Here is a 144,179-nt window from a genome sequence, read left to right on the forward strand (position 1 = left end):
GACCGCTGCTCTACAAGGACCGAATTTATCCACTTTCTAATGCAAGATAAAAGTCTCCATTTAGCAAGAAAGAAAAAAATCTACCATTATGAATAATTAAAATCTTGACAAAGGGAGTTTTTGCCTATTTTTTTATACAAACAGGTCACCCTTCGAGGGTGTCTTGTCAACTACACTCTACATGGCCTCACGCCGATACAGAAATAAAGGTCACCACATTATCAGATTTAAATAAGACCAGTATTTTACTCTCTGCGGTGACAGAGTGATGCAATCAGGTGATGTAAAGAGCTGGATAAGTTGTTGCATCACGACACAAGTGACGGATGACGACTTGGGGAGGCATTCATCCAGCAGTGGACAGCTCATGGCTGACGATTATTTTCATTTTTTTACTTCTACACAACCACCCAATATGATTGGATCTCGCTTTTAAGGGGGCAGTTATAGGAATCGTACACTTTAATGCCAACTGTTTTCAGCGCACTACGTGGAGGTATGTGAGGACATACTGAAACATTGAAAGATTGGGAGTTGAGAGACATCAAAAATCATCTATTGTCCTTTGAGCTGGAGATCATTGAGTTGTGCTGTCAGTGTCGAGAGTATTCAGGAAGTGGGAATGCAAAGACACTGACTCTCATCACTGACGAGCATAAAAAAATACTATATAGGGCTTGAGAGGCGTTCATTATTGTCTTAATTGTAGGGGTGTGAAGTCGCATCAATTAATGTATTCATCTTTATTACGTCTCAATGAAAGCATTGCATCGTGCGTGTAAACAGATACATTTTTTTCATTTTATAAAGTTTACATAATGTCTGGTTAACCCTGCATTGACAGGAGGCCGCTGGCTTTCACCGCAATTGTGCGTGAAAAAAATAGCGAATCGAATTTGCAACCCTGACTGAAGTGAAGTCATCACATTGCAAGGAGTGGGAATTAAATACCGGGAAAACGAAATTTCATTATTTACAAAAACGGAGATTACATGATTGTGAAAATCCATAAATATTTTTTTAAAATTAGGACACTTCAGAAATCCACAAACAATGAAGAGGCCACGGATTTCTTTTTAATGCCGACAACAAATGCCAATACATGGCTAACCTCACATTTTGTTCTCCCTGTCCTGGACTAGATGACATTCTCACATAAATCATAGAAACTCCTTGGAGGGGAGGAGAGTGCGGTGATGCGAGCAGACGGAGCACACAAGGACCCCAAAGCAAACATTCCAAAATAGAAAAATGATGGCAGCTGTTCGTCACTGCAGCTGTCTGCAAAATCCGGAACAAGAAAATTATTGGTACGTGCCGCAAAAGAAGTACCAACTCCTCTAAGCGAAAACGGGAGTTGGGGAGACAGATGTGGGAGGACAGCGTCTGATAGGTTTGCAGATAGAAGCAGCAGGCAGAACGGACAATGGGATCAGCATTACCAAGATTGTGGATCGGCAGGCAAGGTGACATATCAGCGAATATCATCAAGTAAACAATCAAGCATAGTGCTCAGACAACATTGTGCTGAGTGGCCCATGACGTAGCAGGCATGCCGATTTATTCGTAAATTGTGGAAAAATGGTTCATCGGTAAAGATTACACAGAAATGCAAACTGAAACGTCGTACTGTCATCTTCATCGTGAGCCAAGGTCTCTCCACTGTTGGATGAAGGCATTTCTGGAGAGGGATGATGGCCAATAGACATGATTGCTTATTTATTCGTCGGCAAAGGCAAACACCTGAAGGGACATCCATTGCAAAAATGGAGCGATGCAATCAGCTCTTGTTCAGGTGCTTGATGAATCGTTGCAATCGCAAGACCACGAGAGATGATGGCGTTTGGGAGGGCCTTGATCCAGCAGTAGAGAGATAACAGCTGACAATGATTACAGATTGAACATATATATACAGATCCGCCAAAACCTTAAAATAAGTTGTGTCCACCATGTGAAAGTCATATATAGACTAAATTATATAAAGAACAAACAATGGGGTCGTTTCTTCAAGCCAGGTTGGATCAGGGTGCATGTGGCATGTCACCATACCCTGAACAACGAACCCCTTGGTGGAAATGTATCAAGAAGTTCCTTTTCATTCAGAGAAAATACCATTTTTGAAGAAACATCAACATAAAACCAAATTGCCAACACTATTCTAGCACATACATCTACATATCATTTTAACACCCCTATTTCTACAAGAGTCTGAAAAAGCGCACACATATACATTTGTACAGCTTAATCCTAGGAGGAAACAATGAACTCAAATGTATATTCTATATATTTGTCAGCTTATTTCAATGCTAGCTATTGCTTTACAGAGATGTGCAGGCCTTATAATTACATTTGAACACTCAAACAATGCCTTGAATCAAAAGGCCACAAAATAAAACTTAACAGTAATGAAATCTGTAAATTACGAGAAAACCCATCATAACCGATTGTGTGGGCACCCCACATGCATGATTCCCAGAGGCAGACTTTGCAGCAGTGAACATTGGTGACGATACTGTCGTGCTGATGAGTTCTAACAATGATGATCACGGTATAAAGATGTCTATCACTGCTGCTGCTGCTGCCAGTTGGTCATATTTGCTCACATTTTATTTGGTGCTCGAAGACAAACAGGAGAATCACAATGCATTTCTACAGGAAATGCTGATGTGATTCTTGCATTTGCACAAACGGCTGTGTACTTCTTACGTATTTTTGTGTAAGTCAAGCTGAGCCCACTGTGCTATATGGTTCATAGCTTCGTGTCAGAATTGCAAGAGCTTGATCATGCATATCCTCTACGTGCACAACGGTAAACTGAGGATCATTATCTTGGCTTTTAACCCTTGCAGAAGAAGACTGCGGGTGATACACTATGTGTACCAGATCCTCTTAAATGTACTTCGAGTGCATGTGACTTAGTAGGGATTGTATAGACAAAGGAATTCTTCCCTAAGCTGGTGGGCAGCCTTTTATTATTCCAGAATAATGCAAATATATCACTACGACACAACAAAATGTTGCCGATCATACAGAATCCTGTTCATATCGTGATGTGTGACCTTTTGAACACACTCTTAATTTTGCAAGAACATGGACCTCCGTCGCCTGGTCACGATATTGTCCCCTTCTCCAACTTGAACGATTCAAAGGGCTTTCATGGCTTGGGTCAAGAAGAGCTCCGTGTATTTATACGGCTCACAGGATCGTGGCCATAAAAATGCACTTATGCCTCAATGCCAGCCTCGTCAATTCCTTTCCACTCGGTCATCGAGAACGAGAACTACACAACAAAGAGTGGCGGTGCTGCACTTCGCCATCAAAATAAGTCGTCATTTACGGGAGGAACAACATCTATTTGGAATTGAAAACGTCAGCATGTTCGATTCATCTACCAAATAGCAATCTTTGGTACACATAGCTGACAATATTGATGATAAAGGGAATGGATTCGCTCTTTTCCCCATTATGAAGGGCCACCGTCAGTTACACTGGTGTCAGTGCAGCGCATTCGCTGTAAGCCTCCAACCACTGCACGACAGCCACGTGAGGTGCTGCAGAGTCTGTAATGCCGCCACGGAGGAGACACAGGGATTAGAGGCTGGCGGGGAGGTTGTCGGTTTAAACCAATGACGCACATCGACGGTGAATGCTTCGCAGAAAATTCCTGTCACTTTAAAAATTCATGTTCCTGGACGTGACGGCCTCGGACACACACTTTCAATGTTGAAACGTGGAAATTTTTTCGCGAATTTTAATTGTTTCGTAGCACGTTTGGATAACACATTCTCATGCATGCAGGTTGAGACATCGTGTGGACAATTTCACCCCATCATAGTTCATGTTTCCTCTAGGATGGATTTCGTTGATAAGGAGGGGTAATTGTCAGTGTATCGACGCTGACATTGTTAACCAACGAATTCGTCTGGTTAATGGAACGGCATTCGCATTACACACAATTACATGTGATAGCAGTGAAACTTGAAGCCATTTTCCCTAAACTATCATCATTAATTTGTATTTCCATATTCCAAACACTGGAAAAGCTGTCAACTTCCATGAATGTTATGCTGTTCAGTAGGGAAGCATACTTTTTAGAGGATGTTAAATGTCAAAAAAATCGGGAAGAAAGAGAGAAATGTCAATTAAGTATTAATGCTACACAAAGCTTCGTTGTGCAAAGCAATCTTGATATCGCGGTTGTCCTAAAAAAAGGTGTACCCGGCATTGTATTAAACCACGTTAGGAGGAGGGGAAGGCTCAGGAAATGGTTGCAAACTCCTTGAGGAGAATCTCTTGGCTGAGGGTGTAGAGGGACAGGTTCTTGCGCACGTCCGTGCTGATGGATCGCACCTGGGGCAACACGCACACACGCGCGCGGGTGAGAATTTCACGTTGGGTGCACACAAATCAACACACGTCCCCCGTATAACCTCACAGAGTGTTGCGGCAAAAGCGCTTTTAGCGATAACCGATGAAGTTACGCCAAGTGCACGAGAGCGAGGAGTGGCCAACACTTCGCCTTTGCGTTCTCGAGTGCTGATATTTAGATACACTCTACCAGGGTACTCGTTTCAGGCCGAGTCAACCTATGGTCGGCCTCGGACAGGTTCTTGCATCGCTTGATACTTTTGTTATCTGCGGCTGCGACTCAAAATACTGGTCACTGGATTCAGAGCAGTGCACCAGCCACTGCTTTCCACACACAGGCTCATGCATGCTTATACACAAAATAAAGTGAGATTTTTTAAGTGTCTTTATAGGGTGCTGAACTGTCAGCAAGAATCTACATTAAACTGGTACAGTACTACACCTTCAGGTAGAGCCAACATCACACACTCTGGACTATATTTGTCTGCCCAGTGAGGATGCTGACACATTTTACCCAGCAGTCATTTTAATCTAGGCCAACCTGAAGGACCAACAAGGCATGACCACGTACCAATTGTGCATCATGGCCAGGATGCAAGATCATAGTGCAGTGCAATAGCAATTACGCTCTGCTCTGCCTTATACAATTGCAAGACTAATTTCTTAAATTCAGTTTTCAAATCATGTAAAACAACTGAAATCTCACCAGCGAAATATAAAACATTTGAGATTTTCACATTGCGTTGTTGAAATAGAAAAAATACTAATTGACATGTTAATGAAGTCGATATTTGAAGAATTCAAATAGAGTTTTTCATGTCCTTTTTTGAAGTCCACAAATATTTCATCATTCTTTGAATGAGTCATGTGGGTAATGATAGAATTAAGGGCATTGATTTGCATTTTACAATATATTTGTGAGTAATTTTCACATTTCATTGCCAATTGGCTGTACATTATTTACTTTATGTATCGTGAATTTACAAATGTGGGATTTGGGCCTCAATACCGATGGGACATACAAGGGTGTCCCCACTGTCAAAAATCGCGTCCCAGGGTGCCGCCGTTTACTCTCCATGCTACGGAGCACGGAGCGACTGCAGCAATTAAATCACACCGTCAACTCCATAGCAAAGAGACAAGGTGGTGACAACCCGCGCTAATCGAGGGGCTATCCAGCTGCCTTAAGACCCCTGGCAATCACCAACACACAAGGGTCACTACATGTTTGTGATAGGGTACATGAGCACACAAGCTACCCCCCACCCCCCTTCCCTCCCCCGAGACACAGCAAGCACTGGAGCCAGATCGTTAAAAATGATATCGATGTAAAATCCAGCAAGGAAAAGTGAAATCTGAGTATATGAAGCCAATAGAAACATTACTACAAGCACTCGCTGCACGCTCAACAATGCACGCTGGAAGATTACAAAACTACGAGTCTTGCCAATTGTAAATTCTTCATTGCAAACACGGCAAAGTAGCCTGGTTCTTCATTATGCACGTTAAATATGTTGCAACATACATAACTTGTTTATACGGCCTGAAGCTTTGCCACCAGGGAACAATTTCTGCACATGTAAAATAAGCCAGGCTTCTAATGAAGGAAATTACTTTAACCGTAGCAATGATAAATAATGTTTTAAAAATCGCGTGGAAAGGTATTACATATTTTATATGGAGACTACTTCCAAACTTAGGCCTAAATAATCCAAGCATGCACAATGAAAATAAAGCAGAGGCAGATGTACTTCACAGAGAATTGACAGCGCAATTCACACTTATTCACCTCCTCGAAGAGTTGAACGGTAAACACTACTCATGCACTACTTACAGCCTTCAAATGCAAGCCTATAACTGTTAAGATACAGAAACATTAATAGGGTGGGAAAAAACATTCAAACTCTTTAATCTAAATAAAAATACGGCAGCGTGAAGCACTGCATCGATTAATAGCACGGTGAACCGTGAGAATTCCACAAATTGGTGGTGCGACACAATTTTCTGTCTGCATGCTTTTTACAGAGAGCCAGCACTGCACGTGGAAACATTGGCAGGGCTGACTTTTGCATGCAAAAATTCTGAGTGATGGCTTAAGAAAGATGTTTTGATAAATTTTTAAATCATGTTATTTTAGAGTTTTAGCGTCGCATAATTTAAAAGAAATATTAGGAATGAATGATTAACTACCTTTAAAATGGCAAGGACTGATGTCGTCCCCAATTCATTGTGTCCGAGCAACCAAAAACACTCAAAATTCCAGAAAAAGCTTATTTATAGAATGAAGTCAAATGCATGTTTTACAGTAATTTGTTAAATATATGCTAAGACAGCATTTATTTCTCCATGTAAATAAAAGCGATTAACCCTAGAAATAACTGTCTTCCATATAAGTCATAGTAAAATTTTAGCATAAATAGAATACAAATTTAATATCGTCTAATATGTGAAATCCCATCACGTGGGCCATAATGCATTGTAATTAAACCAGGGCATGGATGCAAGTCATCACAATTTTTATGCAAGCGAAAATATCCTCTTGCAAACGGACAGCAAGTTAAGGCCCTATAAACCTTCCAACCTGTACAACCCAAAGTGCTTTGCCATTTGGCGAAAATAAATCACTCTGTACGCTACCCAAGGTGCATTTAATTGCACATGTTAAACTATTGTAAAAAAAAAAAAATCGCAGCGATTCAGCCGTTTCACATTCATACGCCATCGGAATGATGTAGGTGTGTGCGTGTGATGGATCATGTCACCAGGGTCTGTCTGGGTGGATGTCCCATCGCCCACACGCAGCTCTCAGTGCTGCGAGTTCGGGCCTCGGGCTCTTACAGGCCAGTGAATCACACCGGCGAGGAGTCTGAGCGATCACACAGCACTGGCAGAGCACCGACATGACAGCACCGACATGACAGCACCGACATGACAGCACCGCTGTGGATTTCGACCAAGCGCTGCTCGGGCAGGCGGCCGTGGCTCATACTTTAATAAGTCAGCTTGGAATGATGATTTCTTTAAACAGCCAGATTCCTTCCTCATACGCTTGGCAATTGTTTTTAAAACGTTATTATGAATGAATTAACCTAAATTATAGTGCACATGCAAAGATTGTAACTATTAAGTAAAACAATCTAATTGTGGGTATTTTTTGTATTTGTCGACATAACAATCACATACACAATGGCTCCACTTTTGCAATTGATTTTGCAAGACTTTGCACATCCATTTTACAATAAATACCAGACAGTTAATGCTCTAATGGGTAGCAGTGTGATTTGGAGAGATGCCACATCTTTCATTTTAATGCCAGCCACAATAGATGTATGATCATATACCTAGAATGACAAAACACACACACTAAAATATTGATGTTATTTAGCTCAGACGAACAACAGAGCAGGTGTTCGTATCCATTGCCGGAGCTGAGGTGGTAAAATATTCTACAGTGCCACAGTGGGGACCAGCCCTTTCAGAGGACAACCCACAAAGCATTTATCATTTTATTTGTCCCCGGTGAGAGATGATGGGCTAAGTTGTCTATGCGGTAACGCATTTGCCACTAGTTTTGCAAATGTTCGCAGGTTTCAGCCCCAGCGGTCACACCGGTGAATGCTGCAGACGGATTAAACCACACATCAACGCCTTCTCCTTCACAGCAGAAGTTAAAGATCCTTGAACAATCAAATAAAGTAGGCCATGTGGGCAGGTGACATGGTTCAAATTTGCCAAGTATGGTCAATTACTCATTAAATACTTAATTATAAGAAGCACACAGCAACATCACCCCCCTTGACAACAAATGTATTTTGTAAATGAATATAAGAATACATGTCATCATTTTTTTTTTGTCGGGAGCAATACTTGGGAGTGTGTCATGAATACTTGTGGAGCATCTTCTTGGTTCTTTCGGTAAAGTCACGTAGAACATTACGTGACTTTACCGAAAGAACCAAGAAGATGAATCCCTGCAGTCACGAAAGCTTTAAATCGAAACTTGTGGAGCAGTTTTGCTCATACACATATCAGGTCGCCCGAAGGCTCACCTTGCTGCTGTATTGTTAAGGGAGGTGTAAATAGATCCACAATCACTCCATGTGACAGCACATGCTTTCAAAGTCCACCACTGCCAATTCCAAGGTTTAATTAATGAATCTGAAGTGTTAAATAAACGTTACAGAAATAAATTATTAAACGTCGTGAAAAACTGTGGCGGTAAAATATCGTGAAAAAAGGGGAAAACGCAAGCACTTATCCAGCCTTGCATCAATGACTCTTTTTTTTTTACTTATGATCATATTACCCAAAACTTGCCCATTAGAACCTGACCCAATTTATTCCACAGGACTGGACAAGCATATTCCAATTTGCAGCCACAAAACACGCAAGCTACACGAGTTGACATTTTATTTCAAGTGAAGACCTTTCATTTCATTATTTTCGCTAAGTGTTATAAATGATAAGAATAAGTCTAGCTTCCTCTCCTAGATGTTTAAAAAAAAAAACTTACAAAACTCTAAACCAGGGCATTGACATGGCCGAGCGATTGCACGTTATCCCGTTAGTGGCAAAGGTTTACAGTTTGAGCCCATGAGCCACCCTGGATAATACTGCGTGCGTAGTGTGATTCATAAGAGAAATGCCAGCTGTTTTACAATGGACGTCAAAGGATATTCGAAAAAGATTCCGCACGTGTGCCGGCACGACAGACCCATTTTTTTGCAAATAGAAAATAATTTGCTCGGAAATAAATTGATTGAGTAATACCACGCAGCAACTTGGCAGACTCCTGACAAACTATACCCGTCTGTGAAACGTAGCGCCTTAATCATAATCTTGCGCAAGGGAAATCATATAAGATGAAATTTAATCTGATGTGTAGCGCTCATCTCTATGCAAATTCAGTATTTAAACGCGGGAAAACTTCACCAAATTCGGTTTTATTGAGCGCGTGTTTCGGCTATACCCATCCATTACAGGTTTTTTTGGGTTAGATCGCGTAAATGTGTCGTTAAACCCGCCACCACCCGACAGCCAATTAGTAAGGTCTGTCACGTACACAGCACATGCAATTCGTTACTAGTACAGCACACTGGTGTGTTGGGGAGCAAATCCACAACATTTACAAACCTAAGTAATTGGCTGTCTTGGTGTGTGTCTCGCTTGGCGTGTCTTTGTGTGTGTCTCTCTCTGAATGTGTGTCTGCCTATGCTGTTCACGTGTCTGTGTTTTATCATTCATTCTTACCTGATGATGGTTGCTTGTGTTGCAACCGAAACGTCGTATTCTATTATTATTTTATTTTCTACGTGACTTTACCGAAAGAACCAAAGAGTAATTGGCTGTGTCAGGTGGTGGCAGGTTTAACAACACATTTATATCATGGGATCTCTTTTGCCAGTACCAAAATATGAGAATAGGTTTTCCCCTTTTTTCTGGCAACAAAACAGGTATTAAGATGTTAATACACCAGAGTATGTTTTTTGTTTGCATTCTGACCACAAGTATCTGTGGTTAATGCAGACATGATTCATTGTAAAAGGTTTCAGTTTGGTGTATTAACATCTTAACACCTGTTTTGTTGCCAGAAAAAAGGGGAAAACCTAGACACATTTATATTTACGCGATCTAACCCTCAAAACCTGTATTACTCAACACGCTAACGCACAGCGCACATGTTGACACGCATTGCCGCGTGCATCTCGCCGTCCAGTCGTGGAGGGCGTGAGTCGTACGGACGCCTAGGTGGCGAATCGTCAACGTTCACGTGACGGCGTTAGGGGGCGAGCGTTGGGCGCGAGTTGAGTGTCGTGGTGCGGGGAGAGGAATAGAGATGGGGGGGGGGGGTTTGTGTTGAGGTGAAATATTAAATAAAGAGTACACACAGACACAATTTCAACCGAGAGGATGGTTATAAACTCAGCAATCATTGGAAAGATGTCATCAACCACTTTCGGTCGTGACTTGATTTGTGTTTTCTTGTCGGGGGAGCACAGGTCAAGTCATGGCTTAATTTGTGTCGTTTTATTGTTGTCTTGCCCCAAGGCACTTATGCCCCGCCCACTTCGTTGCACCGCAGGCGCTTTTGCTCTTGTGCCACGCCCATTTTTTAAACCTTTATAAACGGTGGCCTTAGGTGACCATCTCCCTCTTTCCTCCTTGTGTTGTGATCGAAACGTTGTTTGTGTGTTTATCTTTATTTTTTATTTTATTGTATTTTTTTTTATTACTAAAAGAACCAATAATAAGTCTACATTACAGACTGCCAGTATGCTCACTCAGTTTAATAACCATTGCTAGTCTACATTATAGAATTACAGTACGCTCACCAAGCTTAAAAACCAGGCTAAGTCTACATTATAGACTGCCAGTACGCTCACCGAGGTTAAGAACCAGGCTACAATCGACATTATAGACTGCCAGTACACTTACCCAGCTTAATAACCATTACTACAGTCTACATTATAGACTGCCAGTACACTCACTCCGATTAAGAACCAGGCTACAGTCTACATTAATTCGTATAATTTTCATTTTATTTTTATCATTAATATTTAAATTCACTTTATTTTTATTTTTCTATCTACATGACTTTACCAAAAGAACCATAGTACACACACACAAGACATGGAGAGTGACTCAGCATCCCGAAGTACAATAACAAAGGGGGGAAATCTTGTAGAATTAGTTTAAGAGAGAGAGAGAGGGTGATCATTTCGAACCCAGGAACGCAACCCTATTTTTCCCATAAAGGTTCAGCACTAGTCGAATGCAATTTCGCCCAACACGGGGTTTCCCATTAACATAACCCCTCCGCTCTGAAAGGTTTTCCTGTACTTAAATAATTCAGGTTAAAATATTTTAAGAGCTACAGTGTAGCTTTAATACGATCCAAATTGGTAATTATCACATGTATTGGCAGACATTATTTATTATTTCAGTAGATAACATGCTGAAGCCATGTAGTCAGCCCGGATGTAGTATTTTTTTAAAGACAGTTTTATACATTTAAAAATCAATGGAAAGCATACCACGACATATTAACTTGGTGAAATTAAAACATTTACCATGTTTTTAAGCGGACTTGTTCCATGTCCTTTTGGAAATACGGTATCTTTGGCTGTGCAGCATTCATACCTTTCACCCTAATTGTTAATGTGCTTTAGTGTTGAACTCATTGCAAACACGGACTAAATATTTAACTCCCATTCTGTTTAACATTGAATTAGGCCACAAAGACTTGCACAATTTGAAGGATGTGCACACAACGCAACTGCACACTTCACGGGATTCGGGCACACGCAGCAGATGTTCCTTCACGAGTACACTTCATGGAAAACATCGTGCAAAGCCACAGCAGACGAAGAAGTATCAGGATGTGATGCTGTTTTTACCTAAAGTCGCATTTCTTAAATAATATAAATATGTATCATGATGATTTGTCAAAAAGAATCAAGAGGAGCTTGATGGTTTTTATTTTTCTGCCCTATACTGCAGAATCACAAATATTATTCAACTCTGCCTGAGGCCGTAACCAATGACATCCGCATCGGGCCCACCCACAAACCTGAGCCCATCCCACATGTGACATGGACACATCGACCTCACAATGATTTTTATCTCCTTCATTGGCGCAACATTTTTCTGCCGCATGCATCACGCGTCTTGTTGATTTAATCGCACAGCACGAGCAAAATATTTTACGACAAAAAATTACATTCGGGTGAATAACTGATGCAATTGAATTGTTTGGGGACTTGTTACTTTTAGCAATGTGTTGAAAGATAGTGCTGTGTTCACAGTTTATCAAGAATACAATGGTACGGTGGTGGAGATGGTATCACTGCACCTAGACAATTTTTAAACATAATTCTGTTGGTGCTGTCAGAAGTGGAACTGCATTCGTAGATGACACGATTGTTGACAGTGTATTTGTGTTGGTATACGGTACCGTGCAGTGTTGCTGACACTTTACTGAAAGGTGGCTCTGTGTTGACAATGTGTTGGATATGACACGGTTCTGACGAGGCATGCAATTATTCAGCCTCCAGCAATTGTATGAATTGTCTCCTTTTTACGAAATTATTTAGGTTATCGTTTATCCCCTTTCCGTCTCAAGTTAGCCTCAATGTAACATACAAGGTATTTGTGTATATTTTACAGAACCGATTCTCACACGATTCTATGCAGGCATTGTAAGCATAATATTTAAATGTAATCAATGAACTGATGCATCTTAACATGCCTGGTGTTGGCTGAGCCATCCGGCCAGGTGGCTGAGAAGTAGAGCGAGCGGCACACAACCAAAACATTCCAAGTTAAAGTCCTGGTTGGGGGTTGACTCAGCCCATCATGCCTCTGGGATCGATAAAATAGGTACCACTTTGTGGGGAAGCCTACAGTAGTTGTCCTGTGGATATACTTGCCCGTGGAATTCCTACCAACGGAAGATGAGCATTGCCTCAATACTCATTTGATCCTGAAATCACATTTGACAATTTTTTGGGATTTTTGACATTTAAGCTGATTTTGTTTGCTGCTGTTGGAAGATTGCACTGCCCCCTCCCCCCCTGGCGCGAGTGTGGAAAAACCGGCGCCGCGTTGGCTCACCAGCTGTGTGAAGAAGGCTGCCTCCTTGGGCTGCTCTGAGTAGCGCTCGTAGTGGTCCAGGTTGTCTTGCAGCTTCAGCGTGAGCGTGTCGTAGTTGGAGCGCACCACACTCAGCACCTGGAGAGTGTGCATGCACGTCAACAATTATTGTTGCCATCAGTCGTCATCACGATCAATGGGACAAGATAGCCCGTACGTGACCACTGCACGTGTCGTCGTTTGTTGCCACTTTCCTTGGTCCTGTCGGTGTGCTCAAGTAGTGCCACATCTTTCCGGCACCAATCTCTTATGTCGTCGGCAAGCCATTCTCTGTTACTCATAATAAACGTTTTTGGGTTAGATCGCGTTATTTATAAATGTGTCGTAACCCTCCACCACCCGACACGGCCAATCAGCAAAAAAGTGTCACGTTGACAAAAGACAACGTGACACTTTTTATTATGAAAAATATTGGTCGCGAAAGCCTATGTGTTAAACCATTTAAATACGAAAGAGAAAAATTACATTTACCTGTAATTAAAACTTGATTTGAAGCTTTCCTGACTGCAGGAATCCATACTCCTTGGTTCTTTTGGTAAAGTCACGTAGGTAAAAAAATGAAATTAAAAAATAATAAATCACGACGTTTCGATCGCAGCAGTTCCACTGCTGGATTATTTTTTCCGCCTGAGGACAACCGCTTGTGTTGTGATCGAAACGTCGTGATATATTATTTTATTTTTCTACCTACGTGACTTTACCGAAAGAACCAAAGAGTATGTAATTAAAACGTAAAACATTTACGAAACACTAAATCAATGTACAATGAACTACATTCTAGATTTGAAGCTTTCGTGACTGCAAGGATTCATATTCTTAGGTTTTTTCGGTAAAGTCACGTAGGTAAAAACATTAAAATTAATAAAAGTAAAATAAAATAAAAATCAAAAATGTACTTGATACAGCTGTCGTGGCTGTGACGGTTCCACCTGAAGACGGAAGCTTGTGTTGCCTCCGAAACGTCGTGATTTTTATTTTATTTTACTTTTATTAATTTTAATGTTTTTGCCTACGTGACTTTACCGAAAAAACCTAAGAAAATGAACTACATATTTCAAAATGAATGTTTATATTTAAAAAACAATTAAAATCACATGTATTCTACCATTTAATCAATGTATATGTGTATGTTGAACTCCTTTCACAGCGTACGTAGCCAACCGTGCTAATCAGAAGTCATCATTATGGTTAAACTACGATGACACTACGAGAGAAAGCTGATATTCGCTCGCTGTGAAATGCTAACGAGATTTAGAATAACATATTCAGTTCATCTGTAAATGAATGCAGAATACATGGGAAAACGAAAAAGAGAGTGCAAGCAGAGCACATGTGTACACGTTCACCAAATTCCATTTGGCATATGAGCACACAGCTTTCAAATTGCAAGTGGCCATACGTAGACCACTGCCAATCACATAATTTGTCTCACTTACCCCCAAGAGATGCCACATGTAGCTCCAGGGGTATGCTTACGACAGGTTGGGAACTGCGGCTTCATGTAATTACGAGCCGTTAGCCCCATACCCAACATCTTCATTTGCTTCGGATTAATGGGGGCTAAACTCTGCACGATGCTCGCCGTGGATCGTTTAGCATGCTTCAAGTGCACGATCATGAACACAGGCTTACTTTGCAGCAAGGCCATTTGTAATTGCCGTTGAGCATTCGCCAACACCACGGGATCTTAATTCAATTCCATTTTAATCTGTAAATTACGCACAGCCTGTGTTGCTTCGTGTTCCCACCTGAAATGTGGCCTAATAACATGAATTAAATTAAATATATAGCAGCTACACACTGAATGGAGAACTCGAGACACAAAAGCAGGCCGACTCGTTTCACGAATCAGAGTGGAGAAGGTTGTACTCTTCCAGAAAAATGCATGTACTTCTCAATGAGTAATCTTTAATCAGCTCCACACTGGTCGAGACACAACATAGACCACACAGAGGCAATCATGCAAAATAAGACATTTTTAGTTGACTGCTCAGGCTCTCGTTGAATAACTCTCGTGTCTAGAAAAGTTTCGTATATATCTGTACATTCCCATTAATTAATGCAGGGCTCCCAATGACAGAGTTGAGATTTCATTTTTTGGCAGGTTTAACACACTGGCATCAGAACAAACACCACGAGGCAAGGCTGTGTGGCTGGCTCTGTGGAAAGTTAAAAGTGATTGGTCCCAGCCATAGGAACATGGAATGAAAATCAATGACTCAAGACCATGAAAGCAAATGAGCACCGCACGAAGCTATATTTGAGCATGTGAACGCTTAAACTTTCTGTTTGCTGAATTGAAATGAGCATGTGAAGATTTGTTTTAAAAAATTGAGACTTGAACAAGACAGTTTGCAATTTGCAGTAATGATCTCTGAGGGCATCAAATGTCTTCACGTCTTAAGATCTTTGTCCACACAACAGCAGATATTTAACAGAGTTTTGCAACATTGCAGTGCAATTGAGGGAATAAAATATTGTTCCTCTAGTTCAACATGCTAACCATACATCTCCTAGATGAGCCCTTTCTGATATATACTCAAATGCCGTTAAGTTTAAGAGTATCAAGATGACGTGCTAATACATAGATGAATATACATTGTCCTTAAGACTATTCTGTGTTTAAAAGATAAATAGACAGAGAAAGAACACTCCAACCCACAGTTTCTGTCCCTTTTGTACCCAAATAGAATGTCTCAACACATCTCAATACCAGACAACCCCTAACATCAATATTTAACGGAGGTAAGTAACTTTTTAAATACCATTGGCCCCAGTGAAATCTTGCATTGTGAATGCTGCATACCTCTCTTTTCAGAGATACTCTCACACTACGTTCCTCTCCCGTGGTGTGGCTACTTCTGTCTCAATAGAGAACATATCCGTGCTACGTCTCTCTCTGCTTCTCTCACTCCATACTGCACGTGGCCCAATGCCCACTAATAATGCATCATCACGGTCACGTTACTATTGTTGTGTCCTGCAACTAACCACACGGAGACATCGGCTAGAGGCAACGAGTTTATTATAACAATTCTTTACACTCTGTTAAACACTGCTCTGTTAAACACTGCTCTGTTAAACACTGCTCTGTTAAACACTACTCTAACATGAAGGGATACGGCCCCTTTACCCGATAGCCTACGGGAGAGACAGCCTCCCTTCCAGCGTGTCCTACACACGCCGGGCTACGCTGCACGCCGAGCTCTTGCGACGGTGGCTAGCGGATGACTGGACCAACCCACCCCGGGGTACGCAGGGTGTCGCAACACTACTGAGTACTGGGCCAGATCGAGAGAGACAAGTGGAGACAGATATGCACTGAGTGGGTGTGTGGAGCGACACAGAGGCATCGATTATTTTGTTGCTATAAATGTCCACGTGATAAACCACTTTGTTGAGCTATCATTTGCGGCCAGTTCGCTTCCGAAAAATAAGTTTTACCTGGTAACAGAAAAAGTTACGTTTTATTTGTCTATTTTTAAGCGATTTATTTACTTTTCCTATACTTTGCACTCCTATCGTGTTTTTGTATTGTTTGTTGTTGTAACGTTCTGACCTGCACCTACTGGATATCTGTGAAAAAGGGCTTTATAGCTCATCGGAATCCTCCCGTCGAAATAAATGTTCTGATTCTGATGTGTTCAGTGAGAGAAGCAGGGAGCACAACATGGAGATAACGCAAGTGAGAGAAGCAAGAGACACAGCCAGAAAGACGTTGAGTGAGAGAAGTGCATCATCGCTAAGTGTCGCGATGATGCACAGCTGATGCACAAGCACGTCACCCACATGGGAGTGCAAATTGTGGTTTCTAAAAAGTTACAAAAGTAGAGAATTATGCCAAAAAAAATGTATGCTCGAGATATAATATTCTAGAGACGTGTAGAAAAAGATTAGTTCGTGGGACCCTTAAGCAGGGAAATTTATTTTAAAAATCCACGTACATTTTTGGAACTTACAAATTAGATTTTGTAAAAATTGTAATCTAATGATGTACTGCCACTTGACTAGCTTCTCACATATCCTTTCAGTAGTTCAAAACACGTCATCCCAAATAGTACTGAACTTAAATGTATTCGGGTCTATAAGAGTGGGTATATCATTGTTTAACTATATGCATAATTGAAAAGCAAATGAATATTCATGTCTACATTAGTGTCAGGTAACATTAATTTTGCCATTGCACTGGAACACAGTTTGTGACTTTACAAACTAATGTTCCTGGCCTCACTTAGCTTGACATCACTCAAATTGAGTGTCTCCCTGCCCACAATAACAAATTAGCAGGCGCTCATCTCCATTGGCAGTCCTCAGTAAGAGGTGGGAACTTCACTTTCCTGCGACTGGGACCAGTCTATCCACAGGATGACCTTGCTGATGTCCCACAATGTGGTACTTAGATTATGGAACCATGAACAGATTATATACCGGTCTCATGCAGTGTATTGTTTTTATACAATGATAAGCACATTGCATTTCCCAGAGCATTCATTTACAGGCAGGTAGTGTGCTTTGATAACGCCTAGAATATTACTCTGCTGGCAAGGTGGCAGCATTAAAACCCTTGAGCACAGAGTCAAATTTACTCAGTTGTGAATCGAATTGCAAACTGAAGGAGTTGAGTACAACCCTCTAGGCGGCTCTGCAGCCCCAGCTACTCACAAACAGCTAGTGGCATGACGTGCTGATCTGACAACACGAATGTAATGAACCTCTTTAAGAAATTCCAACAAAACACTACTGACCGCAGCCTGTGGCAAGCGCCTGCCTGGCTGACTGGATGCATTGAAAGGATGCGTGGCTGATTGGCCGGGCACTTCGTGACTGCAGGGATTCATCTTCTTGGTTCTTTCGGTAAAGTCAGAACTATTTTATTATGTTTTATTTGTATTATTTCCCTTCTACGTGACTTTACCGAAAGAACCAAGAACACCTTGACTATGTTTTCTCCTGCTTGACATCACAACAGCAATGAAAGTTAAATATAAATTAAAAAGCATTTTTTTTGTAGAAGCCATTGACACACTCCAGCTGTTGACTGCTAAACCTCAGTATGTGCCCCAGGACTGCCAAAAATCAAACAGATCATCATTAGCAGCACGCCTGATCGATGCACTTTTGTATGAATGAGTTGGAGCGTCTTGATGGCTACCTATGTAAACCAGGGTTAATGTAGGCACTAAAGTCTATTGTCAGTTCAGCGTGCAAATGAATAGTCGCATTACTTGCTGTTTATGGCATCTGGCCTTCATATCTATTCATAGGGTGCATTAATAGCGTAAGCAAATTAAACAGGCAAGTGCTCAATTAGCAGACTAGAATCAATAACATGATAAACAAGCCCTTGATAGGATAAATTCCTAACGTTTAACTCTATTCTTAGGCGAGGCCATTAGGCAGTGAACAGGTTAAACAGCCAAGTATGGTGACATTATTAGAAACAAATAAGTGGCCAATAATGTACCCATCCCCTCCAATGGTGTTCAAGCAGACAGGAGAGACAAATTATGCAGAGATCACATGCGACCTTTAGTCCTTGTAGAACAAAGCTGTGGTGGTAGCTGACGCTCTTGACACATTAGGTCTGACTGTGCAGACATCTACGCTCGTGTGCACATGCCTTGCCATGTGGGCGTGCGAGTGTGCTCGTGAGCGAGAACAACACTTGCCATTACAGTCAAGTGCGCCTGAATAAGGGATCTCAGCCGTTGAAGTAAACAAACGTCCTTGCCACCCGTGAAATCTCACAGAATAAATATACAAATCTATTGTTTTGTTATTTAAATAACAGTGGAATGTTTATAGCTGTAAAATACACCACCACCAATTGAGTTATTGTTGTAATTTGATAACGGGTGAATGAAGTGGCCAATGGGTGAAGAGATATCAGATTAATGCAGTGGCCAATGGGTGAAGAGATATCATGACGAATGCAGTGGCCAATGGGTGAAGAGATATCATGACGATTGCAGTGGCCAATGGGTGAAGAGATATCAAGACGAATGCAGTGGCCAATGGGTGAAGAGATATCAGATGAATGTTGTGGCCAATGGGTGAAGAGACCAATGTCAGTCTCGTAGTATCACGTCTGACAAAAAGAATAGGTGCTGGAGATCTTATTACATTATTATCAAAGCACATTGAAGGAGACATTTATAATAAAAGTGTCCTCGAGGTCAAATTCAGCATTCAGGTTAAATCTGGAGCATTTGTTCACGAAATGCACTTTCATAACAGTGATGGTGACTCAATTTGAGCTATGGAGGATCAGCTTCAGCACATTGCCACAAGTTTCAGTGAAACGTCATCCCCAGACCAACTCATCCTAATATAAGTGCACCGAGCTGCACTGTAAGATCTGGTTTTAAATCACATATTCTCTTCTGTGCCTCGGTATTTTGTGATATTGTAGAAAAAAATAAAATGTGGAGTTTGTTAATGAAGATGGAAGGAATTTAATGATGTCAGGTACTTTCAAACCATGTTAATATACTGCCCCCCCCGGCCCCAAAAAATGCCAAAATGTTATTGATGCTCAAAATAACAGTTACGGTTTTGGTGCCCTGGGAAATTAGCAGATAGTTATTTATCAAAACAAACAGGTATGGCCCAGTTGCAAGCAGTGATGAATAGAACATGAATCGATTCGCTGCATATACTCTTCATGCTGTGACAAGAGGCAGGTAATGCTGAAACCCTGGGGCTGTTGCAATTCCTCACGTCCCCCCCCCACCCACACAAATCACAGAGGGGATATAAATATGCCGCATCATTTGTGTGACGCACAATTCCCTCGCAATGCCTTTGACTTATTACAACTTACTATCACCTGCATCATTGTGGCCTGCAGCCTTTACATTTAAATGGCTGGAACATGACTGTGTTATATACGCGCGCTATGCTCACTGTTGCTTGTGTAATAAAGGTCGTTGAGGCGACTTCTGGAATCCGTCTTTTATTCAACTTGTATTACAGCTTTCCTTCACACTGCTGACAGGCAGCGTGAGACGGACAGATAGAGACGCACCGCCACGTGGCAACCCGGAGCCCCGCTCCCGCGTGGCCCCCCTCCTCTGTTCGTTCCCGTTCTGACCACGTGTCGTTCGTCTCCACCCCTATTTAATACCCGGGTCACGTGGTACGTTTCCACCAATCCTGGTTAGCCTCCATGGAATGGTCCAGGCTCCCTCATAAGTTCCCGCGACCACGCTCCTGACTCATCTCCCCATTGGCTGTGGCCAAAGCCAGCAGAACCAATCCTCTATTTACAGCTGTCACCTTTCCATTACGTCAGGGCCACGCCCCTAGGCTTCCCCCCATTGGCTATAGACTAGGACCGGCAGAGCCAATCATCATGACGAGTTGTGATACGTCAGTGAGCCGGATATATCCTCAAACTACACTTGGGACACAAGCGGAAGGCATCCTGGTCAGTGTCGCGTGCGTACGAATCCAGTCACCTGCACTTGATTTTCAACTGTTTTTGCTTCCTGAGAGGTCTCCCTCTGACCACCACAACTGCACATTGCAGAATTAATATCAATGGCTGGTGTACAGTGGGTCACAAGGCCCACCATATGTGAAACAAACACCCATAGCTGTATGGCCCTTCCACTATTTCGGTCTCTCTCACTGCATTATTTTGCCACTGCCCATTAATAACCTCCGATTAGCACGGTCGGCTACGTACAGCGCGAAATACGTTTAGCGTACGTACATAGCCTGCATCACTTCTGAAACATTCCTGTTATAAGAAAATAACATTTTCTCTCGCTTTATTCGGGTGTGCAGCACGTATTTATATATATCCCAAAAAAAGTCCTTCACAAAATAAATAACTTTAATTTGTTAAAATTGGACCTCTCAGCTTGTGAAAATGTGTGCCGTGAGGAAATAATAAATCATTAACTACTCAACTCATAAAGTGGTTAGAACAGATACTATAAAAGAGAATAAAAGGGCATTAACTTATGGCCTCACTTCTAAAGGATGGTCTTTAATGAATTGTTATGAAGTGTTACATGTCAATTCATCCTCCTAAGGCTTTTACATGTAGACAATTTTGTAATACCAACATTCCTAAAATATCTCTGATTTTTTTAACTTCTTCAGATGAATGAAAAGAAACTCATCCGTAACCAAAGCAAATTCCACCATTAATTTACAACTCTAAAATATATTATTGGGCCGCAGATAAAAATAACACAGCCCCTGCTAAAATTAACTATTGGATGAGGATTAAGGGCAGTGCGTTGTACATCCATCACTGTGCTGTAACAAGCAAAGGAGGGTGCAGTTATTGAGTGCTAGGCGAAGGAGGTCACAAAACAGGAAGATGAATAGAGGTAAGGTGGTATAAAAATGTCACTAAAAATAAAAAAATATTTACTCTGAAACGCTGAAAAATAGGAACTGTAAATGCACTGTTGGCAATTAACGCAGAATGCAGTCTTTACTAAATTATGTGTGTTCCTTCTAAAGTTATATATTTACCCATGCCTGTGACAAAGACTCCATTAACACATGAGCAAGGAACTGTTCATTTTTCGTTGATGGTCCTAAGCCAGTTGTGAAAATTCCATATATATGATGTCGTAATTTTAATGAATCTCTAGGGAGGAATGACCGAGTTTGTGTTCCAACCATAATTTTGACTTGTCATCTTCTAATTCTGAGCTGAGCAACGTGATTATCTAGGTGTTTATCTTCGAGGCGGAAAAAATGAGTTGGAATAAACAGGGAAGGGATGAGGCCGAAGCCACGGGGAATTGTGGGGCAAGTGGGAGAGAGAGGTAGCTTTAACAAATAATGGTGAAGTTAGGAGGAGAGGTACGGAGAGACACGATCCCTACCTGTTCCTCAGAGAGCTGGGAAATGTGGTTCACAGCGGCAAATGACTCAATTTTCGGGCTGAAGTGATTGACGATGGCTCTGAAATAGACAAATTGCAAGACACATATTGAGAACTCATTACAATTCAAAATGGCGTAACATACATGTGTGCCTTCGTGTGAACTTTGCACCGTTATGTAAACGTGTGAAATACTCTGCTTTCAAAGCTGCGGCGGCAGTGAGAGGCTACTAAAAAGAACGAAGCGAAAAAGAGAGCGTGTCAATCTCAGGCAGAACATCCTGAAGTCTCATCAACATTGCCGTACAATACCCACCACAATGATTCATGCCCACATGGTCCAGGGCGGAACACACGCGAGGTCGACAATGATGCTTGCACGCATCTTACGGATTTCCATTCAGGGATCGAGTGACTTTTAATGGCATTATCCAAGGCCACAAGCTTTAGCCACCTTTTCCCTCTTTCCCTACACTCAGTGTCTTGCTAGCACGGAATAATTTCACCGAGATAAGTTGTATTATTGTTCCAGTGTCAACTAATAAACACTACGTGAACTTACAATGATTCAGGCCATGCAGCAGCCTATATTTTTTCTCCTTGATGGTGAATTTTATCAGTAGCAGAGGGTATTGGCTTGGCTGTACGTGTAATCGTTGTTACAAAAAGAAAAAAAATGTACTGTGAAAAGTTTACCTTTGATATGCAGCTTTAACCAACCCTATTTTAAGCTACCGCATACTTCGATTTAAACAGCAAAGTTTTTAACTGGCTCAGTGATTCTTTGCTCATTTCGGCAATGCGTTATTGCTCCTCTATTTCGGTGCCTTTGAGACAGTGGTAACAATTCTGCATTTCCACGGATGATGGCTCTCGGGTGTCCCACAAAGTACAACTCAATTTAACAACCCCCGGGATTTGAGCTAGCAGTCCTCTGACTGCGAGTCAAGTGCTCCAACCACATTACCACCCAGCTAGATACGCTAGCTGACTAGCTAATAATAATGGACTATTGCATCGTTTCATCACGAATGCCTATCTCTACGTACTGAAAAGTAATTCACTGTCTCTGGAGATCAGGGAACAAATCACGACCCTTACCTCAGAGTACCGCATGATTTGTTGGTAGTAGTGGAGAATAGAACTGAGATTACTTAGCTCAGAGAATAGGCCTCTTCAGATTGAACTGAATTGGTTTTCGAGCTCTGCCTTTTTTTACAAAGAAATTTTCAAGGAAAAAAAGTATCTTCTTTGGAGATATGTTGTTTTGACCCAAAACTTTTTTTTCATACATGTGGATTTGGGAAGGATGGCATGGGTGTAAGAGCAATTTAAATTCAGCTCAATGAGTTCCAATTCCAGGTCATTCTGTGCCGAGACATTCGTTACGTTACGGTTGCAGTACACTTGCAAGTAGCTGTATATTGTGCAATACCAGTGACAAATGGAAATCTTTAACCTGGTTAAGACCTCCCGGAGATCAACTCGGTTTAAAATTAGTACCTAACGTGATGTGTCAAAACATCAGTACCAAGGAGCACAAAAGGAGGCTAGGCATGATGCTGATTGTACCACTGCAAGATGTGTTACACCAGCCCAAATAAGTGACCACTAATGGCACTTGCCCCACCAGTGTATAGGACAGTACAGGGGGGAAAAAACCCTTAAAAATTGTGAGTATGCACACACACAGAAAAAAAACTGGAACAAAGAAAAACCACGCCGACATATGATCTGTGAGAGGTTCAGAGAGATGACAGAGAAGACATTTCATTTCAAACAATGTGAACATTCACCTGATGTTCACCAGGGCTTGTATTACTTTGCTGGCAGGTTCTTTCCATTGCCCATTGTTTGTAGAGTGCCTCAACACTGAGAACACAAACAACACACACAACCCATTGCAATGCACCATCAAGGTACAATAGATGCAATATTGCTTCATACTTATTGTTATGCAGTTGTATATATATGTATATGTTTATACAGGATCACGCACACTCCAGCCTGCAAGCCCTCTCCTATCAAGTGGTATTGCTGTTTACCTTGTATTATATCAATTGCCTAAAAGTTTACAAATACATGATGTATTAATTTTACATTGAAGGCCCTTTGTAAGACTATACGGTATACAACTACGGATAAGTATACTTAAGTATTAACCATATTTTCAGCATACATAAATATTAACAGTACTATGTATACCAATATGAGTATGTGATGCATCTATGAAAAAACTATATTTCATTTATATTCAAGGATATATTGATAAGGATATAATTTTACAGTAACTCATGAAGCTATCGAGGAAGACTGCATGTAATAATTAAATAAAGCTAAGAACGTCATCATAATTTTAAGTCCACCGTCTTATGGACCTTCCTGGTGAATATTTTACAGCGTTGACTCCACCAATCGCTGCTACTTGACATATGTCTGCATGCTGTACTAAAAGCAGGAATTTAAATAGAGCAATTTTGTTCATCGTTTGCCATGTTAACAGTTGGCATATGCAGCGATGGGTGCCTGCCATGTGAATGTGGAATATCCACCAAAGGTTCAAAGGTTGACGACTGCCGGTGAAGAGGAGCTGCACTTTTCACGTTGTTCAAGAAGGAGGACTCATCGACTCTATTCACACAACTAGATAACAAAGCTCTCCATGTGAGAATAACCCACACGTTCGGAACACAAAGAAATATGTGGCAGTTCGTATACCCTTGATGTAAGCTGTTACAATCAATCTAAATAATAACTATTCCCAGAAAACTAGTGTTATGTTTTGTTATGTTTATTTTGTTATGTTTTGTTTTTATTATAATGGTACATTTAATGGCCAGACAAATTTTTCATTTGTAAATGTAAAGAAGAACAAAATATTTCAAAGCACAAAGGCTTCTATTGATTTATTTTATACGTGCAAAGAAATAACATTGTGTGTGTGTGCAGACACTAATAAGTAAATACTGCACCGGAAATAATAAAGTAAAAAAAATCTGAACAGCAGCCAAATACGTGTAACATTGGGCTTGGGAGTTACAGGTTCCTAGGCAGCTGTTTCACTGCTTGGTCTCACACACGAACCCTGCTTTTTAATGAGCACCTCAGGCAGCGCTATAATAAGCCCGACGCAAGCACGGCACATCACATGCGCCACGATGTGAGGTGGTGGGGGAGATTTAAAACCTAAATAAATAAATTAATCCACACTACTTTTAACACTCTGCCCATCCGAACCAAAATCCTAGCACCAGACTATGGCCCGTGTGTTATTACACATACGGTGCAGAGATGACCTCGAGATCATACGGTAAAATAATTGCATTCAAGGACCGAGTGATTCAAGAGGCAGGTAGCCAGTGCTGTATATACGTACACACACATACATGCGCGTAAGAAAATAACCATCCTGATTCGGCAGATTAACTGCTATTAGTGACCACCTAATAGGGTCAGCACAGCACTCACAGGTGATATGGCTGTGCCGTGCTGAGTTTAATGTCTCCCCAATGCTGATATTTAAGTAACACAACTGATCATTTAGGGTTAAAGTTGATCAATGAGCGGACTAGGGCATAATATATTATCCATGGCCAGAAATGGCTCTCATGTCACTGTGATTTTGGTGCAATGCATAGACCAATTGAACTATCCCTCACCGCACAAAACAAAAATCGACCATAAAGCTCTAACAGACTGTTGGGGCAAGTGCTGTTAACGAGCACCTATGACATACTGGGACTTTGTGAAAAGCGTCCTACGAGTCAATAAGCGACGCGAAAAGAGCTGGTATGGCTAACACCATGCCTCTGTCTCCCCCAATGATGATGTTCACACACCACACCAGGTTCTCATTCTAAGGCCGAGTCGACAAAGGAAAGACCTAGGATGGGTTCAGAAATCCATCAATGATATTATCTGTGAGATGTCACACACAGATGCGCACACATAAAGATACAGACATGCACCGAATACCGACTTGAGCATCGTGGACTAACGAAGCATGCTAAATAATACAACTGAGCTTTAGTTGGTACGTTAAACCAAATTTTGATAGGTGGTCTCCGACACCCTGCGGCTCAAATACAATCGAATCCCATCTCTGTGCTGGGCACCCAGAAACGTGTATATAATTCACATTGTAATTTTACATAAATAACTTACGTTAAAGTCTAAGTTGTGTTTTGCGATCTCTGCGAGCACGGGCCCGTGCCATCCCGATCTGCGTTTGTGTGCCGCTACTCAGCACACAATTGTGCCACGATCAGGATTGGCCTGCAAGGAATGAGTGCAGATCGTACCCATGGAGTAGAGGTTGTCGAAGACCTGGTGCATGCGGATGATCTCGTAGTAGAGCTCGTCGTAGCTGCCAGGGGTCGGCAGGAAGGTGTCCCCGAACGTGATGAACATGTTGAACAGGTTCACCACCTGGGCATACAAAAACAACGAAAACATCATCTGTGTACCCAATAGGCTGTTGAGGACAATGATGTTAGGGAGCACCTATTTAGGCACACGAGGAAGTGCTGTGGACAGTACCATGCCAGGATGACGCTGTTTTCCCCCCAGTGGTGATATTTGCACATCAGATGGTAATTTCAGGCTAAGTAAACCTCGTGGAGGCCCAGGACAGATTCAGACGTTCACCAATGATGTTCACTGTGACTAGGAATCGAACTCGGGTGGCCAAGTTCATAGCACAGTGCGATATCCACTAAGCCACCGCTCCCATACGTGCACACGCACATCCGCATGAGAAAGCAATGGACTGATAACGTTCCCCAAGTGAAACCGTTGATAAAATAATAGTGGATCATATTCAATAACTTCAATGAATGATGAAGGGTCGGATTCCTGTGTCGACGGAACCAGAGCCCACCAATTAAGGGAAAATAGTAACATTCGTAGGCAACGGCTGCAATTTAATGGGGCTAATTCTTTCAAATTGGGATGGACCACAAACAATTCAGTTTTATAGCAGCCAGCTCTGACATCACAGTACAAAGATGCTGCACCTGGTTTGTGGGTAAGAAATGTTGTTCTGGGCACAAATGTTGTCACGCCAGGTGCCGTCCGAAACACATGCACCCCCCCCCCCCAATCCCCATGCCAATTTAGTGCATAAAATGTCAAAGTTAATGTAACACGGCACTTTGCACAATGCAACTCTATAAGTGTGTCTACCAGGATGCAATTAAAACATAATCAGCCCCCCCCCCCAAGATGGAAGATCCCCAATACTTGGATTAAATCTCATCTGGAAAGAATTCAAAGCAATCAGAAACTAAGTGCTTGCAAAAAACCTTTGCAGTTGGGTATACCCTGACCTGGCATTGTTTCAGAGCAATCAATATCTAATCGCATTCAAATAGAACTGCCATTCACTCAGCACTAGTGATGGCTCAATGCCATCTCTCTCTGTCTTCTTCATATCGAGTCCATTTTTTCACTACCATCAACAACAACAATCGCCATACCGCCACTAAGTGGCGGTAACGTCACCACGGTGCTTGTGCCAGGCTATGTGCACGTTAAGGCCATGTGAAGTGTCGAACGCCCGCTGGGAGGAGGTCACGGGACAGACCCAGGTGCCATGGGTCGACTGAATGAGATGACTGGTCGATGCGCCACCTGTGGCCCCTATTGTACCACCATCACCACCAGCAGCAGCTATAGCACCCATCCCTAGTCTCATCAAAGGACAATGGAAAATCTAAAAGGCTAACACAGTATTAAAATCGCTCTCATCATATTCAGCCATGGCCAATCCATGACTGAATTAAGGTCTCTCTCCAAGCCACCGCCACTTTTCATGGTCCTGTAATGAAATCCGCCCAGCTCACGGGCGGATTTCATTACTCTATCTCCTCACTGGACATCCTTTCGGTGCGTTCCCCGCCTTGGCTGCCACGTCATCATAAATTTTGACAACCTGCCTCAAATCGCTTCTTTTGATGTGTCCTGCCTAACGGTCAGAATGTTGTCTTTAAACCTGCGTGGTTCTCTAATCCACCTGTTCCTCTTGCTGTCTCTAACGTCATACCAAGCATATATCTTGCCATGCTTATACTAAACTAAAACACAGCATATATATTACCTGATTAAATTTTTACAATAATTTTTATGAAAGAGTGCATCGACAATTTGAGTGTAGACCATGGCAAAAGGGGCCAGTTTCACAAGCATGGCATTCCGTCACATGCTGTCACTCAAGAGTGGCTCCTTTCCCACAACATACGGAGATATTAAGCAACTGCTCCAAGTTTCACAATGCATTTACAGGACAATGTGGATGATGACTGACAGCATCTTTATTAATGCGCCTACACTTCAACGTTGATTAGGATAGCCGACAACAACGTGAGCACTAGATGATGTGAAAGTCTAATTAATTTATTAAGGAAAGCTCTCTCTGGGGCCTGACATGTTCCCTTTGAGATTGCAGTGAATTTAGAGCATCATGTTTCTTGATTTGTGCCTCGCTAAATCTGACACTCTGCAATGCACGTGACTTTCAAAAACTATTCAAATGTACCGTGATTTCAAGATTGTAACTAAAATAACAAGATAAAACTCCACTGCCAGACTTCTCACCCACACCTGTAATTGAGACCACATCACCCCCCCCAATATCCCATCCCTTATACTCGCTCGAAACCCAATCCCATACACTTGCTCTGAACCCCATCTTGGATCAATTCCAAGATGTACTGGCCATCATCGAAGTCCTTCATGCACTCGGCCCTGCCTACCTCTCCCCTCTCGATTCACTCTCGTCCGCTCTCGTGTCACTCTACTCCCCTCCACGTGCTCTCCTACCTCTCCGCTCTCAACTCACGTTCCTCCCCTCCACGTACTCTCCACTCCAGCAATAAACCCTTTCTGTCGAAGCGCCAAGTTGACGCCTCGCTCATTGGGAAGTCGCTAATTTTCCTGTGTTGCCCCATTATATAGATTCCTTGCTTTTGTTGAGGTCCAGGTTCAAGATCTTCCTTTTTTTTTTGCTCCGAGTATACCGGAGTGGTGGCGTGGTGAAGCGCAGTGGTTGGTGCTCTGTACCCAGCAATCTGCATTCTATTTTAGGCCATGGCTGACATCAACAGTGGCCAGCGTGGTGAAATACATTCATAAATGGATTTTTTTTAAATGGCTGAAATATCATAAATTAAATTACTAACTTCCTCTTTCTGAGAATAGGTGTTTCCCTTTTTTCTGGCAACAAAACAGGTGTTAAGATGTTAAAACACCAAACTGAAACCTTTTCTGTTTAGAAAATAAACATGCCCATTGTTTATGTGGTTATATTTATACGCTACACGAGCAGCTGCCATAGAAAACATAAAGGTGTTATATTAATACATTAATTGTAAAAACTACCACCAGAATTGTACCCTTGGTGTAAACTCGTCCTACTTGAGTCAATAATTGAGCAAATGCATGCATATAGTTCAACTTTAAATAGCATTTCTGGGACTAATTGGGCTATGGCGTAAAGACAATGCGCTGAAAACACTTTATTGCCATCGGCATTTTTTTATATTGATCTACAAATGAAATAAACACATCACGACCTAAAATTTCCAGCAATGGTCCTTCATCGCAGTGAAGAAGGGCGGTTGAACAAAGGCCATTGTCAGAAACATCGGTTCACTCATTTTCAGTCATACAACAGGATTTGTGAATCATGATGGCGGTTAAGTATTGTCAGCCTAAGCATCAGTAATGTCCTCATGTATTCTCAAGCCCGAAGTGGCCTTAGACATTTGTATCGCATTTAAAAAAAATGATTGCAAGTCTGTTTACTCTGTTATCAAAATCTCGGGAAGCAAAGTTGCTGATGAATCTATAAACTGTTTAAAGATTATGATGCTAGTTTCCATTGTCATGGACAGGGCACGATGTTTCCAGCTGGTACATGTCAGCATACTTGCCCAATGAAGTGCCAGATTCCCACGCAACACTCCTCTGTCTCCCTCAACACGCACCTCCGATTAGTAGCACAGTTGGCGACGTACGGTGCGAGAGAAGTTGAACACATACAGACATGAATGTGGCTTTGCACAGGAAGGGAAGCAGCAGGGGAGGTTTGGACAAGGTACGCTACCTGCAGGGCGAGTGGGAAGATGTTGTGCTTGCTCAACAGCGCCGTCTCGTTGGACAGGAGGAACTTGAGCAGGCTGATCAGCGCTGTCCCAGAAACAAAAACGCACGGACACAGCACCGAGCATTACAACATAAACATGCACATCATCACTCAATTCAGCAAGGGGAGTCAATTACAAAGGACATACTTCACTTGGCTATATTATTAAATTCATCCATTCAGCAAAATATAATTATATCGTTGTATGGTCCTTCCTGGCATCTTGTGAAGCTTTTGACTAAGCAGACGCATCAAACGTAAACCTCGCGTGTGCACACGCGCACGTGTCCGTGTCCTTGGGGAAAAATGACGTGTTTCTACACCGTAACTCAGTCAACATTCATCATACAATCTGAGTATTAATGATGTGTATAACATATTCATGTTTCATACCGTGCTTGTGCAAATGAAAACAACGTTAATTATGAGCGATAATACAAAGCAGTGCAATGTTAATAGCGCCCATGACAAAGGAATGCCTTTGTGACCGACCTACATTAAAATACACATGCTTCGCTTTGCCACGAAAATCTAAAACAACATCAAAGCGAGCTACAAAATCACTTGCCCCCACCAATTTAACACAGATGACAACCGATGGCAAGGCTTGTCATGTGGTGACATTTTTGAATCGAAAAAAGGGCAGGTGGGGCATTGCGTGCAGGCTGTCTTTGGATGCTTGACAGCATTTCTTTACAGGGTATGATATTCATCGCCCGAGGCAGTGGCGACCTGAATGTGCATGGTACCTAAATGCAGATGAGCGGAGAGGACAGAAGAGATCAATCGGTGCCTTGTCCCCTCTGCAGCACCCTAAATATATTCGAGGAATGTGTGTGCCCTCCCTTTTAAAGGCCATTCAGGATCAAATAGCTAAATGGGTTGAAAAAATGTGGCATACCAAAATTTTGGCCCACCAAGTGTCATGTGCTAATTAGCTTACAGCGGTTGCAATCAATGGGCAAATGGAATGTTTTGCACATCCTGAGTGTTTTGAATTTACCCCATGTCTCCATTGAAAAAATATGTTGCCCTCTCGACATGTTTACAAAACGTAAGCATGCCATGCATACATTCATTAAAGTGGCGTGGATTTTCACATTGCATGGAAAAAGTCAAAATGGGAACAGTGTTTATGGTTTATCAGGGGCTTGTGTACATGTTGTCTGAAAACGTTCATAGTGACTACAACTCAACGACCGATTCAACCGTGCGTGTTCAGATGCAAGGCTACCACCAATACAGATTTGCCGAAGGGCAATATCACATTTCAAATGATCTCCCCCACTGTGCACTATACATGATGCATGTGTGCTTGGTTCATTTATTGCAAGTTTGTGTATATGTGTGTGTATCGGGGTGCGTACCAGTTACCCTGGTCTATTAACCGATGACACTTGGGGAAAATTGCATGACCTTCTGCGAGTGAGTATTAAAAAAAATGATTATTACTAATATATACTGTGTAAGTTTATATTTATGCACACGTGAAACATAAGTGGCTGTATATGTCAAAACAAATGTAGCTTATGGCTATCTGCAGTGCTAGCTTCAAGTAGCATTGTAATGTCTTTCGGTTTCAAATCGATCACAGGAAATGCATTCGGACTACCAATACGGAGGTTCACTCTGTCGAACGCTCTTACATCAGAAGCTACATCAACACTGGTGTCTGGGAGCCATGTCGACATAAGGGAGGGGGGGGGCTGTTTTATCTATATTGGGCAGTCAAATTTGCAATTAGAAAAATGTCACATACCGAATTGCCAATCAATTCCCATCAATGTTGACATTACAAAAATCTTAGTTTTGTCACAACTCGGAAATGATGAGATTTTCACGATCGATACTTAATTGTAGCAATTTCCCCACATGGTACAAAGGGGTTATTTATTACAAACAAAGCAATATAATGATGCCTACAAACTCAAGCGTCTGCTAAATAAATTTATTGCATAAAAACACATCGCAAAATGGACGAAGGTACTCGATGTGCGAAAGTCACTCATGCTATGTGTTTGGCACAGAGATCAGCCATCCTGTGTGACACCACATGGAAGTCAGCTGTATGAGGCAGTACAGCAAATAGGGTCTGAGCAATTCTGCGTGGAATTTGAGGGTCATCCCATTTTACGACCCCTTTGAGATCCTGGATGAAAAGCACTATATAAATGTAATTATTATTATTACAGGTGACTTTTATCCAGGCTTTCCAATTCTTTCCCACATTTTAAATCGATCAACAACAAATCATTGCTGGGTATCCCAAGCATCTTGTGAATCGCTTTTCTAAAAAAGTCAGAAACACATTCCTGCGGAGGGAGCTGGTAGGAACGTTGGGTTGCTTGGTCAATGGCCAGGGTCAACGGCAGCGTGGTGTATTCCGCAAATATGTCCGACTGTGAGGGCGGGCACAAGCTGGCGTGAGTAGGCTAAACGTTGAGTTTTATAAGGGTATCACGGGGTGACCAGCCCCTCCCCACCCAGCCCCACCCCTCCCACCCCCCACCCTCCCCACCCAGCCCCTCCCCACCCTCCTCACCCAGTTAGTTTTCGATTGAAAACTAATTTTCTTTAGAACTGCTTTTAGTGTTCAGTGTGTCGTCCTTCCCCCACACCTCCGACTAGCACGGTTGGCTACGTACGGTGCGAAAGAAGTTCCACATACATAGTCACTGACCATCAAGGCAAGAATTTGGCTGAAACTCACCGGCCCAGAACTCCTGCCAGGTGTAATGCAGACGAACGCGACACTTCTTCTGATAGCAGATGAGCTTGTGCGAGATTGAAACGCAGCGCCTAAGGGGGGGGGGGGGGGGAATTGGCGTGTTAGAGCGATGGCAGAAACTGGCAGGGTGCAGCAGATTGCCAGCACCACTGTGCACATGTGAGCTGACTTTACGACAAATGTCACGCAAAATGGAAGTGTATTACTGCTTAAATTCCTGTGCTCCATTACAATACATCATCACCCACCGAGTCAGGTAATGCTGTGCTCTGTAAGAGTGGAATGTCACGTTTGAATCCATCGCAGATTAATTTTACTGAGAAACATTTACTTTAGATACAACTCATCCAGTGAAATACTCTAAACGCACGCTGATTCGAAATGTGGAGATAAAAACTGCATGACCCCGAGAAAAATCCATGCGACCACGGGGAGAACATGAAAACTCCAATCATACAGGCATCATGGTCGGGATCGAACCCACGATCTCCTGTATACCAGGCGATGTAGTTAACATCTCGCCATCGTGGTACCCCGATACAAAAGTGGCAATGACTATGACAATGCAAAAACTGCCACAGAGGACAAACACACTGGCAACTTACGTGTAGAGATCCATCGGGAATTCTTTCATCATGTGCGTTACTATGAACTCCACCATCAGGTCTGAAGAGAAATGTAAAAACAATTACCGACTGCAGAGAATCTCAGCGCCATGCCAAGACCGAGTGACAAGATGCTGCAGGCACTGCGGCAATGGATACATTATCAAATGAAGGTTTTGTTTTTCCCCAAAGGAGGGTGACAGTGCTATAACCACGTCAAATGTAAATAAATGTAATCAGCTACATTTGGCCTCAGCTGTTAGGTAGATGACAAAACGTGCCTATAAGCATGTCAAGCAACAGTGTCATCATCAGAACAACAATTACATTACAGTAAAACCTTGGATTGCGAGCATAATTCGTTCCAGAAACGTGTTTGTAATCCAAAGCACTTGTATATCAGTTGTGATCACGTGACGCTCGGCAGACAACGCGTATACACGTACTACTCGTATTGCAAGACCTCGCTCGTTTATCAAATTCATATTTATTTTTAAAAATTGCTCGTCTTGCAAAACACTCGCAGACCAAGTTACTCGCAATCCAAGGTTTTACTGTATATGCTTCTTGGCTGTGAATCTCAAAAGGGAATAGGTGCAGACTGCATGCGGATGTTCCAAACATCACATCCAAGCTAGGCAAATGTTGCATTAATTACTGTGCTGAAACCCCACTCTTTCCCAACAGACCATGGTATTTATAATAAATCTCACGCTTCAATTTGTTTTTCAACAAGGCACAACATGAAGCATTGGGTGACAAGTCTATAGATTTTGCTGGAAAGCAATTCTTATCAGTCTTTGCACATCCCAGAAGACTATCATCATTACCTTTCTGACACAAGTCTGTGACGTGACACGTTTCTTCAATCGAGAACCCTCGTGTTTCGATTCACGGCTCGGGCTCATAACGGCAGACCCAAATTCCATTGCCATTGATGATGCGAGATTAAAGTGTATTGGCTTAGCGTGAGCTGCAGGCCAACAATGCACGAAAGACATGAAAACCTGTTTGCTTCATGGTTTTCTCTTAACATTTTTTGCACTCGCTTGTACTTACGAGGAGGATAAAAAAAAAATAAAAAAAAATTAGCTCGCCACTATGCATATGCAGTTGTGCAAGGGCGCCAACATATATGCATGTGCAACGTGTTTGCTATCCAGCGGCAAACATGAATATTTCACGTGGGTACTCGGAGCATTCCCCATGCACGACACAATCTTACCAAAAAATATCGCACATATCCTGTAGCTTGCAGAATTCATTATCTTGACTTACTGAGAAGCCATCACACTTTGTTCACGAAGCACTACCCATTGAAAGGTATACATCGTGCAATTTACACAAACACTCAGACATGCGCAAACATACACACTCCACTGAAGTCGTAGCAGGATAAGATACTTTATGCCAATGTTAATATTACACTCTAAACATCCACACATTTTAATGAGAACCAATTTTTACATTACTGTCCCCATTCTGTCATTGCTGCTGTTACTGACCATTAACTAAACGAGAGAATGCTTCCCACCTATCTTACCTGAAGCATGGTCTGTATGCTGCTGGAACATCATAATGTCATCGACAATTTGGACTCGGCAGTCACGAAAGCTTCAAATCAAGATAGTTGACAGAGAGCGCATCCCGCTCATTAACCTAACCGTCCCAGTAAGTGTTCTCACAGGAAAGAATGGTTTAAAACGAATTAAAAGGACAAACAGTTGGTGAACTTGCTGCTTGCATAACACCAGCGTCAAGGCATGCCTTGTGGCCGTGGAATGAATGTATTTTGAAACTTGTAATATATATCAATTGGCACCTGCTAGTGTGCATCGTGCATCACGTGAGGCGGTCGCACGCCTTACGGCAAGGAAAAATAGCAGATCAAGCAATAGATCCTGCGGTGATTACATGCTTTTGAAATATCTAATTTTTTTAAATGCTTAGAAAACTATGCTTCCTTGCATTAACCTGTACAGACTATCGGCTGTGTGCAGAACAAATACATAATTACATGCAATTTGAAGTCATGTGTTGCTAACAAACATATAAAAAAATTATTTAATGACCAAGGGCTTTCAAAATGTAGGAGCTTTTCCAAGCTGGAAACTATTTTGGAACAAAAAGCACTGATCTGTACCCATCTTGCTCATCGTTTCAGCCCAGGCACTGCATGAATCATTACTTATTGGGTGTCTTCCCCATGTCAAAAGTGCCACTTTGGAAAAGAAAAAATATGAGCACTACACAATCAATTTTGGCATATCAACGATTTAGGTTTCAAGGGGGAGTGACAATACATTTTTGTTTGGCTATACAACATCTTGAATATAAAATCAACTCTACTTCATTCAACATTGATACTTTCTGTTAGGCACAATAATAATATACTTGTTCACAGTTTTTTTCAAGAAATGTATTTTGTTGGCATTTTATAGAATTCTTGTCTGCAGAGAACTGGTATACCTAAGGAAAGTGCAAAGATATAACAATAAGATCTTACGAATTGCCTCCTACAGGCATATACTCAATTCACATCCCCCCAAGTCGTGCTGCTGTGGAGCACACCCATCGAGCCTGGCACCAGTGACCAATACGGTGGCATGACCATCTACCACTCACAATGGTGGTATGACCTCTACCAAAATGGTGGCATGACCTCCACCACACTCACAATGGTGGTATGACCTATACCAAGATGGTGGCATGACCTCTACCACACTCACAATGGCGGCATGACCTATACCAAGATGGTGGCATGACCTATACCACCCTCACAATGGAGAACACCAGGTACAGTATGCATTTAAGGCTGAGTCTACCTCGGCATGACCCAAGACAAGTTCAGATGGCAATTCCTACACATCTGTGGCTGAGAATGAAACTAAAAGGGTGGCCACAAAATCCCTTTGCAATAAATATTGTTATTTTTTATTTACTGTATTTCCAGGTTTGGTTTCAACATAGAAGACATTCGCAAGTTTGTTATTGGTTGTGAGCAGCAATCCAACTTGGGTCGCCAGGTTCACAGTGTGCTAGCCACTACACTACCGCTTCCCATGCACCACACAAAAACACTTAAGACAACACATTTCATTCGATCTTGGTGTGATCCATGTACCCTAACTCCAAGTTGCAGGTATACATAATTACCACCGTGCATTATGACCCACTCAAATGCAGTGCTTCATGTGTTCATGTGTCTCACAAAGACAAAGATCCCCCATATAACCTTAACAGACTTTGGGGAAAGTGCTGTTAGTGAGCACCTATGAAGGCCGATACGGCACACGAGGGGGTGGGTGGCCAGCACCACGCCTGACCGTCTTTGTCTCCCCAGTGGCGATGTTTAAACACTGCACCAGGTTCTCATTTGAGGCTGAGTCGACCTAGGGGAGGCCCAGGAGCAGTTCAGATAATCAACACCGGTGTTGGTCGTGAGCAGGAATCGAACCCGGGTCGCCAGGTTCGTAGCGCAGTGCGCTAACCGCTACACTACCGCTCCCCTCATGTCTCGCACACACACACACATAAAAAATACACAGAAGGGTCTGACTGTATTGGACAAAACATTACAAGATGGAATTACCGAGCACGGCACACGCCAGTGGGCGAGACGGCACATTCTTGTCCACAACCTTCTTGCGGTGACGCATTGGCTGCAAGAGATGGGGAAGGTGGGTCACAAGGGGGATGATTAATGGTATCGTTTTCTAAACTGTTTATTTATGTTTAGTAGGCGTTGATTATCCAATACCTTTTTTCTATATAGTCTAGTCAGCTGTGTGTTGCATGGTCTTAAGAGCGCTTGACTCGAAAGATCGTTAGTTCACATCACTGTTGGGGGTCAGCGCAGCCATCATCCATCCAGGGATGATTATATTCTTGGTTCTTTCGGTTAAAGTCACGTAGATAGAAAATAAAATAAAGTCACGTAGATAGAAAATAAAATAAATTAAAATAAGAAATAATGCTTTTATTATTTCCAATTTATTATTTTTATTTTATTTTTAATTTTTATTTTATATCTAATTGACTTTACTGAAAGAACCGAGAATATGAATTCCTGCAGTCACGAAAGTTTTAAGTAAAAATTTAGGGAAGATTATGTTAGCACGACTTTGTCGGTAGTCAAGGGTAGTCATCCACATAACAGAATGTCGGATTATCACTGGGAGGGACGGACGGTCACATCCTAAGGACGGGTGGTGGTTGCATAAGAAAATCACTTCCAAATATATCCTGTTAAAAAAAGATGCTGATTATCTAATATGTGCTGGATTTAGTAATAATCAGGGAATTAAATGAGCAAAGGCTCAGGGGTGTGAGTTATGCAAAAGTGAAAGCTCTTGTCAAAAATACAATGTTACAATAAATAACATTTGTTAGCATTCATCATCAGATGAGCGCAGAGCTGTGCATTCTGGCAATATACAGCATAGTATCATGAAGTGACATATCCGTAGAACATCACAGCGGCATGGAATTCCTTATCAAAGTAACCAAAAATTCCTCTAACTAAAAAGAAATAATCTGCGCAATTCAGTATGAAATACGTAATAATTGGATTTGAAATCGTCAGTCGATGCACATACCAGTTGGAACATGAATGCCGTGACTTCCATCAAGTGACACGAGCATCTTTTGAATTTACACGAGTTTAACCTCACAAAAAAATCCTGATCTGATAATGAATTTGAAAATAAAATGTCGTTCTTTGGCATTGGGGTTGGAGGCAAAGTTTGAGTACAAAACAAAACATTACGCAAAATACCCACATCTATTTTTTTTACTACAGCAGGCAGTGTCCAATGATATCAAAAAGGGACAAGACATTAGACTTTGCATCGACTAAACTCGGTTAACCACAATCTTGGGGAGAGGAGGAACAAAAAGAAAGAATAAATCCAGTTATGTCGCTCCTATATCCCTACAGGAGCTGTAAACCCCACAGTTACAGGATGGTAAAACTGTGCATATTATCCACCGAGGATTCTGATGACATGAGCCAGTGTGAATACACACAGGGATGGCTTTAAAGGTATGTTAGTGCTGGTGGAAACGAATAAAATATAGGGCGTAGCATGGGGCGGGTTATGGCATAACGTTCCTGATGGTCATGAGCCCTTTAGGTCTACTTAAAGCAGATGGCAGATCATTTGTATCTAATTGGTGAACGTGCTGGAACAAACAAGAAGCTAAATGTCAGCAATTTTTTATTGCCACACTCATGAGCACAGACTGAACTGAAACCCAAAAATGAGGCGTCCGATTGCAATGTTGGCTCCCAGCAAAGCTGAACAGCATGGAGTGGTGACAGCCGCCAGCGTATTCTGTGTATTTGGGACAAAGGTTTTTTTTTGCGATGGAAATTTGCATCTCATTTAAAACATAAATGCTTCGTACTCATTTAAAAGAGAGTGCGCGTCAGCAGCAGTTGTTGGGAACAACAACAAAAAACGAACTTATATATTTCGCGTAAATATTTCATTTACGCGATCTAACCCAAAAAACCTCTATTATGGATGATATTGGTCGCGAAAGCCTCCGTGTTAAACGTATATTTTCAAACTCGCGCTGCGTAACGCATAGTACAAAATGTTTTATAATGAAAGTGAAATCAAAGCAGGAATGCCATTAAGTTACCAGTTGACATGTTTTCAAGCAGCTGTATATAAACACGTGCGTGAAAGGCGCAGTGTGTGCTAGTTTAATGTGCTGGTGTGTTCATAGTACCTCCAGTAGGTTGTTGCATGCTCGAGATATACATGAATGTGCGAGATAATAGGCGAGTGTGCTGAGCTAACACACTGAACTTTGCCCATTTATATCCCATTGGTCTTAAGTCTGATATGGATGATGGCTTCATAATAAGCCGAGGAGTAAGGTTTACAAAGAAAACCAATTTACAATGTTACGCACAAGCCATTGAGTGTATGTGTTTTGATTATTGGGTGGCCAAGTGGTTATTGCTGTGCTTGACGTTGGGATCAAGGGTTCGCTGGACTGAATCCAACCTGCGTGCTCAGACACCGTGGGTTATCATGAGAGAAGCATGTTATCCTTGTTTGTGTTAAAGTAAAAAAATAACTTAACATTAGACATGTGTGCAGGCCAATGTGTGCCCATTGTAATGGACAATTTACTCACAATTACAATACCATCAGAGTTATGTGTCAATGAATGCTTGAAGGGTTAGATGCCCTGAAATTTATCTTGACAGGAATCCTCTGAGCCTAACTGGTGCATTATACAAGTCTTGGTACATATATTATGACAACCACATTAATGAGCTCATGTAAAACATATAGGTGCATGTACATAACCTTGTAGTACAGTACCTAATTTGACAATTATTGCACACTATGGTAATATCAAGCTGTGTGTAGCTTTATGAGACTATTTATTAAAGTGGAATTAATTATCCATGCCTTCTACTGAAAGAAGCCCTCCCATGCAAACACATATCCAGAGATCATTTATTTCCTTCCATAAGGACATGTACATGATATTGGGTTTGATAACCCAACGCAATTTAGGTTGCTTCGTTTCATACAACAATGTATCACACCTCGAAGCAATGCAAGCAAGTATATTTATAAACGCACAACTCTTATAACTTTCGATTTAAAGCTTTCGTGACTGCAGGGATTCATATTATTGGTTCTTTCGGTAAAGTCACGTAGAAGAGAAATAATAAAATAATACGCATAAAATTCTCACGACGTTTTGGCCACAACGCAAGCAGCCGTCCTCAGGTGAAGAACAGAGCTGTCGGAAAGCCCTGTTCTTCACCTGAGGACAGCTGCTTGTGTTGTGGCCGAAACGTCGTGTGAATTTTATTATGTTTTTTATTTTATTCTTTTATTATTTCAACTCTTATAACCTCGGTTACCCCTAGTGCGGAATATTCATGCATTGTGAGCTCAATTAAACAGTTCTTTCTTGCATTGTCTACTCAACTGACTCAATGTCTGTGAAGAGCGTCGAACGCAGTGCCACGGCAGTGAGCAAGAACTAGCCCTCGAAATGGGAAAAACCTGCAGGAATGAGCGACGCGCACGCGTGTCGATCCGCTCTCCAACCCACGTCCCTGAGCTCACACATGTTCTCAGCACATGCATCCCTGTTGGCAGCAACACACACACACTCACCATCTGATGTAGATGAACACGAAAAGTCATGTTGTCGTCATGCAAGAAAGAGTTGGCGTACTGGTCCTGTTAACAAAAAGAGCATCACGCAGCAACGGCATCAATTATGAATGCTCCAACTTGTAGCCTCACTCCGTGGTGATTCTTAATCAATACCCCGACTCTGGTGCTTTATTGGCACGCAAGAACGTAACATGCAGTGCATTAGGCCGCCTCTTTTTAATATAAATTCCTCACAGCGCTGTGTGGTTGTGAAATCCCAAAGGCAGGTAGGTTGTCAAGTGGATTTCAATGCGTGAGCTAATCAAAGAAAGAAAATCTATGGATATAACAGCTGTGTTGCTTTAAAGGTCACTCATCGCTGCTGCCAAAAAGCTGATTACTTAAATGTGTACCTCTGCAATGCAGGTGAGGATAATCAAACAGAGCTTGGCACTGTTCAGTCTGTGTTCATCTGCAACAAAAGAATAAGTATTGCCAGTTAGACCAGCACAGCAATATGTACAGTTATTATAACGATACCCACCATATACAAAGGCATACCTAAATAAAATTGTTAGTACTTTAGGACACACAGCATAGAGGTCCGAGATGGTTAACAGTGTTTCCACTTGTGTTCATGCCTTTATTTCGCCAATCCAATTTTCTGAAAACATCTTGTAATGTTGATTTGAAGCTTTCGTGACTGCAGGAATCCATACTCTTTCATCCATAATCTTGTAATGGGCGTTCAACACGTTGCTAAAAGGCACAATGATGGCCAGCGGTCGAGACTAGCAGGGGAATGGCAGCCAAAGGCCCACACGCCCTTGAAGACGTCCGTTATGGAGATGAGATCAGACCACGTGCAGCAGCGAGATCCATTGTTGTACCATGAGGCCGTGGTGACAGATTGTGATAATTTGGGGAGGCTTTCATCCGGCAGTGGAGATATTATGGCTGATGATAACATACCCCCAACAATAATATACCAATTCGTGTATAATCCACCGATGTCGTTCAGATTGCATTTATTACTCAATTGTAAAAATCTGCGCTCAACAAACTACACTGACCAGTGTGGTGAAGTATAGTCAAACAACCCTCACAAATGTGGCAGTATTAAACCACAAGCAGAAGTGGTATTTAAAAAATAAACCAATTAATGAAACTATAAATTTCCTTTTGGTAATTGATGTAGAGTAATGCATGCTTACGTTTAAAATTAACGATACAATTTAAAATTAATGACAAAAATGAATGCGCTATAAAATACAAAGATCCCCCGTATAGCCTTCAACACTGTTGGGGCAAGTGCTGTTAGCGAGCACCTATGAAGCACGCCACACCTGGCTGCCTTTGTCTCCCCAGTGCTGATGTTTACACACCGCATCAGGTCGTCCTTTAAGGCTGAGTCGACCTAGTGGATACCCAGGACCGGTTTAAATATTTGCCACTGTTATTGGTCATGAGTGGGAATTGGAATTCGGATCGCTGTGTTTGTAGCAGCTAAGCACTGCACTCTTGCTCCCGATGAGCTATATACACATATAACACAAACACAATGTGTTGTGTGCACATTCGTCAAATAAAAGATTAATTTAACTCCTAGAAAATAAATAGCAGCAGAGCAGTGAAAAGGGCTCAATGTTTTCAAGTCTCAGGTACCGACTACCCCAGCATTGTGAGTCATTCTGATGTTGAAGTTATTTGGCACGGCATTTGTGAGGTGCACTGATTGCAATGTGATTCTGAAAGAACAAGGCCATTGTGTAATACACGTCAATGGTCGAAACACAATGAGTAGCTTGTTCAGACAACATGACGTTACATCAATCAAGCACACACTCATGACTGATATGACTCGCACCGAGTCGGGTAAAAAGGCATCGGACCCTGTCGTTAAAAAGGACACACTGAAAATGTTTCTCGATTTTCCAATTTAGAACAGGCATTGTGGCAGCGTTCATCTTCATTGGTGGCGCACAAAGGAGGGTTGGCAGCCTCACCACACAACGATTAATTTCAACTTCTTACAATGGTGGAACATATTTTATTGGGAAAATGGGCTTTGATGTCCGAACCGGACTCTGAACTCGCAAACATATGAATATCAGTTAAGAACTCTAACCACAACACATCTGACAATGGTTACTTTGGAAACATAACATATATTAATTGATGCTTTTTTTATTTTTGAACCAATACATTACTGAACAGTTTCGCTACACAATTTGCCATACGCGCTGCCTTTAAACTATTTGCTACGACAACCGTAGTGAAAGGCCAAGTCAATGGCGAAAGCTTTCCCAGCACTATGTCTTCATCTCTCACGGGGACAGCTCGCAAAGAACAAGTTTTACCCGCCAAGGATCGGACGGATGACGATTCACGTGCTAACGCCATCTCCCAGTGCCGTAGTACGGGCACGGGGCCAAAACTAAATACAGCCGACTCCATCTGCAGGCTCGTTGATGCAGGAGGCACAACAACACTCCTCGCGTACGACACCACCAACTGTGCAGTCGTATCTTAGCATAACCCCCCCCCCCACCTTAAACAAGGAACATCTGCTGATAGAACAAAAGTACTTGTCAGTAAAGCTGCAGAGTGTACAAAATGAACTGCTCCTTGCGTGGATGTGAAAGTGAATGAATAATGTGGTGGGCCAAGTCACAGATTTTTAAATTCACCTATGGAGGGGAAGCATTACTGGACATCTGTGAGAAAGAACTTCATATTTCATCGGATTCCTCCAGTCTAATTGAAGATTCTGATTCTGATCCCGAATTTCACAATCTATGCATAAGCTCAGGAGATGTTTGCAATATATATCGTTCGATTTAATTCAATCAAAACGTTTCTTTACGGACCAAATTAAACAAATTACACCAACAATTGTATATATATAAAATCAATTCGTGCCAAAGGTAGGGTTAAGGCAATGGTTGGCTGCCAACTGATATAACTCGGTGTATTTTTAACATCAATTATTTTAAGGCATCAATAACGACATTACAGCAGTATTATTATTGGCCGATGTAAGGTTGATTAATGAAGTTGTGCTGTTTAAAATGTTCTCACTTTTAAAAAAAAATTGCTGATAACGGCCATAAAATTTCACCTCTCGATGACAAAGAATCAAACAATGACATTCGAAACAAGCCGACTGCATTTTATCTGCGTACAAAACACCCTCCCCACTGCACACAAATCCCATACGTGTCATGGAGCAGTCGTTACTTTCTGTCACCACTTGTTTCTAGCCATGTCCACGCTAAAGGTACAATGTCAGGGTTTTCACGATTTGGATTCATGAAAGATTGATGCTATGCGAGGAGGAATTGTCCCACATAGCCCAACTGAAAGCTCTCTATGCGAAATGACAGCCCTACTTAGGGGCTTTTCTTAGTATGTGCAGTAGGTTTGAATTAACTTTCTTCATCAAAATGACTTAATGATGATAATTGTTTTTTTACCCTTCTATCTGGCAACAAAACTGACGCCTTTTTTACAAGGAGTCATGTTTACATAGACCACAATACCTGCAGTCATAATGCAAACAAAAAACATAACTCTGATAATGTGCACTGTCCTTGAAGTTGATTGGTCCACACCCGAGACAGCTTTCCTTAGAGCCTAGTCTCACATGTGTTGGACCAGATGACGCCAAAAGGCGTCTCGGGTGTGGACCAATCAACTTCAAGGACAGTGCACATTATCAGAGTTATGTTTTTTGTTTGCATTATGACTGCAGGTATTGTGGTCTATGTAAACATGACTCCTTGTAAAAAAGGTGTCAGTTTTGTTGCCAGATAGAAGGGTAAAAAAACAATTATCATATTTTTACTGGCAAATGAGGTTCCAATGGTGTAAATTACTTCATCATGTTAGCATTTCTGCCAAATGCATTATCAATAACTGGTTGTGCAGTCGATGTATTACTACGAATAGGACTCCTCTGCAGCTCTAACATTAGTATTTTCATCTTTACAATTATTAACCGAATCACTATTGCCATTTACGTTCTGATCACGGAATAAGGTTACCAACAAGACTTAGAAAAATCTATAAACAGCACGCTGCATAACACAATTGTGGGTAAAAAAAAAACCGTTCCAATATCTAGCATACCGCAGCGTCGATACCAGTAACTCATTCCTTTTGGTTTGATTAATTTAATTGTGACATCAATAAAAAAACGAGACTGAATATTAATTGCGCCCGCCGCAGTAACGAGCCTGGGGGGGCACTGTGGGGGGCTTGTGCTGGTCTACGCTCGCGGTGACTGGCGCCCGTGCCGTTCAAGCAGGAAGATGGGCATACAGCACCCCTCCTCCTCCTCCCTTGCCTGTCACATCTCAACTCGCTGCCAGGCAGGGGGGTGACGCAGCCTCCTGCAGGGCTCTCATTTTGCACTGAAGCGATTTAGCACAGCTGGGGACCTTCCATTACTTGCTGCCTCCCGTGGAACTGCGCTGTAAATTGGCAAAAATAGAAGTAAAGAAAACCCCACTTTAATAAATAATGTACTTCGAAACAGACAAGATGCTCGCAGGCCAAGCTGTGCATGTCTCTTCAGAAAGGCCTTAATGTCTGGAATAATTTGTTCTGATGTTAAGTCAAACAGAAAGGCCAAGTTTACTGTGAAAACAACAACAGTGCACAAATGATAGCTCAATTGCCTAAAGTTTTCAGACGTGAAAATTTGCATTAATGTGGAATTCAATTGCATACTATTCATTTTTATGCCCACATTTGTATTTATCGTACCTTAAATGAAATAACAAAATAAATAAGCAACGTCTCCTTCACACTAATTACATTTTACTTAAATGAGAATAGGCTACATGGATTGACTGCAAAAGCACTTAAATTTTTTTACAAAAGCGGAGATAACCAGGTGGCTGTCATGGTTGAGATCCTGAGTCTGAATCTGGGAAGCAATCTGTGATTAAACAGAATTATCAAGTGGAGCGAGGTGGTGGTCTCACCTGCGTGACCAGTGACTGCAAAACATAAACATTAAACTTGCTTTGACACTTGATTTTACTCTCAAGTGAGCAAACGATTTCATCGCACAGCGCGTGGGAATGTGCCCTCTACTCTGTAAAGATCCAATCAGCAGTTTCATATTTTGGGAGAAGACCGGTGTAAAATCTCCGTCCGCTCTGACAACAAATGGGGCATGCTGCTCTCTCAGTTTTCTCAATGGATTCTTCGTCTCCCGACAAGATGCCGCTAGCGCAATCGGAATTACCGTAAGAAATACAAATTACAAAATATCACTAATTAAGTCTCCAAAATACAGGTTTTTTTGGGGGGTTAGATCACGTAAATGTGTCGTTAAACCCGCCACCATCCGATAGCCAATTAGTAACGTTTGTCACGTAAACAGAACATGCCAATTCGTCACTAGTACAGCACTAACCGGTGTGTTGAAGAGCCAAGCCATTCACAATCGGAGTACGACGTTTCGCCAATAATTACAACTAGCTTCATCAGGCGACAGCCAAATTTGTGGAGAAGTCCTCCTGTTTCATTCCTTAAATAGAGGGGTAGATGTGAGTCTCCATGCCCAATCTAATTTCAAGCTGAAGTTGTATGTATGTATATGTTTGCATGTTAAGACTTCTTCCGCACCGTACGTAGCCAACCATGCTAATCGGAGGTGCAGGGGAAGGACAACAATCTAAAACACAAAAAGCAGTTATGAAGAAATTAATTTTCTATCTAGATTTTAAAGTGCATAGCTCCATTCGCTTCCTAATACCGGAAAAGCATTCCAGACGGCCGCAGAAGAGCATCTGAAAGCGCGCGATGCGGTGACCGTATTTGTTTGATGGATAGCCAAAAGCCACTGCAAGGATGACCGGAGTTTGCGTGGTGGTTTATGCTCCTTGACGAGACCAGCAAGGTAGTGTGCTTCATTTGTGGCAAGCACTTTGTGTGTAATGAGTGTGACCTTCTCGTACATGAGAAGCCAGGAGCCGGTCATGGAGATTCCACATTAATATGGTTTAGCTTATTCTCTCTATTTGACAAACCACTGTTTACTTCCCACAAAGTTGAACTAATTAGGGTTAATTATGGTTAGGGAGAAGAAAGATTTTCTGAGGTGAACTCTGAACTAGATTTGAATTCATGGCCTTCTGACTGCAAGTCAATCACTCTGTCACCAGACCAAATGGATAGACTACAATCAGCAATGGATGCGGACATGCTGTTTAAACATCACATGCCAAAAGGAGGAATGTGGGAGAAACACGTGTAACCCCAGATAGAATCAAACAGGCTTCAACTGACCCAGGCATATGATCCCAACCATGTGAATCTGAAATTCTGTAAAAGATAATTACTCCTTTCAAATGAGATTTTTTTAATGTTCAGCTGTATAGAACGTGGGGTATTAGACATGCTCACTGTCCATTAATTTTGTAATGAAACGCTCCGATATTGTAATTTCAAAAGACTATTTTTGACAGTTTTGGTAATGGTGTGATTCTTCTCAGGTACATATTGTATCACAAAAATAATAAGCTTCCAAGTCTTGAAATTTGACATCTACTTAAAGCTCGCAGCAACTGTTGAAGACCAGAATGGCCAGTAGGTTTGATCTGCAATTCAAGCGACAATAATAAGGCCAAGTCTCAATCAATCATTCTTGAAAGTACCAAATAGAACACACCATGGCGAGTTAGTACACAAGTTAACACATAGTTAGTATGCAGTGCATAAAATGTGTGGCTTAAAATGAATGTGGCTGCCTTTGATAGATTTGATAACGCATTTATAATTATCAGTGTACTCTACAAATCTGCATGCCTGTAATCCATTACACACTGCCATACGGCTTCAATGTGAAGCGTGTTTCTGGAAATGTGTAAAGAACAATAATGTGTGTCTTTGAAAGGCATCACAATTCATTTGTAGCCCAACAATCAAATGACAGGAATATGCATGAAATGCCATTGCATCAATCGTCACTTAAAAACATGGAAACTGCAAGAATTATTCTCCTGGGAAAGTGATGTCTGCACAGTAAAGAGAATAAAATCTTCAAGTTCATTAAAGTTATTAAGTCAGAAATAGGATGAATTAGACCACTGTAGAGAGGGCATCGTTCATTGTCAGGATGTAAGAATAAAATCGCCATGAAAGAGTGATTCCTCAGCATAAAAACCAGCCGGTGTCACTCTTGAGTGCCCAGCAGGATCTCATTCATATTTCTGGGTAAAATATAACACGTTCCTTCGGAGTGGGCAGGTAGGAACTTGGTTGGACAGCGCATTCGTGCACGACAGAAAGCTCGCGGTCACGTGACACACTTCAACCAATCCGGGAGCGTACATGTTTGGGAGGGGCTATGCACGACAGACAAATAATCCCTGGTGGGCAGTGTGGAACTGTTGTTCGTACCTGTAAAAGGCCTCCCTTGGAAAGGAGACCTGTTACTACACTAGACTCCCAGATGTTTACTAATCTTGGAAATCTCTATCTATTTGGTTATTCACAGTCTTTACCACATCTGGTCTCTCTCGAGACAACTCTTCAGTGTAAATGCTTTGGGTTTCTCAGTATCGTTCTCAAATTATCATCAAACTATTTTTCATTTGACCTTACAGACTCCAGGAGCACGTTTAGTTTATCTTTCCAGCAGAACACCAAACCAGTACTGGGCTGGGAGAAAATTAAGTGTCAACATTTCAATGCAACAATTGTTTTAATTAAAACCTCTGTCAAGCAAGAACCAAGGGTATGCTGTAAATTTAAGTGTGGAAGAGAATTTACACAACCCTTTTTCATTCTGCTGGATTGGCGATCGTTTGATCATACTGCATGCTGGTCAATGCCGATTGGTAAAGGGGAGTCCAGGCCATACAGCAAGCAGTTTGCAGGGCCTCAATGAATGGCCTGACGGCATTAATGTACCTATTCTTCCATTATTTCAAGTTTTTGCAAATGACAGCAGCACTGTTATCAATTGATAAATCACTTAAATTGTTAAACATTCACTGTTGCCATGAGACGCGGATTAACACATCACGTTCCAGGTCACAGAATAGGCAAATTTGAGTTTCAATTTAATTTCACCGTCCAGAAATGGTCTATATAACTGTCCAGCCAAAATGCTTAAGAGCCCTACATAGCAATCCTATTACAACTGTTGCAGTTAACATTTCAATGCCAAACACAAGACATAGCATTCTATTCATATACTAACATCAAAGCAGTGATGCACTTCAGCATGGCTGCATCGTCTCAAATTGAACAAACGCATACTTTTATTTTGCAATAGTTTCCGATTCATTTTCAAAATTGCAGAATATTACAGCAAAATAAATAAATGCAATGGACCCAACATTTCGGTTTGTGGATTACTGCACGGATGTAAAAAGAAAGAAAATTAGAATCAGCTCAATACACTTTTCCATTTACACAAAACACTGAAAGCCTGAAGGGTGGTGATTAACGTCCCTGTTCTCAACGGTGATAAACTATGTATCTGCAGATACGGGATATACTGACAGCATGACAATTCCCATAATAGCAGCCTGGCAACATTAACAAAAAGACCAGAGCACATGGGCACAAAGCCCCTAATTACTAATTTTGATGTGAGTTTTTCTATATGGCCAGGTGGTGTTATGATTAGAACACTTAATTCGCAATTGTAAGGTTATAAGTTATATTCTCGTTCAGTATTAGACTCAGCAGCATAACAAAAGGCGGCTTAATCCTAGCTTGCGTATCTACTTCTGCCATCTACATTACAAAGGTTCAGTTCCAGCAGCCGTACTGACCATCTCACAACTCCTCCTCTCCCGCAGCCCATCCTGGCTCCTCCCCCCTTAACCAGTATGACTTTACCGAAAGAACCAAGAAGATGAAAGGTCGGGTCTCTTGGGACTTTTCTTCACTTGATACATCAATTTTGCTGTGACGGTTTCACCTGAAGACTTGTGTTGCTTCCGAAACGTCGTGATTTAATTTATTTGTTAAATTTTTTAACCTACGTGACTTTACCGAAAAAACCAAAGAGTACAAGTAGGTATCACTTTATTGGAAGTGATCAGTGGTCATAGCATGGACAGAATGGGCCCCGAATACTGCAATGTGGAATATTCAGGCTGCCAAATGAGACGAACACCACTCCATGGCTCATTTGAGCACGGAGGCAAAAACTGACGTGAGAGTTTTCCCCATTCCATCTCGAACACCACTATCCTCGGAAAACAAGTGTTTTTAAATCAACAGACTCTGATGTAGAGCAATTGCTATTGAATTTAATAAACGCTCTTCATTTATACCCAGGCGACAAACCCACGGAGACAATGGGTCTGATTTACGCGTTGATAAAGAGGCAGCGTCCATAATTGCATTACAATTTGATGTCGTCGTCGTCGTCGTCCATCCACGCTTTTGCATTGAGAACAAAAAAGACAAGTGCACGCACGTTCACTCGGACAAAACACACCAAAGGTTTCACATCAAACACCGAACGAGCTCTGCTCGGTGGCTGGCTGTGCTCACGCATTCACTCACAGGGGGCCAACGTTGCCACAACAAAATCTCCCTCTCAGCCACAGCTCTCACCTTTGGTGTCCTGCATGATGATGGAGCTGTACTTGAGGAATGTGATGAGGAGATTGCTGGTTTGGATGTTTGGATCAAGTGGGAGCTCTGTGCTGCTCAGTGCTGAAGCAAAAACACCCGCGAGAAGCGGCAATCAGACAAGCACCGCGGGAACACAGAACGTGCGCCCTTCAAGCGTGCTAGCGCTTAGTAGACTTTATTATTGACAGAGCCAGGAATAAAAAGACATTACAGTTTGTGATTGTATGCATGTATGTTGAACTTCTTTCACACCATACGTAGCCAACCGTGGTAATCGGAGGTGCGGGGGAAGAACAACTATAAGTTGGCAGAGATTACCACTGTAGATATTAAAAACATGTCTTTATGCAACACAATGACAAGTTGAAATCAACATCCTATGTGGCCTTCCTAAGTCATGGGGCTGTTCTGTTTTGAATATATCATGTAACGGTACTACTTTAGAATCACAATACCATAATGTGTTCAGACTTGCCCCAATCTAAGCCAAATGCACAATGACTAGCAAATAATTGAGGGTGGCTGAGCATGAAGGTGTTCTTTTCCTCTAAAACAGATTCTCAAAATATTAATGTCCCCAGCAACATACAGACTGATTTCCCTAACCTCACTCTATACATTGTGAGCCATCACACCAGTATGTCAAAGCTACAATCACATGAGGTCTGAGTTCACACACACAATGTCAGCTCCATGAGCAGATCAATACTCCACCGTGTCGAAATAGTATTAAATCATTTTCAACCAATCAATACATTTTACGGTCTGATGACTTATAAAACACTAAACCTGCTCCCTCCTGGAGGCTAGGTCATTGGCAGAGGGTGTTTCGCTGCTAAATGCTTCAGGCTGGGTGGTGCATTTTGGATGCTCTTTTCTGCATGCTCAGTGATACTCATGATGCATGTTAGTTAGTAGTTAGATAGTGCACAGTGAATGGTTTTTAAACAGTGCTTAAGGCTGGACATTTATTTGTGTGCGTTCTAAAGTCTATCTCAGATGCTGAATGGTACATTTAAATTGCCCTTTGTCAATCCACTTCTAGACGAAGGTCACCCCAAGTTGTGTCGGTCGTACTTTACCATGCTGGTCAATGCAGATTGGTCATCGGGGGAGGCCTAAAAGACCAGTTCAGAATGAGAAACTCTATTTAGATTGGAGGAGTCCAATGAACTATGAAGCACTTCTTCACATGTGTCCAGTATGGGCAGGTCAGCGGTTGAGATATCGATTACCACCAATGTTAGCCATGACCGCGAATTGAACTAAGGTCACCAGGTTCATAGTGCAGCGTGTCAACCGGTGCGCTGATACTCCACCATTCACAGTACAATGGTCGACTTTAGGTCCATGGTGGACGTTTTGTTTGTTACTCATTGGTGGACACCGTATGTTAAAAAGAGCGTGTACATATGTAGGTGTTGAACTTCTTTCGCACTGCGCGTAGCCAACCGTGCTAATCGGTGGTGCAGGGGAAGGACCACAAACTAAACACAAAAATCAGCTCTCATGAAATGAGTTTTAAACTATATTTAAAAGTGCATAGCTCCAGTGGCTTTCGAATAGAGAGGAAAAGCATTCCAGATGGTCACAAAATCACATCTAAAAGCGCGCGATGCAGTGACCATCTATATTCGACGGCTAGCCAAAAGCCACTGTGAGGGTGACTGGAGTTTGCGCGATGGTTTATATGCTCCTTGACGAAATCAGCAAGGTATTGTGGTGGACCGAGCATCGTGAATTCTGGCTAGCCGGTGCTGGGTGATAAGTTCTGGCTGTGGCGTGTTGGAAGCACTCACAGTCATTGGCAGGAGGGGTGGTGCCTGGCTGCGGAGTGGTCGGGGTGGTGGGTGATGCGGGTGCTGTAGGAGGTGGGGTGATGATTCCCATTTCTGGGTGACTCTGGAAATGACATCACCTTCTTATGAACACACATTCAATAGTTTTAATGCATTTGCATGCTACGTAGCAGCACAATGCAAACATTGCACTATTCTTATGACAGCACATACGCACAACACACGCAAACACACATGTTTACAAAACAATCCATAAAGCTATTGTATGTACAAACATTCAATTTCATCATTGAAAATTTTTCATGACAAGAAAATGCATAGTTGGGATAATAATCTATAAGATAATTGTCCTCTAGTCAAATCTGAATCCTCTTTGGAGTTATGGTCTATTGAACCAGTTCCCATCATATGTATATCTTTATTAACTCAACTATCAATATCTCTATAGGTTCTGCTCTGTCTGTGTGTCTCCGTTCCTCGTTTTTATCTTTTGTCTTTCTTTGGAATTTTCACACTTAAATTCTAACTTAGCAATCTTTGAAATACGTAATCGACCAGGCTATGCGTTAATTGTGTGTTGACCGACTCTCTGTGTCGTTTTACATAACATTTCGATACTTTGCTAGGTTATTTAATTTTAGTGTGTTTCTTTCTCCCTCTAAGCCTGCGTACTTCTCTACGCGTCTCCTCGTACTCATTGACATGTAAATTTTGTCTCTAACCCCTCCCTCTCGCTGCCTCCGCCCCCCTCTGTCTATTTAAGGCCACCCCACAGAGACGATCACCCCTCTCTGTACCTGTGTTGCTCGCTCTATGTATCTTGGTGATATCTGTCTGCTTATATGTCTGTCTATAGTTTTCTGGTTAGATTTTATGTCGCTATTTCATTATACCTGATGATGATTGCTTGTGTTGCGATAGAAACGTCGTATGCTATTATTTAATTTATTATTATATCTTTATACGTGACTTTACCGAAAGAACCAAAGAATAATCTCTATGGTGCTCTTTAAAATTTCAGTCGTTGCACCGTGTGAAACGACTGATGGTCAGCAGTAAAAAATATCCCCGTTGAGTGATCAAAACATTGTCACTAGACCAGAGAGAAGAAAACAAGCTAATACATTTACGAGGGTAACAAAAAAGAGAAATCTCACATCATTTATTGAAGGACCTGTCAATTAATCAATACGAACTTGTCAGACATAAAAAAAACAGGTGCCGTGTGAAATTGATGTACGTCTCGAGCTATCGCCAGCACATGCCACGAATGAAAATTGCCCCTTTATACAATAAAACATTATTCAAACCAAAACATGTAATCCGGGCGATGAGCAGAAAATTACGTGAGGCAAAAATACAATACTGTCAAATTCCATCCGAAATGAGATGTAGTAGTAATTTATCCCGAAGATAAATAAAAAACTGTCGATTTGAGCGCAGCTCATCTTGATACGAGTCACAAACATCAAGAGAAACCTTCCATCCACTATATTTAAACGGTCTCACAATGTGCAATTTTATGGGGACCATTTTATTGACAAAACAGCAGCCAGCTCTTGTATATTTTTTTTACAAGATGCTAAAAATTCTGTTGACAGAAGTGCTAAACTTAACTTCCCATGAATTAAAGAACAAATGTGGTCCCTTCAATGTCAAGCCCATGATATAAACCTTAATGGAAAAGCTATTAGCCATTAGGCTGGTAACAATGAGCCTCCCTTATTTTATATCTCTCAATAGACTCAATACACTTAACACGAATGCAAGATCAACTCAGCTCTCCAGATTAACAACGTAGTGCACAAACCACTTTATAACAGCTTCCCTTATGTTACACTTAATAGAGAAGAAAATAGCAAATTTCAATTAGTTTTTAAGTTCGGATATTATAAAAACTGTTTTAACGTATATAAAAGCCAGGCTTAAAGCACTTATGCACGGTTTGTTTTCTTAAAGTGGCCATAAACACGTTCGTCAACGTCCAAACTCTAGCCCATGGCCTCAAGAAAGCTCCAGTTAAAGTAAAACCCACACCCAACGCTCCCTTCAGGGCATTATGCACGTTAAAAACAGCGCCTCTGAGCATCAGTAACGCAACGAAGACAACGGAGCAGGCAAGTGACCCGTGCACTGAAGCACGATTAGAAAAAGACATCAACGACCAACATTGGAAACCCCACAAACCAGCCCACCAGCAGAGGACAATAACGAAGAGAGCCGTGCAAGAAGAACTTCCACGCCCAACATGCTCCCTCTTCAGAACGTGGGGAGCAGAGTGGGAACAGAACGTGCCGATGGCCGCTTCAGTTCACCAGCCTTAACAAGGAGTGACTAAACCCTAGTTTACCCTTCAGTAGCTCTCAACACTTTCATGTGTGTTGAACTTCTTTCGCACCGTATGTGCATTCCCCCCTCCCTCCCCTTTTTTCTTCTTCTCCTACAGGGCAATCAGAGCTTAGGAAGACACCAGGAGGGGGTTGTAGAGTTTATTGCAACAGTTTATTGAAACATGCAGGTTGGACAGGTTTCCATTGCACTGTAACCCATAATGTGTTTATGCTGGTGTCAACCTCCTTTCATATCCTCGGTGTGTAACTGAATCGTCTTGTTCATACGAATCTTTGGGGGGAAAAAAGTGCATACCTCCAGAGGCTTCCTGACATCTGAATTTTTGCCAAAACACCAACAACAGAAGGAGGAGGCCAGACGAAGATCAACGACCACAGATGAGGGTAGATGAACATCAAGGAACGGGGGCCAAGAATCTGCCACCAGATTCCCAAACGCCACCTTTCTCACTCACTAAGCTAGTGCGGAAAGCACAGCCCACTCAAAAGACTCAGCCTCTAAGCAGCCGCACTTCATAGCGTGTCTCTATAAGAGACATGCCTACCGGCTCTCCTCTGAGATCACCACTGATCTCGTAGAACAGTGGTTCTTAACCTTTTTGAAGGTACCGAACCCCACCAGTTTCATATTCGCATTCACCGAACCTTTATTAATTGGAAAAATAAAATATGATTTTTTCAAATTCAAAACATAGGTATATGTTTTACTGGTGCACAATCATGAGTCGGGTGTGTGTCTTAATCTCCGCCGAACCCCTGAGACTGACTCACCGAACCCCTGGGGTTCGATCGAACCCAGGTTAAGAACCACTGTCGTAGAATGAGCCTCGTGTCCCCCCCCACCGCCACCCCCCACAAAATCAAACGCCAGAACCCGTAAAGTCTCAATGCTACCTGTACGACAAAATCCACAACTTCAAAGCAGCTTTGCCTCCTTTAAGTAAAAACGACGAGGTACAAACCACGCCTATCCACTCCACTCCTTCCTCCTTCGATCTGAATGCTTTTGTGTGACAAACAAGGGAGAACAATCTCTCCAAACCCAGACAGGACAATTGTGGGAATCCTTCAGCGGAGAACGGCGCTCTCCTGGTGAAGCACCAAGGCCTGAATCTCGCTCAGCCTCCCGGCCAAAGTTCACTAGAAAACCACCTTAAACCATCCAAAATTATCACAATCATTTCCAACAGGTAAAAGGCAAATGGCATTCGGATGCATGTCTGAGGGAGCTACCAGCAGGTGCACAAGACGTATCGTACCTCAACGATACACCATCAATCTCCTCGTGAAAAGCAGAGACTGCACGTGAAGTACAGTTTGCTTAAACAAAAAATGTAAAGGTCTTTCCTTTTGTCCTCAAAATAAATATGGCACGGAATATCACACAGCTTTAGACGAGAGAAGTGAGGGTTTTATCTTTCATCTTTATAATCAGGCATTAGACTGTTTTAAATTCTCAAACTCGACAGGGGTCTAAAGCTGAAAATGAAACACCAATGCTTTATATTCTTTGGGTCTTTCGGTAAAGTCACGTAGAATATTAAAATTAATGAATTAATTTGTTCTATGCGACTTTACCGAAAGACCCAAAGAATATGAATTCCTGCAGTCACGAAAGCGCAACAACAAAAAATTCCCACAACAATCATCTAATGCATTACAACTCCACATGGAAGCAAACACCGAAAGTATATTGCTGGCGTATTAGCCAAGAATAAACTCAACCGTGACAAAGTAGCCTTTCCAACAGTTTTCTCTGCTGTAATTCCACTACCCTGATGGGGTTACGAGGGCAAAACCGCGGTGGAGAGATGCACGGGGCTGGGGTTAGATAATATGAATATGTAAAAAACTATTTTTGTTCCTGGGTACTGTCATTTTTTAATGATCATGCCTAAAAAGTATAGAAAATGTCCAATATTCCCCACAAACTTTGCTTTTGTGACCTTTATGTGAAAGAATGACACAAATGCACACGTTTTCTCATTGAAAATAGGTACATTTCAAAATATCCGTGTACTAGTCACAAAAGCAAAGTTTGTGGGAAATAAAAGCCATTTTCTATACTTTTGAGGCATAAGCAATTAGGAAATAACCCTTACTACCCAGGAACAGAAACTTTTTTTGTTACACATCAGCCTTGCGACATCGGTCCACTTCCAACTCTGTTGTTGATTTCCATGCAGTCTTTAATCTGCTTTTTCTATGCGGAAGAACTGTCGAGAGGTTTATGATGAACGATAGTTCGCATCAAGCTGCGGTATAGCGCCAAAGACCAAACGGCAAAGTTGTATAATGTCGTCAAACTGAAACTTGCTAATGGGCAAGAGAGCGAGTGGGTAGGAAAACCTGGCAGCAAGGACTTTCAAAACTGTGCAGCAGTTTAATAAATTAGGTCCCATTGTAGCTGGTTGTTTGACGTTCACTTTTCCCGAGGCTTTGTATTTCAAGGCAGGTGGAAACTACACCGTGGAGAAGGTGCCGTCATGTCTGCACCACAGGGCTGAGCGACAGAGTTCGTAACGTAACATAAATGTAAGCCGACGAGACGTGTGCACACATTTCTGTAGTGCTCAGCAGCTTCTAACTGCCATAAAAGTATCTGGGAATGAGCAAGTTTACAGAAACGAATTGTTAGCCTCAGAGGTGTACGCAAAATGCAAGCCCCAAGAACACTTATAACAAACGTCGAGTTAAATACCAAAATGCGCTGTATGCATAAGAGAAATAACGTACGGTATTTTGTTTCAACACAGTGTGCTTGGGAAAAATAAAACGTGCGTGGCAATCAGTGTTAAACCTGGAGCCACGGCTTAATCATCGGCCAGTTTTGCTCTCAGGAAGATTCAGGGGCATTACCAAAGAGGGTTACTGCATTGCCACGATGCATATCTGTGGAGCTGGCTGCTCAGAAGGAATGGTGGGGTGGGGCAGGGGTAGTGGTTGGGGATCAACATGGCAAGCCAGTGCTCCCCGATAGTGGGGGGGTATGTTCAGTGAGATATGCCGTCTCCAATTTACAGAACACCAGGACTGTAGGTGTGTGAATAACAGGATCAGATACGGCACACAGTAGGAAACAATTCGCTCTCCTGAGCAGCAGACACAGCCACTGCAAAGGGGGAACGTTATTCGGCAAACCCGTAATACACTGGCACGCAAGCCTTGATGACATAAGCATAACACAGCATTATACTGTTACTTTGTTCCTGGTGTGGAGGATGAAGATCACAACCTTTATCTACAACTGTATATTGGTTTTCGTGAATATAACGTTACTCTGCCTTCCTACATATAATATGCTGCAGTTGTATAATGCTTTTGTTGAGTGTGTCTAGTCAAACCTTGTCAGAACTTTCATTAAACAACGTGATGCCATTCTAATGCAACATCGAATATAAAGGCAGTGTAATTTTAATTCCGTGTAATGTACAACTCAATGGTATAGCACCAAATGAGAAAATCCCTTTTGGGAGAGCTACAGTTTATATGATCAGAGTGAGTTCAAACAACATAGGGCAGTACATTTCTATGCAAGAACAACATCTTACACCAATGTGAACTCATAACCACTCACTCATCAGCAGCAGCCAGCCCAAATTACAACTAAATCCATTCAGAAACTCTCATTAAACCCATCTGATGCAGTCAAAGCCTGTGCGCTCTGAGAATACCAGCGTAGGTCTATATTTGAAAACCAAATCAGACTTCAATGAGCGTCTTTGCCCCATGAGCCACATCAAATGTAAAAATACTTACATGAGCAAGAACTGCCACAAAGTTCCGGTTGAGGTGTACCGCCTCGTACAGCGCCAGTAGAATGGACTCATTCGTCCTGACAAGAAACATAGCATCATCACCATTACTATTCATATTAACAGCAGTAGCATCAGCAGCAGCAAGGAATGTCAATTATTCACAAAGTTAAAGACACAAAATAGCCATTTGCCATCTCAGCCAGGACGGTGATGCTGTGTTAAGAACACGCGACTCAAAGCCGGAAGAGTACAAGTTAAAATGCCAGCCAAGGGGTCGAATCAATTCATCTTCCCTCCAGGCCAGATGAAATAAATACAACTTTGTAGGAAGTCAATGATATTCAAAATGTGAAGAAACCCCAGCCATTGCAATGTGTCATTTCTCCATTGCTGGCTGAGTGGCTGTCTGTGCAAATTAGATGTGCCCCTATTGCTCGTTTGAGATTACAATTGCATAAATAACCTAAATTAAATTTCCAATTAAAAAGTGTGCTTTTAATGCTTATGAAATGGCTTCTAATACATGCATACATACTTTTAATCCATTCAACTTCAAAACCACAAATCAACTTGTTCTAATTGTTGCTGCTAATCAAAGACTGGTTTGTTTTTCTCTTTCAAACATAATTTGTAATTTAACAAACTACCCGCATTCAGAAGGAGTCTTGTCGAATACTTGAATCGTTGCTTTATTTTCAATGTGCAAGTTCATAGGACCCAGGTAAATATTACCGACACAAACACGATTGTTGTGTGCCTTAACGTAAAAATGTGGTTTCAGTTTCAACGAGACAACTTCAGAGGTTGCCCCAACATATATAATGGGTACATAGCTCTGGGTTGGGGCATATTAATGCTGCAAGACACAATATATTATTTATAACGAATACGACTTGTAACCTGAATTTGCTCAACAAGTGAACATCTCATCATCTGAGCACTTTGTTTTAACAGTGATTTATCTTATATAACCTATGGATTTATAAAGAAACACTTTTGATTTGCTATCATTCTACAGTGTATGTATACCTGTCAATTGTCTAAGGAAAATAAACTGCCTTATTTGAGAGACTTTTAATAAAAGCCAAGGTACGACGTTTTATTTTGTCCTCAATAATCCAGTTTATATACTCTTTGGTTCTTTCCGTAAAGTCACGTAGGTATAAAAATTAAAATAAATGACGATGTTTCAGGCGCAACACAAGCGTCCGTCATCAGGTGGGAAAGCATGGCCTGCTGCTGATGCAGACTGTTTTAAATCCAGTTTAGCCAGAGTATTTAGCAAGGCAAAATTAATTCACACATTGCAAAGAAAAGACACGTCTGTCAGATGACTTTAAAGAATATTCTTTGGGTCTTTCGGTAAAGTCACGTAGATAGAAAAAAAAATCAAAATAATAACAGTATCACGACGTTTCGATCGCAACACAAGCAATCGTCTTCAGGTGAAATTTTTTTTTTGATCTACGTGGCTTTACCGAAAGACCCAAAGAATATTAATTCCTGCAGTCACGAAAACTTTAAGTCAAGATTTGACTTTAAAGTAGTTTAATTAACCCAACAAGGTCTGTGAAGCAATTTTGAAAATCTTTGCTCATAATGCACCATCTCTCAGGCTTTTGCGAGTGCTGATGCAAGCAGATGCAAATAAAAAGGAAAATATTTCTGCGGGCCTGAGGGTATGTTCTCGCACACACAAATGAGAAGATTACACCCAAAGCAGCTCAAGCATTTAATAACTGTCGTGTACAAAAGACACACAAGGGAAACAACAAACTTAATCTCCACTTTACCATCTCTAATTACGTTGAAGTATTCCCCCCCCCAATGCCTGAGGTGCACAACTCTCTAACAAAGGCATCTAGCACTACACCGTCCCATCCTACTATCTGTAAGATAGGCAACGGATATATTGCATTGCGAAAAACTAGCTGGAAGACACGTAGATGCTCAGGGACAACGCAGATGCTTTCAATACAGGACTGAGCGACTCACAAAAGTCACAAGAGCCGCAATGGGTATGCGTGTCTGCAATGCACCGGTGATTCAACTTTCAAAACGTCTTTCCAGTGTAATTCTCCAAATGTCTATGGTGCCAGTCAATGGTTATGCCCCCGCTTTAAAAAAGCCACAGTCTGTGCGTTTGTACAGCACCACTGTGTGTGACTAGAATGTTAGACTGCGTGGTATACATATCTAACATAAATGGCAAATAGTTGTCAGTTTTTTTTTCTTTGTTATGAAACTGTGGGAGTTCTATTACCGACCAAAATAGCCAAAGTGTGTTAGGTACAAAGACATCATATAAAATAAAAGGTTAAAACTGTCATCCTAAATTTGACAACTAAAATACAATGAAAGTTATTTCAAGTACAAAATACCCTGTGGTACATTGACAACTTTTTGTAACACATTTGCAATACATATTTGCTATGTGCTTTAGAAACGCAAATATTTGATTGCAAAAGATAATTAAAAATGCTTGCTGATGCCACTGGTAACATCTGTCTTTGCAGGCGATTATACGAGCGTACTTAAGAGTACATCATTATTCATCCACCGGGGGACGAAGGCCTCCTCCCTCCCCAGGTCATCTGCATCCGTTCAGCATCACAGAGGCGACAATCGATCTGGCTCCTGCACACGAGCCGATCCCATTGCTCAAACTCCGTGGTGGACGTCCACAATTACACTTTCCAACAGTTGGTGCCGTTTTTGTAAACAAAAATATCTTCGGTTATGCTATCTGGTCTCGGAGCTTTGATTAGACTGCAAAGGGCAGTATTCACTTCAAGTGCAATATCTGGAACTTCTTACACTTCTCTTAAATTCGATTTTACTGCTAGGGTTCATGGATTTTTTTGCTATAAAAATGTGTATAAAATTCCTGTACTCATTGCAATATTCTCTCTCCGCTATGTGTTATGGATTCATCTTAATGAGCCAAGGACTACAACTGGTAAATTAACAATCATCAACCTCTGACTCGTTGGTTTCTTCGGTAAAGTCACGTAGAAAATCAAATCAAATAATATAATACGTCTCGGTTGCTTGTGGTAAAACCGAAACGTCGTATTCCATTATTGTTTAATTTTCAACGTGACTTTACCGAAAGAACCAACGAATAATTCCTGCAGTCACGAAAGCTTCGAATCTAGCATCAACCTCTTTTTCGGTGATTTTAAACTCCCATTGCACACTGTCAATTGAATAAAAAATGTATTGTGTCTTCTTCTTTCTCTTCTCAAAAATGTTCTGATCTTCTTACACAGCGCTATGCTTTGTGGCTTTCATTTGATATTACCATCCCTTTTCATCTCGTCTTCTTCATATTTTGACAGTTTCAGATCATGTGTTCCGGTTGCTTTAATTAACTGCGCACCTGAGATTTTGACATAAATTAATAACTCATGGATTTTCCCTTAAGCCCAAATAAATAATCTAAAAACAGTTATATATTGTTATTTTCGTAAATGTTTATTACAAGTCACGTGCTTAAACCAAACAAATATATTCGCTGGTTAATCCGAAATCTGCATGATCACCTCTACAGTACAGTAGTTGCCATATATTTACAACAGTGGGCAGAGTTTGATTGATTTTTATCGGAGTGGCTCTGCTATAGACTTAGTGGAGTCTTCTGCATCGGAGCAGGAAAGTGTGATCACTGAGTACGCACATCGATCAGCTGATCGTTAACATTCGTTCTAAATCGAAAGAGTAACAATCGAAATCGTCAGTTGTGCTTAATTTTGAGTGATTTATCTGATAATTTATAATCCAAGTTTTCATTTATGAAACTGTGTGATGGCAGATAAATTTAACCAGTATTTATACCTATATTAGTGGTTTTTGGTACGGGGATCCACGGAAAATTTATATTTTTGGATTATCCACGATTTTGAATTATCCGCGGCTGTCCTCCCAGTCATGAGCGCGGATAGTCGAGTCTCCTGTAATTGATTTCATCCTCTCTGTTGAAGTGTGTCACTTGCATGGCAAAGAGTCTGTGGTCCCTTCTAGTGATGAATTTGCTGAAATTGGACATCTCTCGCATATTGGCACTTATTCATTAGAATCAGGTCCATGTCCCCGATTCCTTTTTTAATGTGTTTATTACCTTTTAGGTATAAACTCTAATATACTTTCAGTCTCATCTCTCTTGCTAATCTCTGCTCCTTTTACCTACGTTTGTATTCAATGCTGGAATGTGTTTTAGCCTTCCTTAGAAGAAAATTATTTACTTTAGTATATATTTAGTCTACTATCAATCTTCATGGCTTTGATAAATTCAAATGCATTTTTTAAGTTCAAATATCATTTAACATTACGTGTTTGCTATAATTTCACATCACATCTCTCTGGAATCTTGCTGCACTAAATGCCCTCTCGGTAAGGAAACTCTATATTAGCCATTATTCACAAGTATGATGATTACATCAATGGCAACGGTGTTGATATCCTGCTGATAAGAATTATATTTATAAGCTGCAGGCTTATTCTATCTACTAGTGGGCAGAAACTGCTGTGGCAAAAAATTCAATTATATAATTTCATAGGGATGCTGCACAGCATTTGCCAAAGGAAGCCAGTTACTTTCCATCAAGGATCTTGGGTAAAGGCCAGCATAGAATGCCTTTCAGGCTCAAAGCTCTTCATTGATACCAACAGACATGTTGCCCGCAAGCTACTGTCAACACAGTTTACTGCAGTGCTGTGCTTTTAGCTTACTCTGCCCATTCCATCAAAGGGCGCTCATTATTTGTGTTACTGTACTCGTATTATTAACGCCATTGCTTGGAACATTGATTCTGTATGCGAGTTAATGCTCTGCATTTTCAGGATGTGAGAAAGCATGTATTACTACACCGTATTGGAAGTAGTATATTTTGTATAGGGCTGTATTGACTGAGCAGTGAGCAGCGTAAATGTCCAGAGTACCTGTGACATTAGAAGTGAGAGTCGAGAAGTCTAATCACAGAGCCACCAGATACTGGTTTGAACATAACACTATATCAGCATGTAGCAGGATACATTTGAGCAGCAACTTAGTTTAAAGAAAGACAAACTCTACACCACAGCAGAAGATCATTACACCATAATTAGTTACAATAAAAAATCTAGTTTAACTATCTGGCTGATTACAATTACTTTAACTACATATTGCACACAGGAAAGCATGTAATGTAGCCCTCTCTCAAGAGACTGATACAGTTAAAAGTCAAACATTTGGTAGAAGCAGATGCAATCCAAACACTGTCAAAGCGTCACAATACTCAGTGGAAAGGCAATATAGATAATAAGTGTTACATACATTAAATGTGAATACAGTTTTGTTGGAGAATTTTCCCATTTAAAAAGTACAGACAGGTTTGTTCCGGAATTTTCTACTTTAAGAGCAAACTCTGGAATTTGAAGCACATTAATCCAGCAGAAAACATTGTTCCGAGGCAGGTTTATGGACTGTTCTATCACATGACATGCCAACTACCAACAATTCCCTTCATGCATTGTGTATCCTTTCCAGTGACCTGACTTTAATGCTAGCCTTCAGGGCCAACAACATCAGCTGGAATCTGTGCCAAGTAAATGCCTCCCCTCAAGTCACAACACACTTGAAATAAGAGACCAGAAATCTATATTTGTGAGCTATTCCAAAGAAACGATTGTAGCAGTGGTCATTTAACCATGTTATTCCATCTGATTGGTATTGTACCATTCAAATGGTTGAATGGCAAACATGTTTCTGTAGCGTGCACCACGTAGAGGGAGCCGTAACATTTTTTACCCGTGGCGTACCACAGGATGAGGAGTAGAGTCAAGGATATCGTGCATGGAAAAATTTAAATGAATGGGAAAGGGAAGCGAGCAGGTAAGGGGAGACAGAGAAAGATGATTGGCAAAGGTTCTGGATGCCAGGACGGAAGTCACCGAGAGGGTTGAGGAGGTGGTGGCTCAAGACGAGTCGGCAGCAAGAGGAGAGGAGCACCGGGCAGGAAGTGGAGAAGGGGAAGAAGGAATGACTGGGCCGAGATATCGGGATGAGAAGAGGATGATGTTGAGAGGAAAGAGAGGGTGGGAGAAATAGCAAGCTGAAGGGAGCTGCATGGAGCAGCGCATTGTTATCACAGGGGGTGGCGAGAGGGGATGGATTCATAATGGGGGTGGTCACACATGAATCGTGTGAATTATGGGAGGTTTGAGGTTATTTAGATATATCGAGGTTCACTTAAATAACAATGGGTCTGGAAGAAGGCAAACATATGTATCCCAGCATTCCATTATTCTGTTTAAATATTAATGAAAAACTCAATGTACTCCAAAATGAGGTTAAAACTATTCTGATGCATATATGCATCGTAACACTAAATGTTAAAGTATAAAAAATTGTTATCATGTTGTACCTAATACCTATATTTGTAATAGTGTATCTTGCATAAAAACATGCATCTCTTTATTGGAGTTTAAAGCATCTTCACAAATCTGTCTCTAGCTCTTTATAGGTCAAAACGTTGTTACTTACAATGCCACCGATACCATTATATCCCCTTATTGCTTCATTCTATCTGCTATAATAACCTATCTTGAGGGATATGTGATCAAATGCAATAGTAACGCAGCAAGCTGCCAACCCACTTACTTGACAGACATTTTCTCTTCTCCGTCTCCCACAAACATACTTCCAACCTACAAATCAAAGGACCCCACGTTAGAAAAACCTCTCATATATATGTAGCCGAAGCCAAACATGATGTCACAGCCACACAGTAAAGCTGAGAGATTATTGTTTAAATAATGAGACAATTCGAGAGGTTCTTTTCAGGTGAGCTTGGGTCATGTGCACCAGAAAAACGCAGCATCAGGACAACGCAGAATATCAGCCAGGCCAGCTTTAAAGATTTTTTTTTTCCTAAAACTAACGTTTGCCCACAAGTGCCATTTACAAGGCCAGCATTTGCCGACTTTGACCTTTTTCGCACAGCTTTAAATTACACTCTCATCGAGAGGAGGGTGCGAATACACACAAGTTACTTGCCAGTGCGACAATGTGGCCACTGTGGTAGCAGTACAGAAGGTAGCTTGGCCGACCTATCTGTGTGGATGTGCGGGTGTTATCACCTCATGCGCGTAAGTTTTCACCAGCTATTCAAGTGTCCTTCAACACGTAAAAAATACTCTACGATGGAATTAGCCATACATTCTAAGGTGTTTTAGAGCTCCATGTTTGTGAAATATGCCCTAGTCTAGTATTTAATTTCCCTGAAATGTATCATTTACTTCTGCATATGTGTGATGCTTAATACATCACCATGTTTGTGATGGCCGAGAAGATGCCTCCCTGGTGCTCCTCTTCCTTGGCTTTGTACTGTCTGCGGCACATGGGAAGCAAGGGAAGAAGGAATTCAACACGACGCACGCGACACTGCCAAGGTGACCTTCTACCAGTGGCACCGATGAGCGTCGACTGCTGCTTGCAAGACTTCACAACATTTTCCCCGCTTTTTCCAAAAAAGCGCATGAAAATCAGTGAAGTTAGCAATACGATAAACGATCATTAATAACATGGCAAGCCATTACAAGGGCACAGCGCAAATTACTAAAACATTCAACATCAGTCATTCGTCAAGCGTAATGAGAAATAGATGGTGTCAACATACACCTCGCTGGGGACCTGAGGAGCTCGCTACACCGCGCTGCTCGAATGCAGCGTGGCAGACGCGCGTCCACCTTCTACAAATGGACGATCAAAGAATCGCCGAACCGCGACCGTGAGGTGAAGTCCAACCCTACAAAAGCGCCTCACCGTCGAATGTGCCGTCCGTGTAACATTAGCACCTCTGATTTGCACGGTTGGCTACATAAGTTGCGAAAGAAGTTCAACATACGTACGACATCCTGGTGGTGTCACTACGATCCACACAGCGTCTACTGCTGTCTCCTTGTATTGGTTCAATGTACTTCGCTTCTACAACACACTTCAGAACTATTGCATTTCCATCCCACCATACAAAAGAAAAATGATTGGTAATGTATGGTTTGAGTAAGTTTTTTTTTATGGAACAACCTTGTCTCTACTGCACCGAATTATGTGCACGTGATACAAGTGTATACATGTCATGCATTTAGTAGACAGTGAATAGGTGACATCATTGAGGAGTTAATCCCTGACAAGAACGGACCCGATTCACAAAACATATTCTGACAGGGGTAGTTTAGTGAACCCAATACATGTTTTACACACGGTGAGAAATCCATGGCAGGTGTACAGCCTCTCTGCACACTGACCATGTGGAATTCAAATTGTGCATGTTCCAACAACATACCCCACCGCAGTACACTACACAGCACCATTATATGGCTGCTTAACTGTTACTGCAGTCAATGCCAAATGCATTGATTTGCCCAAAACTTGATCATTCAGAATCAGGAATGATACGCAAGGGTATCTAGATAACGAGTCGACATTCTGGCCACTGCGACAGTCAATGGCACATTGTGATTAATTAAGAGCACACTGGTTCTGCCTCCAGGGCGTAATTATGCCACTTGCGACGCATGCACTGCTTCTGGTCTGTAACCCTTCCAAGGCCCAGGACTGTTCTCCCCTGGGTCAGTTTCACACGGCCAATAAATTACAGTTTTTAAAAGTGACACTTTATTATCCTGGCATTGCATACAAATTAAGACCGTGCAGGCTTCTCAAGACCATCGCGAGAACATAAATATAAAAAACAAAACCCCATTGAGGTTTGCACGTGGAGCGTATGCAAGTAAATGGGCCATTAAGCGGTAGAAAAGAAACCACTCACTGAAAAAATTACAAACTTAAAGGAATTGCTATAGACCATTAATATCTCCTAAAAACTAATGAGAATAAAAAGTTTGGGGAGATACAATAATAGGTAATCGGGGAGATTTGTATGCGTAGTTGTTATTGCAGTTGCAATAAACACCCACACCAAGGCATGCAAGCCTTAGTGGTTAATGCCGACATGATTCCTTGCAAAAGGTTTCTGTTTGGTGCTTTAACATCTTAACACCTGTTTAATTGCCAGAAAGGGTAAAACCTATTCTTATATTTTTCTACTGGCAAGGGAGGTCCCATGATGAAGTTCAACATGCATACATAAATAAAAATATGTATACACGCACAATAAGTCTCGATCATGTGTTTTCATTGGGCATGTAATGTCACACGATGTATAAATACACCAACCTGTTGTATTCTGTGAGAGCCCTAGAAATGACAAGCCCTTCCCCCTGCAAAGAAAAACACAACAATTATTTCGTAAGTAAACAGCCTAATTTCATCTACTCAATGTGCACATGTAAGATATACAATTGAAGCATCCATTAGAGGTCTAACTGAAACTCGGGTGTACTAACGAATACAAATGTAAAAGCAGGAATCATTTCAAAGGTGGCACATGCTGGCCCCCAACTCTAAAGGCCAAAAGGGCAATGACCACCATCCCAGCCCACTTTGTGGTAAGGACGGCACAGGATCAAGCACGCTTTGGACGAAACACCGTGGTTTCTGCTTAATATATATTTGTGCTGGTGCTCAGGCGAATGTAACCAAACTTCTAAACTGAGCAAACTTTCACATAATGGTGCATTTTCACTTTTGCTCTCATGCCAATGGACTATGCTAATTACCAAATTCATATAAATACAGGACAGTCCATCTAATGAATGTTACATGCGGCCAAACTTTGATCATTCGTATTCTTTGGGTCTTTTGGTAAAGTCACGTAGATAAAAATAAAGTGATAGAAATTTGCAAATTGTTAAAGTGAGAAATTTGCAAATGTCTCACTAACATCACTAGCCCTGCCCACTTCGTTTATGACCCTTGGGCTACACCCATTTCAAACCTTTAAAACATCCTGCCTCAGCAGCTTTCCCCCTCCTTTTTTCTCCTAATGACGATTGCTTGTGTTGCGGTCGAAACGTCGTGATATGTTTTTTATTCTATCTACGTGACTTTACTGAAAGACCCAAAGAATATGAATTCCTGCAGTCACGAAAGCTTTAGGTCAAAATTTGATCATTCGTTTAATTATATACTTTCCAGACATGATTTTGTAACAATGCAAAGCTCATTGTGCCTGCTGGGTTTGCAAAGAGCAGTATCAGTGTGGGGTAGCACTTTAAAAGAAAACATGGCTTGACTAAGTAAAGTTTATTTACGCTGTGATATTTATTGAGATTAAAAAGGTGGCCATGACCCAACAAATATATCAGACCATGTACAACAACTAATAAAGATGTACAACTGAAGTAGAGTGTCAATTTCAAAGGGCGGCTTGATATTTCATTTTACACTTGGAATGAGAATGCCCATGTGAAGATTAATAATCAGTCTCTTCTCAAGTTTATTTTACAAGCATTATTAACTTATTTTAATAAGAGATTAGCTTAGTGAGCTAGGCATACTTTTTCAATAGCCCTCGGCCAAAATGTCACCCTGTCTTATAAAGATTTATAGGACAGGGTGACATTTTGGCTCAAGAGCAAGGGGTGACGGTCTTGAGCTAGTAGTGCTCATTTTAATAATTCAAGAGGGAAGATGATGATGATGAAGATAAACCCTGACGAAGAAGTAAAACTGGCAGCCTCCCAATTGCGCGTTAGGACACCGTGGGACGGCTCGAATTTTTGTTTAACAGTGGAAATGTAAACAAAACTCGTGACACTCACATTCAGCGCCATTTCATCATCCAGGATGGACAATTTGACGATGTAAGGGTTTGCCGACTGTGGAGAGAACATTCCACGCATGAGCACACGCCAAACACATTCAGAATCTGAATATTTATTTATCCTAGAGAAATCCGATGAGGTATGAACCTCTTTTTCACAGATTTCCAGTAGGGCGATTCCGCTTGAGAAGAACGCATAATTGGGCACTTTCAAAATCACAAGTGCACCCCTAATAAATGTTTTACTGAAAATAATGCGTAATTATCATAATGGTATGCATTTACATAGTACGTAAAAATACATTTAATAGCTCCAGGGTATTCTGTCCATTCGTATGACTCATTTAATGTTCCAAAAATGCTAATAAGTTTAAAAGCTTTGCACGAATTGCTCATGCATGTTATCACTGCTAAATTGGCAACCTTTCAACAAAAACAATTGTATGCTGAAAATTAAAGACGATAAAATGCTTGATAAAAACGTGATTAAATATGCTATGTATATCATGCAGTGTAGAAACATTGATGGTTCAGAAGCAGTACGGAATTTGTTACTCAAGTAACTGGCCGAAGTTGACTCTTGAATGCCACCAATATATCCCAGGCACTTGTAAAAGTATGCATACATAATATAGATACATAATACATACATAATGTACATGCATAATGCACATGCATAATGTACATGCATTATGTATGTTGATTAACTTTGAATATCCATTGTACTTTATATGAACACATTAACCCCCCCTGCCCCGCTCTGGTCCAAGCACCTCATTGGCTCACAAGTGATGACATCACATTTATCCCTCTTATAAATAAAGACGGAAAAATGATTTCTCCACAACTCTGGCTGTCGCCTGATGAGGCTGGTTGTAATTATCGGCGAAACGTCACGGTACTCGAATTGGAAATGTTTTGAGTTTACTCTCCAACACACTGGTTTGCTGAACTAGGAACTAATTGACATGTTTTGTTTAAGTGAAAAACCTTGCTAATTGGCTGTGTTGAGTGGTGGCGGGTTTAAATGACACATATTTACACGATCTAACCCAAAAAAACCTCTATTATGGACTTTCAACTCATCGTGAGAAAAACACATTCTTACGGGAGGTGAATGACACATGCCAAGCCTCACAGATAACCCTTGAGCCTGACGGTTTTGCAGTTAGTAATGTCTCACAAGCAGTGCAATTTCACTGAAACGTGATTTTTGTGTTGCTTACCTGAAAATAACACACTCAGCCCTATTTATTAGTGTATTCTGGTCAGTGAGGGTTATTGAAGGTGGGAAGCATAAACATTGCATCATAGTACAGTACAACAAATTATTTTTCTGCACTGCCCTCTGGTGACAGAACACCTGTATGACATGAAGGCACGAAGATTGTATTAGACTCGCGAAGGCAAGGGCTGCCATGCAAGCACTGCTGCTGTCGCTGTTGGCGAGGCTGCCCACCCCTCCACGCCCCTCATCCCCTCGCGCCTCTGTGGAGGCCCCGGCTTGGAGCACGCACCTCGTTCTTGCGGTAGTTGACGAGCAGTGCCAGCAGCACGACGGCGTCGTGGCCCAGCTGCTTGCGGCTGGGCTCGCTCGACAGGATCTGCGCACATTTCAGTGGCACGCTGTGAGCGGAGCCGCAGCAGCCAGTGGCGAAGAAGGCAACCTCGAGCAGTCTACCGTCGAGGGCGCGACGCCGCACGCGTCGTCATTCGTTAACACCGCACGCGTTTAACCATGTATCCGCCGAAGCGATGACGCTCACAGGTGAACGTGCACACTTGGACAACAAGTCCTGACAGATTGTGCGTGTTAAGCCATTAAAGGTTTCGACCATTCGCCACATCGTATGTATGTTGAACTTCTTTGCACCGTACGTAACCAACAATGCTAATTGGAGGTGTAGGGGGAAGGACAACAAACTAAAAAAAAAAAGCAGCTCCAATGAAATTAGTTTTAAATCTAGATTTAAAAGTGCATAGCTCTAATGGCTTGCTAATATCAAAAGAGCGTTCCAGACGGCCACAAAAGCACATCTGAAAGCGCGCGATGCGGTGACCATCTTTATTCGATGGCCAGCCAAAAGCTGCTGCGAGGATGACTGGAGTTCGCGTGATGGTTAATGCAACTTCATGAGATCATCAAGGTATTGTAGTTAATTTGTGAAAAGCATTTTGCGTGTAATGAGTGCGACATTCATTTGATGCAGCATCGCTTGCAGATACTTGTCTTTGAATGTCTTTATATACTGCCAAACTAGATCCACAAGCTTTGATGAGAAGTAGTTATTTTAATAGAATAACCTACTCTTGAATTAACTAGTTCACTCCAATACCGACAGTTACCATAATCACACTCCAGTCTGATGCAATCCACGATGTGCTGTGTGTTTCAATAACACCACGTACCATTCCAGGTTTTTTCTGCACTGCTTAGCTGACAATGCTAAAGTAATTATTTGCAAGGAAGAGTGCACTGTCAACATCATGCAAAGGTTGGCTTGAAGGCTATGATAATTCAATGCATCCGTAGGTACCACAAACACGGCAGGAGCCTTGGTAAAGACCCTTGTGGCATACATTTACTGGCCTGGGATATATCATCTGTGTTTCCAATTGCAAGTTGGATAAACAGCATTCAGACACATGGCAAGCACTTTGTGGGAGAGCAATTGCCGAGATTTAAATCACTGTGCATTAAAGTGGATATGCCAATTGAAAAAGCGTACAACTGTTTTAAGCATAACTACCCTGTGTAGACATTCAAATACCACAGCAATTTACTGTATCCTATTATATACACCGATTCCCCCAAAACACAACCTTAAGCGAACTATATTCATCTACACCACAAATGTGCACACATTTCTTTCGTGGAAAGATTAGTCACCCAATGCTTAAAAGGCAACCTCGGCCTTATTAAGTGGCAACCCATGGACAGAATGGAGGAAAATGTCCTTTTCAAGTAATAGGGGTTAATAAATGTTACAGAATTACACAAGACGTATAAATCACCAATTGCATCATTGTATATATAGTATTTACAAAATGACGCATCGTTACGAGGTATGGCACACTACTTTCACCCTACGGTGAGCTCATGGTAACATTCTCAAGTAAGCTATTGCAACAACCATTAAACACAGACATGAAGAGCAATATAAAATGTAAAGTGACAAGTAAAGGGATATGATGGATGGGAATGAGGCTTCTCAATTCATTTGGAGAGAGCATGTAAGTGTTTAAACTTATTCAGCGATTTTAAACAAATGTTCAGTGTGCCACCCTGACCATTTGAGTGGTGATAAATGCGCTGTTGACACAATTTTGATCATTATTGCAAAGCAAAGCCCAGCAAAGAAGGACTTAGACAAGGCAAGTTGTTGTTATGATTAATAAGCACTGTACATTGTGCCAAATACATTATTTGAAGAGCACCTATTTAAGTAAAAATTAGTGAGGGAAAAAATGTAGTACCCATGAAATTTCCACCAACACAAAATATATATAAATGAAACTAATGGCTTGCCTTGATCACATTTACAGATGCACACTTCCAACCCACTGTACTCTGACAAGAGATGTTATTATTTCTTTAGCATATCTCAGGGACGGTGGAACGTGGCTCTAGCCAATGCTTTAGAGGCGGGATTGGTGGACCACAGAGAGATCGTCCCGTTCACGAGGCTTCCACTTGCAGGACTTCAAGGTAACCAGCATATAGCAGCATAACAAGTGAGTTGTTTACCACTCGGTATGAAATTTGAGTGGTTTTAAGTTGTTCTTTGCAAACAGTATTATTTATCAACAACGATTGCCAGTCCGATGATAGATTAAGGCCTTCCAATGCTGCCACCATCCCTCATGTTACTGCGATGCTCCAATCAATCTCACACATTTACCGACTTCGTCATTTCATCTCTAAGGTGATCATCCTTTCAGGCACATTCTCCATTCATACATCATCTCGTACAACATCCATCATTCCTTCCAGCTATGTGACCTGCCCCAAATCCACCTACTTTTCTTCACTGTCATTCTGATGTCTATTTTTAAATCCTTTATATTAAGTTCGCTTGCTTGGTTGCGTGCTTGCTTGCTTACGACCGTGCAAATCTTTCGGTCGTTTTTTAACCCACTTCCCGTGATCCAATCGAGCTGACATTTTCCACACAGACTCGTTGTGCGAAACAATTAATGTTAGTGAAAAAAAATTCCCAAAATTGTACACTTTTTAGGCAAAAAAAATGATTTTACATATATTCAAATAGAACTCATTCGTGGCTTTGGCTGAACGTAACAGTGTAAGAGCCCAGAGCGTAACCCCTCCACAGGCCGTGGCGGAGTAGCGCAGTTGGTAGCGCCCTCGCTTCCCATGCCAAAGGTCGCGGGATCGATCCCCGCGTCCTCCACAGGCGAATATATTTTTTTAAATCCTTTATATTCAGTTCGCTGCCACGCAAATAAAGGATTTATAGTGAAAAACTTTGTTTTTACGGGTTATACTTATTTGCATTTAATCTCAGACCCATGTGCTTCTCTTCCTATCTCCCAGTCTAGTCCCAAGCAAACATTTCTCCAAGTTAAATTGTGCTTTTTCTAAATTTTGCTTCCACGTTTCAAACCTGGAATTATATCACGATTGAAAACTAAACTCCTTTACATATGTACACCCATGTTTAACTGCGTGAATTACATTTTCCTTAACTCGAGGATGTGATATTTCTAGGCTTGCACGTCTTTGCCTGCTAATTTGTGTTATGAGATGCAATAACTGGAGCATTTACACAAAAGTTTCCATATAAATACTACAGCAGCCTAAAATTATTTTAAACATTTCAACCTTTCAGACACCCATTTACGAGAGCCTCTGCTTACCACGCAGATGGTTATGTTGGCCACAGCACTGGAACATTATTCTTGTAATGGAAAGAGGAATACTGCAGTAGTAGTAATAATGCCCTCTGCAGCATATGAAACAACAATATTCCTCTCTGCAGGACAGTGTAAACTGTACATCCATGGCTTCACAAACAGAAACACAAAAACCGCCTCTCACTTTAAACGCACCAAACGTCACTTTAGCCAATGCATAATCTACAACAAACACGGTCTCGTAATGCAACACTCATGGTGAAACAAGTAAATGTCTTACCTGAACAATCGCCTCAAATATGCTGTTAATCATGATGTACTCCAAAATGGTGTTTTGACTGATGTTGTCCGTGACCTGTGTAAATGACAGCAATAATTAAACAACATAATTTATTAATTTCCATATAAAACCCATATGCTGACCAATTGGAGAGTAAACAGAGTGCAAATGCGGCATGGGTTTGTGGACATTCGTAAGTGGTACTGCTAAACAAATGGAAATCATTGTAACAGAATCTATAAATCAGTGTGTTTGCTGGGGTTCTGCGTCATTTAAATGTCGCTTCAACCAACGACTAATAGTATTTATTCATTAAAAACACCATGAATATACACAGCCCTTTGCCACATTCACTGCAGGATGTGACATCGAATTTTTGCATATTTATCTGGGACCCATGTGCCTCCCCAATACCACGCAGGTCGTCAGGATTATTTGACCATACTTCACCATGCTGATCAGTGCAGGTTGTGTAAAAGTGTCTAGCAGTACAGTACAGAAATGTATTTTGCTGCAATGCCCTCTGCTGCTCAATGTAGTCTTGTAACCTATATCACCTGTTCTGCATGGTGGTCACCCATCCAAGCACTATCCAGGCTCAGCCATGCTTAGCTTCTGAGATTACCTACAATAATCACCCAGAAATGTCTGTCCGTCCCGCGTGTGACGTCACTCCACGAGGCCCACCCCCCCTGCATGACGTCACTCCACATGAGGCCCACCCCCCCCTCATTAATATTAATGAGTGGGTGGATTTTTACACTAACGCAGAGGAAGGTCGTGCTGAATTAAATTATTTATTACGCAAAGTCGCTTCAAATATGGCGTTTCTTTACAGAAAGTGACGGTAAAAAATAAATCTACGCAGCAGTGCTACATCCGTGCGTGACGTCACTGCAAAACAGCCCCCCCCCCTTCATTAATATTCATGCCCGCGTGGAAATTAATACAAACAAACAAGGTCGCGCACTCCACATGCAGCACCCCTTCCCTCATTAATAATCATGAGCGGGTGACGTCACTCCGCATGCCACACCCCTCCACAATAACCATTAGCAGGTGACATCACTCCAAATACAGAAACCCCCCCTCCTCATTAATAATCATGAGCTGAACAATTTTTCTATTGAATATTTCAGATTTACTGCAATATACACCCGTCCTTAGACGGGCAAAAAAGCAAGATTGACAAGATTTACCACACATGCCAATGGACATGGCCACAGGAACTAAAATAATGACTTCCCTTTGCCAATTGGAAAGCAGAAAACACACATCTGATCGAATCGGTGGGCATTGCATATAAAACACACATCTGATCGAAGCAGTAGACATTGCATATAACGAGGGGAAAAAATCCCATAACTTACATCAAATTACAGAAGATTTTTGTGCCTAATATGTTTTATGCACTGAGGTCCAAGTGTGTTGCAGCGGTCACACACACAATTGTCAAAAGCTATGTATTTCACAGCTGTCGTAAATAGGCAGGGTGTATTTTGGGATACCCTCAAATATGGGCTCACACCTGATTAGCTTAAGCAGAGAAGCGTCTCATTAATTACAGCCCATGACTTGTTTGGCACTTGGGAAAGATCAGTAATAGAACTGTATTTTATACAAAAGACAAGTTCTGACAAAGTAAAGGCCACTACACGTACAATTATAAGAGATTAATTTGTCTTGATACTGTGTTGTTGGCAGCGTTATTGACAAATGTGCTTTGTAAGTCTTACTTTATCGAGCTCAATTAAAATAGTTGTGCTTGGGGGGAGACACGAACCTTTCAAACCCCACTGGAGATTTAACCACGAAACAAAAGTAAATACAATGTAGTTGTAGCCTCATTCATCGATTTACTCCCGTCTTGCGTAGGCCAATCTGAAAATGCTTCTGTGCCTCCAGAGGAAGCCCATGGAAGAACAAGGTTAGCGCCTACTACATTATAACTGTGCCCAGTGCCCAGAGGGGATGGGCTATTTTCAGAGCAGTTTGGACATGCTGACTTTCCATGTTCGCACACACACACACCTTGCAGCCGATTCAGGCATGTAGCCCATACCTGCGAGGCATGTTTCTAATTGCTCTGTGTAGAGGACAATGGTTCTACGCTCCTGGACATGCACGCAGTGTGACCATGAGAGGTGCGTGAAGATGCTGGCATGCGCGTATTTGTGTGTAAGTTACATGTGCTTGAAACCAGGTCTAGGAGCATATACGCAGTGGGATCTTTGCAGAATAAAATTTGTGAGTGCACACGGATATTAAACGGCAAGCGGGTACACCCGCACGTGCAATACAAAAGGAACACATCAACCAGGCCCATCAGCTGCTATCATTGTGCATGGCCAGTAATTGAAGCTAGAGGTCAATTGTCAGGCATAAGTAGATGCACCTAGGCATGGTGCTGGTCCCAATATCTTGTATCATGCTGGTCACAATAAGCAGTTATCAAGAACACCTGGCCCAAATATGAAAGTGTAAATCGTAAACTATTAATTTATGCATTACTAAACCCGGTTCATACTGTTCACACAATTACAGCAGGTATCCATAACAATCGTGACATGTTTTCTCAATGTAATATAAATGGTACATGGTTTAATTCATTCAACGCGCTTGTCCAATCAGCATTTAGGAGCCTTGGGGTAGGGACGCTTATTTTGGGATGCGCAGCGTGTGCGTGTCCAAGCAATGCATACGCACAGTGACCAGGCAGAGCAGCAGCTTGAGGCACAGACTTTTGAGGCTGGGAGAGCCGTCCCCGCACAGCAGATTGTCCAGGCTCTCCATCAGACTCTGGGTAACGAGCACACCACACACGACAACAATCGGCAAAGCACAGCACTTAAGCGGCCACCATGCATCCCGCCCTCGTACATCTAACGGCCGTACACTTTCCATGCAATGCACATCGAGCCAAAGTCAATATCCGTCATATTACCGGGTCTCAGGTTTTCACACTAAATCACTTCCTCTTGTAATGCGATTTAAAGTTATGAGATTTCACCATTCTCCGCTTCCCAACTGCTGCAGAACTTAAGAAACTGCTGCAGGTGTCCGAGTTAATCCAATTCACACACTTCCTACCATCGCACATTCACCTCGGCACATGGCCGTGGATCATTATTATTTCCAGATTGGGTTTATGCTATTGTAGGGAGTCCAGTAACATAAGCTCTGATGAACAAGCCAAGATAGGAGAATTAAATAAAAATATTTAAAAACGAAATAGCATCTGGAAAAGCAAAGGACTGAGTACAATGACGAAGTATAAGGTAACATTCCCTCGTAAATGTTAAGATCTTAATGGGCTCTGTGGTTTGTTTCTGCATGCAAAACACTTGGCCAATGAAGCCGATGTAACATCCTCTTAAACAGTCTTAATACAGAGTGAGACTGCACGAATTCTGGCAAAGGAGCACAGTATTTTGATCAGGAGTCAACTCAGGACATAATTTCTCCAAGGTCAAAAAATAGGTACCACTTTGCAGAAAGCCAACAGCGGTTGTCCTATTTTAATCAGAAAAATTTGAATGAAAAATATCCATTGCTGGCTTAAAGCAGCCAAAGATGAGCACTGCTCCAATGCTCATTAGAGGAAGGAGACACTGAATAATTGCATGAGGCAACAATTAGGGTAATGGCTTGTATGCGTAGCTATGGGGCAGCGTTTTAGCCCAGTGCCCTCCATCCGCACGTGTTTTTCCAGCTCCCACCCACGTACGCTCCGATGCCCCCGTGTAGTAAATCATGTAGCTCAGAGGCAGCAGAGGGATGGCGTTGGGAGAAAGCAGTGGGTAGTGTGAGGCACAAGGGTGAAGAAGATTTATTGCAGAGGAATCACGGGTCACTAGTTATTGGCAAAACTTGTGCCAAGCCGGATGGAACTCTGAAGGACCTCTGGGGCAGTGTAATATGGCTCCATAATATGTAATGCGAGCTCTATATTAGTTGTGAGCATAATGCATTTAGTACAATATTTCAGACACAGGTGCTGCAAAAACTGTCACGTTCACTGATTTTTGCACTTGACTGAACCCATCCAGTGAGCAACAACAAAAAGTGTTTTTGATAAAATTACATTAATATTGATTTCAAAATGCAATGTTTGTGCTGGAAAGGCTTCAATATAAATTGCAATAAAATCAACTGGTAGAAGTGGATTAGGACTCACTAAATGTCCTGTGACTGATGATGGGTTAGGATGTATTATTATATTGATATAAATTATATGTAATGTGTTAGTAACAAAGCTATATTTGTGCAGCAGGTATTAACCATTTTATTTATCATACATAACCATGCCTAACATTGCCAAAGAGAAGAGTGCATCATTGCTGCAAGACTGTAATCTTTGCATTTATATGTTGAACATGACCACAATATGAAAGTGAGGGAGGTGTTGGGATAAATTGAATTAACCAAGAATATAATTTTAAAAATTCTGATAATTTCTTTAAAATGATATGACAGCAGGAGCATGATTCATAATTAAAGTGTTTTGAAACTAAAAGTTTAACAAATAATTCATAGTTATCCAGCCTCTGAAAATGTCTTCATTGAATTTTTCATCAATATTCTTCCTTGCAAAGCACAACTCAAGATATGACCAGAACAGCTCTTAAAGAAAACTCTTTAAAATATGGAATGTAACCCAGATTATTTCAGACCCAGAGAAAACATTATTAAAAGAGTGTTATAAATAAGTGATTTAAAATCTTGTGATGGGCTCTGGATTTGAGGCTGCCCATTGTTCAAAATAAAGTCAACAACACAACTAGATCAACAATACACTTTAAAGACAGTCAATTTAACACCTGATATGCCTCATCATGGAAAAGCTGCAGGAAACTAGTTTTTGGTGCATTTTATTCAGACATCGTGGCATTATCCAATCTCACACCGCAGCAGTTCCCACCCGATGGGCCATGGACCACTGGTGTCCCACAAGACCGTGGCAAGTGGCATGCAGGTCTGTTGCAGATGCCGTACCGCGATATTGTTTTTCTTCACAAAACAGCATGTGTTTTACTTGCTACTGCACAACTAGTTCATAATTTAATGTCCATTCTACTGATGCATCGTGGTTCGCAAAAAAACATTTTGATGGTCAGCAGTGCTCGGTGGATCGCGAAAGGTTGGAAACCAGTCAGAGAATGTGTACGGTGACACCTAGTGGTGACATGGAGGTAACAGCAGCGTCAATAAGTGCTCCAAAACTATCGTTTACAGAATTACGTTTTTGAGAAATTGCCTCATTAGTATTGGAATAATTATTTTTCTCCCTTGCTCATTTCGAATTGCTAAATTCTGACAAGCAACTATAGAGTACGGTTTGCCCTGGAAAAGTATTTGAGGAAACTCGTAAGCATCATGGAAATTTCTGACTTTAATATCTTGCTAATTCTCTCACATTAACACAGCTTATTCAATGCTAAATTCTTCTGTTGATATGTAAACTCCTTTGTCAAGGCGCTCTTTTCCTCCCACCCAGGTTAAAAAACGCTGCCAAGCTTAGCAGTGTTCATTGGAGTGCTGTCTTTCAGACAGCTCTGTCTTCACCTGAGGACAGCTGCTTGAGTTGTGGCCGAAATGTCGTGAGAATTATATTTTATTATGTTTTATTTTTATTATTTTATTATTTCCCTTCTACGTGACTTTACCGAAAGAACCAAGAAGACATTCATTGGCGCTTGCATGCCGACCACCATAAATGAGTGATTTAAACTCCACACCCCTATGGCAAGGACAGAGGTCTCCACAGGAATAATTAATGCCGACTTCCCATCAAGAAGCACAGCCTCACCAGGTGGAGATAATATAATTGACAGCGGTAACAATTCAAATGATTAATTTACCACAAGGCAAAAGTGGTTTTCCATGAAGGTTCTGCTTGGAATAAACGATTTTAATTGACCAGGTAAAGCCCACTAAGCTATGAGCTATTATTCAGAGGCAACCTGGCCACACATAATAGCTCATAAAAGTGGCTTTTCATCATGTGGGAATTTATAGTTGCAGCCTAATAATCTCAACGCATGTTTCTAAAAGAACAGGGCAAAACCAAAGAACCCATAAAAAAATCCATGCGATCACGGGGATAGAGAACACGCAAACTACAAATATACAACAGGCATCAGGGTCAGGATCGAACCAACGAGCTCCTGCATACCAGGTGAGGGAGATGACATCTCACCAGTTGAAAACGTTTAAGTATTTTTGGGGATTTTTTTTACCAGGAATAATCTGCAGCATCAAAAGAAAACCATAAATACAACAGAATACTCAACCCGACTCGGAAAATAACCCATCGTAACCCTACTTGCTGTACTGTCTCGGACAACCAAAGCAACATTTTCCAAGAGAGGGGGTGTCTGTTGGAGTCACACACCAACCCCACCTGCAAGTCACATTTTGTGATACAATGTTACATTATCCCCATCTGTTATTACAAATTAATACCCCATTGAAATCAAGCGAATCCCACTGAACTGAGTTGGCAAAGTGAAAGTGTGGTAATGACCTTCATCTCCTCCTCGGCGCTGTCAAAGCCCATGAGGATGTTGATGATATCGAAGCCGGTGTTGGGCATGTTCTTCTGATGAACTCCTCGCAACAGGCCGCACAGCGTCTGGGGAACAAACCAATTTAAATATTGCGTTATACCTCTTGATAATTATCCGTGGGCAGCTCATGTGGGTTGAGGATTGACCGTGCCTGACAACATTAATGTCTTCATAGGCGAGCTGCTCCCCACTTGTTGGGGAGCAGTGACTCACTGCCCATGTGGTCGCAAATGTCTGCAAGCAAATGGTGAAGAATCATTTTAACAATTCAATTAAAAAAACTGGACAACTTGACAGTTTTTCCTCGGTGTATTATTTGCTGTATGCAATGTGTGTTATGCATTGCTGTGTGAAAGAATTACCTTGTTTTATTCGTCTGCATCCCTAGTCTAGCAGATAAACAATAAATGTTTCTATAGCCGATTTAAATGTTTTGCATTATCCGTGCTTTTGTTTTATCCAGGCCATTCTTCCTCTCTCCTCACGACCCCAGACAATTGAGAGTTGACTATATGTAGCTCTATAAATGCTTGTGGCACTATAAATGCAGGGTTTGCGCAATGTCTCCCTGGAGCCTAATTGCTTGAGAAATTAGACGAAGCTCATCTTTCTGTCCGTGGCCTTATGTCAGTGCAGGAATTTCCACATCAGCATTACTGGATAAAGTCAATCCACAGGTCAAAAACTATCGACTGCCTACAAAGCAGGACTAAATACACTGTACATATATCAATACAGTAAAACCTTGGATTGTGAGCATAATTCGTTCCGGAAACGTGTTTGCAATCCAAAGCACTCGCATATCAGTTGTGATCACGTGACGCTCGGCAGACAAAGCGTATACACGTACTACTCGTATTGCAAGACCTCGCTCATTTACCAAATTAATATTTAAAAATTTTGCTCGTCTTGCAAAACACTCGCAGACCAAGTTACTCGCAAGGTTTTACTGTATTGCTAAAGTGGGTTGAGACCATACAATGCTCCAACACAGTGAAAATCCAGCTGGGTGGGGAGGGTGGAGAGGGTGGGGCTGGGTGGGGGGTGGGAGCAGTGGGGCTGGGTGGGGAGGGGCTGGTCACCCCGTGGTGCCCGTATAAAACTCAACGTTTAACCTACTCACGCCGGCTTGTGCCCACCCTCACAGTCGGGAATATTTGCGGAATACACCACGCCGCCGTTGACCCTAGCCATTGACCGAGCAACCCAACATTCCTACCAGCTCCCTCCGCAGGAATGTGTTAAGCATGCTCCTGGGGCACATTCATGTGTGGGGTGCATCACACACACACCTGCAGGGAATTTACTACACGGATCTGGTGCTCCTCACGCAGCGCCAGCACACTGTGGTGGAAGAGCCCGTTGATGTTGTCCTTGAGCTGTAACAGCATCTCCCCATTCAGAGCCTCCAGCCGCCCCTCAAGGTACTCCAAGTTCACCTAAAAAATAACATAAACAAACTACATTGATGCTGTGACCTAAATTGAAAAACGACTTGAAGGCACTTTCCAGTACATACATCTTTCACACATTTTATACAAAGCTGTCAAACTGCCCCAGTTGTGAAAATTCACCCAAGAGCAGCATTAATCCACTTAGCATGCACACTCTTGTCAAAAACCGTATCGGGATTAAAAACTCATGATAGCCCTGATTTGGGCTCTGACTTAAAACTTTACGTAGAAATGCATGACATAAGTTGTAATGGGAAGCTGGTTACATGACGGTGCATAAAAATTGACAAATGCCCTGCCACCAGCACCATCGAGGCAGGTTGGGGTCTGACTGCTGCATGCTGTTACCCCCACAGCTCCACAACTCTAATCCAGGTTGGATTAATTTGTTGTTCAATGAGCTTTAGTCAGTACTTATTCATACCCAGTGGCAGCCAAAAGGCAATGGGAAAAAAATTTGTTGACATGGAAAATGCAGTCTTTTTATGGCACAGCCAAGCAAATATCATCTTGAAATCCTGCGTGATTTTACTATCTCCGAGAGGCACCATCTATAAGCCCTGCAGCTCGGTCTCATGCACATGGTGACTTGGTCTCCGTGTTAAGTACCGACCCCAACTCCAAGTCACTAGAGTCAGAAGAAGGGCTAAGTTGTTACTGTCAAGTCTGATTGTAAGTGAACAAGCAGTGCTTCAGCAATAACCCTGACAACGTCACTGCTGATTCCACCGTCGGCTGAAACCTTAAAAACCCTTGGGCATCAAACATGCCTCTGGGTCAGCACCTCCCACAAATTGGACAGTTTAGATAACGCATTTAGCCTTTTTTAGCAAAACTTCTAAATATAGTTTATTCCAGATGTATTTGGCAATCTCATCAGAGAATCCAAATTGTTGAATGTAATGCGGTTTATAACGCATGTTACAGTGTGTCAAGTACACAGTCTTGAATTATTTGGCAAGAGCAGCCATGGCATTGTGAAGAATCAACCGTTTCATTCCAATAAAATTATCAAAATTCCAATCATCATGCTGCCATATTCCAATGGGACAGTATGTTAGTTTTGGTGAAATTTATTTCTACTATAACCACCATAAACAAATAGAACACAAAACATTTGTCTTAAGGTGACAAAATAATACAGAGCTGGTTTAAAAGTCATCACGCCCACTGCTGTGAGCATACATATGAAGTAAAACTGCATAAATCTGCAAACTGAAGCTGAAAAGAGGTTAAATAGTAGTACAACTATCACCAGCTGGGTGGGGAAAACATCAACATATGATGACATTTGTCAGTGCAAGATTCCCTGGGTGAATGCAAAGTGTGGTATTTTATCAAATTTCACAATGCTGACATGGCATATAGGGATGTGTGCAAAAATGTACATCTCACCTTCATTAAAAAGAGCTCCTCCCAGAATCGAGGATTATTCTGAGCTGGATCCTCAGTCTAAGGCAACAAAATATAAACAAGATCATACTGACACCACTGTATTACTTAGCAATGTCAGTATAATCAGACCAACTGACATTAACTGATGCAGCATACTTTACAATGTTTTCTAAATATTGTCTCACCACTGAAAATCATTGCATTGCAACACTATAAATAAACATTAAAAGGTCCTCAAATGATAGTGAATCATGGAATACTGTTTCTAACTTATATATGTATCGGGCAACAAACTGCCTGGATAAAACTCAAAGAAAGTCAAAAAAATCTCAAGTGTCTCAGCACCTTTGGTGATTCTAAAACCAGTGATAGAAATTCCACATTCTCTTGAAGGCGATAAGTCTCTCCGTGATATATCAAAGTAGTACTCATGTCATTGACCTCAAAGGTATGAATTCCTGAGTGGACCCTCAAACTGGGATATGAAATCAGAACTTTGCAACTGTTCGTCAAGCACTCCAAACACAGCTACCACCCAGCCCGTTGGAAACCTACTTGTGGTACTGCCTCCAACAAATAATACCTCTGTTGCCAAGCCACATTGGCTCCAATGCTATATTATCCACCTATCCTGGCTCAAGGTAATTTTACAACAGGTCTACATCGCCAACACTGCAACCACACACATGACCCATGTGCTCTCCGTGCACCACAGTACCTTGAAGATCTCGTCATACATGAGCACCACCTTCTCCTTGAGCATCTTCTTGGCGCTGGAGGACTTGCGCAGGAGGCCCGCCTTCTTCTCAGGCTGTGCCATGGTTGAAGGCCAAGCGCAGCCGGACCACACAGCTCTGTGCAGGCACACACACGCGATCCCATTGCATTATAATACTTGTCATGTTCTTACGCCCGGTAATCAAGTATATGTATACACTGCTTGCATATTTGCACATGAATAAACTCTAGTAACACAATCAGACCAGAACGTACCAGGCTCTCATAGGGTCCATTCGCTCTTTCTCTCCCCCGGCCGCTTTGGGGTGGATATCCACACATCTCTCTGTGTGTCTCTGTTTGTCAAATTTAACAATTAACTTCTAATTTTAGCAATCTTTGGAGATCATAATCAACCAGGCTATGCGTTAACTGTGTTAGCCAACTCTCTGTGTTGCATTGCATTTCCAAAAAAAATACTCAATTTTGTTTTCTCAAACTGCCTATTTCTCTCTCTAAAATTTACCAGGCTCTCATAGGGCCATTCGATCTTTCTCTCCCTCGGTCGCTTCGGGGTGGATTAATTGACATGCTCATTTCTCTGCTCCAGCAGCTGCCCCAGCAGACCCACCTCTCCCGCTGCCCACCCCTCTCTCTCTCTCTATTTAAGGCCTAGACACAGAGGCATTGGGTCTCTGTGTGTCTATGTTGTGTGTCTCTGTGTTGTCTCTGCTTGTGTGTCTGTCTGTGTTTTGTCTCTCTCTCAAATTTAGTTCAACCTGATGATGGTTGCTCGTGTTGCAATCGAAACGTCATATTCCATAATTTAATATATTTTCCTTCTACGTGACTTTACCAAAATAACCAAAGAGTAATCTTAACACCTGTTTTGTTGCCAGAAACAAGGGGAAACTTATTCTCAAATTTTGATACTGGCAAAGGAGGTCCCATGATGTAGCTGCTCACCCTGAGCTCTCTTTACTCTGATAGTGCATTGTCTTTGTGCTGTATGCCTTTTGGTGTCCTCTGGTCTAACACCGTTTAAGATGAGGCTCGAAAGAAAGCTGTCTCTGGTGTAGCCCAATCAGTTTCAAAGACAATGCATTTTCTGTCAGAGCATGTTTTTTGTTTGCATGATGACCACAAGTATTGTGGTTAATGCAGACATGATTCCTTGTAAAAAGTTTCAGTTTGGTGTTTTAACATCTTAACACCTGTTTTGTTGCCAGAAAAAAGGGGAAAAACCTATTCTTATAGCTAAAGTAAACTTAATACTCTACCAATATTTGCATTCTAGCCACTCACATTGTCGCTTTGACTTAACCTATAAATATTCTTCGCATGTTGCAGATCCATTGTAATTGAATCGTCTCATAACTTATCTTTTTGTACAATGCACATAAGCCTTTACAAACTAGAACAAAAAACTGTTTTGAAAAAAGCAAACCATGATGCGATAATCAGCCATGCTAACATAAACACACAATTTTAAATAAACAAATGCCAAGATTATAGCAATAATAAGGACAATGTTGAGGAAATAATTTTGTAAGATCGAAGCCTTTTAAAATAAATCAATCAGAATGTGAATTATGAACATGCCGCATTACGTAGACTCCCAAAAATATGATAAATCCGTTAGCCAAATATCTCGCATCACTCTTTTCGGCACAGCTGAAGTCTTCTGGTATTTGTACAACGAATAATTTCTCATCGTCTTCCTTGCAACACCTGGTGCAGGTGTGCATCTACAGTGAGCACACAAAAACTGTATAATTCTTTAACAATCTGGCTCCAGATTAATGCCATGTTGCACATGTATACTGCAAAGGACTTGGCTCCACCACTCCCATTCAAAGGTCCTGTAAAATGTAACAACACCTTGTGTATGACCTTCGACCTGCAAGCACGATTGAACATCACCAATACTCAATGTTCAATGTGGCAAATCTAAGTATTCCAGAAATACTGTACACCAATATTTACCATTATGAAAATTCCCTGTAATTGCACTTAACGCTGCACAATGCCAATGTCTCAGTGACAAAACGACAATTATTTAGAAAAAGTGTAATTGTGCATTATTCAGAAAGCTACAATTACAGAAATCCACATTCGGATCGAGAGAAAGTCAGATCGTGCATATGACCTTTATTTTTCACCAAGAGTCCATTGAGACATAATCTTTTTTAAAGCAGACCTGGGATTAAATAAATGCATCAAAACAGCAACACCAATGTATAAGCATCGCAATGCAAAAAAATATACTGTATTCTAAAAGTTTGCAATTCATTTTTTTTATATCTGAATATACTACAGATGACCATACCCCTTCATGGGTCTCACCACTGCTTCACGGCAGTCCAGTGTATCATGGCAGACTGTGTTTACACCTTGAATTAGGGCTGCCATCATGTTATTGAACAAATATCCGTTCCATATCGTGTCCTAAATAACATTTTAAACATTTTCAAATCACTGTAACTTAAATATTTTGTAAATAATGCTCAAATAAGATTTTACCAATTATCTATCAACTGGTAGATCAATGCCATGCCATGTAGCCGTCGCCTCTTGCGGTTTAGCCAGGGTTTGGAGGCATTTTCTAGGCTGCAATGTCATATAATTAATTAATACATTCGCTTTGAGGCCCTGCTGTCAGTTGCAGTGCCAGTCTGATGCACCCATCACCAACCCAATCATCCATGTGTCATGCATGTTGTTGCAATGGCTGCCCTTATATGCAACTGTGCAACAAACACACGAAGACGCATGTTTCCAGCGTAATGGGGACTCAACATTGCCAAAACCCTGTAATGGCAACCAGCTAACAAGGGCTGGAAATTTGACTTAGGATATTCAACCCAAAACCCATGAACAGAAAGAATAACGGCATGCAGCCATCGATTTAATTGGTGTTATAAGGAAAGTGTGCGACTGTGGTCCATTGTTGCTTCACGATATGCAATTCATGACTTCCTTATTAATTATTTTGGTGACACGGGGGGTTTTCTCTGAACTTTACATGATTTTGTGTAATGGCTATAAGTAAACCTGTGCATACACATGTTCTTGTGGTTTCTGCAAATATAACTTTTGAGTATGAAAGTTTGAAATGCGCATGAAAGTATAAGTGCCCGTGTCTCACGGGGGGTGGTGTTCATCTCCTGTAGCTATAACCCAGGTCTTTGTCTCGCCCCTCCCACCACCACCACAACATTAATCACCACTTTTCACATGAGCAGAACTATTTTAAATGATGCCCATATCCATTGCCACGTTTTAGTGCGCTGCTTCCTTGTGCTATGCTTCTTTCCCTGTATTGCACTCCTATTCAATGGCTACCGCTTCCTGCCCTGTTGAAGTACTACTGGACCTTCGCTCAGATTGCATGTCTTTTGTCAGCATACACCATGCCCTCTTGTTTTGCATCAAACCCCTGATCATGCACCATGCTCCATACCCCGTCAACACCTTGATCAATGCCCAATGCTGTCAGCACACCAATCCATATACCATACACTGTATCAACACCATGTCCTGTTAACTTAACACGTACATTTTTCAGTCAATATCATAATTCATAATTGATGCAATTTTTGGTGCGAGTATCATGACCGTGCCCTGTACTGTCAGCATATGACCTGTAAGACTAACCCATGCCTTGTCAAGTGACCCCAGGCTCTCTCGTCAACAGCAACCCATGCGCCGTGCCCTGTATCGGGAGCTGCCCATATCCTCACCGTCACCGTGCCCCGTGTCCTGCAACACATTTACCAACTTGCCCTCTCCTGCGAGCATCCTGCCCTCCTGTCCATTTGCCAAATTCCAGACACTCGTCAACAAACCCAAACCTCTTCCTAATGCTAGCCTCAACACCCACACAGCTTCGCCAACGTTCTCGCGTGACCAGGGCGGCCGCCTCGACTTTAAACAACACCCCCCACCCCCCCCCCCACGAAAATAAGAGGCGCCGTCCGCCACTAAGTGCACTTTTTCGCTGGCAATTCACGAAACAGACCCCCACGTGTACGGGCGAACCGAATGACTGGCAGATGCGCCACAGTCCTGTACAGTACTCCAAAAGACAAACATCCACCCGTATCGCCTCAACAGACTCGTGGTGGCAAGTGCTGCGAACGAGCAGCTCCAATGAAGGCCGCCACGGCGCACGAGGGGGTAAGGTGGCCAGCACCACACCCGGCCGCCTTTGTCTCCCCAAAGACGACGTGTACGCGGCGAACCAGGCAACACATTTGAGGCTTCAATGGACCTAGGGGAGGCCCAGGGCCGGTTGACGCACAATTCGTCCGTGTCAAAAGCACGCCAACGACGACGCGTCAGGAGCCAGGCGACTGCGACCGCCACTCACCTGGGTCCAGTGGCTGACTGACGGGGTCACAACGGGGTCACAGAGGGGGGCGGGACGGGCGAGTGAGGGGGCGGGGCGCTGTCACTGCAATGAGAAGGGGGGAAGAGAAAGGGGGGAGGGTCTCGAGGCGGTGGGGGCACAGAGAGGCGGTGGGGGTTGGTGGGGGGCGAGGGTGGAGTGAGGGGGGGGCTGTTAGGGGGGTCTCGCGCGCTCCCCCTGACAGAGCTGGGCCTCGCGCGCGCCACTGACGCGCACCACTTCCGCTCTCTCGCGGTGCGACACTTCCGGGTCTCTTCACCCGCCCACTTTTATCCCCCGCCCTCTATCAGCCAGCCCCACCCACCCGCTCTCACCCTCCGCCCACTCTCAACCCCGACGCCCCGCCCACTCTCAGCCAGCCCCCACCCACCCGCTCTCACCCTCCGCCCACTCTCAACCCCGACGCCCCGCCCACTCTCAGCCAGCCCCCCACCCCCGTCACGTGACGCGGATTTAAATCGTGCGGGAGCGCTGTCAGGGATGAATGAATTGGCGACAGAATGAATGAGAAATTATGTTTAATGTTTTAGGCCCCATATTTGGAGTCATCGGGCGTGGCTTTGACCCAATAAGCAATACTGGAACAGGAATCGACGGGTTTTTAACGATCCAATGCTCGATTAAACGGGAATCTACCGAGCAGACAGCTGTGATATTTAGAAATGAAATCGTTAAAGTGATTCCTCCATCATGGGACCTCCTTTGCCAGTACCATAATATGAGAAGAGGTTTCCCCCTTTTTTCTGGCAACAGGTGTTAAGATGTGAAAACACCAAATTTAAACCTTTTACAAGGAATCGTGTCTGCATTCACCACAATACTTGTGGTCAGAATGCAAACAAAAAACACACTGCTAATATATGCAGTCTTTGAAACTGATTGGCCCACACCAGAGACAGCTTTCTTTCGAGCCTAGTCTCACACGGTGTTAGACCAGAGGACACCAAAAGTCGAACAGCACAAAGACAAAGCCACTATCAGAGTAATGAGAGCTCGGGTGAGCAGCTACATCATGGGGCCTCCTTTGCCAGTACCAAAATATGAGAATAGGTTTTCCCCTTTTTTCTGGCAACAAAACAGTTGTGTTAAGATGTGAAAACACCAAACTGAAATCTTTTGCAAGGAATCATGTCTGCATTAACCACAATACTTGTGGTCAGAATGCAAACAAAAATCATACTCTGATGAGAATAGGGTTTTCCCTTTTTTCTGGCGTCCTCTGGTTTTGAGACTAGGCTCAAAAGAAAGCTCTCTCTGGTGTGGATCAAAGACAATGCATATATTATCAGAGTACGTTTTTTGTTTGCATTTTGACCACAAGTATTTGGTTAATGCAGATATGAATCCTCGTAAAAAATTTGGTGATTTAACATCTTAACACCTGTGTTGTTGCCAGAAAAAAAGAGGAAACCCTCTTCTCATAAGTGATTCCTGTCACATAATTTCTGGATCTTAAAACTCCTGATTGGATGCCTTCAACATTAACATAAGTTATCATTGATTCGGTAGCGGATTCCTTTTATCCTGTTACAGCACCCTTAATCAATAAGATGCCCTTAAACAAGAGTGTACATGAGAACGACTGACGAGACGACACTGTGGAGACATTTTTTTTAATTAGGTGGGTCTTACCAAAGTCTCCAACGAAAATCTAATTTAGATTTGAAGTTTTCATGACTGCAGGGATCCATACTCCTTGGTTCATTCAGTAAAGTCACGTGGGTATAAAATAAAATACATTCAATTAAATCACGACGTTTCGAGCAGTTGACCTGCTGTATCCGTTCCGCCTGATGACGGTTGCTTGTGTTGCGATCGAAACGTCGTGATTTAATTTAATTTATACCTACGTGACTTTACTGAAATAACCAAAGAGTATGACAATTTAATTGATAAGCACCCAAACAAATCCGATGACTCGTTTCGTTCAAAGACTTTCTCTTGGCCTCAAAAAGTCTTTGGAGAAGTAATTACAGTGGTGGGATTTGGCCACAAAGTCTTTGAAGAAGTAATTACAGTGGTGGGATTTTCCCCATTCGGAGAAGTGTCACAAGATTTTGCAGTATAAACAAGCGAGTAAGTTTTGAGTTACACCTGGTGTGAATTTAATGTTTACAAGAAATGCTAAAAGTGGTTTCTAACACAATCCCCAAATGTGGTGATTGATGCAAAAGATGGCAGTGAATTTGAATACAGTATCCATCTATGAAGATTATATATATTATCTGGTATTAATCTTTAACACAACCGCCCAACCAATTTTTGCTTAAAATGTGTAAACAAAAAATACATCCCATTGTGTTAGTTTTGTCAGTCTCTCTAAGCTGAAACCTAATGTTGACAGTGATTAAACACTCATTAACCAGCTAGCTAAATGAGAGCCCAGGCTTAATGCGTTTGCTTTACAAGATACTCACCGATGGCAGATGGTGACCGGCGCTCACCATTGTGAATGCAGCTGCGTTTGAGTAAAACTGCTAACTCCATTGCTTTATCTTCACAGTCCAAGCTCTCAATATTTAATCGCAAAGCTCTGGATACAACCGCATTTAACCGAAACCAACCATATGGCAACGATAGTGTGTGCAATTTACCGTTGCCAATTACAACGAATGTTTAACCCGCAAGATCATACGTCGGCAGTATTGTTTGTGATGTCTGTTTCGTAACGCATTGTGGCTCAATGGGTTATGGTCGTAAAGTACTTGAATGTAAATTATTTGACGTCCATAATCGATGACTATATTGCGTGGTGCTGTCAATTTTCAGAACAAAATACTCATTATTTCAGGCTTCCTAAGTGCAGCGCAGCAAAAAACTGAGCCAGTTCACACTTCCGAGTGAAGGTACAGGACACTTACGTTTATTTTAAATCGTGAAATTAGTTTTATTCAGAAGTATACTGCCAACACGGGTGAACAAATAGGCAGGATCCCTCTTGCAAAATCTGCAAAAGTCAGCAGATGTTGCGACCACGCGTGTTGATTGGTGTCCCAATTCAAATCAGTGGCAGAAGAAGCAGTGTGCTGCACACGTCCACCGATGTACCAGGGTTGACCTTTAAGTTGCGATCATCAGCATCCCGGCTAAGATAGCGGGCAAGACTCTGGCTAAATGGTCATGGGAACGTGCTCGGACACAGCTGTGCCCTGACTCCGTCACGACTCCAAGCCCACGTGACGCCGTGTAAACAACACCCCCGGGGGGGGGTGAGGGCAGCAGCACCACCACAACCAACCACCACTATTACCATCAGAATGAGAAACTGTATTTATCCTGGAGAGCTTTGATGAGCTTTTTCACAGATCTCCTGTAGGGGCGGGTCAGAAAGTAAAAATAAATAACAAAAAAACTATAGGAATGCAAAGTAGATGAAAGGTAAGGAAATCACTATAAATAAACATACTCTTTGGTTCTTTCGGTAAAGGCACGTAGGTATAAAATCAATATAAATAAATAAAAATTCCCAGGTAAAGTCAACTGAGCTATTAGTTATTTATCAGAAGCGACCTTGTGACAGATGATAGGTCAACGAAGTGGCCTATCACGTGGAAATGTATGGCAGCTAAATAATCTAAACGCGTGTTTCATCATCAAATCATCAATATAACCACTGCAGTCGTACATGATCACCAGCTCCTTTAATACCATCATCAGTGTTACTGTCATCAAAAACACCTTAATTATAGCTTATACTACCATCATAATAACCCTTATCACATCACGACCAATACCATCGTCATCATATCGTTACAATCAGATATTACCTGAACCACTTTACCAATGCTAACATAACATCACGATCACCACAATAAAATAGCAATACATTCACAAAATAAGCGGCTAACATTCTTATCACCATTAATCATCTCCATCACAATTTGAATCACTGCCATTTCGTGACTACGGCAGTGCAACCCAGCAAACATTTTGTAATGCGTCGCTAATTAGGTTCCAGTTTTCACTGGGTAACTCCTGGGAGGAACTCGTTTAGGGAACGAAAGGTCATTGTATTTCCAGTTTTCATTGTCATATGAAATGTATCTATACATAGAATATAATGTATACATCAATTAATTCATCATCACTATCGCCATTATCACTTTCACAATCGTCACTATCACCATAGTCACTATCACCATCATCACTATCATCACCACCACTATCATCACTATCACCATCATCACTATCACCACCATCACCACCACCATCACCACCATCACCACCACCACCATCATCATCATCATCACCACCATCACCACCATCACCATCACCACCACCACCATCACCACCATCACCACCACCATCATCACCACCACCACCACCATCACCACCACAACCATCACCACAACCACCACCATCACCACCACCATCACCACAACCACCACCATCACCACCACAACCATCACCACCACCATCACCACCACTATCACCACCACCATCATCACCACCACCATCACCACCACAACCATCACCACCATCACCACCACCATCACCATCACCACCACCATCATCACCATCATCACCACCATCACCACCACCATCACCACCATCACCACCACCATCACCACCGCCACCATCATCACCACCACAACCATCATCACCACCATCACCACCACCACCATCATCACCACAACCATCACCACCATCACCATCATCATCACCACCACCACCATCACCACCACCACCACCATCATCATCATCATCATCACCACCACCACCATCACCACCACCACAACCATCACCACCACAACCATCACCACCATCACCACCACCATCATCACCACCACCATCACCACCACCACCAGAACCATCACCATCACCACCACCATCACCACCACCATCACCACCATCACCACCACCATCACCACCACCATCACCACCACCACCATCACCACCACCACCATCACCACCACCACCATCACTACCATCACCACCACCATCACCACCACCACCACCATCACCACCACCATCACCACCACCATCACCATCACAACCATCACCACCACAACCATCACCACCATCACCACCACCATCATCACCACCACCATCACCACCACCATCACCATCACCACCACCATCACCACCACCATCACCACCACCATCACCACCACCATCATCACCACCACCATCACTACCACCATCATCACCACCACCACCACCATCATCACCACCACCATCATCACCACCATCATCACCACCATCACCACCACCATCATCACCACCATCACCACCACCACCACCATCGCCACCACCACCATCGCCACCACCACCATCACCACCACCATCACCACCACCACCACAACCATCACCACCACCATCACTACCATCACCATCGTCACTTTCGCTTGTGACCACATCTCGTGACTCCCTCGTGACTCCCAGAGGCGCGTTGCCCGGGGACCGCGGCGAATACCGCCGTGCACGCCAAACGTCTCGCTCACTCGTGCCGCCTCCCAGCGCTCATTCGCATCGACTCGAGCTGGAGAAGAAGAAGAAAAAAGATGCCTCACGTCCCCTCGAGCGTGCAACAGAGCAACACACACCCCATACACGTGGTCGCAACGCGCACACCCTCAAGACGTTTTAATAACCGGCACATGGCGTGTGTCATTAGCTTATCAATTAAGATCGCTGCAGAATTGGCAGCGTCGCCGTTCGAGAGTGCCGGGCAGTGATGGCCGAGTGTGCAGGGGCGACCGTGAGAGAAGAAGCGATCGGCGGCCACGGGAGGGGAGGGGGTTGTGTGATTGTCAACCAAACTCTGCCCGCCACTTCCCTTACACGCAAATTTGCCGCGGACCCCCCCCTCCTCCTCCTCCCAGCTGATGCAGCCTTCGTCAACATCGACAAGAGGAGGAGGAGGCGGCCGCTGCTGCTGCTGCTTTCCCCACGCCGCTCGTCGCGGATTAACGATGGCAACATCATCAGCAGCACCAACATCATCAGCAACATCAGCAGCAGCAACAACATCAGCGGCAACAATGGGAGCTCGCTAGCAGCTCGCCTCTCGCTCACTCACGGGCTCAGGCGACTTCCACTCGCCTCTCTCACATCGCCCTCTCGTCACGCTCACACGAGGGGTGTTAATAGGTGCTCGCAAACTTCACACACACACAGGGACTTAATAGGAGCTCACTAACTTCACACACTCACAGGGCCTTAATAGGCGCTCGCTGACTTCACACTCACACACTCACAGAGCCTTAATAGGAGCTCACTAACTTCACACAATCACACTCACATGGGCTTAATAGGAGCTCACTAACTTCACACAATCACACTCACATGGGCTTATTAGGAGCTCACTAACTTCACACAATCACACTCACATGGACTTAATAGGCGCTCGCTAACTTATCCAGCAACGCCCATCCGTCGGTGACAGGAGGTGGACTTTGTCGGGGGGCGACGCGAGATGGACAATCGGCCGACGAGGTGGAGCGGGCGCCGCGGGCTGCTGACGAGGCGTGGTGGATGCGGCGCGGAGACGAGCGAGGTGGACGACTTGTGAAAGGTGGAAGGTTGACGCCGCGTTTTGACGATGGACATTGGAGGTAAAGCGTTGAGGGCGGAGGGCGAATTCAAAGTGTTCAAGATGGACAATGGAGCGAGAGTGTTTGGTGTAGACGTGCTGCTGGAGATGAACGGTGGAGGTGGAGCATTGTGCGTTGACAGGGCGACGAAGGTGGACAACGGAGACGAAGCTTCCGTGGGGAAGTCGTTCAAGATGGAAAATGGGAGCAGTGGGAAAGAGGTGTTGAAGATGGCAAATGGAGGTGGAGCGTTTGGCGTTGGCGAGACGTTAAAGGTGGGAAATGGAAACGTGGCGTTGGACTTGGACAAGGCGTTAAAGATGAATCAGAGAGGCGAGGATTTGTGTACGAGTAAGGTGGCAGAGGTGGAAGATGGGGACAAGGTGTTGCGTACGAACGACGTGTTAAAGAACACAGACGAGGGAGGCAAGGGCTCAGGTCGAGACGAGCTGGTGAAGATGAACAAAGTTGACAAGGTCTCGCGGAAGGCCAAGAGAGACAAAGTGCCAAAGATGTGCAAGTCGCCCAACGCTGCCAAGGTGGACACCGTGTTGAGGAGAGACGACGCCAACGAGCCGGATGGGGCGTGTGGACTGGACGAGGTGGGCCAGGTGTGCGACCTGGATGCGCTGGACACGGTGTGCGAGGTGGACGAGTTGGGGCCACTCGAGCAGATTCTGTCCGATGGCGTCCTGGCCATGGTTCGCTGTGGGCGCTCGTTCGCCATGGCTCGTAGCGGACGGGCGCTGGTGACCCTCGACCACGCCGACCGGTTCGGGTACGCCGACGTGTCGGACGCTATCGTGGACGTGCTCGTGTTGCCGCCGCCTGGGACCGCCACGAACGATGCGGCGCCCGAGCCGGAGGAGGAATCGTCCACGGAGGCGACGGCGGCGGCGGCGCCCCCTCCTGCTGTGGCGCTGGTGGCGGTGGTGTTCGAGAGCGGGCGCGTGGATTTCTGGAGGAGTGACGTGCGGCGGCAGCGGCACGAGATGTCACCGGCCGGACGTGCCAACCTGTGCATCAGCCCTCGTGCCAGGGTGCTGTCTGCGGCCGCTCTCTCGTCGTGCCTGCTGTGGTGCGAGGCCCGCTCCTCTTCCGCGCCGCGCTCCAGCAGGGACCTGCTTCTGCGCCACTGCGTGTGCAGGCGAGCCGTGTCGCAGGCCACCGCCGGCGGCCCCGTCACGCTGGGAGGCGTGCAGGTGCTGCTCCACGGCTGTCCCGCCTTGCACGTGGTGCCGTCGGCGGACGTGGTGCACCTCGTGCCCTTCCAGCGGAACCCCGTGCCCCTGCAGTCGCTGCTGCCGCTGTGGTCGCCGCGCGATGGCACCGTGTCGGCGGTGGCCCTGCGCCGCGGCGGCGTCGTCTGCGCGAAGCGCCCGGACTCGGACGCCGATTTTAAGGGCCTGGCGCTGGGCTGCGTGAGCCCGCCGCCCACCAGCGAGCCCGTAGTGGCGCACGCCGCTTGCCGCGGAGGGGGATTGCTGCTGGGCCTCTCCGACGGCCGGGTGTGGCGTGTGGAGCGCGACGGGGCGTGCCGCGTGTTGTGCCGCTGCGATCTGTTGCGGCGCGGCTCGCGTTTGGACATGCTGGCTGTCAAAAACGCGTTGGCCGTTGCCTCTGATAGGGACGTGGAAATGTTCGACACTCGGAGTGGGCATCTGATAAGGAAAATAAAGGGCGGCGTTTGCATCTTGAGCATCACGTCGGACAGGGACGAGGATGAATTTCGTTTTCTGACTGAAAAAGGAATTTACCGAGCTGACACGGAGCCAGTACGATCGCACGGCAGTGGCAGCTTGAGACCACAGGACGTTTTATCGGCTTGGGTCTATGAAGAGGCCTGCAGTTACTACCAGAAACGAAGTTTGACTGGCAACAAAATTACACCGGAGCAGCTGAAACAAGGTGGCGCTGGAAAAGGAGCTGCTTTTGTTGTGGCCATCCTTTCCCATGCTGTGTGTCCCAAATATACCAATTCACAGGCCGCACCCTTTTCTGTGAATCTGGAAAATGCACTGAAGCCTTTGATCGAAAGCTATGTAAAAATTGAACAAATCAAGCGTACATTTGTTGTGGATGATGAAGCAGAAATTCAATACGCCGAGTTCATCAAAGAGGAGGTGTCCAGGCTGCTGCAGAGCAGGGACATGGACACACCTAAGCGATTCCAGAGTCTCCTTGACACATTCCTGAGTGAAACTCTGTCAGCAGTTTGGGACATCCTGGGGCCCAACGATGATGGAGCGGCAGCAGCAGCAGCAGCTGGAGGAGGGCTAAACGAATCCTGGCGGTGCGTGATGCAGGAGAGTACGGACCGGGACTGCGTGCCACCCGTCTACGAGCAGCTCTGCGTGGCGCTGTACCAACACCGGCCCGAGGATCTGCTTCCCTTTGTGGGAGCGGCACAGGAAAGTCAGCGAGCGGTGCCCAGGTCACGTCTGTCGGCCGACAGTGCCGCCACGCCTCCGCACCTGCGAGCGCTGTTCGTGCTGCCGGAGAGCAAAGGTGGCGGCGGCGGCGGCGAAGAAGCGGCGTTCATCCGCACCGAGCTTCTGTGCAGAGGCTCGCCGGAGGACGCCGCGCAGGCCATCCAGCTGCTGCTTAGCATGGGCATGTGGCAGCAGGCTGTGGCGGCCGCCAGCCGGTACCGCATCGACAACCAAATGCTGCAGGCCCAGGTGTTCACCACCTTCCTCGATGCGTTTACCTGCAGCCGGGGGCTGGACCCGTACGTGGGCAAAGTGTGGGAGTTGTGCCCGGACAGCATGACCGCCACGGACGTGCTGGCCACGGTGCTGCACCGCTTGCCCAACTCGCACGACGAGGCGCAGCCCTTCGTTCGGAGAGACGCGCAGATCACCATCGAGCTGCTGCGGCCACTGTTGACGCGGCTGCTGCTCAAGGAGAGCGCACGGTTCGAGATGTGACGGCGTGGTTTTTTTAGTTGCAGAGCGACGGTACAAAGTGTCGTGGTAGGCCGTGATTTGAAAATAACATTTAAGGAATATACCTCATGGCATTGCCGGCGCACGCGCATTTGTGGCACAGCGCTTCTGGAAGTGGGTTGGAGAGAGAGAGAGAGAGGGGGGGCACCACTCCATTCAGAGGTGGAGATACTTGAAGAGGTTTTAAACTTTGAAGTGCTTGTTGCTGCATTGCACATTCACATTGTGCTTGAATTGCGGCGCCAGCCTTGTGTTATTGAGGGCGTGTTTCGTTGGGCCCTCAGGAGAAGTCGTGGCCTGGCTCGCCTTGTCTTCGTGTTACAAAAAGCTGCCTCAGATCGGTCACTTTGCATGATGCCTAAATTGCACCATTTTTTTTCATGCGGTAATATTTAAACGTTTTTTTCTTTGCTGTTTATTTTCTGTTATAAATTAACAAAAGTGCTGTTCTCTTAAGATTGTAGCAGTGCATATTGTATTCGATGAACAATCGTGATTAATTTATTTTGAGTTTGTTGCGAATTTACATAATCACCATTGCCACAAGCCATGGTGTTCAGTTTCACTATTGGTTCTGTATCAAATGTACGAACTACAGTGCAGTAATTCGACCATGCTTATCTTTTCAAATATACGGAGCAGCCCAATGTTCGTGACCCATTGTGTTCCACCTCAACATTGTTCAAACTGGGCATAATCGTGGGGGTGCAGTGGTATTTGGTTGGAAATAATCTTTGTTAATGTGTTTGTTAATATAAAATAAATTGTTGTAAAGTTGTACATTATTGACATTGCATTAGCTTGCCATGGTGTTTACAAAAAGCAAAAAAATAATTTGCAAGCAAAATAATAACACTAAGTATTTCAGCTAATAATGCCACATCAGCAAAAACATTAATAGGTATTTATTTTCTGGTACAAATTGTCAGTATTTATATGAACAAGAATGTACGGTTCGGTGCGTGGCACTAAAAGTGTGGGATCCGTTTGCCACGCATACTCGAGGGGACTCAATGTTCCAAATGAATGTGACCCGTCTAAATGTTGCCAGCAAGGCAGATTCTATGCCATCCACATCCGATATATAACAGTGGGTCTGTACCTAGTTGCTCTACAAGGCAACACGATTTAGATGAAGCACAACTGTCTAAGATTGTGGAATGTATGTTCGGGTTTCTAAACAGCAGAGGTGTGGACTCGAGTCATGTGACTTGGACTCGAGTCAGACTCGAGTCATGAATTTGATGACTTGCGACTCGACTTGGACTTGCATAACAATGACTTTGTCCCACCTCTGAGATGTGGACTCGAGTCATGTGACTTGGACTCGAGTCAGACTCGAGTCATGAATTTGATGACTTGCGACTCGACTTGGACTTGCATAACAATGACTTTGTCCCACCTCTGCTAAACAGATGCTGTATTGTCATATAAAATTATTTTAAAATGAAGCAGAATGTAACGACTACTATTCCTTTTTCAAAAATGTTTTTACTTTTTTCGATTTTCAAGTTATTTTCGCTTAAAAAGTGTCCGCTTGAATGTTTGATTAAATACGTGAACTCCCGCCGCTTCTACTTTCGTGACCACGTCACTGCACAACACTTTCAGTTTTCCAAGGTAGCACCCACAAATAAGCAGATTTGATTGAATATCACCATGGGGGGGGGGGGGGCAATCATTGTGGCATGAATATCCGTCTGCGGGACTCCCCTCGAGACCCCCCTGTGGCCCTTGCAGGAGGCACGGGCAAGACATGGCTCAATGGCCTCTCACTTGCGTGTGGATTTTCTACAGGGGGTGGGAATGTACGAGTTGCTCAGAGTTTCCACGCCTTCTGATGTGCAGGAAGCAGCGATGATTATTAAAAGAACATCTTTACGTAAGATAAGTGTTGGTGTCCGTGATTACTTTTTTAAAATATTAGCTAAATGGTAATTCAATGCACAGGAAAACTGCGTGCAAGATTTGCTTTTATCAAAATAGCTCTGATATTTTCACACACTATCCATTTAAATGTTTTCCTATAATTGGATTTAATCTTGAATTTTTTAAGAAAGGAACAAATTCGTGGTGCCAAAAATTGTTTGTGCTGATATGGCCGAATTTCTTTGGAAAGCTAAATCGAATAACGAAAAGTAGAGTATCAATGTTTCCAAAAGAAGAAAACGTTTAACCAGTGCATAGTGCTATGAATTTTTTTAATGGAAAAAGCTCAAATGTGTGCAAACAAGTATGGAAAGACGCCTTCTTGAAATCACATTGGACCGTTTATGAAATGGACTTGAGCAGGACGCCGTCAGTCGAAGGGACGGCGGCTCAGGGTGGAATGCGCCTCGAAGCCATCCGCAGCAGAGGAGGCGTGCGTGGGCGCGAGACGATGAAATCCGGTCGCAGCGTGCAGGTGGAGGTGCTGGCTTCGTGTCTGGACCGTGGCGGATGGCGACCACTTGGGGGAGGGGCATTTATCCACAGGTGGATTAATTCTAGATTTGAAGCTTTCGTGACTGCAAGGATTCATATTCTTAGGTTTTTTTCGGTAAAGTCACGTAGGTAAAAAATTACAATTAATAAAAGTAAAATAAAAATCACGTTTCGGAGGCAACACAAGCTTCCGTCTTCAGGTGGAACCGTCACAGCACGATAGCTGTATCAAGTAAGAGAAATTCCAAGAAAACAGTCCTTGTATATATACTGCTTGAGGGTGGGAGGAGCCAAGGTAGGCCCTGGATATTATTATTGAGGTTCGGTGCGGCTCAAGCACGCTGTTAGGAATGAGCCTTTGTTGTGTAGACTGGTTGAACTCGGAGGTTCCAAGAGTTGTTAAGGTGCGGCTGATGTAAAGGTGCGTGTAAATGGGACTGAGCCTTTTGTTATGTAGAGGTGGTGCGGCTGAAACCGCTGCCAGGAATGAGTCTTTGTTGTGTAGACTGGTTGAACCAGGAGGTTCTAAGAGTTAAGGTGCGGCTGATGTAAAGGTGCGGCTGCTGTGAATGGGACTGATTCATGACCCACGGCGGTATTTTTTTGGGCCGATTAGAAACTATCCTTTCAACAACATGAATTAAACATGTGACTTACCTACGTGACTTTACCGAAAAAACCTAAGAAGATGAATTAAACACTGATATTTTCAACTGGACGCGCTGAATGTTTGAGCATTTCTCCTTGATGGGCTATTCTCGGATTGTAGTCTGACCTTGACGTAAAGTGCACTCTGACCACTTTTTATTCAAGTTACGTGATAGATGCGTTGAATAATGCAAGCTGTGCCGTTGCCTCCTCCCGGGCCTGGTTAGTCGGGACATTTGTGATATCTCAAAACCGACATTCGTCTCAGTATGAACCTCGCTAATGACGTGTGAAGCGTGCGAAACAATTATTTTAAATTACGTTTTATCTTGACAAAATATTGCAACGATCTCGAAACTGCACACCTGACAATAGTTGTATCTCATATCAGTGGTTAGAAGGTGTGATCCAAGCCAATCCCCATCGAGGCCTGCCGTCCCTCCAGGAATGATAAGTGCTGTAACACTTTTTGGAAAGTGTACAGTGGTGGTCCCGTGCATTGACATCCCCCATCCATGAGAATGTGACATTTCGAGACTAAGGGCCAAGAGATGAGTTCTGTCATTGCTCATTGAAGCAGGTTTTTTTTGTTACTGCTGTATAATCTGAGAACAGTTGTGAAACCCTCAGTCTTGATCTTACAAAAATGCATATTAAACACACGACCACGACACGTGATATCACAGACGCGGCGATCACCACTGAACACATGGGTAAGAGATGATCATCACATTTATTCAACGGGTCTTGGGTGCAGACAGAACAAAACTTGGTCTTTAAAGTGAACGCCGGGTGTAGAATATCAACGTGTTAATGTAAAACGCCTGTAAACTCAGACTGTACGTTCTTTAAAGGAGTTACAGATGACAGTACAGATCAGGTATTCTACAAAGCGGGAACATTTGCATCGCTCTCCAATGTTAACTCATTTATGCCGAAGCTCTCCCACCACGCGGTGCGATCGTTCCTGCACAAGCTCCCACAGCTAGGAACGAAACGTTGGACATTTCGCCCTATAACTCGTGGTACAACCCGCAAACGCATCGGAGAGCCATGCAGCACACCCGCGTACGCAGTGGAACATTTGAAAGGTGTATATTACAAAGATATTCTAAAATAGAGGATGCAAAGGCTGTAACGTTACAACTATTGCCACTTCCAATGTCAATTTTCATTTGCAGCATTCGTCAAAGTTGCCAATTCGGGAGTGAAAAAAAAACCGCTTACATTTTCGAGACGTGACTGGCTCAGTCATATGACAACCACCCCCCTGCCAACCTCGCCTTAATTTTGTAAGCAGAAGATTCTACATTACATACGCAGTTAGCTAAAAAAGATAGTTTCATCCGTACGGTAATTTCCGCCGGCAATACAAAAATGCACCCGTGCCTCTATAACCTCTGAAAAATAAATGCCAAACGAATGTGGCTGCCTTTCTTCAGGCAATGAACACGACAGCAGCCCGTTGTGGTGGTGGGGAGTTGTGCTGTGGTCGGTTGATTCGAGATGGGCTGAAATCGTGCCCCATGGCTGCTCCACGGGCAATAACCTCCCAAAAGTGGGAACACCGACAACCCTTGTCCGTTTGTTCATACAAATACATTTGCCCACCCCTCTTAGACCTACGTGGTCTTCACATTCGTCGTTTCAAAAGTAAAACCGAACATAACGGTACACAAAGCTGGCCAAGTGGGGCCATAACGTGGGGGCCCATAACATGCGATGTCAAACTTGGGAGTGGAACCCACCGGCGTTTGGTGGCAGAACGCTGCGCTCTTATAATGCATGTGCACGCGTATGCGAATGTTATAACGGTTTAATATTTTTGTTCAAACTTTTATACTTTTTAAAACTTTAAAACTCGCGCTGTGATGCTACGTGTATACATGTAGGCAGCAATTTTAAGCAACAGTTTTCGCTCTCTTTAAGTGGCAGTGTACAGTTAATCGTGGTAATTCGCTATGGTGCACAGACACCCACATTATACGATGTGGTTGCGTGTGTTCATATGACAGTACTTGTATACAACTTGAAATATAAATTGTTCATTAATGGTGCACTGTACGAATATTAAACCGTGATAGAAAATTTCCACGACCATCACTTGAACTTTGTATACCTACAATCAACATACATTTTCGTAGTAGTAGTCATATGACAAATACTTTTCTATTTAAAAATATAAATAGATGACATAAAACTCTAAATCTCTTTTATATAGTCTAGTAAAATAAATAAGAACTACATAATCTGCACTCTATGTGTATCCTTCCACTCGCACACAGGAAAACCAACCTTAATAAAATCGTTAATCAACAATAAAATGAAAGTTAATGTTTCAAGCGAAATAATGAAAACATAATTTTAGCATACATGAAAATAAAACAACTTAAGTATATAAATTAATTCGTCTGAGAAGTTGTTGAACAAATATTATTCATCTTTGCCTACTGTTGATTGTTGTTCCACAGCAGACTTTTTTTTCGACGCGGAACATCTGTCCATCGCAAGCGAGAGGGATTGGACTCAGGACTTCGCTAAACATGTAAACGACGAGGGCTCCAAATGAAATAATTAAAAATCCGAATCACACTCAGAGAGTGTTCAAGTTATATTGGCGAGCACTGCATTAGATTGTTGTACATGGGGGGGAGGGCAGTTGGGAGTTACTACACTGGCCTCATCATGTGCTGTCAGGGCGATTAAATCGGTTGAACCACAGTTTCCTTTTTTAAACAAAAAAAAGCGACATGAGTACAAAACTAATGAAAGCCCAATGTACACTTGTGGGGATGCCACGATGTGCTGCAAGTGGATGTGTATAAACGTGTGTATGTTGAACTTCTTTCGCACCGTATGTAGCCAACCGTGATAATAATCTGAGGTGCGGGGGAAGGAAAACAAACTAAACACAAAACGCAGTTCTAAAGAAATGAGTTTTCAATTTGCCCCAAGGCAATTCAACTGCCGACTCTTAAGGACGGAGCTAGGTAGTGAAGGCTGCCATCTTTTCCTTATAGAATAAACCGAGCAATGTTATTTAATCAATAAAAAATAAAACTACGACTGTGAGTTACTGTACAAATGTAAGGTGTATGGTGTTGTTATAACACAAAAATATACATGCTACACATTCAATATATCTAGTGCAAGACAAGCTTATACAGCGTCTGCCAAATATTGGTTACATGGCAAGGGACTTGCAGGACTTAAAAACAAGGTAAGCATCAAAGAACGTAGGAACAAGTCATAGCAGTACTTGTAATACAACTATGTCATCTATGTTACTGCTTTTTAATGTACAGAAATTGTTTACTGCTTTCATCCTTCTTGAACGCGATGTGGCTGCAGTGTTGGCGCTCCCACAGACTCAACAAAACAAACCAAATCAACGTATCAAAACACCAGAAAAGAGGAACGTTTGACGTGCGGAAAACAACAACGTTATTTATTGGGTAAGCTTGCGCTAGAGTGCTTAAGCATAGCTGTATTTATTTTACACTCAACTTACTTTACTGCTAAAGGGTTGACATTCTCGGGTAAAAAACAAAGTTACATTGTCAGGTAAAATAATGTGTATAAAAAAAATCCAGCCAATGATAAAGCAATTAAAATAGCTCCACAGGCAAACTGCAGCACAGTGGAGAGTTTACAGTTTTCAAGAACATGTCGAATTCTCGTCGCGATTCCACACCACCGCCAGAACGAACCGATTTCCTCACTGCCATCTTCATCCCGTTACCTAAACAAAGACAAGAGTGCATTTATAACGCGTATATTTAAAAAGTGTGGTAATGCTTATTTGCACGGTTGTTAATTTTAGGCGGTGTGCAATATAAATGTGTACCCAATTTACCACACCCCCACCCCCCTCATGTGCACACAAACACACACTAATTCTAGATTTGAAGCTTTCGTGACTGCAAGGAATCATATTCTTAGGTTTTTTTCTGGTAAAGTCACGTAGGTAAAACATCAAAATTAATTAGAATAAAATAAAAAAAATCACGACGTTTCGGAGGCAACACAAGTCTCCGTCATCAGGTGGGACCGTCACAGCCGAATTAGCTGCATCAAGTGAGGCAATGATTCAAGAAGTAATCCCTTAAAAGCAAGTTGAAGGGGGGAGGAGAGGGGGGGGAGCTCATCAGAATGTGGTAGCCAATGAATGGAACGCATCGGGAGGGAGGGGGGCGGGGCCAAAACAATGGACGACGGCTTGGACGCGGTTGCTGCTGCACACGCCAAGACAATGGACAGAGAGGGGGGAGGGGAGGTCTGATACACATGATTGACAAAAGAACGAAAATGCCCATGTTTATACCAATGCTGGCTGAACAATGAAGAGAGCACTGCCAAAAAATAACTGGGGATGTTAACACTCGGTAAAGTAAAGTAAAATAGTGCCTGTCAGATAAGATGGTCCAAAAAAGTGTATCTGACAGGCACATCCCCAGTTATTTTTTGGCAGTGCTCTCTTCATTGTTCAGCCAGCATTGGTATAAACATGGGCATTTTCGTTCTTTTGTCTATCATGTGTATCAGACCTCCCGTCACCCCTCTCTGTCCATTGTGTTGGCGTGTGCAGCAGCAACCGCGTCCAAGCCGTCGTCCATTGTTTTGGCCCCCCCCTCCCCCTCCCGATGCGTTGTGCTTGGCGCCCCGTGCTGTCTTTGAGCCCCGCCCCCCTCTCTCCCGATACGTTCCATTCATTGGCTACCACATTCTGATGAGCTACCCCCCCCTCTCCTCCCCCCTTCAACTTGCTTATAAGGGATTACTTCTTGAATCATTGCCTCACTTGATGCAGCTAATTCGGCTGTGACGGTCCCACCTGATGACGGAGACTCGTGTTGCCTCCGAAACGTCGTGATTTTTGTTTTTATTTTATTTTATTTTCATTAATTTTGATGTTTTACCTACGTGACTTTACCGAAAAAACCTAAGAATACACTTACACTATTGGCTGGTCAATCAAATCCACTAAAAGTGGCATGCAAACAAACAAACAAAACAAAAATCAAAATAAGGTCATTACAAATTATTTGGCGAAGCAACATTCAGATGGAATATAAAACAACACAATTGCCATCATGCGTGTATATGCGTATGCACAGTAAGACTGGGAGCAAAACCCCGCCGTGCGTGCAATGCCACATTGTAGCAATTTGCACCACGATTTTTCTACCCTAACCCCAACACAATCCCCAACACGTGTTCAATGACCTCTCACACGTTACTCGCCCAGCCAGGACTGCATTTCCTGCCTGAAAAGGTGGCGGCGTGTCACGTCAAATGCAGGATGCGCATTGCATTATGGGTGTCCATCGATGGAAAATGAACAAGCAGCTAAATGAGAGCCAACATGTACATTTTTACGTAACCCACTTAATATGCTCAAGACTGAAAACCAGTGGCATTTAAGTCACGAAGAAGCCTGTTAAAGCAGCAGCCCCTTTGTGTAATGTCTGATATTAAGTGGGTTACACCGAAATCAATAGAGCAATACTGTGGTATATTAAATAATGCACTCCACAGCAGCCAATGAAGAAGTTACAACAGCACTTGCTAAACAATTAAAAAAACATGTTACTGGATCAGTGCTCTACTTGGGCAAAATTATTAATCGAGGTCAAACATATAAAAGTACCAAAAATCCCCAGAGTGACATTTTAATACCACAATATGACTCAATTGTTTTATGCTGTATCTGTTGACACAAGGCAAAACAATGAATACATTTGAGATTAGTACAGATGGTGATGTGATTGACTAAACATGAATACTGCTCTGTGCCTACGCCGAGCAGCACAAGCACATAATTTGAAGCACATGAAAAAACAAAGACAATGTTGAAACAACAACAACACGATCGAGATGCACACACATGGAGACAAATGGATTTCCCTTGGGCCTAACAAGCCAGTTTCGTTGAAAAAGGAAGGGGATTTTTTCCCCCCAGTTTAATTCTGCAGTGAAATTACCCAACATGCAAAGAATGTCCCAAGGCGATGCATCCTCCTGCTTTGTGATGTAAGCACGGTTTTACAGGCTGCTGTCAATCCACTGCCGGACAAAGGCCCACGCCAAACACCGTATTAGTCTCAGTGGTTTCTTGACCGTACTTAAACATGCTGGTTCGTTGGGGGTTGGCGATGGGGGTTGCCCAGGATATATAGATATCACTCGTCACTGATGTAAACCGTGGCCAAGAATTTAACCCAGGTGACCGTGTTCATAGCTCTATGGCGAGGACCACGACTATATTACCACTCTTCCGCTGGAAATATATTTTAAATGTGCACTCTATTTTAGTTCATCCACCACCTTTAAACTAAACATGTGGGGAAAAAACCTGGATGTAATGAATGCTAAAGCCATTCCTAGCAGTCTCAACTGTTGTGTGTGTGTAATTGAAACACAGTCATTAAAATAAACAGGCCATAATATATACCAAAGGTAACAGAGGCAAGAGTGTGCTAACCGGGAGTCAAACATCCTGCAAAACACAACTTGGGAGTAGAGATGTGTAAACAAAAGTGGCACCAAGGCAAGTTGAGTGTAACTCAATCCTGGACAGATTGCTGCCATGGTGTTTAGAGAATCTCACTCTACTCAACATCAACATCCACAGAATCCACAGAAACCGTACTGCGTACAAGGAATTCATATATCGCTTCCCCGATAAGGATGAAGTTTCGATGGGTTTGTTATGGAGGAGCAAAACTAAACGACTCCACCTTCTCGTACGGACGTTTAAACCATGCTCCGAGCCCAGCCCTTTCTTCGTGGCCAATCAAAGGCTGCATCCAATAAGCACATCGGTGCAAGAAATACCAAACAGCCGGCTTGCCAAACAGCATCCACTGGGTGTGCAAGCACGCGGTTCGGTAGAGTTTCCTGAATAACATTTAACGTGCAACCACGTGTGGAAAGAAACCACATTGCAAACGAGGGCAAGCACGTGCGCAAACACACACAGTCCGCATGCTGATGCTATGAAATCCGTATTAGAGCATTGTTAGTATGCACCATGCGTTGGCTAGTTAGTACGGTTAGGGTGTTGGGACTGAGCGGCGGGGTTGGTACTTACTACCCTGGTTATCTTAGGGTTGCTCTCCCCACTCAGCTTGCCTGGGAGGGGTCAAGGCTCGGGGACAACGCTCCCAGCTCTCTCCACAGTAGGGGCTGCAGGTTCGTTGTGCATAGCGGACAAGCGTGGGCGCATGACGGAGGCTCAGTTCCAAACGCAACATGTTTATCAGTCGTGCATGTTGTCTGTTTCGAAATCAAAACTTCTACGCGTATGTCGAGGTGTTTTTTGCGATTGTACCGCTTATATGCTCCTTAGGTTATTAAGGTCACAACAGGAAATGGTATGCAACAAAAAGGCGTTTTAAACCCGCTTGTTCGCTATAAAATGTTATATAAATGTTCACGTACTGGTCATTACCTGCCACTGAACTAACGCATGCATCCCAATGAACAGCGCTACACGTCAGGAGATGGACACTGCCCGGCATGCACATTGTTAACGTGCGTTAATAAAAGGGTGGATGAGGGAATGAATGGAACAGCCATGTGAGTTTGATATCCAAATTTAAAGTCTTTCCGTTTACCTTTTTGCAACAGGATTGTCAATGCCATGGGACTGTCTTGTCTGATAACCATTACTACCAAAATCCATACTGAAACAAAACATTGCCAAGATTCGTAAATTGTTTAAATAAATATGCAAAACTTTTTTACGTGTAAAATTCTGTATTTAATGCAGGCTATGCACTCAAGGCCACAGCGTTCATAGGCTTAGTCGGAGCTGTTTCAAGCCCAAGAGCCAATGTATTTGGGTTAGAGGCTTTAGATTGGCAATCGCATTGGCCCCGATTTAGGGGGCAGACACATTGGCCTGACGAAGTTACTCCTATCGGCTCCATGCTGGGAGGCCTTTTCTTTAAGAAACCTGAAACTCTAGAATTTCTTAAGGGTATCAGGCGTATGCCGTCGACAATGACGGGACAGCAGATTTGATGACATGCAGCAATTGATTGAAGATTTTTTTTGTGGGAAGCACTTGCCAGCGGCAGATCCTTCACAGCACTGGTTACTGTTTGCACTGGCAGGATAAATTAAGACTTCGCCCTGAACGCGTGACTTTTAGTTACAAGTCTGCTGAGACAAAAAATACTTCAAAAAACATATTTTAGAAGACGAAAAAGCCATGGACGTTAGTATTATATTATATGGATCAAATCACAGCTGTTTTACTGTACATATTCATGTGGTGTGAAAATATTTGAATTGAATTATAAAATGGCAATCTACATTGCATGTCCAGTATAATGACTTTATATATAATAATTTTAATAATAAAAAAATATTTTTCACATTTTACTTGTACAAAAGAGCGGTTAGACTTAATGGTAAATTATTATTTTAGACGTGTGACAATTGCAAAAAGAAGTTTACAAAAACTAAACTGAAGAAGAAAACATCTTACTTGGTCATAGGTATGTGTTCATCTCTAAAAAAAATAAGGCAATTAATGATTACTTTTTATCTTTTAACACTGTGAGAATGTGCATTGTTCAGTCTATACCACTGAAAGAACATAGAAACCAATGACATTAATTAATTTGTTGCAAGGGTATTTATTCCCCATCACATGGGACTCTTATAGAATCCATCATTACTGTGTTACAATCCCCCCATATTAGTAGATTCTTACCAATTATAATAATGGGATTGCCACTCATCTCTACTGGCTCCTGTTGAGCCAGAGGTGGAAATTCCACATTCAAACGACGAGAAACGGGCCATGTGATGCACAATCTTAATTTACTACGAAACTGCCACGTCAACGTCTCGACCCTGGAGGGGACGATAGGCTGAGTCGACCCCCCAACCGACATTATAACTCATTGCACCCTTCTCATAGTGAGTCGAGTGCTTCGCTATAGCACCACTTAAACCCTTTAACACGGCTCAATAGTCTCCGTATTACATAAGAAACAAATTCGGTATCTCGCATTAATCAAATACTCGTAGATAAATTTTACTAGAAAATGGCCTGATATTCATAGAAAAAAAACCCACAGCATTGAAATTCGTAATGTGCTAGAACTCCCACAGCCAAACCGTAAACAATGTGAACTTCTGTGCGCTGCACGTGTATTATTATCATATCACTGAATGTAAGAGAAGTAGAGTGGCGTTATTAGCGCGGATGGTAAACTGAGAAAAGAGGCTCACAACAATTTTACATTTGCTAACAAAACAAAAGTGTGCAGTTGCGATGAGAAATGCATGCAGAATTTTGCAATATAAGAGAAGAGGCAAAAATTCCAAAGTGGAACAAACAAAAAAAATAACACGACTTAAAAAGTAGGAATGGTTATCAGAAGGTAAAATGCCAGATCCCCGACACTGATGAACTGCAAAAGGCGAAAAAGAGAGACAGGGCAGGCATGAGATCACATGACAAGTGGGCAAGCAGGGTTCCAGGCCAACCGCAGGCAATCAGTGTTTGTGTCTACTCCTGTGGATGGAATTAACGTTGACATTTCCTGCCTTCAACGCTTACGCCTACTCTATCAGCCGTGTGTAAACCAAGTCCCTGTATTAATGCCCCTTAAAACACCTCGCCCAATCACTGAGAAATTAACGTACGGTACATTGTTTAAATCTACATGGACCCCTTGATGAGACCATTTTAAGCTGATGCTTCTTGATTCCAAGAAGATTTAAGATTCACATTTAAGAGTCAGCGGCAGGAGGAACAAAACCAAAACACAAACACACCGTGCACACCACAGTAATAACAACAGAGACAGGGAAACCTCAATCGCTTTGGAAGGGTAAGTAACAAGCAGCGGAAGGAATTGAAACCTAGGTAAACGTCCATTGCCCTATGCGGGTGTTGAGGTATGTACACACATTGGTTTAATAATTATTAAGGTAAAGCCGATGACGAGATATAGGACTGTCAGTCTATTGTCCGAATACCATTTTCGTCTTTAGCTTCAAGTGTCCATTACTTAGTAAAATCAGAGGCAACAAAAGCACAGTTAGTCACTACGCCTTAGCAGCACCTATCTATACAGGATGTAAATCATTTATATAGAAGGGCAAAAGGTACATTCCACTGTATTAAGCATCTGTTGCAGTTTTTCATTTTCAGTTTCATTTATTTGGTATAGCCCTGTGAGCCATTCGGCTCTTGAATTGGGTGCAAACGCAACAAACAAAAACATGAACAAGAAAACATCTTAAAGTGACTATGTGACTATGTGCAAACAGAAAATCCAAGAAAAGACAGCAAAATATTGCAGAAAAAGCACCGTACACCAGCATCACTGGCTTCACAATTTATACAGTTATAAAACTACCTGGGCCACGCAGCGAGGATAAGCCACTCGCTAAGAACGACAAGTGCCCGTTTTGCCTCGCTCTTAACGTGGCCGTGGTTTCACGACTTTTTTTGATCGCGTGCTACGAGTATTTGGACGTACACGGCAAAGCAGATTTCACACGGCACTCACTCATCGTACACGTCCTCGGTGTCCATGCGCCGGTAGTATTTTGCCAGCTTCACGGCAAAAATGATGCTCGGAATTAAAAACACCGTCGCCCAACCGAGGCCAAACCAAAACGCGTTCTGAAAAAAAGAGACGAAACAAATATATTAGCCTTCAACGGACTGTCGGGGAAAGTGCTATTTTCGAGCCCCTATTAAGGCTGGCATGGCACACGAGGGAGGTGGATAGGTGGCCAACACTATGCCTCGCTGGGCCACCTTTGTCTTCCCAGTGCTGATGTTTACACACCACACCAGGCATGCATTTAAGGCTGAGTTGACCAACAGGAGGCCCTGGACCGGTTCAGATAATCGTCACTGATGTTGGCTGTAAGCGGGAATCGAACTTGGGTCACCGGGTTCGTAGCGCAGTGCGCTAACCACAGGAAGAAATCTAGTTTCCTCCAAAATGTCTAATTATTCAGAAAATGTCCCAATGCAGGACCCTTGTGCCAAATGCTACTCTCTGGTACACAACTCAGTGGCGTCTCTCACCAGCGAGTCCATCACGTAGCTGCACGCAATGATGTCCACAGAGTCGACCAGATTGGAGACCGGTTTGCAGGTGGCCACCTTGTTGGAAATCTGCACAAAAGAGTGGAAGCCATACTCATTGGTTCTTTCGGAAAAGTCACGTAGGTAGAAAAATAAAATAAAATAGAAAATAATATATCACGACGTTTAGATCGCAACACAAGCAGTCGTCCTCAGGCGGAAAAAAGAATCCAGCAGTGGAACTGCTGAACCAGGCAGAACACAGCGAGAGAGCCGTTACAACAAAAGGTTATATATGTGTGAGCTTGAAATCAAGATTAAAAGAGTGGAACTTAGCGGACACGTAAATCGATATCCGTCCGAGTGGTCTTATAGCTCCCCACAATCAACGTATTTAAGGGCCTGAGTATTGAATGGCACCAGGTGTTGTATCGGTGGAAGAGACAAGAAGAACCAGACACGAACTTGTGCAACATCGACCTGCGGGTTGTATTTGGGCTCAACAGCACAGCACCCGGGCACAGGTCTGGGGCGCTGTCACCCCTGCCCCAACAGTTCGAGGGGCGGCTTCTAACAAGCGAGCGACACTGGTTAGAAAGCCACTACCTGGTCCCTCACTCCCTGGCAAAACGGTGAAGGCGTCAACTGCAGGACATCCAATACAAATGGGCTGTACGTTTACAAAAGAACCTATACACAGCGCTTGCATGCAAACGTGGGTATCTGTGCCACACCTTCCAATCGACTTCGATTAAACCGGACTCCAGCTTTCAATTTGAGTGGTAAACATGCGGTGTTGCACCTACTTAATAATGTTCCCAGTTTCACGGTAGATATATGTTTGTGATTAAGAATGCACATAATAAGTCAAGTCAGTGGGCTACTAACAGGTGTGCATTGTATAATTTGTGCAGCTCTCATGTACTCACGGAAAACTTTGTCCAAGTAACGTAACTCTCAAAGTATCCTATTATAGTCTTCATATAGGTCTTCGTTTCCTTTAAAAAAGACAAATATTGCAATGTGTTACGATTGCTGAAAAGGGTCGATGTAACTTTTCTGCAAGGTGCTTTCCCTAAAAATGTTTGTTCGTAAAGGTCTCATTTGTTACCAATGCATCCACGAGGCTTGCAACTCAAATTACTTGGCTGTACAACACAAATCCTTCTTACAAAACTGAAGCAATTGAAAGAGATATTCTTTGCTCAATGGACCTCACCCAAAATTGACTGACTGAATTGAGGAATATTTCCTAAAACACATTTTCTCGAAGGAAACTTTTATTTCAACATTCCGCATTACAAATAATATGATACACATGGCATTTTATTCCATAGTGAAGGAGAATAGACAAGACAGTAACACAAACATAACAACTTACCCCAATGATAACCTGTGAGGCATTGTTATTGATGAGACTCTGGGCGATGTCCAATTTGTCAATGACTTCTGTAATCTCACTCTAGGATTCACACACACACAAAACATTTAACACATTTTTTTGTCTCTTTTGCAAGTGCGTTAAGTGCACGTGTGGATAAGCATGTCACAAGCCCGTGTGTGTCCACGTGGGCCCACACATACGTGTGATATTTATTGTTAGATGTAAAGTGACGTTGGTACGCAAATTCCAATCAACAATAACCATCAACAGACATTATTTCATGATCTGGATCAATTTGTGTCCGTGATCAAACTCTAGTAAAATATTCTACGTGGTGAATTAAGTCTCATTTCACTGGAGTAGCTATTCAGTGTGAATGTGATCACAAGTCCCAACCTGCAGAGCAAGGGATGTCCTCTGGAGAGAGTTCAAACTCTTGCTCAAAGTACTCTGAAAACAACAACAGAAATGTTAAGCACTCATTTCGGAATTAGTCAACAACAATAAATTAAAGAAATATTTTATTACGTACAACACCATGTTAAAGGGTACATCAACATGCACGAGTATGAACGTTACTGTAAAAGTTTTCTGCGGCCGTGCCATACGGCTCTCCGGTATGCGTTCGGGCTGCGCCGCATAATTTTTTTTCAAAGACCGACGTTTTTCTCCACGTGCTGGTTCATTCAAAAGCTCTCCGGCACGTGGAGGGAAACGTCGAGCGCTGTGGTGCGAGCCGGAAAGGCTTCGGAGAGCTACAAGTATGAACATTCATCAACTTCCACTTCGAGTCTTCCCCTTCACAGTACAGGACACCAAACGGAAGTGATTGTGATTCAGAGAGAGAGATTGTAACATTTCCATTAAGAGACAAGGAGACGGAGTAAGGTTGATAGAAAAATAAAGATTCTCTTACCCTTGCTCCAGTATATTTCTTATTTAGTGTATTGGATGAGAGCGCAGCATGAATGGAGAAAAGTACAAGTCAGAAAGTGGGCACTGTCATTAATTTACATTCCTTGTAAAAAATATATAAAATAGGTGAAAAAATAATCAGAAGGAACATTTGAAAGGGAGGGGGAAATGAAAATGAAGGAAATATGAAGACAACATTTTTTTTTAAGAATTCATACAAAAGTGAAAATTGACGAATGTTTAAATAAACACAAAAATAGAAAATATAAACCAAATACACACGTAACAAAATATACATCAACATAAACTGCGACTGGGAGGTATACACAACACGCGGCTGCCCTTGCCCAGACTGGAAACTGTACAGGTCAAGATAACCTCGGCCACAAGCCAAATACGCTGTGATGGAGGCAAAACACCCAGTTGTATTTGTAGGAAATATTAACAACACTGTCATCTCCAAGATAACCCCAGTTTTTGGTAAGGGAAGCCCCACAATTGCACCCAGTAGACCACCACCAATCACTTTAAACATAAACATCAAAGCACTTACTCTTTAAACATTTACCTTGGAGTCACAATGTCAAATCGGAACACACGCTCATGTTCAAAACACAACAATAACAAACATCTTTAAACATTAATTTTTATCATTAATAAGCAAACAATTCACGCCTCCATTTTGAAATGTCAACGACTGTGGAGGCTTGTTACTGGCGACGGAGGTTTCGATTATACACGGGTGTTTGCACCGTGGCAGCGCACCCAGCCTGGCACAAGCGCTGTGGTGACATCACCGCCACTTGGTGGCGAATAGCGGCTGTTGTATCAGACAAGGGGAACACGCCGTGTCCCACGCGTAGTGCTTAAATTTGTAGCAATGGAGGTGTTGTTGAAGAGTGGGGAACCACCACCACCTCCATCCGTCACACAAGTCTGGCCTGAGTGAGGTGTACCCCATTATGGGCCCTCACGACCGGATTATCGGTACCTGGCTGTGGATCCAAACTCTGGTTAGTCGTGGGTTCAGCAGCAATATGCACAGCGCACATTATTACAATTCATATTTCACGATCGACAAGGTTGTTGTTGTTGTTAGACCGTATTTTGTGCAAGAAAAATATTTATACAGGAGAAGCTGGATACAAGCACACTTTATATAAGCACAGTTCTGATATAAGCAATATCGAACATTACACTGGTGGAGGGAGTCCAAGGGCAACTTCTGATACAAGCACACTTCAGATATGAGCAAACCTTGCTTTGCTCCCAAGAGGTGTGCTTATTTAATAATTATTTAATAACAAAATGCCTTCCATCTCATCTCGAACATTAGAAGGGGAACCCCTCCGTAGCAGCTGTCCCTCTATGGAAAAAAGTGACTCAGAACCAGCCTACAAAGTAGGAATTAGTCTGCCAGTGGGGGTGGTAATTGCTACGTGTAATTCCAATTGAGTATTTTGTGATCCTTTTTTAAAATTTGGCAAATTTAGACGATGACGCCAGCGCATAACGTATGGCCCACTCTTTTCAAAAGCCGTCAAGGGATCTTTAACGTCCACTGTGAAGCAGGCAGCGCGTACCTTACGATGTATACACCCGCAGAATGAACCAGGGCCTGTCAGATTCGAACCGCGAACCTCCTGAACAGGCGGCCTAACGCTGGAATCACTGGGCTATGTCATCACTCCATATCCAGCTTCTGCTGTACACAGAACCCAGCCACCACTACGGTGTGTAACGCTGCTAGTGTACGTGTGGTGGTATACGATGCGGTAAATGGTGAGGTGCACAACCCATTGATTGGCAAGGCATACAACCCAGGCCATATTACGGTGTGTAAGCCAGCAATAAGTAAAGCACAAACCACTGGTAAGGTGTACACACCCGAATAGCATGATTGGCTATGTACGGCGAGAATTAAGTTCAACATGCATACATACAAAGTGCACAACCCAAGCCGCTGCGATGAAGTGTACAATGCCGAACATTGGTGGAGCAAAGGGCCCAAGGCAGGTTACCAGCAGGACACAGTGCTCACCATGCTGCTGTTGAGAACTACCACTTGGTTATAATGAATCCAGCGGATGCTCGCCGCGTGTCCCCGCAGCGCGTTAGCCAGTGCCCCGCTCTGCAGCCACAAACAGTCGCACGCAAACGTAAATCATCGTGAATCAAACGCAAATCATCGTGCACAACCGAACAGAGTCGACCAAACAAGTGCCCCTCGTGCGTTAAAAATAAACACAACTCTCTTAAAGCAAACTCATGATTTTTCCCAGAACTCTCCCCCCCCTGAGATTAAGAAAACGCAACTTTAATCATTCGTGCCATTTAGGCTAACTTTAAATAGATACATTAAGGGTCTTACCAGAAAGGCCACATTTATGTACATGAAAGTATTAAATTGGGTTTTACACTGCAGCCCGGTGAATTTTTTTTAAACATAACACGTTAGCTATGATTAAAAGCCCGTGAATGACAGTTCATAGGCGTCTGCACACTTTAGTTTGGCTCATTCCACACTTCAGCTGGGATAACCTGAATTAAACCACATGCAGATTTTTCAAAGCATTGAAATAGAAATATATTTGAGAAAATGGAAAGCGTGCAAGCTTGACAAAACTCACCAGGTTGTTAGCTTTTTCACTGAGTTTATCGGCAAACAGAAGCAGATCAACCTTGGTAATGCCTTTGTTGAGCTGTAAGGAATTAAAAACACAAACTTTAATGTGCAATATTCTACACCAGGGGGCACTACATGCACCGCAGATAAACCCACCAGACTATTTCAGGACAATATTCCCGACTAGACATTACGCAATCATTGAAGGTACATATCACGATGTTTAAATGATGCAGTGATTCAAGGGGATTTGGAAACGCGTGCTTTAGCCAAGCGCTATTGCTCAACTTGGTAGTGCAAATGTCCAGTCATGGACCATGGCTCCCACCAACCAGGGCTGGGGTATTTTCCACACACTACAAAAGGCATTCATTGTAAATACTTCCTTACCACCTCAGTGAGTTATTTCAAATAAAAAAAGACATTTAATTAACAAAGTGCAGACGTCGCCCGTTTATATTTCTGATTGTAATTTACGAAACGAAACAATTTCCACGGTGCAATTTCCACATTGTGTTTTGTCCTTCTCAACGAATACATCGTGCAGTTAAACTGCAGGGTGGGTTCGAGGAACTGCCCCTTCGTTTGGGTCACTGTTGTTCACAGCCAGATGAGCCGGGACTATGAGCGAAGGCCTCACGCTGATACTTTGTTACGACCAGCATCATATCGTCTTAATTGCCCTAACTTAGCAACCACGATCCTCCTCCCGCAGTGTTCATGGCCATGAGAAGCACTGCCTGGGACCCCTTGCCGTGGGATATTTCAAATGTTTCATTGTGGAAAGCGGCTATAATTCCACCCCCCCCCCACCCCGAATCCTTTCAAAGCAGCGATGCAAAACCAAAAACGGATGAGCACGTGTAATTGTATTTTTCCAAGAATGGAAGGCTACGTTTTGAAAAAAACTGCATTATATGTGTACACAAACACCAACATCATTACACAGCTTTACCCAGTAGAATATGAAGGTTTTTAAAAATATCTAATAACATGCCACCTTGCACCGATAAATGCTTCTCATGCATCGCAGGCTGTTAATCATCAGCGTGACATCAGGTTGCGATGACCCCTACTTGCGGTGCGTGTGGCAGCTTTGTGTTTCACAAGCAGATGGTGCGGCGCTTAATTATGGACCACTACACATCACCAAGGTGACCAGAGTGGTGGAAAGTCAGACTTGTGTACCATAGACTGTACTACGAGTCTAAGGTACACAGGTAGGAGGACCCTTGCTCAGAGCAAGATGAACTGTGACACTGCAAAAACATAAGGGACGACCACGATGTGGAGAGGATTTCATCCAGCAGTGGATGACGATGATGTTGATGATGAAAGCTAGAAATGTAATAATAGGTGTGTTCATGGATTACAATAAAACACTGACATTAGTTATCGTCCTCATATTAGCTTCTTGTGTATTCTTTAGGTTCCGAACATGGCTAGTTTCTTCTTAGATCAAGCAGGCACTCTGCTTTTCCTTTTCTGGACAAGCTGCCCAAGCGAGAGGAGGGCGAGGATTGGGCCTTTCGGTCAATAAACTTAATTGCCGACTAAATAATGGCTCGGCAATGTGATATGCAACTGTGTTGACAAACAGAAGCAAGGAAGTTGCAGCATCGAACGTGAGATGTTGCGCAACATTTGCATAATGCAACAAAGTCGCACTGGCACCGTGCCACTTAACAAATCAACTCCACATTGTGCCACTTTAGACATTTCCATGGCCAAATGTGGATACTGGTGGTTGTGCAACATCACGTAAGCCTATTAAGCACATTATCATACCTGTGCTTGATTACCCAGAAAAGCTTTGCTGAGTCTCAAGATTCCTTTTAAGGAGGGTCCTGCCAAGTTTTCACAGTCGGGGGGGCGATGTTGCTACTTGTAATCCTAATCGAGTACTTTGCTCGTAACTTTAGCAGCATTGGGATGGTTGGCTAATACCGGTCACATTGCGTGTGTTGTTTGTAACTGAAAGGAAACCGGAGAACCCGGGCGAAACCCATGCATGGAACAGGGGGGAGACCATCGAACAAGTATCCATGGGCAGGTGCCCGAGTGAGGGATCGGACACAGGCCCATCTTGCCGTTGCCACCCCGCTGCCCAATTATTGCCTATGATGAGCTGTTTTTTCTAGATTTGAAGCTTTCGTGACTGCAAGGATTCATACTCTTAGGTTTTTTCGGTAAAGTGACGTAGCTAAAAAATAAATATTAAAAGAATAAAAATTATAGAATTAATAGTGATTTATTATTTTATTTCAAATATTTTTATTGTTTTATTATTTATTTTTACCTACGTGACTTTACCAAAAAAACCTAAGACTATGATGAGCTGTCAGCCTTAACGTAGACACCACATAGGACGAGGGACATTAATGTTAATCAGCTTCATGGGCCCATTTGCTTTGAACATTTGACAAAGGTCTGTTTTCATTACTGCAACTCGCTTTGATAAATCCCACTGTGCTCAGCTTTTTTGATCCACCTATTTGCTTTGGCTACTTTAATGTAATGAATTAATCAGCCTACACACCGAGGTTCAAAAGTTCAGGGGCTTTTGTTTCTCACTGCAACCAATCAGCTGGCTGCAGTGGTGTTGTCTCTAGGCAGTGCGCGAAGAACGAAAGCGCAAACGCATTCTCGCAATTGCACTTTGCACAATTAACATTGGAGACCGCTCGCAGACAATAAAAGCTGGACTGCTACGTATGAACAAGTTTCTCAAGAGATAGTCACCAACCCCCTCAGCAAGAATAGCGGAGGCATGCAATATTGAACACATGCACACACACACATATGGATCTCCCCATTTAGTCCTATAAATAGAAACAAGTACTCTTAGTAAGCACCTATTCAGACCTACAAGGCGCAAGAAGCGGTGATGTGGCTAGGACCTCACCTACCCAACCACCTTTGTCTCTCCAGCAATGATGTTGACATGCTGCACCAGGCAACTTATTTAAGGCTGAGTCAACCTATGGGGGGGGTTCAGAACGATTTTGTTCTCTCGATCTTCAGAGGTCATTAGTGTGAGTAAAAGTGGTGTTATGCATGACCATGAATGAGAAATTGATCATGGGGAGCGTGACACCGTAAGCGAACCCCACACGCACACACACACAGATGACGACACACACACAGATGACGACACACACACAGATGATGACACGGACACAGAACCTCTGCGGTGAATGCGCTGAAGTCGATTTTGTCGATTCCTGTCGCGGCGAAGTCCAGCAGGCTCTGCTTGACACTGGGTTCCAGCAGCTTCATGTCCGACAGGTTTACATTGATGGGGTCAAATTTGCTCGTGATGTCATTCGTATACTACAGTGGTTTTCAGGTGGCGGTGTGGAAAAAAGACAGGACACCAGAATGAGGCGGGTAATTTTGATCCGCACTACGTTTCACAAGAAGCCTTTATAATAGTAATACAACGGCGAGCGTGCAATCGTGTTTCCGATCCCGAGGAAAAGATAACAAAGATAACATGGCGTATTCTCACATAAATAATTCAACTGCACATAAATAATATAAACCGATTCGTACAAGGATTCCAAATCACAGTGTAATATAATTGTGCTGCTACATGCGATATATGTTGGTGCATTTTCGTGAATATGTTCTTACCTGAGTTATGTTCAGGAGGCTGTCCAAGTTGAATAGATTTGAGAGTTGAAAAGCAGAATAAATCCCTTTGTTCATTTTGCAATCACTGTAAAAACACACACACAGGCCCTGGTGATTCTCTAGACACTCGCATTCGTATTAAGCCAACCTCAGAGAAGGCAGGCTCAAGATACAACTCTGTCTCTCAGTACCTCCAAAACACTTCACACGGTGTATTTGCACTCTCCTGTAGCCCTCTCGTGGCTAGCAGACCTCGACATTGATATTCAGCTCCCAAACGTATTTTCATCGGCAAGACTATTATACCAATTTGAAATCATAAATTGTGTAAATGCAACTCTTTCATGGACTCGCATGACATACACCAGGATAAAAAAAACACACAACTTGTGTACCGCAATGGACTAATTCGCACGGAACGATTCCAACTGCAATGGTTCTGTATGTATGTAGAACTTCTTTCGCACCGTGCGTAGCCTACCGTGCTAATCGGCACAGGAGGTGCATATCTGCCAGCGGTATCCACCGTTTACAGCCAACGCGCTCACACTAAGTGACTCCATCAAAACAATCATTGAATACATTTAACACATTTTTATTCCACATATCGCTCTGCAAAAGAGAACCATGAAACGGGGTACAACAATGCGGGCCGTGGCACAGCAATAGACTTGCCTGTATACGCCCTCAATGGTCATGTTCAGGTCTGGCTTGTTGAAGAGAACTCCTGGCAAGAGATACTTCGGCTTGAACAGATTGGGCGTATCGAAGAACTAAGAAAGGAAGCAACACATTTTTTGTTCAACTGTCAAAAGTGGGAAACACGAAAAGTTACGCGAGGGGGAGGAGGGTAGGGGTGGTGGTAGTCGGGTTCATAGACAGTTCAAATGCTCTGCTCCCAAAGATGCCGGATTAAACACAGAGCCTAATGGATCGAGTGTGGTGGCTTTAGAGCAGATTTTCAGGACATTTTAAAAGGATAGGGACAGCTGAACCAGACAGTGATGCCGACGTGAGTTTTTTTTATCGTTCTTTTGATCAGAGTTTTGTTACGGTCACAAGTGCCAACCTAAACAAACAAAAACCTCAACAGCCGTACAGTACAAGTAAGAATACAGCATCCACATGCCACTTTAAAACCGGAGTGGGTCAGGAAGTGCCTCATCTTTAAACTCGGGTTACAAGGTTACACCGAAAAGGCCTCCCAAGCACCCTGTGCGGCGATTTCTTTCAGTCACTTGTGGGTTTCGGTAGGTCGTGACGAGATACCCACTTGAACGGAGCAAAGGGCCTTGTACGCTGCCGAGCGTATGCACTCCTAGAGGTCCGCGTGGCTGATGGATGCATAAAGGAGTTGTATTTTTTTTTATGTGGAGGGACAGATATGGGAAGCAGTATTGTCCTCTGATTTATTTTGTATATGTCGTGAGCTGGGCAACCAACATTACTTGAGCCTTCCACAATGCACTCTTATTGTTTTGTGTCGAACAAATCCTCAACACGCTTACAAAGCACACAATGCATGTAATGGACTGGGAAAACACAAACTATTCACTTGGGAAAAAATATACACAGCTCACTCTTTGATCCTTTGTGAAAAGAACAAGGTGTATCTTACCAATGACTCCACGTAAACAGGGCTGTTTGTTGCCACAGAACATTTTTCATAATGAGCTGGGTTTTTCTATTCGGCATAAGTTATATCTCAGTGATCGAGACGGACAATGCGTAAAGATAACATGCGCTCGCACGTGAAAAAAAGTCACAACACAAATGAAGAAAATATTAAGGATGCCACCACATTAATACTTTTGCCAACCAATAAAGTATGGATGGATATCGGTTCAATGCATCGCACTACGATTTGGCACAGCTATAATTGGAAGGAAGACAACAAAGCCAAGTCACGTGATGCCCCAGGGTAATGAACCCAGTAAATCATCTCTCACCAGGAGGCCCCACTGGAGCACTCTCAGCACTCCATCGTCCAGCAACGGCAACCCTCTGTAGCCCCTTTTAGTCCTAAACCCATTTGACTTAAAAGGCGTTAACTCTTACAAATGAATCAAGCGTGCAAACCAAGTGGGAACCTCTTGCTTCGATTGTCAATTAAGTGCCCACGGCATCTCTGGGGAAGAACCAATAAAACAAAGTTATTCCTTTACCCAAAGGTAATGAACGCATTCGCACAAGCGTTGGGCTATTTCAATATTCACCTCTATACTACAGACTGAAATGCAGCTCAATTCGCAATGTAGCATTCATAACGCTACATTAAGTATAGCCAACCCAGCCCTATGATTAGCACGGTTGGCTACGTACGGTGCGAAATAAGTTCAACATACATACATGCAACATGCCTGAGGGGTCTGTAATCTAAGCACCAACTGGTTTGTCTGCTGCAACTAGTGGGGAGTCAACGGTGGAAGCTCCTGCGGAGAGAGTACACCGTGTCAAAATGTGGAATGTTTCCACCACTGGTGCAGAACCTTCCAGGAAGACGACCGCCTCCCCACACATATTCGAGCAAAGACACAAAATGGGCCCAATTCTGGTAGTTTTTGTTTCCACACTTTTGTGGAATTCTGGCATTATCCGAAATTGCACATGAGTTTTTTTGCCAAATTCACGAGACAGTTTTACACCTAACTCGCAAATCAGTTGCTGGGATGGCGGCGACAGGAATCAGCGTCACACGTGGCCCACGGCAGCAGGCTTGCTCTACTGCCACACCGAGCAACTAATCAGCCTCCATCTCACGTAAAAAGGTTCCGCAAAGAGCCTCTAACAGACTGTTGGAGCAAGTTCTGTTTGCGAGCACCTATTAATGCTGGAATGACACACGAGGGAGTTACGTGATCAGCACCATGCCCATTCGCGTTTGTATCCCCAATACTAATATTTACACACGCCGCACCAGGTACTCATTTAAGGCCGAGTCAACCTAAGAGAAGGCCCATAACCAGTTTAGATATTCATCACCGATGTGAGCTGTGAGCGGCAATCGAACTCGGGTTGCCAGGTTCATAGCACAGCGTGCGAACCACCGCTCTACCATCACACACACGCACTCACGAGTGAGACTTTTCATCTAAATGGATGCAATTCATTTGCACGTCTTCGTCGAACGTCGGGCAATCCACCCAGTTTACTTGATCAGCAAAACCCCGTAAGGACAACCTCACGGAATCGCTCCCCCACAGAGCAGAGCGCGCGTGCGCCGACCTTAAAGAGGTTCTTGTCAGCCAAGGCCTGGCAGAAAAGCTTTTCCACGTTCCCGCCCAGAACGAACGTGAGCGTCACCACCAGCATCAGCAGCCACGAGAAGATGAAGCTGAAGCCCACGCCACTGCTCACAGCACAAACACACACGGTGCGAAATAAGTTAAACAAACATACATATATTCGACACACAGGGTTGTGCATTTACACATCCCCCCCCCCACGACAGTCCAGGATTGGTGCTCCCACACTTCATTTTTCCATACTGCACAATACACTCCATGAGTGTTCTTCAAGTGGACACGTGGCTCAAAAAAGCAAAGCACCGAGCTCGTGCTACAGACATCCTTAATTGAAATCGAGGCGACTATTCATGATTGAAGAAGGCTTTTAACTGTCCTGTTTTGATGCGTCTCAGCCCAGCAGCCAATGAATACAATAACAAAATGAATACGGCTTTTCACTTAATTTCGTCTCGCCAAAGCCCTGAGCAGTAAAGGGCATAGTAACATCCTTTATCAACGGCATGCAAACAAAATTCTTTGAAGTGGTGCTTTCAAATACTGAATTAGAGCCATATTTAAGTGACAATGACTTCTGTGGCATAGCCTTCCAAAAAGCACGTCACGCCATCATGCGACGCTACGCTCATTGGAGGTTGGGTGAGGTTGCAAAAGGCGTTTTTTTTACCTTATTTCTTGATTTTAATGGCACCAGCAAGGCACGTAATAATGCAGTTCCTTCAGTCCGAACCATTCATGGATAACAATAATAATTTGCTTTTCACATAGCATCTCGGAGTGCTTTACAAGTGATAAGCGACTTGCGTCTTGTCTAAAACTTTTAAAGGGACCCCCCCCCCCCAGTGACAGTTGTCCGTGTGCTGCACAAGGTGGCTTATCACCTGGCCTGCATTCATCTGCCAGTAGGGGGCGATGATAGCTACGCATATCACACGAGTCATTTGTTGGAAAAAAATTTACTTGCCAAATTTGGGCTATGACTCGAGCAAACAATGTCCGACTCAAATCAGAAATGTATTTCCCGAGTAAAGCCCATTCGGCTGAGCTCATTGAATCTTTAACGTCCACCGTGAAAGCACACGGCCACCCTAAGCTTACGCTAAATCCACCCCGCCAACAATAACTAAAGGTGGCCCGGCCGATTCGAACCGCGGACCTCCGCAACAACAAGCGGCGAACGCCGCTCACTACTGCCGGGGGGCAGGCCGCGTCGCTGCCGCCCCCGTACCCGCACCGCCCAGCGCGTAATCCGGATCGCTCCGCCGCGCCGGCCGTGCGCGCGCTTGCCGCTCACGCCATCAGGAAGTTTCCGCCGGTGTTGGAGATGCAGCCGCGCGTGGTGGGCGTCGCGTGCTTGTCGTAGCCACACGCCCCGCACAGCAGGCCCAGCAGGTTGAAGAGCACCACGAGGCCCGCGAGCGAGCACAGGACGATGCACACGAGCCACCTGCGCGACAGCGGACGCACGGCACGCTCGCATCAGTGGGCCTCTCTCTCTCGCACGCGCGAGTGAGTGTGCCCCCCACCAATACCTACGTTGCTGGGCCTTCCCCCCCCTACCCCTGCCAACACAGAGACATCTCCTCGATGCGGATTTTATATTTCGCGAGCTTGAAAAACCTGCAGTATTCTTGGTAATTAGAGCGACGCTCCAAAAGTACCAACAGATAATTCTGCCTCCGATGTCCAACTGTAGAATGGCCTGATGGCGAAAATTACCGGCCAAGGCAATACACTTTGCATATTTACAAAAACCAAACAAGTCGACGCAACTATTTTTTAAATCAAATTGTTGTGTAACACTGAAGATGCATGTCGTTAAATGCAACTCACGAATCAGCAACTGTATGTACGACGTAAACGTCAAGAGTTTGTGCTTACTCGTTTAATACATAAACCTGCAGCAACGTGCACAACAAATACGTTGGGGCCCTTCTTGCAAGTACACTTATATACAACAGCTCTCAACCCTTCCACCAAGCTGCCATCATCAGCATGTGGATGGGGCCCATCAAAATAAACGATGGCTTCCCAGTGGTGTTCTTGCAATGCAGAAAAAAAGCCAAGCGGGAAAAAAACAATAGATCTTCAATAAAAACATGATCATAAACATTGTTAGTTCTGTACCCTTAGGCGGGTGGGAATTTCCTGCCCTGGTTCTCCCTACCCGTGAACCACCCCCCCCCCCCCTTCTAGCATCCTATACATCAGTCGGTCAGCCAGTGTGTTGGGCGAGGCCCACTGAGTTCTCTCTCAACGGCGACCTGACCAAACAACAAGCATGGTACATGAGAGGGTTTACGGTTGGCTACGTATGGTGCGAAAGAAGTTCAACATACATACACACGTGACTAATAATACAGTAAATAACCAGAACTATGTACAAAGGAAATCTAGTAAGAAATCCCAAATTACCACGTTATGCATGACACTAATTAAATTAAATGAACCCATATATAATTGCATTTCCTACGTTGAAGGAAGTTCTAAAAATTACATCTTAAAAGTTCCAGTCACAAATGGCTTCACGAACGGCACCGGCAAGTGTGGCAGTCGTAGTCATCAAGCAACGCCTTCAATGCCGTTATAGAAGGTTGGGTCGGAATGTTGAGGCGAGTGACCAAATTAATTTCAAAATTGATGTGCACCTCCATTGAACTCACCGCTCCTTCTCAAGGAGGATGTGTCCACCGAGCGCTCTCAAAGGCGAGCCTTTGACTGTTTCTACACCCGACAACAACGTTTTCATCTCTCATTTCTTATAGACAGCTTCCCCATTTGTGCACGAACACGGAATTATTATTGCCACATTGCTTACTTTGCAATTTTGATGGTTTGATTTGTAACATGAATAAAACTCACAAATAAATAAACAATTCGCCCAGATACTCACGCAGTATTTGTCTTTGTGGTCATTAGTGATACGTATACAAGCATGCTCAGCATTTCCACTCCTGTAAAACGGTGTGGGCTTTACGCTGTGCACTAGAGAGAGTCGTGCCACGGCAAGCAGACCCGCGGAATAGCCGAGACGTCACGTCACACCCGACAGCGCTTCACTCCGACCGTGCGGCGCTGCGCTTGCCTGTAGAAGTCGTACTGGTCGACCGTGGGCAGGTGCTTGTGCACCAGCGCCTGCCCCATGTCCAGGTACTGGGTGCCGTTGTTCACTATGAGCTGAATGGGCAGCTGCTTCGCCGTCGTCTTGATGCTAGCGCCCACGTTGTCCAGCAGATCCTTCACGCCTGCTCGCACGCACGCACGCACGCACGCACAGGCCGGCAATGAGCACTGGCAGTGCGGCACCGCCAGTTTGCTAGAAGTTGTGGGGCCATGTTACAGACATGACCAACCACCTTAGAAGCAGAACTCCAATCTCGCGTCTCCACGTATACATTAATATTTTAGCCCATCGCCTCGTGGATTTCCAGAACAATATGCCGATGGACTAAAACATTTCTTTTCAAATACAGAATGGAGTTCTGCTCATATATATGTTTTAACCCATAATGCACCACAACATTGCATAATGACTTTGAAGACTAACACAATACTCTCATTTTTAATGTGAACGTCTATGTATAAATGGAGTGATTTATACAATTTACATACTAACAATAAAGAGGTAATAAAAATGGTTCCCAAATCACTGTGATGCTGCTAAATCAATCCAATACATTTTAATAATTAACAATTAACTCACAAGCACGTAGAAGAAAATACGTGTCGTCATTGTTTAGAATAAAGCTAAATTATTTTCAATTTAAAAAGTAAAATTGTCCTTTTTTGTGTGTGGAGGTATATGTCAAAAAGCACAACATGGTGACCGGACTTCATCTATCAGCAATCCTCGGGAATTTAGGCACAGGAAATAGAGGCCTCTTGTGCATTTCAAATGTGAAAGTCATTAAGATGATTGCACCGTAAGTAACTATTCATTCATGTCACCTCTAGAGCCCAGTAACAATGAGAAGCAATTGTGGAAAAGAGTGGCAAAAAATAGTTTCGCAACTCAATAACAAAACAGTGTTTTGGTCACTCATTAAAAACCTGGTAACGCTGTGGAAAAATGAATTGATGAAGAAGCAACTATATTGAGGTTTCATTCTAAAAGTCCCACACAGCCAAATGCTTAGAATTGACAAAGTGGCTTCATGTGTTAATGTTTAAGGGATATCTTCTGCAAACCCTTTTTTTTATTTTCAGCAGAGAATGTATCTAGAATAATTTATGCAATCAAAAATCTGTTTAAATATACATATTCGTTATTGGAATCCAGTTTAAAGACCAAGTCTGACAAAAGCCGATAAACTTTTTATTTCACAAAATGTTGATCTATTTAAGAGTGGATTGAAATGTCCTCAAGCCCGAATCATCTCCACTCATGGTTTGCCAACTTCAACTCGCAGGGCTGCAGTCCGTTTCTACATTTCCATGCTCACAAATCATCTCCGGCCACGTACACTTTCAATGCCAATCAACGGATGCTATGCCCTGCATTGCATCTGCCTATGAGCAGAAGGAAACAACGTGGACCGAGCAATAGCCTTGAGGACCGGTGACCGAGATAACGGGCTGCCACCAAATTAGTCCTCACATTCATTCCGTGAGTTTACAAAACCTCACCGCATCCAATTTAAACGGACGCACACCTTGATGAGCCCTCGAAAGCCCATGTACCGTAGTCATATATCTGTTATGAACCGTAGTCATATATCTGTTATGAATCTGGAAATCAACTACCTCGTGATTGTCAAAAATATTCATTACTTGGGTAATTTCTCAATTATTTCCTTTCACTCCAGCACTAATAACCATAAATGCCTGGCATACATTATTCGTAAATGCTCTGCTGATGCATGCAAAGCACCCATTAGAAAATGTAAATCTACAGCACATGGGGCCGATGGGGCATTTCTTGTGATAAAGTGTACGTAATGTGTTGGGGTTAATTCTGCGTTTTCTTGTTCAGTGTTAAGTCCAGTTAAATTATAGAGCAATATGCTACATGCTATACAGCCAACTCTCAATTGTCCAGAGTGATGGATGGACTAGATTCACTAATAACACTGATAGTGCAATACTTCAATACTTGCCACCATGTTTGCGGTCACGTGGCCGATGGGCCGTGGATAACAAGCTGCTCTAATGAAACCTGTCAACTCGTAACGAAGATATTCTATTTGTGTTTTCTCAAGCACGGCTAATCCGCACCCGGGATTATCCACCCGTGGACTATCCAGAGCTAACTGTACTCAAATCTGGAGCCAATTTGAAACGCATTAATAGTGAGGCACTTAAAAAGCAGACCCTTGGCTATTCCGTTCAAATTCATGAAACCACAAGATGCTGCTATGCATGCTGTGTTTACTGCACTTACGCAACTTCCCTGAAAGGACAATGTTTAATGATCCAGGCAAAAGCAATCCGAACAAAGAAATGTTTGCATTACACAGAGCAGTTGTCAACTCGAGGAATTCCATGCTCATCAATAATGTGTGAACAAGTTTGAGAAAACCAGCTGCGTGTTATTAGACTTCATCGCCGCTTTGTTATCTTACCTGCAGCAATGTTCCTCGTTTGCTGTGTGATGATTTCAGGCGTGTCATTAAAAGTTGCGTAGCCCTGCGCAGGGGGAAAAATTACCACCAAAAATTAAACATTGACGTAGTAAATTTACGATTTATTTTGCGTGTCACCAATACTCTTAACCTGTACATACGATGATGAACCCGATAAGTCTCAGACATATTACGACAACTTGTGCATTGCAAGATCTAAAAAAAAAACTGAACATACCTTGTCAACCATTGCTGTAATGTTGGTGTCTAGCAGTCTGTTCACCTGCTCCAATTCCCGGGACACGTCGTGCAGCTGCACAGGAAGGCAAACACCACCATCAGCTCTGCGCACTGTCAAACTAAACCAAACCCGGTCCTTTTCATGTTCAGTAAACCTGTTCTTCAGTGCTCATTGTACTTACATTGTTTCTAAGCTCATGCATTAATTAAACATTTACAGCGGTTAAGCTCCGTCTTTTTTATCTGGAAGAACACAATTTCAAGTAATCTACACGCACACACGGTAGAGACGGTCGGCCTCTTGTGTTTAGTGTTATGCGAGGGCAGTTAAGGCTGCCATGGAAAGACAACATCCAGCCTCATTTCATAGAAGCTCCTCATTTTAGCTTGAGTTATTGACTAAGGGGAGGGAAGTTGGTTACAGTTGCATCTTATGCGTATATCTAAGGCTTTACACCCAGGAGGTTTGCGTTTGATTCAGAGGCATGGCAAATCACAGACAAGCAGGAAGGCAGCCAGAACCAGCGCCAACAATTGCCCAAGCTCTATGGCTCTATATGAGGATGTTTGACCATCTCCATTGAGTACTTATACAGGAAACCAGAGCCCTCGGAGACAATTCACATGTACGGATGGAGGGGGGTAACACTCAATCCCCGTACAGATGGAATACAGATGAAAATGAGCCCACTTGCTGTACTGCCGCGCCCTGGCAAAACAAGGAGATGGCGACCTCGCAGCCCAGCAGATTTGAGAGTTTCCCGAACGTGCTTGTGATCCACCAACCCTCGCTGTGGATTAGAGGCCGCGCGAGGAGCCACCAGGGCACTCGGGGCACAGCACACGCAGCGCTGGCGCTCACCAGCTTGCTGTCCTTCCCCTGCACCTTCGATTATCGCGGTCGGCTACGTACGGTGCGACAGAAGTGCGACGTACACACACACGTACCAAGCTGAAGTCGGCGTGGATATCCAGCACGACGAGCTGCCCCGACATGGCGGCGCACTGCTGTGCCCTCTGGCACATGGGGTCATTGAGGGTCGCGTTAAGGCTGTTGCGCACGGTCGTCAAGTTCCTCTGCAGCCTCTCGGTGCCGTCGCGCAGCACCGAGAGCGACGTGTTGACGTCCAGCAGCGCCTGGCGCGTCGCCGACATCACTGCCCGTTCGAGGATGGGGGGGGGGGAGAGTGTCAGCAAGCAAGCGATCGTCGTTGCGGTCATCGCCATTGGTCACGTGGTCGACCTTTGTCATCTCCTCGGCGGATTAACGGTGTGATTTTCTCACAGCCAAATGCGCTTTGGAAACGGGTAAAGACGGCCGCTTAAATTTCACACGATTGGCATTTTTGCGAGAACACAATGTTATTTTGCGAAATGCAAAACGTCCGTTACGTTCGATGTGCACTAATTAATATACTCCATCATTAGACTTGTCTTATCAAAATGGTATTCGGAAAACAATGTACATACAGGCAGGCCTCGCTTAGTCCTCAAGATGCGTTCCTGTAGAAGTGGGGTCTGGTTGGCTGAGAGTGTGCGTCGCTCTCATTGGCTGAGTCAATGATGGGGGCTGCTCCGTGTTCACTCGAAAGCACTTTGTAGACATTTTAGTTTTTAATGTTCTTCTTTTTCTTAGTAAAAACTTTCTCCAGGACAAAGGGCACCGTAACGAATGTGTTCTCTGTGGGGTCGCGCTAAGCGTGGTCTGCCTGTATACTTAAACTACAAAACGGCACCAAGAGTGGGCATCATTTCAATTGCAATGGGCATCTTCAGCTACACCACCAGATGCAAGTTTGTTACAGTGCGGACATTTCAAACAGCAAATCGTTTTCTGGAAACATTGGCCAAGATTTCACTACAGGGAATTCATAATGCTATGACAAGCAATCGGGAAAAATAAGGTATAAACTACACGCATCAACGCACTTTGTGAAACTAATTGGAACGCTGCTATGCAGCCAACGGACTACTAATGGCAGCTGCACTCGAATTGCGGCTTTAATTTCCACGTTGAATGGAAGTGTACCAAACAAAATAACATTTATTCGGGACAGACACAAAGGGTCACTCAAGTGTTGCGTTACCTTTGGTGATTTTCCCCCCAGTGACTTTGGAACAAAGCGAAATAGGGACACAAATGTTTCCAAAGATCAATGGTACAGTAGCAAAGCAAAGCAGTGTTGTTAGTGAATGCATTTCAGCAGCCAAAATCAACAGAAATAGCAAACGGAAAACCAAAGCAGGTAATCAGATCCACGATTACACATTAAATTAGAGTTTAGCTCAAGCAACACAGAGAAGGAATGGAATGAAAAACAATGACATCAGATTTCTAAAACGCAAATATCATCAAGTGCAAACAGTTTGTCGAGGAGAAGGACACGCATCTTATTTAAGATTCCAAAATATGTACAATAATTTTACATGTAACATAACAATTTCTCATCGGTGGAGTTTGACTTCTATCGCGGGTAAATATAATTGATTTAATTTGAACTTTAATTGTAAATTACTGAAAACAAATTAATAAAGGTGCCCAGTTCGGGGGGGGGGGGGGGCTGAGCCCCCCCATGCCCTCACCCCAGCGATTTCTTCCTGAACACAGTTTCCATCGCATTTAATGGGAACCTGGGGCGGGGGTTGTGAGGCTTCTGGGGCTGGCCCCGCACCACCAAGTGTCCCTTGTGCCCCCCGCCAGCGTTCCCTCTCCTCTGCTGTCCACCACTCGTATTTTGCACCTCACCCCCCAACGCAACAGCTCTACTGCCCCCCCCCCCCCACCACCACTGGAGCTGGGCATGATTGGAACCTAAAATGTGAACGTTTATATTTTTATTTTATAAAACGGTTTCACTCCATTGCCTTTGCTCTCGCGTAGCTGTGTGCGATGTACATATGCACTGCGTCGAACTTCGTCCGCACTGCACGCAGCCAACCCTGCTCGTCGCCGGTGATCAAGGTGCCGTGTGGACACTGACCGTTGGCCATCTGTAGGGCAGCCTGCAGCGCGGGATAAACCTTCGTGCCCAGCCGGCTCTGGATCCTCTGGCCCAGCAATGGTCCCACCTCTGCAAACGTCCGAACCGGCACGGATCGAATCGAGATGTAAAGCAACTGCGAACGCCATGCCCCCGAACACTTACTGACTTGCGTGGCAATCTGAGGCCAAAAAGCAATTAGTCACACTGTGAAGCAAAACTGCAACGTTAATAGCATTAACACTGGATAAAGCATTTTAAAGACCAAAATATATTTATCATCAGATGTAAGTTCACATTTAGGATGGATTTTTTGGGGGGGATTGTGCTAATAAAAAAAACATACGTGAAGCCCTTGCCACAGACCTTTCAAAACACCAACCGAATGTTCTTAAAATAGACGCTTTTCCTGTTTTCCTCTGTATGTTTGCACTCCATCACACAGGACCCAGCAGATGAGCATAGATTAGAAACGAACCGCTAGGGGCACAAAGCACACCCACTCAAGGGCTGCCTGGCCACCTGGCCACACAAACATCTCTTATCTCACTTTATATTTACATGACCTGGTAGCAGCCACACCACCCTTGGCATGCCTCACCACCATTATCACTATCGTGCTCTAAGCAGCTCCTGATAGAATCAGGCCCTTGTGAGGCCAACAAGCGACGGGATATCCATTCCACGTGCACTGGAGCAAGTGCTACAACGCAACCAAGTTAAAGTGTTTATTTTATATTCATAATTGACTTTTGGGTTAGGCCACGTAATAATCTGGTCAAATTTCTGTCGTACCAACGGACACAGCCAAACACATTAAATTGTCGCGTGTACATTTTTTTCCTGCTCATTGCGACTATTTTTTCATATTAAACCATGAATTGTATTTAAATCAGACTAATATTAAAGGCAAGGTTTCAGTACGAAGTTCTTATAGCGCACATATCGGGAACAGTCACGCGGACAAATGACCTCACGTACATGTTCCATGTACCATAACTTGTAGGCCTTGGCAAGAGTGAACGGTGAACAATATATTTTGTTTGTCGGAAAATACACGAATTTTGCATCCTGTATGTTGCATACAAATACCAGTGGCGTCTGTGCTGAAGTAAATAGGCATTTACTGGAAAACAGGAAGGCAAACGGCGCGATAGCTTGTGCCCACAATTCGGCCGGGCTGCTACTCCTCCTCTATCCCACCTGTTTCTATTCACTCATGGCATGCCGCTCGCCTGTACAAAATATACCAGTGATATGTGTCTTTGGAAAGATATGTTGGCACAATGTTGAATACATAATCACTGGCTGAAGAAACACACTTTTTTTTTAAACATGAAACCACGTATGCCCAAACTCTATGTGTCCCCCCCCTCCCCTCGGGTTTCAAATTCTAGCAATTACCAGGTGCGTGGTGCACAATGTGTACCCATTTCATTGAACGTTTGAACGAATAACGGTAGTATGGACACCGACGTTATCGGCTCAGGGGAGCGAGGCCGCACGTGCAATTGAGCGTGACACACAGACACCGTCTTGCCGCGCCTCCACGACCGCTGGGGGGACGAGCCGGCTCGGTCGTCCGCACACTGGTCCAGCACCAACAACAGGCCTCGGCCACGGTTCCTACGGCAGCCCTGACCAGGCCGAGCCGACGTCAAGCGGGCGGTGGCCTCACGGGTCTCCCCTTCCTGAACGGGGACCGTGGCGGCTTTACCAAAACCACCCTCGCAGCCGGTCACGGTGTCACATCCGGATATCAACCCGGAGCCGGTGATGACCACCACTTAGTTCAGCTTCCAGCAGGAACGTATGAGCATGACAGCGACATTAGTTGGGGTAATCGTCCTAATGTAGCCTGTGTTGAAACGCGATTTGCAATAGTCGTTCCACCGATCGCTTCCCAGAAGGCCGTGGAGTGTAGAAAAGGGCAGTGGGGGGAGGGGGCGTGGAGCCTGATGGTCAGAGTTCCCCGCAGCCTCGTGGCTCACGAGTGTGGGGACACGGACAGGGGCCATGCCGCTGATGTTGTGCCCCGTTGCCAGCGGTCATGGAAACAAAGCATTAGTCCCAACGGGGTCCGCACCGGAATATAACTAAAAGATATGATGACTGTGAAATGCTGCCTTAATAGAAATGACATTATTACCTGGCACTGCCGGTAATGCCAAGAGTTGCGATTACAAGTACTTACTAGGATTCAAAAAGTTAAACATTTACAGATACATAAAACCCCAAAACGTACAAACAACAACCCTAAATATTTACACTCACGGTCGAGATCGGAAACCGCCCTGTCCTTCGTGATGTTGTACTTTTCAACGATGTAGTCGATTTGCTAAAGACAAAGAAAAAAACACACTCAAGTCAGTCACCTGTTCAAAAACCACGCTTTTATATGCGAAGTCACAGCCACAAAACGAGTTGCACTGTAGACTAATTTGGAGTTGGAAACCCCCTTTCGTTTAAATTTCACGAAAAGTGGAATTCTACAAATTAGCCGCAATGCTCATCTGCAATTTGCACAAAGCCCCCTAATGAGAACCACTGCAGCGTGCACACCACATGGGCGACGTGCAAATGAGCTGTTTATTATTGGCAGGGCTCTTGGTGGTAAGCAGACAACACCGGCCATGTGCTTCTAATTAGGTCCAACTCACGCCGGTAATGAAAGCAAAACGAGCCGCGTCATTGCCGCATCATTGCCGCATCATTGCAGCGCAGCGGCTGACTTTGCTGCGGTGCAAATTGTGACCCGCAGGAAAAAAAGCCTAAACTTTAAATCTGGCCTCCCTATTAACCTTTCTATGTATGTGCTATGGAGAAGGGCCATTACTCAAAGCAAAATATATTTTGCACTTTTCATATTAATTCAGTGGCATTGATGAATGCGTCGACTTGTTGTTGTTGTTTGTTTTGTGTGCCACTGCGAATGCGGTATCGGCAAATCATTTGCTAAACTTTAATCTACATCCACAGGTGCGTAAGGCGCGTGGTTTTCGGTAACATTTAACGGAGGAAACCGCGCGGACGTGAGGCTGGGGCAGCTGCGGCTTACACCGGGCGTCGTGTTGAGCAGGGTCCGGACGTCCTTGAAGTTGCTCGACAGCAGGGTCTCCGACTGCCGGACGGTGTTGGTCACGTTGTGGTTGGCCACGTAGGCACACACAATGCCCGCCCTGCACGGAGACGCACGAAGGGAAAGCAAAAACATGTTTGAATTACCACAGAGAACACACAAATACCGCTGGCTTAACTCATGTTTTTGGTAAAATACTAATATTTCATCACTCTTGGGTAGAAAAATGTACAAGTCGCCACAATTTTCTACCGAATCGACTGCTTTTCCCAATGGTAAAAAAAACACACAGTTGAAGCTCATCCATTCCATAACACCAGATGCTATGGTGCGAGCGACTGCAGCTTCATGGGACAGCACGAAACCTTTCAATATTTATTCTACACAAGTGACCTGTGCCCTAAAAGTAAGATCAGATCATACGCTACCCTATACCGTAGACAACGAAAAGGCCGGCAATTACAGTCACATGATTCGCTCACTCATATGGAAATGTCTTGAGACTCCGAAATGCTCTCCAGTGTATATAAATGTTGTTGTTATTAAATACATGTATTTATAAGATAACGCCATCAATCTACTCCTTGTATGTTAACTGCATTACAGCTAGTTCAGTGCCTAGTTCAGTAACCAGAAAATTTGGGTCACTACAAAACAATCATGCACGTGCCTCCTACACTCGTGAGTGACTACTTCTCTTTTGTACCTTACATATTCACACCCTCCCTCTGCCAATGTAATACGAGGATTTTGACCCAGCTGTTGTGAAAACGAAAGTGGCAGCCACCCACAGTGAACAATCGACAGCAGCCCCGCCGCCAGGCTGTCCCTGTGCAGAACGCGTCCGTCTCAAATCCCTCCCCACAAGTTTCACAATGTTGTCCTCTGCTTTTAAACACGCTCCGCAAAACAAGCCGCACGATATCGTGCACAATACCGAGCGAGGACCAAAAACACCGACGTCAGTGCCGTTTCTACAATGCTTATGTAAGGCGTGGTATTATATAAAAACTAATTATGAAAATGGGCCGAGTTTTCAAGTTTGCGATTTCAGGTGTGAGCAATTAATTAAATGAGGAATACATGCCTAGCGTGCAATTATTTAATTGGCAATTATTATTACGCCATGCACAAACGTGGGGGTCCTAACATTTCACCCCTAATGAGATCAAGGACACTTTGGCAAACACTCATTGCGCGATGGGACGGCAAAAACACTGCCGCCGCCTTCACTGCTGCCGCCGCCACCGACAAGCGAGCAAGCGAGCAAGCGGCCGCCACCAGCGAATAAGCGGCCGCCACTGCTACCGGCAGGCGAGCAACCGCCACCGCCACCGGGGAGCAAGCGGCCGCCACTGCTACCGGCAAGCGGGCAACCGCGACCGCCACCGGGTAGCGAGCGAGCGAGCGGCCGCTGCGACAAGAGGTGTCGGCGGGACGAGACGACGTACGCGATGACGAGCGTGACGAGGAAGAGCGTGGCGCCGAAGCAGCTGCGCTTGCAGTCGGCGTTCTTCCGCTGCCTCTGGTGCATCTCTCCGCCGCAGTTCCCGCAGCAGCGGCACATGCACAGGCAGCAGCCCACCAGCGGGAGCAGCAGCAGGAAGGCGACGCCCAATGCCGCGCACACGATGAAGCCGAGCTCATAGTAGATGATCTGAGGGCAACGGTTGGGTCCGGTGAAAGCACAACGTGAGCGCGCACGGCCACATCACCGACCCATCCACGCCGAATTGAACCGCCACACTTGCAGGTTACGACACTTAATAATGAGGTGCAACACGCTGCACAGCATTCACCATAGAGATAGAACTCAGAGGTATGAGGAACCACAGACAAGCGGGAAGGCAGCCACAGGTTTGGCCAGCACCAACCAATGCCCAAGCTCTGAGATCCTCTATCAACATTTCGTGCGATCCACCAACCCTCGCCTCCACAGTGCTGGTGTACAGGCGTGCGCCTTGTTCCCAACGCACTGCTCCAGTTTGGAATTCCCTCTCAATGTCTCTCCTCGCCTCAAGCTCTTGTTCACTTGCTTTTTTAAGCGTGCTCATTTAAAAAAAAAGTGATAACTATTATCTATTACAATTTTCAGGCCACTTCAAGCCGGGTAACTCAGCAACTGTGTTTAAAATATTTAAAAACACAATATCAGCCATCACCTCTCACACAAACGCACGCTTACTCCGACAATGCCACTCTTGTTTCACCAGACAAACCGTTGTGGGTCGTCAACATTTTTACCAGGGTCACGCGCACAGCCAGCGTGTGTGTAATATTCTGGGAATTGGGTGGCTTTGTTACGTGGAAGCCTACCGGAGTACAGCATAAAAAGCTTGGACATCTGTTGGCGAGGTTTAGTGAAATGCCAAGGCGTTAAAATTGGAAATGTGCCGTCGTGATGTGATAAAACGAGTGAATATGCGATGAAAATTAACGCCAGACTAGCTCTTGGCAGGCGTCACTAATGGCGCGGAGAGATGGCCAGCATATTCTTTTTTTAAACATTAATCCTTTGAAATACTCTTCCAAGTGATATTTTAATATCTTCTTCGACAGTTTGGACCAGTATACCACTCTGAATGGCCAACTTGTTGCCAGTTACATTCATCTGTTATACATCCAGACAGGTTTGCCAAAAAAAAAAAAAGCATCACAATGGAGTCAGCATACTGGGTGAGCATACCTACAGGACAGACAGAAAGACTTATTTTTACAAGCATTTAACACACAGTTCACTCTGAAATACCCATCAAATACCGATGCGTATTACATACATGAAAAGCACACAATTGCAAGACCACTAATGAATGGACAGTGGCTATTTTAAAATATTCACTCCTGGCTCATGAACGCAGACAAAATCTTTTCTGTTCTTAAACATTTCAACCGAGTTAGATTTGCAATGGGCAGTGCCCAAGCCTGAGTAACAGATCGCGCCAGGTCGCACAATGCTGTGTGCGTGTCATGAATCCTTGTTGGGAATCAAGACTTAGCATCGCACATGGTAGTATCAGATGTAATGGGGCTCATTACTATGTGCGAACGTCTTATTTAGAATCTGATAACATCAAGACATAATAGTATCGGGTATACCCAGCTTACAATGACAAGGAGTTTTTTTGTCCAAACTAAGTCACAGCGAGTCCATTCAAAAACGTATTCGTATTAACTGCTCGGAGTGAAAAAATATCCGAGACACTCATGGTAATAGTGCTGTCACTGTTATAACAGCGAGACCAGCACTGACGTTTGGAAATCTGAATTGATAAACAGCTTTAGTCAATAGGGACCTTCTGAAGTTGACTCTCTGTTGGCGGTTCGCTGGCAAGTTTTATGTCATTCAACAAAACTTACCCGACCCGGGAGAACACCACTGGAAAGAGGCCAAATCTTAAGAGAGCCGTCATACGGTTAAACTTACGATACATTGGGGACAGAAATAAATGGTGCCGCGTTATAGGATTCATACATAATGGCGGGACTGTCTCCTTGCTGTGGTTTTAGGCCCACGTTGAAAAAAAGGAGCATCAGTGCCTTACTTTAAATAAAACGGGGTTTATTACCAGGGCAGCTCAAAACTAATGAGCACATGCAATGCTGTTTCACAGATACACATACCTCAACATGCATAATCTATTAGGCATGTTTTCCCTGTGGCTGCGGAGACCTTATACCCTGACCCGAGTCTAAGACCGTAAATTATCTCTTTGCCGTTATGGCTGTGATACGAATAAACTTGCCTCTGGATGTATTTTTTAAAAGTCCACCAACATTCTGGTCACGTAGATACACACACATAGACAAATAATCCCCCACAAGACCTGAAGTCACGTGCTATTTGCAAGCACACAGAGGTTCATATATGTATGTTGAACTTCTTTCGCACCATACATAGCCAACCGTGCTAATCGGAGGTGTGGGTGAAGGAAAATAAACTAAACAGAAAATCACGTGAGGATTTTGATTTGCCAGCAATCAAACAGCCCCCATCTCCCCATATAGACCATCTTGGACATTTCAGTAAGCGAGCACTTATTAGGCAAAAAGGGCAGTCTAAAGGAAACATGTGGCCAGTACAGTACTATGAAAAGCTGGCCACCTTTGTCTCACAATAATAATTTCAGTTTTCAATTCCTTCCGGAATTGTGCAACATCGTCAAGAATCGAACTAGCAGTGTTGGAATTAGTGCAATGCTCTATCCACTATTCCCATGCGCCTTCATATTTGCCTTTGCCAGCAAACTCACATACATAAAGATCCCCCTTATAGCCATGCAGACATTTGAGGCAAGTGAAGGCCGCCACTGAGCACGAAGGGGGTGGTGTTTACTACACACTGCGCCAGGTACTCATTTAAGGTGGAGTCGACCAAGGGGAGGCCCAGGACCAGTTCAGATCATCACCACTGATGTTGGCCATGATTGGCAATTAAAGTCGGGTAGCCGGATTCAGAGCTAACCACTACGTTGCTGTTCCCCACAAACATGTACCATACACTTATAACACATAACAGAAAACCTTCACGGCAAAAATTGCTTAACGTTCCATTTTTCCTGGGCAAAATGGCATCGGGCAAGACATTCAGCCACATCAGACGTGACCATGAAAACACAAAAAACATGGCAAGGAGCGGCGGTTAGGGAGCGCGGCGCGTTCCTGCAAGGTCGAGATCGGCCACTGCAAAACCTCGTGTCAGCCGCCATCACAGTCTTCAAACCGGTGGCTATAACCAACCTAGATACATGGGGGGGGGGGCGGGGGGCTAAAATGCTGCAGAAAGCCGGCACACAGCAGCAGCAAGCGTGCTGGATCTTCACGCGTGGCGCGCGGCGAAACCAGAGAGCGGCCGCGCATAGCTACGCTAAAATCGACGCGAATGAGAAATGAAAAGCGGCGGTGGAGTTACCTTGAGCATCAAGACTACTCTCTCAGCCTGAGGTGCCATGCACGTGGCGAATGAGGCATGCAGCGTGGAACAACAACAACAACAAACACGTCCATCGTGAGGCAATCAAGCACAGAGCAACAGGTGAAATGAAGTACTGAGTTCATTTAATTCGCGCAACTTGCCATTACAAAATGAACTTCCGACGATAACAATGCAGCGGCAAAGACAGTGATTCGCGGGAAACACTTAGGTTGTGAAAGTGATGCACGGCGACACAAATGAGTGGCTCGTGATTGCAGAGCAGACACAAGCGCAAGTGAAAATTATGAACCGTGCAAACTAACCTGGTGATAGTCCTTGTTTACGACTCCAAAACCTTGCTTCAAAGCTTTGGCGAGTAACTCTGCAAGAGAGAAATGCCGCAAAAAAATGTAAACATCACAATCTCTTTGAATAAAAACAAATTCATGGATTGTTCCCGGTAAACGCTTTCAAAGGTGTGCATCACGTAATTTTTGCTTTGATATACACGCACATATTCTACGCAACCATAGAGCATGTAAAGTGCCGTGTGAAATATTTCTAAACCAAAATCTAACGCGAGCGTAGAAACTTTAGCACAAATTTGTGGTGAACGTAAACTGTGCCGAAACTTGTTCTGGAGCAGCGGTTTTCTGCATGTGGCAAGGTCACCACGTGGGGTTACACGAAACATCTCCAGGGGGTACGCGAGACAATTCAGAATCAGAATATTTATTTCTAATGGAGGAATCCGATGAGCTACAAAGCTCTTTTTCACAGATGTCCAGTAGGGGCACGAGGTCAGAACGTTACAACAAAAACACGACAGGAGGGCAAATATACGAGAGATAAACAAATCAATGAAAATATATACAAATAACAGGTAAAGCCCACTGAGCTATTAGTTTATTTTTCAGAAATGACCTGGGCACAATGGACCGCTCAACGAAGTGGCTTATCACGTGTAAATGTACAGCAGCAAAATAATCTAAATCATCTAAACGCATGTTTCTAAATGTGGAGTGAAAAAGCAGAGGACCTGGAGAAAAAAATCCACCCTAGCACAGGGAAAACATGAAAACTCCAAATATACTCCAAATATCAACGTGTCAAGGTCGAATCCACAACCTCCGTCGTACCACGTGAGCGAGTTAATCTCTCGCCACCACGGCACCACGTACACTTACCTGTTCTATGATTTGGCAAACCCGTGTACTTGGGACACCCCGGTCACCCACTGTTCTACTAACTCATGCTCTCTCCCTCTCGTTAATCACAATTATTTTCCAAATACACGAAGTAAATTCTTCAAGTCTGTTCCAAAATATGATTAACATTCCACATCCAGTGAAGCTCAGTGGTAGCCCTCTGCTTCTGGGTGATAACTCGGCTTAGAATATACAAAGTGATTTTTGTATGTGTTCTTAAACTGTCAATATATATCGTTCGTTATATTCTGTTATTTAGCTTAAACTAAATGTGTTAGTTGCTAATGATGTGTAAATGTAATTAAAATGCAGACTTTTTTTCTTTTTGACCAAAGGCCAGCCTATATGCTGGTATGGGCATGTGGCCAGTTGACAGGTCTGGTAGGCGGTAAACGAGCAGGCCCACGAACCCACAAAAACAATAATGAGAACAATGTGGAACCTTGTAAACTGCTGCATAGCGTCCAAAACCAAATGCAGAGGGCACTGCTCTGAAATTAAAAAGCATTAATCAAGCAGCTGCAACATTTTATAATAATCTCCTAAAATGTTTTGTATGACCACTTAGCACTGACTCAAAGTGCAGTGATATACGTTAATGACACAATACACACTTCCAGTTTAACAGTTTCACATAAATGTGTCTCGTTAGAATGACAACGCGAGCATTAACAGAAGTGACATTGTGCAGTAAACGTCCGACAGGATTAACGCAATTTAATAATTTGTATTTGTACGCGTGGCTCAGCACAGCAGGTGACAGAGGTTTACCCACTGATCTATTTGGCCAGATTACCCAAAAAATCATTATCAAATATTTCATTGCACACTAAGCTCTCGCATGCCACCTGCGAAAAGCTTCCGTGAAAGTAGGTCACCGCACTACACAACGCGAGGGATTTACAGGCCTGGCAGCCGCACAGCAAACTGGGCTCCCAAACACTTCCCGAATATCGTGAACATAAAACAGCGGGGGGAGGGAACGCATCCAGACTCGCTAACAATCCTCTCGCTATGTTTCTGTTTTTGATCTGCAATACGTAAATCACCTCTGTATTAAGACACATTTCACCTAAACTAATTTTGTCATACAGACATAAATACGTTCACTCACTGGTGCAACCAGAACAGAAATGTACAAATAGTTTATAGAGAATTGTAATTTTCAAATAATACGGCAATTTACAGACCCCTAGCAATTTGCTGCGGGACGATGGCCTCAACGTGCGGTGACAGTGGTAGGAGGTATTTGACCATACTTCACTACGCCGGTCTGCGCAGGTTGGTGACATGGTATAAATGACTGGATCAGGTCAAATATAATTGGCCACTGATGTTGGCCGTGGTGGGGAATCTAACTCAGGTCACCGGCTTCAGGGAAGTGCTCAGACTCACGGTGCCACTGCCTCCCACACACTACAGTCTTACCATTGCCATGAATGTACAGGATAGATGTCAATGTAAGTAATGAAGCTGCTCATCAGTAATAGGCAATAATATAAATAGGTAAAAAAACAAGAAATTGCTCAATGTTATTTCAGATAATAAACAATTACGTTTGATGGCAGCGTTCATCGTGGTGGTGTGATGGAGCAGCTGTTAGCGCAGTGTGCTTTGAACCCGGCGAAGCCCTAAGTTCGATTCCGAGCCACGACTTATCATATCAGTGGCGAGTGACATCTGAACCAATTCTGGGCCCCTTCCTTCACCAACCCACACTGGCCAGCGCCAGACCCCGACAACTCACACAGCATGGAGAGGCTGTCATACAACCGCACAGTGACAAAGAGCTGTACATTTTTTATTACTATTTTAACTTATCAACCCAATAAACAAAACAAGGTGATCTTTTTTATACATTAGATTTAAAGCAAAACTTGAGAAATTAAGCGTGTTACCTTGAGTGTTCAATTATTTCTGCATATAAAAAATAAATTGTTTTCATATTTAAACAATCAACCTTTATCTGCAGGACGCAAAACCCAATGTTATGACCCGCACAAGGGCACACTCAACGTTTTAAACAGGAGTGCACTCTTTATAAAATATGCAGCTGCTCCAGATTAAAACGGAAATATTCCGTGAACCGAGGTCAAAAACACCAATCTCGTGCATCGTCCGTGGAGCTGTCAGAACCGGAAGCACAATTTGACCGCCATTCGATTTTAAAAGAGCGACAAATCCCGTAGTGTGCACTGCACGCATGCAGAACACCGCAATGTAATCTTCACGCATTTACTGTATGCAGCAAGCGACAAGGACGTCCGTTGTACCTAAACGGCCTAATTAAAATGACTGATCACAGTTTCCACCGCTAACAAAAAGACTACGCGGCTATTCCTCGCACAGCGG

General features: G+C 43.3%; 3 protein-coding genes across 9 annotated transcripts in view; 1 reads left to right on the forward strand and 2 right to left on the reverse strand.

Annotated features, from left to right (window-relative positions):
• Positions 1-1,054: 1,054 nt before the first annotated feature.
• On the reverse strand, positions 1,055-88,509 carry ARMH3 (armadillo like helical domain containing 3). The gene is made up of 26 exons (XM_078599570.1): positions 88,378-88,509; positions 84,007-84,142; positions 83,289-83,345; positions 81,732-81,878; positions 80,397-80,504; positions 76,577-76,669; positions 73,871-73,945; positions 70,233-70,319; positions 68,714-68,770; positions 67,227-67,270; positions 65,319-65,379; positions 64,650-64,696; positions 58,011-58,086; positions 51,901-52,003; positions 50,081-50,182; positions 40,900-40,958; positions 40,505-40,570; positions 36,940-37,009; positions 33,348-33,408; positions 32,725-32,813; positions 29,976-30,058; positions 26,173-26,299; positions 23,668-23,743; positions 21,873-21,951; positions 12,982-13,098; positions 1,055-4,350 (listed from the first exon to the last, which is right to left on the reverse strand). Exons 2-26 carry the CDS (start codon positions 84,106-84,108, stop codon positions 4,258-4,260), a joined length of 2,079 nt encoding a protein of 692 aa, XP_078455696.1. The 5' UTR covers positions 84,109-84,142; positions 88,378-88,509; the 3' UTR covers positions 1,055-4,257.
• A 5,312-nt stretch (positions 88,510-93,821) lies between these two features.
• HPS6 (HPS6 biogenesis of lysosomal organelles complex 2 subunit 3) lies at positions 93,822-98,140 on the forward strand. Its single transcript, XM_078599571.1, has one exon. It carries the CDS (start codon positions 94,961-94,963, stop codon positions 97,880-97,882), a length of 2,922 nt encoding a protein of 973 aa, XP_078455697.1. The 5' UTR covers positions 93,822-94,960; the 3' UTR covers positions 97,883-98,140.
• Positions 98,141-101,686: 3,546 nt separating this feature from the next.
• PROM1 (prominin 1) overlaps positions 101,687-144,179 on the reverse strand; it is a 57,651-nt gene continuing 15,158 nt past the window's right edge. Inside the window, exons 3-27 of one of the 7 annotated variants that reach the window (XM_078599573.1) lie at positions 140,943-141,001; positions 137,159-137,364; positions 135,687-135,807; positions 134,903-134,966; positions 132,629-132,718; positions 130,596-130,804; positions 129,646-129,720; positions 129,408-129,471; positions 126,932-127,091; positions 125,141-125,293; positions 123,827-123,950; positions 121,277-121,374; positions 120,602-120,686; positions 120,152-120,298; positions 116,970-117,041; positions 116,381-116,470; positions 113,821-113,874; positions 113,422-113,502; positions 112,970-113,038; positions 112,041-112,130; positions 111,511-111,626; positions 109,470-109,493; positions 108,592-108,660; positions 108,069-108,160; positions 101,687-104,714 (exon numbers count right to left, since the gene is read on the reverse strand). In XM_078599573.1, coding sequence (XP_078455699.1) covers positions 108,079-108,160; positions 108,592-108,660; positions 109,470-109,493; positions 111,511-111,626; positions 112,041-112,130; positions 112,970-113,038; positions 113,422-113,502; positions 113,821-113,874; positions 116,381-116,470; positions 116,970-117,041; positions 120,152-120,298; positions 120,602-120,686; positions 121,277-121,374; positions 123,827-123,950; positions 125,141-125,293; positions 126,932-127,091; positions 129,408-129,471; positions 129,646-129,720; positions 130,596-130,804; positions 132,629-132,718; positions 134,903-134,966; positions 135,687-135,807; positions 137,159-137,364; positions 140,943-141,001 — 2,402 coding nt within the window. In that variant the 3' untranslated portion in view covers positions 101,687-104,714; positions 108,069-108,078. Of the gene's footprint in view, positions 104,715-108,065; positions 108,161-108,591; positions 108,661-109,469; positions 109,494-111,510; positions 111,627-112,040; positions 112,131-112,969; positions 113,039-113,421; positions 113,503-113,820; positions 113,875-116,380; positions 116,471-116,969; positions 117,042-120,151; positions 120,299-120,601; positions 120,687-121,276; positions 121,375-123,826; positions 123,951-125,140; positions 125,294-126,931; positions 127,092-129,407; positions 129,472-129,645; positions 129,721-130,595; positions 130,805-132,628; positions 132,719-134,902; positions 134,967-135,686; positions 135,808-137,158; positions 137,365-140,942; positions 141,002-144,179 lie in introns of all 7 variants that reach the window. The other 6 variants (XM_078599572.1, XM_078599575.1, XM_078599576.1 and 3 more) reach the window with 6 other exon arrangements.

Source organism: Lampetra planeri, chromosome 12 (assembly GCF_965212315.1).
Source record: "Lampetra planeri chromosome 12, kcLamPlan1.2.h2, whole genome shotgun sequence".
NCBI classification, from domain to species: domain Eukaryota; kingdom Metazoa; phylum Chordata; class Hyperoartia; order Petromyzontiformes; family Petromyzontidae; genus Lampetra; species Lampetra planeri.

Bases quoted from the DNA above. Each gene is read 5' to 3' on its own strand.
- ARMH3 (XM_078599570.1), bottom strand. From the start codon at position 84,108: ATGGCACAGCCTGAGAAGAAGGCGGGCCTCCTGCGCAAGTCCTCCAGC. The intron at 80,505-81,731 runs GTGTGTGTGTGA...TTTGTTCCCCAG, and splicing joins GTGTAGTAAATTCCCTGCAG to ACGCTGTGCGGCCTGTTGCG. The intron at 21,952-23,667 runs GTGAATGTTCAC...TGTCTATTTCAG, and splicing joins CAAGCCCTGGTGAACATCAG to AGCCATCGTCAATCACTTCA.
- HPS6 (XM_078599571.1), top strand. From the start codon at position 94,961: ATGGACATTGGAGGTAAAGCGTTGAGGGCGGAGGGCGAATTCAAAGTG.